The sequence below is a fragment of the Salmo salar genome, chromosome ssa01 (genome assembly GCF_905237065.1).
Source record: "Salmo salar chromosome ssa01, Ssal_v3.1, whole genome shotgun sequence".
NCBI lineage: Eukaryota > Metazoa > Chordata > Actinopteri > Salmoniformes > Salmonidae > Salmo > Salmo salar.
This window is the reverse complement of record NC_059442.1, coordinates 76286406-76402051: the sequence shown is the minus strand read 5'-3', so window position 1 is coordinate 76402051 and position 115646 is coordinate 76286406. Positions and strand designations below refer to the sequence as shown.

General features: G+C 42.9%; 2 protein-coding genes and 1 long non-coding RNA gene across 5 annotated transcripts; 1 reads left to right on the top strand and 2 right to left on the bottom strand.

Moving 5' to 3' along the window:
- Window positions 1–20568: 20568 nt before the first annotated feature.
- Window positions 20569–83137, top strand: LOC106613040 (semaphorin-4G). Of its 2 annotated transcripts, none has more exons than XM_014214923.2 (16): window positions 20569–20697; window positions 35972–36472; window positions 64058–64206; window positions 64864–64926; window positions 65219–65317; window positions 65656–65749; window positions 66026–66139; window positions 66477–66631; window positions 67552–67727; window positions 68814–68958; window positions 70211–70433; window positions 70643–70758; window positions 70955–71109; window positions 71392–71453; window positions 73743–76822; window positions 81772–83137. In XM_014214923.2, exons 2-15 carry the CDS (start codon window positions 36337–36339, stop codon window positions 74849–74851), a joined length of 2796 nt encoding a protein of 931 aa, XP_014070398.1. In that variant the 5' UTR covers window positions 20569–20697; window positions 35972–36336; the 3' UTR covers window positions 74852–76822; window positions 81772–83137. The 2 variants fall into 2 exon arrangements, with proteins under 2 accessions (XP_014070398.1, XP_014070401.1); XM_014214926.2 differs by lacking the exon at window positions 20569–20697 and adding an exon at window positions 34035–34055.
- On the bottom strand, window positions 59144–61021 carry LOC106613051 (tubulin beta chain-like). Of its 2 annotated transcripts, none has more exons than XM_045722591.1 (3): window positions 60965–61021; window positions 60707–60815; window positions 59144–60224 (listed from the first exon to the last, which is right to left on the bottom strand). In XM_045722591.1, the coding sequence occupies exons 1-3, from the start codon at window positions 61019–61021 to the stop codon at window positions 59164–59166; spliced, it is 1227 nt and encodes a 408-aa protein (XP_045578547.1). In that variant the 3' UTR covers window positions 59144–59163. The 2 variants fall into 2 exon arrangements, with proteins under 2 accessions (XP_045578547.1, XP_045578548.1); XM_045722592.1 differs by lacking the exon at window positions 60707–60815 and adding an exon at window positions 60365–60467.
- A 20467-nt stretch (window positions 83138–103604) lies between the features above and the next one.
- On the bottom strand, window positions 103605–106725 carry LOC123726769 (uncharacterized). The gene is made up of 3 exons (XR_006758910.1): window positions 106290–106725; window positions 105204–105740; window positions 103605–104968 (listed from the first exon to the last, which is right to left on the bottom strand). It is a non-coding gene; the product is annotated as an uncharacterized lncRNA (long non-coding RNA).
- Window positions 106726–115646: the final 8921 nt, after the last annotated feature.

Sequence of the window (115646 nt, the reverse complement as noted above, 5' to 3'; positions counted from 1 at the left end):
TTGACATTAACCAGGTTTCCATCCAACCTTTTTGTGTGAGTGAAGGACATGTTGGATAAAAAATGTAATGACATCATGGAAAGCATGCCGTTTATTACATATTAAATAAGTTATGGTTAACTTCACAGGATGGTGACAGTACACGTTGATGAGATTGATGCTCCTTTCAATAAATATTGAGAGTCTTATGTTGGTGACATGATGATCGATGCTTGGTTGCCGTTTGACAAATAAAATAATGTCACACTGTTGTACATAATAATCTCATCATCTCGGCTATACTCAAGGGCGTAACTTTGTCATATTGGGTGGGTTGGGGTCAATGGGTTTCAGGGTCAGTACCTGTCTAGGGGGGTCCAGGGGCATAATTTTTTTTTAAAGAAATAACTGTGAAATAGTTGTTTCTGGTAAATTTTTAAGGGAAAATACATCCCAAACTTTCCTGATAATTGGTCAGTATATCCCAACCGCAAATGAAATACCAATAATTTCTGTATTACTGTAAAGTGTTGGTCTAACTCTATCAGTTCAGAAAGTAGCCACGCTTGGTAATTTTTTTGTAGATCAACTATGAGAAAGTCAGTTCTGGGGTTTGTTCAGTTCGATTGAACATTTGCTATGTTGCATAACGGGTTGTACTGAATGACAAGTTTCCCAAAAGCATCATTCAGCATTCTTAAACAAACTTTGAGGTAGTCTATGTTTCCTCTGTTTGATGGGTGTGGCGGGTTGTAGCTTGAAGCAATAAGTGGTGTATTTTCAAGAGCAGTGGTGCATTTTGAACCCACAACCCAACCCCTCCCCATTTTTCAACTGGTCGTTCAGAGCAGCTGTAAAAAAGGCAGACCCTCTGAACCTGACTGGCCTTCAGATCTGTCACCTATCTCATTTCCAACCAATCAGGCATTTGGACGTACTCCACGGCTCCACCCTGCGCACCTCAAGTCAGAGACACCTCAAGGAGAGGTAAAGGTATTTCTGTTTTTATTTTTAATAAATGTCCAACATTATTGGGTATTGTGTGTAGATTAATTAGTATTTTTTATATATTTTAAAATAATATTTAAGGCTGTAACGTAACAAAACGTGGAAAACGTCAAGGGGTCTGAATACTTTCCAAATGCACTGTACAAGGAGTACCAGTTCTGAGTCAATGTGCAGGGGTACAAGGTAGTTGAGGTAATTGAGGTAATACAGTATGTACATGTGGGTAAAAGTGACTTGTCAATCAGGATAGATAATAAAAATAGTAACATCAGCATATGTAAAGTTGGTCTATGTGTGTGTGTGTGGGTGTCAGTTTTGTATGTGTGAGTGTGTGGGTAGAGTCTAGTGAGTGTGCATAGAGCCAGTGCAAAACAATTAATATAAATAAATAAATAATAAAGAGGTTTAATGTAAATTGTCCGGGTAGCCATTTGACTAACTGTTCAGCAGTCTTATGGCTTGGGGTTATAAGCTGTTCAGATGCCTTTTAGTTACAGACTTGGTGCTCCGGCACCACTTGCTGTGCGGTAGCAGAGAGAACAGTCTATGACTTGGGTGGCTGGAGTCTTTTTTTTTAGGTCCTTCCTCTTACACCACCTGGTATAGAGGTCCTGGATGGCAGGGAGTTCGGCCCCAGTGCGCCTTGTGGTCGGATGCCAAGCAGTTGTCGTACCATGCAGTCAGTCAAGATGCTCTCAATGGTGCAGCTGTAGAACACATAGTTGTGTTCTGTGGGTGCCACTGTGTAGCCTGATACCCAATTTCATGGGTGCACAATCCATAGGTAAGGCTGTAGAGTTCAATATGAATGTTCAATAACCACAATAGACTGACTAGAAAAGTGATTTTCCACAGTCGAAGTCCTACAATAAGAGCTAAGACATTAATATTTGTGTGAACTCTACATAGTTATGTTCTGTGGGTGTCACTGAGTAGGCTGATACCCCCATTTTCATTGGTGCACAATACATAGCTTAGGCTGTACAGTGCAATATGAATATTTAATACGCACAAAATACTGACAGTACTGCAATAAGAGCCGTTTTTTCGGTTTATTTTCAAACTAATTCATTATTTTATTTCATGTAAAATTAGGTAACAACATCCCAACCTTGTTTAGCATTATCTAGTCCAAATATGGCATGATTCCACTTATTTGTATCCGTTTACATCACAATCAATGAGGGACTTTTATTTTGAAGGTGAACCGCAAATTCCTGGAAAGCCCCGTGATTGAAAACGTTTTCCGGCAGTGCCGTTTCTCCAGACAATTATGCTCTTCGGTTCTATTTTAAATTTGTTGCACTCACTGTGTGATTCGTGGGTTACCTCATGTTGATAATTCACTCATCTTTAAATAATGTGCATGTTTTGGTAGGCAGAGACGGTATAGAAAGTATTGAATTCCTTTAAAATCTCTGTTACAAGGTAGCCTAGCATAGCCTAGTAGCCTAAATACAGTACCAGTCAAAAGTTTGGACACACCTACTCATTCCTGGGTTTTTCTTTATTTTTACTATTTTCTACATTGTAGAATAATAGTGAAGACATCAAAACTATGAAATAACACATATGGAATCATGTAATAACCAAAAAAGTGTTAAACAAATCAAAATATGTTTTAGATTATAGATTTTAGAGGCTTTATTACTGCTGCTTTTAGTGAGTTTGGTACACATCCGGTGGATAGAGAGCCATTTATTATGTTCAACATAGGAGGGCCAAGCACAGGAAGCAGCTCTTTCAGTAGTTTAGTTGGAATAGGGTCCAATATTCAGCTTGAAGGTTTAGAGGCCGTGATTATTTTCATCATTGTGTCAAGAGATATTGTACTAAAACACTTGAGTGTCTCCCTTGATCCTAGGTCCTGGAAGAGTTGTGCAGACTCAGGACAGCTGAGCTTTGGAGGAAAACGCAGATTTAAAGAGGAGTCCGTAATTTGCTTTCTAATGATCATGATCTTTTCCTCAAAGAAGATCATGAATTTATCACTGCTGATTTGAAAGCCATCCTCTCTTGGGGAATGCTGCTTTTTAGTTAGCTTTGCGACAGTATCAAAAATACATTTCGGATTGTTCTTATTTTCCTAAATTAAGTTGGAAAAATAGGATGATCGAGCAGCAGTGACGGCTCTTCGATACCGTCTTTCCAAGCTAGTTGGAAGACTTCCTGTTAGGTATGTGTAACTGGCTGTAAGGGAGTCAGGCGCAGGAGAGCAGAATTTGGGTAGCAAACGGAGCCTTTTATTTCGCGAACAAAACACACGGCACTAAGAACACTAAACACAATACGGGTTGACTTAACCCAGCGCAAACCAGTCTAACGTGCACATACACGAAACAACGAACAATTCCACACACAGACATGGAGGGAACAGAGGGTTAAATACACGTCAAATAATGAGGGGATGTAAACCAAGTGTGTGGGAAAACAAATGGAAAAATGAAAGGTGGATCGGTGATGGCTAGAAGACCGGTGACGTCGACCGCCGAACGAACAAGGAGAGGAACTGACTTCGGTGGAAGTCGTGACACTTCCAGTTTGGTGTGGCGCCATTTCCGTTCCAATTTTCTGGAAGCTTGCTTCAGAGCTCAAGTATTTTCTGTATACCAGGGAGCTAGTTTCTTATGACAAATGTTTTTTTGTTTTTAGGGGTGTGACTGCAGAGTATTGTGTAAGGTTAAATTGAGTTCCTCAGTTAGGTGGTTAACTGATTTTTGTACTCTGACGTCCTTGGGTAGGCGGAGGGAGTCTGGAAGGGCATCTAGGAATCTTTGGGTTGTCTGAGAATTTATAGCACAACTTTTGATGATCCTTGGTTGGGGTCTGAGCAGATTATTTGTTGCGATTGTAAACGTAATGAAATGGTGGTCCGATAGTCCAGTATTATAAGGAAAAACATTAAGATCCACAACATTTATTCCACGGGACAAAACTAGGTCCAGAGTATGACTGTGGTAGTGAGTTGGTCCGGAGACATGTTGGACAAAACCCACTGAGTCGATGATGGCTCCGAAAGCCTTTTGGAGTGGGTCTGTGGACTTTTCCAAGTGAATATTAATGTCACCAAAAATGTGAATATTATCTGCCATGACTGCAAGGTCCAATAGGAATTCAGGAAACTCAGTGAGGAACGCTGTATATGCCCCAGGAGGCCTGTTAACAGTAGCTATAAAAAGTGATTGAGTAGGCTGCATAGATTTCATGACTAGAAGCTCAAAAGACAAAAACATCGTTTTTTGTTGGTAAATTGAAATTTGCTATCATAAATGTTAGCAACACCTCCGCTTTGCGGGATGCGTGCGGGATATGGTCACTAGTGTAACCAGAAGGTGAGGCCTCATTTAACACAGTAAATTCATCAGGCTTAAGGCATGTTTCGGTCAGGCCAATCACATCAAGATTATGATAAGTGATTAGTTCATTGACTATAACTGCCTTCGAAGTGAGGGATTTAACATTAAGTAGCCCTATTTTGAGATGTGAGGTATCACAATCTCTTTCAATAATGGCAGGAATGGAGGAGGTCTTTATTCCAGTGAGATTGCTAAGGCGAACACTGCCATGTTTAGTTTTGCCCAACCTAGGTCGAGGCACAGACATGGTCTCAATGGAGATAGCTGAGCTGACTACACTGACTGTGCTAGTGGCAGACTCCAGTAAGCTGGCAGGCTGGCTAACAGCCTGCTGCCTGGCCTGCACCCTATCTCATTTTGGAGCTAGGGGAGTTAGAGCCCTGTCTATGTTCGTGGATAAGATGAGAGCACCCCTCCAGCTAGGATGGAGTCCATCACTCCTCAACAGGCCAGGCTTGGTCCTGTTTGTGGGTGAGTCCCAGAAAGAGGGCCAATTATCTACAAATTCTATCTTTTGGGAGGGGCAAAAAACAGTTTTCAACCAGCGATTGAGTTGTGAGACTCTGCTGTAGAGCTCATCAATCCCCCTTACTGGGAGGGGGCCAGAGACAATTACTCGATGCCGACACATCTTTCTATCTGATTTACACGCTGAAGCTATGTTGCGCTTGGTGACCTCTGACTGTTTCATCCTAACATCGTTGGTGCCGACTTGGATAACAATAAACCTATACACTACACTCGCCAGTTTTAGCTTTAGCCAGCACCATCTTCAGATTAGCCTTAACGTCGTTAGCCCTGCCCCCTGGTAAACAGTGTATGATCGCTGGATGATTCGTTTTAAGTCTGGTACTGCGGGTAATGGAGTCGCCAATGACTAGGGTTTTCAATTTGTCAGAGCTAATGGTGGGAGGCTTCGGCGTCTCAGACCCAGTAACGGGAGGAGTAGAGGCCAGAGAAGGCTCGGCCTCTGATTCTGACTCGCTGCTTAATGGGGAGAACCGGTTGAAAGTTTCTGTCGGCTGAATGAGCGACACCGGTTGAGCATTCCTACAGCATTTCCCTCCAGAAGCCATGAGAAAGTTGTTTGGCTGCGGGGACCGTGTGTGGGGATTTATACTACCATCTGTACTTACTGGTGGCACAGACACTGTTTCATCCTTTCCTACACTGCAGCTTGCAGCACAGCTATCCTCCCCGCAAGGCGATCGTTCTCCTGTATACTATGAGTACTGCGACTGCAATTAGAAGGAATCATGTTAATGTTACTACTTAGCTTCGGCTGGTGGAGGTCCTGACGAACCACGTCCAGATAAAGTGTCCGGAGTGAAAAGGTTGAATGAAAAAAAGTAGAGCGAGGGAAAAACGAAAAATATAAACGGTAATTAAAAAGTAAAAAACGTAAAGTTATCAGGTAGCAAAGTAAGATTAGCAACAAAACACACAGCAGCAGGTAAACAAGTCTGTAAGTTGTGACCGGAAATTACATGAATTAATAAATATACTGCTCAAAAAAATAAAGGGAACACTTAAACAACACATCCTAGATCTGAATGAAAGAAATAATCTTATTAAATACTTTCTTCTTTACATAGTTGAATGTGCTGACAACAAAATCACACAAAAATAATCAATGGAAATCCAACTTATCAACCCATGGAGGTCTGGATTTGGAGTCACACTCAAAATGAAAGTGGAAAACCACACTACAGGCTGATCCAACTTTGATGTAATGTCCTTAAAACAAGTTAAAATGAGGCTCAGTAGTGTGTGTGGCCTCCACGTGCCTGTATGACCTCCCTACAACGCCTGGGCATGCTCCTGATGAGGTGGCGGATGGTCTCCTGAGGGATCTCCTCCCAGACCTGGACTAAAGCATCCGCCAACTCCTGAACAGTCTGTGGTGCAACGTGGCGTTGGTGGATGGAGCAAGACATGATGTCCCAGATGTGCTCAATTGGATTCAGGTCTGGGGAACGGGCGGGCCAGTCCATAGCATCAATGCCTTCCTCTTGCAGGAACTGCTGACATACTCCAGCCACATGAGGTCTAGCATTGTCTTGCATTAGGAGGAACACAGGGCCAACCGCACCAGCATATGGTCTCACAAGGGGTCTGAGGATCTCATCTCGGTACCTAATGGCAGTCAGGCTACCTCTGGCGAGCACATGGAGGGCTGTGCAGCCCCCCAAAGAAATGCCACCCCATACCATGACTGACCCACTGCCAAACCGGTCATGCTGGAGGATGTTGCAGGCAGCAGAACATTCTCCACGGCGTCTCCAGACTCTGTCACGTCTGTCACGTGCTCAGTGTGAACCTGCTTTCATCTGTGAAGAGCACAGGGCGCCAGTGGAGAATTTGCCAATCTTGGTGTTCTCTGGCAAATGCGAAACGTCCTGCACGGTGTTGGGCTGTAAGCACAACCCCCACCTGTGGACGTCGGGCCCTCATACCACCCTTATGGAGTCTGTTTCTGACCGTTTGAGCAGACACATGCACATTTGTGGCCTGCTGGAGGTCATTTTGCAGGGCTCTGGCAGTGCTTCTCCTGCTCCTCCTTGCACAAAGGCGGAGGTAGCGGTCCTGCTGCTGGGTTGTTGCCCTCCTACGGCCTCCTCCACGTCTCCTGATGTACTGGCCTGTCTCCTGGTAGCGCCTCCATGCTCTGGACACTACGCTGACAGACACAGCAAACCTTCTTGCCACAGCTCGCATTGATGTGCCATCCTGGATGAACTGCACTACCTGAGACACTTGTGTGGGTTGCAGACTCCGTCTCATGCTACCACTAGCGTGAAAGCACCGCCAGCATTCAAAAGTGACCAAAACATCAGCCAGGAAGCATAGGAACTGAGAAGTGGTCTGTGGTCCCCACCTGCAGAACCACTCCTTTATTGGGGGTGTCTTGCTAATTGCCTATAATTTCCACCTGTTGTCTATTCCATTTGCACAACAGCATGTGAAATGTATTGTCAATCAGTGTTGCTTCCTAAGTGGACAGTTTGATTTCACAGAAGTGTGATTGACTTGGAGTTACATTGTGTTGTTTAAGTGTTCCCTTTATTTTTTTGAGCAGTGTATATTTTTGGGGAAAGCTGAGCGGTCATCCCCCTCTTCAAAGGGGGTGACACTCTAGACCCAAACTGTTACAGACCTATATCCATCCTGCCCTGCCTTTCTAAAGTCTTCGAAAGCCAAGTTAACAAACAGATCACTGACAATTTCGAATCGCACCGTACCTTCTCCGCTGTGAAATCCAGTTTCCGAGCTGGTCATGGGTGCACCTCAGCCACGCTCAAGGTACTAAACGATATCATAACCACCATCGATAAAAGACAGTACTGTGCAGCCGTCTTTATCAACCTGGCCAAGGCTTTCGACTCTATCAATTACCGTATTCTTATCGGCAGACTCAACAGCCTTGGTTTCTCAAATGACTCTCTCGCCTGGTTCACCAACTACTTCTCAGATAGAGTTCAGTGTGTCAAATCGGAGGGCCTGTTGTCCGAACCTCTGGCAGTCTTTATGGGGGTACCACAGGGTTCAATTCTGGGGCCGACTCTTTTCTCTGTATATATCAATGATGTCGCTCTTGCTGCTGGTGATTCGTTGATTCACCTCTACGCAGACGACACCATTCTGTGTACATCTGGCCCTTCTTTAGACACTGTGTTAACAAACCTCCAAACGAGCTTCAATGCCAAACAACACTTCTTCTGTGGCCTCCAACTGCTCTTAAACGCTAGTAAAATTAAATGCATGCTCTCCAACCGATCGCTGCCCGCACCCACCCACCCGACTAGCATCACTACTCTGGACGGTTCTGACTTAGAGTATGTGGACAACCACAAATAGCTAGGTGTCTGGCTAGACTGTAAACTCTCCTTCCAGTCTCATATTAAGCATCTCCAATCCAAAATTAAATCAAGAATCAGCTTCCTATTTCGCAACAAAGCCTCCTTCAGTCACGCTGCCAAACATACCCTTGTAAAACTGACCATCCTACCGATCCTCGACGATGTCATTTACAAAATAGCCTCCAACACTCTACTCAGCAAACTGGATGCAGTCTATCACAGTGCCATCCGTTTAGTCACCAAAGCCCCATATACCACCCACCACTGCGACCTGTATGCTCTCATCGGCTGGCCCTTGCTACATATTCGTCGCCAGACCCACTGGCTCCAGGTCATCTATAAGTCTTTGCTATGTAAAGCTCCACCTTATCTCAGCTCACTGGTCACCATAACAACACCCACCCGTAGCACGCGCTCCAGAAGGTATCTCACTGGTCATCCCCAAAGCCAACACCTCGTTTGGCCGCCTTTCCTTACAGTTCTCTGCTGCCAGTGACTGGAACGAATTGCAAAAATTGTTGAAGTTGGAGACTTATATCTCCCTCACTAACTTTAAGCATCAGCTATCTGAGCAGCTTACACAGCCCATCTGTAAATAGCCCATCCAACTACCTACCTCATCCCCATATTGTTTTTATTTACTTTTTTGCTCTTTTGCACAGCAGTATATTGTAACGGCCGTCGTCAGAAAGAGACCAAGGTGCAGCGGAGGATGTGTTCATCATAAAGGATTTAATGAATCGCATGAACACTATAAAATAAACAAAACGACCAGCAACAGTTCTGTCCGGTTACACACTAAACAGAAAACAATCACCCACAAAAACCCAAAGGAAAACTAGGCTACTTATGTGTGACTCCCAATCAGCAACAACGAACTACAGCTGTGCCTGATTGGGAGCCACACACGGCCCAAAACAAAGAAATACAAAAACATAGAAAAATGAACATAGAACACCCACCCAATGTAACACCCTGGCCTAACCAAAATAAAGAACAAAAACCCCTCTCTATGGCCAGGGCGTTACATATATTTACATGCACAACATCATCTGCACATCTATCACTCCAGTGTTCATTTGCTAAATTGTAATTACTTCGCCACCATGGCCTATTTATTGCCTTAACTTACCTCATTTGCGCTCACTGTATATAGACTTTTTGTTTTCTTTTGATCTACTGTATTATTGACTATGTTTTGTTTATTCCATGTGTAACTCTGTGTTGTTGTATGTGTCGAATTGCTATGCTTTATCTTGGCCAGGTCGCAGTTGCAAATGAGAACTTGTTCTCAACTAGCCTACCTGGTTAAATAAAGGTGAAATAAACAAATAAAAATAAAAAAACAATACATCACGCAAAGTAACCACAACTGTTAGTAAGAGTGTCCATGATTGAGTCTTTGAATGAAGAGATTGAAATTAAACCGTCCAGTTTGAGTGTTTGTTGCAGCTCGTTCCAGTCACTAGCTGCAGCGAACTGAAAAGACGAGCAACCCAGGGATGTGTGTGCTTTGGGGACCTTTAAAAGAATGTGACTGGCTGAACGGGTGTTGTATGTGGAGGATGAGGGCCAGTAGATATCTAAGATGGGGGGAAAGTCAAGGTGAAGCATGGTCAAAACCATTCATCTTGAGGAAATGGGGGAGTGGGGTTCCAAAATGCAATAATATGGCACGCAATTTGACCATTTATAAAATGGTAATATCTTTTTTTTCATACAGACTAGCTCAAAAAGAAGTTTAACTTGCTGTAAAAAAAAAGTGAAGGTGCAAAAACCCAAGTTTGCAACGCATATTTTAGGTCACAACTCTTGAAGAGGAAGACATTTGCAGGTGTGTCTGATTAATAAACAATGCAATACTGGTGGGTGGTAACATTTAAATAAAACCTAGCCCTGAAAGAAATGTAGACTAAAAAGTATTTACACTTCATCTTGTAGTTGGGTAATATTTGATATACACTTAGTGTACAAAACTTTAGGAACACCCCCCTAATATTGAGTTGCACCCCCTTTTGCTGTCAGAACAGCCTCAATTCGTCAGGGCATGGACTACAGGGTGTCGAAAGCGTACCACAGGGATGCTGACTGATGTTTACTCCAATGATTCCCACAGTTGTGTCAAGTTGGCTGGATGTGTTTTGGGTGGTGGACCATTCTTGATACACACGGGAAACTATTGAGCATGAAAATCCCAGCAGTCTTGCACTTCTTACTACCATACCCTGTTCAAAGGCACTTAAATATTTTGTCTTCCCGTTCACTCTCTGAATAGCACACATACACAATCCATGTCTCAATCGTCTTAAGGCTTAATAATCTTTCTTTAACCTGTCTCTCCTCCCCTTCATCTACACACAGATTGAAGTGGATGTAACAGGTGACATCAATATGGGATCATAGCGTTCACCTGGTCAGTCTAAATGAAAATTAATGGTCTTCTGTATAAAGCTTTAGTGAAGATAGGCCTAATCAGAATAAGATGGCAGTCAGAACATATGAATGCATTTGCTGCAGGGCCGAACTACCGCATTTGGGGACCCGGGGCACCGACCTCCAGGGGGCTCCCCCCTCCAAGATAACAGATTGGGTGAGAGAGAATGAGACAGAGAGAATTTAGCTGTTTTTAAGCAAATTTCCTGCAATTCTACACATTTGAAGTTAGCCAAGGGCATCCATTGAACTCCTCTACACACCCCTTTCAGCTCTGACCCTCTGTTTCTGTAATGATCTGTACCAATAGGCTTTGTTTGACCGACTGAATGCCAATAATGTCTGTCTTCACCCAGCAGGTGTCAGTAAAGTTCCAGTTGTGTTTTGAATTGATGCACAAACAGTGCCTTCAGAAAGTATTCACACCCCTTGACTTTTTCCACATTTTGTTGTCTTACAGCCTGAATTTAGCATGTATTAAATAACAATTTTGTGTCACTGGTCTACACACAATACACCATAATGTCAAAGTAGAACTATGTTTTTTGAATTTTTTTACTAATTAATTAAAAATGAAAAGCTGAAATGTCTTGCGTCATTAAGTATTCAACCCCTTTGTTATTGCAAGCCTAATAAGTTCAGGAGTCAAAATTTGTTAAACAGGTTATATAAGTTGCATGGACTCTGTTATATAAGTTGCATGGACTCACTCTGTGTGGAATAATAGTGTTTAACATGATTTTTGAATGACTACCTCATCTCTGTACACCAAACATACAACTATCTTTAAGGTCCCTCATTCGGGCAGTGAATTTCAAACACAGATTGAACCACAAAGACTAATGAGGTTTTCAAATGCCTCACAAAGAATGGCACCTATTGACAGAGGGATAAAAAAGCAGACATTAGATATCCCTTTGAGCTTACTAAAGTTATTAATTACACTTTGGATGGTGTATCAATACACCCAGTCACTACAAAGATACAGGCGTCCTTCCTAACTCAGTTGCAGGTGAGGAAGGAAACTGCTCAGGTGTTTCACCATGAGGCCAATGGTGACTTTAAAACACCTAAAACAGAGTTTAATGGCTGTGATAGGAGAAAACTGAGGATGGATCAAGAACATTGTAGTTACTCCACAATACTAACCTAAATGACAGAGTGAAAAGAAGGAAGCCTGTACAGAATACAAATATTAAAAAACATGCAATAAGTTAAAACAGCAGAAAATGTGGCAAAGAAATGAACTTCATGTCCTGAATACAAAATGTTATGTTTGGAGCAAATCCAACACAATACATCACTGAGTACCACTCTTCATATTTTCAAGCATAGTGGTGGCTGCATCATGTTATGGGTATACTTGTCATCTGCAAGGACTAGGATGTTTTTCAGTATAAAAATAAACAGAATAGAGCTAAGCACAGGCAAGATGCTAGAGGAAAACCTGGTTCAGTCTGCTTTACAACAGACACTGGGATACAAATGTACCTTTCAGCATGACAATAACCTGAAACACATGGCCAGATATACACTGGAGTTGATGACAGGTACATTGAATGTTCCTGAGTGGTGTAGTTACAGTTTTGATTTGAATCGGCTTGAAAATCTATGTCAAGACTTGAAACGGGCTGTCTAGCAATGATCAACAAGCAACCTGACATAGCTTGAAGAATTAAAAAATAAATTATGTGCAAATATTGTACAATCCAGGTGTGCAAAGCTCTTAGAGACTTACCTGTCACACCCTGATCTGTTTCACCTGTCTTGTGCTTGTCTCCACCCCCCAGCAGGCGTCTCCCATTTTCCCACATTATCCCCTATGTACTTATACCTGCGTTTTCTGTTGGTCTGTTGCCAGTTCATCTTGTCTTGCAGTTTTCCAGTTTCTCTAGTTTCTGTTCTCTAGTCCTCCCGTTTCTGACCATTCTGCCTGCCCTGACCCTGAGCGTGCCTGCTGTTCTGTCTTTGTTTGACGTTGTCGTGGATTACCGACCTCTGCCTGCCCTGGACCTGCTGTTTGCCTGTCCCCTGTTTTGTAATAAACATCTGAGATTTGAACTGTCTGCATCTGGCTCTTATTCTGAGTCGTCTTAGTACGAACTGGGACTGACTGACCCAGCAGACTCAGACCAGTTTCGCAATGCCGTCTCCTCTCAAGGATCCACCATTGGAAGACAGGAGGAGTTACTTAAAAATCTTATGGAAGTTTTCCAGACCTTGGCGGAACTCCATGACCGCACTTTCAATACATTGCTGGAGCAATTCTGCGGATTGTCTATTAGGCAGCCAGCCACCACAGTAACCTCCCACCCTCTCAGTAACCCCGGTGTCAGCAGCGCGTCTCCTCAGCTCATCCCGGCTTCCCGAGAACCCTGCCTACCTCCTCCGGAGTGCTACGCCGGAGATTCAGGAACCTGTCGGCCATTTCTTTTCCAGTGCTCCCTCATCTTCGAGTTGCAGCCCTCTTCTTTTCCCTAGGACCGCTCGAAGATAGCTGATGGCCGGGAGGGCTCTCACCTGGGCTACGATGGTGTGGGAGCAACAATCCACCATGTGCTTCAGTCTGGAGGAGTTCATGGCGGAAGTAAAAAAAAGGTGTTAGATTCTCTATTGTCCGGTAGAGAGGCTGCTCGGAAGCTACTCTTACTACATCAAGTCTCCCGTAGTGTGGCACACCATGCGGTCGATTTCCGCACGTTGGCTGCCGAGAGTGCCTGGAACTCGGAATCCCTGTTCAAGACGTTCCTTCATGGATTATTGGAGGAGGTTAAAGACGAGCTCACAGCCTGGGCGCTGCCAATTGATCTCGACTCTCTCATCGCCTTGACCATACAGATCGATGGGCATCTACGAGAATGTAGGAGGGAGAGGAGGTCTGTTTCCAGTCACACTTGCTTGTCCAAGGATCCCAGCTTGCCTCCGAGGAATCCCGGAAGAACCCTAGCGTCTCCATTACCAAGAGAATCCGAGGTTACCCGAGTTCCCTCGGGAATCACCGAGGTCTGCTGACTCACCTCCTCCGGAGCCTATGCAACTTGGCAGAGCTAGATTGTCTCCTGCTGAACATTTACGCAGACTGAACGCCAAGAGCTGTCTGTATTATGATTCTACCGGTCATTTCATTTCTACCTGTCAATTAAAAGACCAGGCTCATCAGTAGTACGCTGGTGGGCCATACAGAGAATTTCTAATCTCCCAGTACTCGTACCCCTCTCCATGCCATCCTGCTGTGGGGTGACCGGTCAAAATCTCTCCGGGTACTCATTGACTCTGGGGCTGACGAGAGTTTTATGGACACTACCCTGGTGTCAGAGCTGGGAATCCCCACTCAACTCCTCTCCATTCCCTTGGAGGTCAGAGCACTGGATGGGAGCTCTATTGGGAGAGTCACTGACAATACGGTTCCTATCGCCCTGCGAGTGTCAGGTAACCACAGTGAGTCCATGCAAATTCTCCTCATCGAATCTCCTCAGGTATCTCCAATGATTTCAAGTCTATGTATAAAGGCAGCAGCCTCTAATGTGCTAGTGATGGCTATTTAAAAGTCTGATGGCTTGAGATAGAAGCTATTTCTCAGTCTCAGTCCCAGCTTTGATGCACCTATACTGACCTCACCTTCTGGATGATAGCAGGGTGAACAGGCAGTGGCTCGGGTGGTTGTTGTCCTTGATGATCTTTTTAGCCTTCCTGTGACATTGGGTGCTGTAGGTGTCCTGGAGGGCAGGTAGTTTGCCCCCAGTGATGCGTTGCGCAGACCGCACCACCCTCTGGAGAGCCCTGTGGTTGCGGGCGGTGCAGTTGCCATACCAGGTGGTGATACAGCCCGACAGGATGCTCTCAATTGTGCATCTGTAAACGTTTTTGAGGGTTTTAGGTGCCAAGCCATATTTCTTCAGCTTCCTTAGGATAAAGAGGCGCTGTTGTGCCTTCTTCACCACACTGTCTGTGTGGGTGGACCATTTCAGTTTGTCAGTGATGTGTACGCAGAGGAACTTTAAGCTTTCCACCTTCTCCACTGCAGTCCCGTTGCTGTGGATAGGGGGTTGCTCCCTCTACTGTTTCCTGAAGTCCACGATCATCTCTTTTGTTTTGTTGATGTTGAGTGAGAGGTTGTTTTCCTGGCACAACACTCCCAGAGCCCTCACCTCCTCCCTGTAAGCAATATCGTTATTGTTAGTAATAAATCCTATAGTGTCGTCTGCAAACTTGATGATTGAGTTGGAGGCGTGCGTGGCCATGCAGTCATGGGTGAACAGGGAATACAGCAGGGGGCTGAACCTTGTGGGGCCCCAGTGTTGAGGATCAGTGAAATGGAGGTGTTGTTTCCTACCTTCACCACCTGGGGGCGGTCCGTCAGGAAGTCCAGGACCCAATTGCACAGGGCGGGGTTCAGACCCAGGGTGTCAAGCTTAATGATGAGCTTGGAGGGTACTATGGTGTTGAATGCTGAGCTATAGTCAGTGAACAGCATTCTTACATAGGTATTGCTCTTGTCCAGATTGGATAGGGCAGTGTGCAGTGCAATGGCGACTGCATCGTCTGTGGATCTATTGGGGCAGTAAGCAAATTTAAGTGGGTCTAGGGTGTCAGGTAAGGCAGAGGTGATATGATCCTTAACTAGCCTCACAAAGCACTTCATGATGACAGAAGTGAATGCTACGGGGCGATAGTTATTTAGCTCAGTTACTTTTGCTTTCTTGGGTACAGGAACCATAGTGGCTATCTTGAAGCATGTGGGGACAGCAGACTGGGATAGGGAGAGATTGAATATGTCCGTAAACACTCCAGCCAGCTGGTCTGCACATGCTCTGAGGACACGGCTAGGGATGCAGTCTCGGCCGGCAGCCATGCGAGGGTTAACACGCTTAAATGTCTTACTCATGTCGGCTACGGAGAAGGAGAGCCCACAGTCCTTGGGAGCGGGCCGCGTTGGTGGCGCTGTGTTATCCTCAAAGCGGGCAAAGAAGGTGTTTAGCTTGTCCAGAAGCAAGACGTCGGTGTCTGCGTCAGACCCTGCCACATACGACTTGTGTCAGAGCCGTTGAATTGCAACTCCACTTTGTCTCTATACTGATGTTTTGCCTGATGTTTTGCCTTACGGAGGGAATAACTACACTGTTTGTATTCTGCTAAATTCCCAGTCACCTTGCCATGATTAAATGCGGTGGTTTGCGCTTTCAATTTTGCCAGAATGCTGTCATCTATCCACAGTTTCTGGTTAGGGTAGGTTTTAATAGTCACAGTGGGTACAACATCTCCTATACACTTCCTGATAAACTTAGTCACCGTATCAGTATACTTGTGAATGTTATTCTCGGATACAACCTGGAACATATCCCAGCCCGCGTGATCAAAACAATCTTGAAGCATGGATTTCGATTCGTCAGACCAGCGTAGAATAGTCCTTAGCACGGGTACTTCCTGTTTGAGTTTCTGCCTATAGGAAGGGAGGAGCAAAATGGAGTCGTGATCAGATTTGCCTGAAGGGAGGGCGGGGGAGGGGCTTGTAGGCATCCAGGAAGTTGGAGTAGCAGTGGTCGAGTGTTTTAGCAGCGGGAGTACTGCAGTCAATATGTTGATAGAACTTCAGTTGCGTTTTCCTCAAATTTGTTTTGTTAAAATCCCCAGCTACAATAAATGCAGCCTCGGGATATGTGGTTTCCAGTTTGCATAAAGTCCAGTGAAGTACTTTGAGGGCCGTTGTAGTAATATACACGGCTGTGACTATAACCAAAGAGAATTCTCTTGGGAGGTAATATGGTCACCATTTGATTGTGAGGTATTCTAGGCCAGGTGAACACAAGGACCTGAGTTCCCGTATGTTATCACAATCACACCATGAGTACTGTGATTGCTAGCACTGACTGAAATATGTTCCGTGATTCCTCCAATTGCATTGAGGAGTACACATCAGTCATTGGCTTCATCAAAAAGTGCATCGACGAAGTCATCCCCACAGTGACCGTACGTTCATACCCCAACCAGAAGCCATGGATTACAGGCAACATCCGCACTGAGCTAAAGGCTAGAGCTGCCGCTTTCAAGAAGAGGGACTCTGTCCCAGAAGCTTATGCCCTCCAACAAATCATCAAACAGGCAAAGCATCAATACAGGACTATGACTGAATCGTACTACACCGACTCTGACGCTCGTCGGATGTGGCAGGGCTTGCAAACCATTACAGACTACAAAGGGAAGCACAGCTGAGAGCTGCCCAGTGACACGAGACGACCAGACGAGCTAAACTATTTCTCATGCTTGCTTCTAGGCAAATAACACTGAAACATGCATGAGAGCACCAGCTGTTCCCGAAGACTATGTGATCACTCACTGCAGCCAATGTGAGCAAGACCTTTAAACAGGTCAACATTCACAAGGCCGCAGGGCCAGACGGATTACCAGGACGTGTACTGCGAACATGTGCTGACCAACTGGCAAGTGTCTTCACTGACATTTTCAACCGCTCCCTGTCTGAGTCTGTAATACCAACATATTTCAGACCACCATAGTGCCTGTGCCTAAGAACTCTAAGGTAACCTGCCTAAATGACTACAGACCAGTAGCACTAACATCTGTAGCCATGAAGTGCTTTCAAAGGCTGGTCATGGCTCACATCAACACCGTTATGCCAGAAACCAAAGACCCACTCCAATTTGCATACCACCCCAACAGATCAACAAATTATGCAATCTCTGTTGCACTCCACACTGCCCTTTCCCACCTGGTAAAAAAACCCCACCTATGTTCGAATGCTATTCATTGACTACAGCTCTGCGTTCCACACCATAGTGCCCTCAAAGCTCATCAATAAGCTAAGGACCCTGGGACTAAACACCTCCCTCTGCAACGGGATCCTGGACTTCCTGATGGGCCGCCCCCAGGTGGTAAGGGTAGGTAACAACACATCCACCACGCTGATCCTTAACACAGGGGCCCCTCAGGGGTGCGTGCTCAGTCCGCACCTGTATTCCCTGTTCACCCATGACTGCACGGCCAGGCACGACTCCAACACCATCATTAAGTTTGCTGATGACAGAACAGCGGTAGGCCTGATCACTGACAACGACGAGACAGCCTATAGGGAGAATGTCAGGGACGTGGTAGTGTGGTGCCAAGACAACAACCTCTCCCTCAATGTTACCAAGACAAAGGGATGATTGTGGACTGCAGGAAAAAGAGGACCGAGCACGCCCCCATTTTCAGCGACAGGGTTGCGGTAGAGCAGGTTGAGAGCTTCAAGTTCCTTGGTGTCCACTTCCCCAACAAACTAACATGGGGCAAGCACACCAAGACAGTCGTGAAGAGGGCACGACAAAACCTATTCCCCCTCAGGAGACTGAAAAGATTTGGCATGGGCCCTCAGACCCTCAAAAGATTCTACAGCAGCACTATCGAGAGCATTCTGACTGTTTGCATCACTGCCTGGTATGGCAACTGCTCGGCCTCCATCCGCAAGGCACTACAGAGGGTAGTGCGAACCGCCCAGTACATCACTTGGGCCAAGCTTCTTACCATCCAGGACCTCTATACCAGGCAGTGTCAGATGAAGGCCCTAAAAATTGTCAAAGACACCAGCCACCCTAGTCATAGACTGTTCTCTCTGCTACCACACGGTAAGCGGTACCGGAGCGCCAAGTCTAGGTCCAAGATGCTTCTAAACAGCTTCTACCCCCAAGCCATAAGACTCCTGAACACCCAATCAAATGGCTACCCAGACTATTTACATTGCCCCCCCCCCCTCTTTTACACCGCTGCTACTCTTTGTTATTATTGTCCATGCATAGTCATTTTAATAACTCTACCTACATGTACATATTACCTCAACTAACCGATGCCCCTGCACATTGACTCTGTACTGGTATTCCCCTTTATATAGTCTCGCTGTTGTTATTTTACTGCTGCTCTTTAATTACTTGTAACATTTATTTATTGTTCTTATTTGTATTTTTTTAAACTGCATTGTTGGTTAGGGGCTCATAAGTAAGCATTCCACTGCAAGGTCTAAAATTTGATTTCAGTAGTTAATCATGAAACATACACCCCCACCCTTCTTCTTCCCGGATTGATATTTATTCCTGTCTGCGCGATGAACTGAGAAGCACAGGCGCAGGAGGGCCGCCGGCTAACCAGATGTTTGTCCCAGACTGGGCTCATTCCTCCAGACTTGCCTGCCATCCTGGCTCCCGTCGGACCCTGGCCTTTGTACTACAACGTTTTTGGTGGCCCACCATGGTTCCTGACATCTCCGCGTATGTTGCCGCCTGCGCTGCGGCAAGCTCCGGCTGGCCTCCTTTAACCACTCCCTGTTCCTCACCACCCTTGGTCCCATATATCCCTGGACTTCGTCACTGGTCTCCATCCATCAGATGGCAACACCACTATCCTTTACGGTGGTGGATAGGTTTTCCAAAGCCTCCCATTTTATTCCCCTTCCAAAGTTACCCTCCGCCAAGGAGATGGCACAGCTCATGGTGCAGCATGTTTTCCGGATCCATGGAATGCCGGTGGACATGGTCTCCGATCGCGGTCCTCAGTTCTCGTCCCGGTTCTGGTGGCGTTCTGCACCCTCATTGAGTCGTCGGCCAGCCTGTCCTCCAATTTTCACCCCTAGTCCAATGGCCAGTCGGAGCGAGCCAATCAGGACCTGGAGACAGCTCTTCCTTGCCTTGTCTCCGCCAACCCCACCACCTGGAGCCAGCAACTCGTGTGGGTGGAATATGCCCGCAACACCCTTCCCTGCTTGGCAACTGGTCTCTCGCCTTTTGAGTGTTCCATGGGATATCAGCCCCTGCTCTTCCCTGAGGCAGAGGTCAGCATACCCTGGGCCCAGATGTTCATCCGATCACTTTCGCCATACCTAGAAGTGAGCCCAGTACGCTCTTCTCAAGACCACTTCCAGGTATCGGCGACAGACAGACTGCCACCAGACCCCTGCTCCCCGCTATCATCTCGGGTCGGAGTCCCGTACACTTTCCCCTCATTTATCGGCCCTTTCCCCATCTCTAAGATTCTTAGCCCCTCTGCTGTTCGTCTTCTGGTGCCCTGCACCCTCCATATACATCTCACTTTTCATGTGTCTAGGATCAAACCTCTGTCTCACAGACCTCTGTCCCTGTTTGACGCTGTCTTGGATTACTGACCTCTGCCTGCCCTGATCCTGAGTGTGCCTGCCGTTCTGTCCCTTATTGAAGCTGTCTTGTATTACCGACCTCTGCCAGCCCTGGACCTGCCGTTTGCCTGCCCCTTCTTTTGTAATAAACATCTGAGATTCTAACTGTTTGCCTCCTGTGTCTGCATCTGGGTCTTATCCTGAGTCGTGTTATTACCCAGAAAAACTCACAGCTGTAATCGCTGCCAAAGGTTATTCTAACATGTATTGACTCAGGGTGTGAATACCTATGTAAATGAGATATTTACATTTATTTCATTTCAGTAAATGTGCCAAAATTTATAAAAACATGTTTTCACTTTCTCATTATGGGGTATTGTGTGTAGATGGACGAGAAAAATGTTTTTTAATCAATTTTGATTTCAGGCTGTAACACAACAAAATGTGGAATAAATCAAAGGGTATGAATACTTTCTGAAGGCACTGTAAGTGCATAGTAGGCGTACAGCTAAGCTAAGGAAGGACACACTGCTGTTTTTTGTATTTCATTTACACAGACACCTTTCTGAATGATTATTGATCAAATTTACCCATTGATATCTTCATATTGTAGTTGTCAACTTGTAAATGTAATAGAAGAATGGAAAAAGCCAGAAAAAAATCAAGAACTACATGCTAACATTTACGGAACCTTATTGAATTAATTTGCTGATATTTTATAGCATCTGTCAAACTTAAGTTTTGTCATACTGACAGTTTTAGTTTATTCCTGAACATTCACGAAGAGGCGTGGTCACCTGTGACGAAGGTTCTACACCTCTTGTTTGTCAGGCTGCCACAGTTTGCTGTGGGTGAAAGTCCACTGTAGATTACAAACACACCGCATTGGGATTTTTTTTACACCGAACACCATATCCCGTCTCTTCAAGGAATCCCCCCATTATTTCAGGTAAAACAGAATGACTTTATCTCCATGTATTGCAGCTCTTTGTGACTGTAACAGTAATTTAGCTGCGTTTTGGATAGGTTACCTGGCGCGTTACAGTAGCCTACAGCATGACTTTACGGCAGATGCGGAAAAAGATCGAGACAATGGACAAATGACGATACTGGTGTTCAATAAAAAGTAGTAGGCTATACCTAACTGCATAGACGCTGACAGGAAATCAGTTGTTTTTCATTGATAGTCTATGCCTATGTAGAAATATTGGCTACTTGCAGCAAACGAACTCAAATCGATTACATGCTAGTTGATTTAGTATAGGCTAATCGCTTTTTATAGGAGCTCTGTTAGATTAATTTCCTGCCCTGTTGTCACAGAAAAGCGCGTTTGGGACTTCTGTCTAAATAACTGGTGAAAGGCTATCCACTCAAGACAGTTGATCATAATCAATTTAGTGTCTACCTGTTATTCTATTACCAAGACATGTATAGTGGAGTTTAAATGCCCATTCTGAGAGGCAAATAGACTAGCCGCCTATGTCAACCTGGTCTCAGAGCATTTCGTATTATTCTGTACCTAAATCCGAGATACTCCATTTAGTATATGTTACGTTTCATATGATATGTATTAATTTGTGGATATCCATCAACCATTTTGTAAGATATGTTACGAATTACAATTCATGTTATATGTTATAAATTTTCAAAATCACAATATGTTACGAATTTGAAAAACGTATGATATGTTACGAATTCTAGCTAGGTTGCTAACGTGATCTAGCTGGTTAACGTTAGCTAGGCTAGGAGTTAGGGTTATATTTAGGAGTTAGGTTAGGGGAAGGGTTAGCTAAATAGTTGCAAAGTAGCTAAAAGTAGTAAGTAGTTGAAAAGTTGCTAAAATGCTGAAGTTGGCCGTGATGAGATTCGAACTCGCAACCTTTGGGTTGCTAGATGTTTGAGTTCTACCTAAAAGGGTTAAGGTTTGGGGAAGAGTTAGCTAACATGCTACATAGTTGCAAAGTAGCTAAAAGCTATTAAGTAGTTGAAAAGTTGCTAAAATGCTAAAGTTGACCGTGATGAGATTCAAACTTGCAAATGTTGGGTTGCTAGACGTTTGCTTCATATGCCCACCCACGAGGCCAGATAACAGATTAGTGTTTCGTTCATTGGTGTTTATGGATTACAATGATTTGTGAGTCATAATCAGACAGCATTGTTAGCATGGGATACCAGGTAACCTAGCATGACAATCACATCAGAGCACCAGGGACCACAGGTAGATCACATTGATTCAGATTAAATGGACAGGGAGGACCTGATCCCAGCTCAGGACTCCTATTCTGAGACACTTGATACATAGGCCCCAGATCTAACATTACTGGATAGGTGACAGCAAGGTACCACTTCAAATGCATTCCCACCATTACAGTCATAGAAGATCAAGGATTAGGCCTACCTCAAGGAAGGGAGGAGGAGATTGTACATTTTGGAACAAGGTCCACTGTATCATCTAAAAACGCAGTGATGAGATTGGTAATGATCAGATCATTACTACACTCTTCCATACTGAAGGTATCAATGACATCAAGTGCAATCAATGCTACAATTTCCAATTTGATTGGAGAATGTGAAGTTAATAATGTTGGGTAATGACTCCATAAGTGTTTAACAAATCATTTATTCATTATAAGCAGTGCGTAAGTGGTCTTAAAGTTATTCTTTATTCTAGAGGAGGAATAAATCAAATCTAATGCATCTAATACTACGAATACCAGAGGTGTAGACTTTACAGTGAAATGCTTACTTACACGAGCCCGTTCCAAACAATGCAGAGTTAAAAAGTAAGACAAATATTTTCTAAATAAAAAGGAGATATTAACACAACAAAAACAAGGCCATATAATACAAGGAGTACCAGTACCGAGTCAGTATCTTGTCTTTTTTCTGTCTCTTCTGTTAGCTGCATTTCAATAACTTTAATTGATAATTCATACATCCTCTTTTGTGTTATCCTCTTTATGTTATACTGTAGAGACCATCAGTGTCATACACAGATTTGATCCTACTCTTTATTCCATTGAATAAAGGGAAACTATTATTAGTCAATGGTGTTATAGATTTGCATGTTCCAGCTGGGGGAGTGTATTGTGTGAGAGAAAAACAGTTCACATTCATTAAATTGTTCCCATATATTTTTCTTTTTCCAAAAACACTGTCTCTCTGGCTCTATGTAAATTCAATGGCATCGACTGTCATCTTTTTTTGTCTGTCTCTACACGTGTACACGAGCGCAGACGCAAGGATTTTATTTTAACTTTCAGAGAAGGAAGGATCATAAATGAAAAAGGATTATAGATAAGAGATGTAGAACTAATCAGGAAGGCTGGCACACACACACACACACACACACACACACACACACACACACACACAAAGACTGTCTGTATAATATGGCTTTATACCAAGATGTGAAAGGGGGCTGGATATATTTGTCATTATAAGTTATCTATCCATCGTTGGTCCTTCATAAAGAGTTCATACATTCATGATAAAAGGCTTTATATTGAGATGTGAGCGAGGGCATCTTGGATGGAGCTGCCTTAGTTATCCAATCCGCTATATCCTCATTAGACAGAGCTCATTGACACACAGTAATTGCCTAATACTCTAAACTCGGTTTAGTGGATGAGTTCTAAGGAATCTCACAGTGGGTCATAGTCGGAACCTACTGTAAATGATGAGTCCCGTAAGCTAATCGCTAATACCCCATGGATAATGACTGTTGACCCACTCTGACAACCACTGGATTAGCGCGAGGGTAAGAGCCAGCATGGGGTATGTTTTGGGCTGGCAGACTGGCAAACAGGGCAAAGGGTGGATGGGATTATCTTCTGTAGAGAAGTGTAGATTTCTCACCCCTCCCTGATTTTTGCCTGTGGTTACATCATTGAGATTTATCAATGTATATATTTTTCTCATGAAGCAGTTTACAGGTCAGTAGCTCAGCATTATCCACACATCCTGCTGTGTGTGCAGCGTGCAAGTTTGTGTCTGCGCACACGTGTGCACTCAATAAATCTTTTTCATACACTTGACTGTCAGTAAACCTATAGTCCATGAGGAGTCAGAACTAAGACATTGTGTGCTTTATGGAGACTTCTTTACACTACCCTGTCTGTCCGTCCGTCTGATGATCCTGGCTCCCTCCAGACAGTGAGGAACTGATAAAGACGTTTTCTCCTCCTCTGTCACATCTTTAAGAGTTTTTTTGTTTGTTGACAGGCCATCTGAATGCAGGATGGCATTTCCATGTAAAAAGCCCCATGAGCACTAACATGTGAAGTTCATAGGAGCACATCAAATTTGGTGTTAAATGAAAGCTGAGTCTATGTTTTAGAGAAATTAAGATGTATACATTTTTAACAAATTTCCATCCTAAAAATTAGGAATAAGTAAAGGCTTTGATTTATGGTCAAACAGATGGAGAAGGGGTCTTAGAAGTTTGGACAATACAAATCTAATTTTATTGGTCACATATACATATTTAGCAGATGTTATTGCTGGTGTTGCGAAATGCTTGTGTTCCTAGCTCCAACAGTGCAGTAGTATCTAACAATACACACATCTAAATTGAAAATAATGGAATTAAGACATATTTTAATATTAGGTTGGGCAATGTCGGAGTGGTATTGACTAGAATACAGTATAATACAAATTAAATGAGTAAACATTATTAAAGTGACCATTGATTCCATGTCTATGTACAAAGGGCAGCAGCCTCTAAGGTGCACTTTTGAGTAACCGGGTGGTAGCCGGCTAGTGATGGCTATTTAACAGTCTGATGTCCTTGAGATGGAAGCTGTTTCTCAGTCTGTCGGTCCCAGCTTTGATGCACCTGTACTGACCTCGCCTTCTGGATGACAGCGGGGTGAACAGGCCGTGGCTCGGGTGGTTGATGATATTTTTGGCCTCCCTGTGACATCGGGTGCTGTAGGTGTCCTGGAGGGCAGGCAGTGTGCCCCCGGTGATGCGTTGGGCAGACTGCACAACACTCTGGAGAGCCATGCAGTTGTGGGCGGTGCAGTTGCCCTACTAGGTGGTGATACAGCCCGACAGGATGCTCTCAATTGTGCATCTGTAAAAGTTTGTGAGGGTCTAAGGGGCCAATACAAATTTCTTCAGCCTCCTTAGGTTGAACAGGCACTGTTGGTCCTTCTTCACCTCCACTGTCTGTGTGGGTGGACCATTTCAGATTGTCAATGATGTGTACGCCGAGGAACTTGAAGCTTTCACCTTCTCTACTGCGGCCCCATCGATGTGGATGGGGGCGTGCTCCCTCTGCTGTATCCGGAAGTCCACGATCAGCTCCTTCAATTTGTTGACGTTGAGGGAGAGATTATTAACCTGACACCACCCTGCCCAGTCCCTCACCTCCTCATTGTAGGCTGTCTCGTCATTGTTGGTAATCAGGCCTACTACTGTTGTCGTTTGCAAACTTGATGATTGTGTTGGAGGCGTGCGTGGCCACACAGTCATGGGTCAACATGGAGTACAGAAGGGGGCTGAGCACAAACCATTGTGGGGACCCTGTGTTGAGGATCAGTATAGTGGAGGTGTTTTTTCCTACCTTCACCACCTGGGGGTGGCCCGTCAGGAAGTCCAGGACCCAGTTGCACAGGGCGGGGTTCATACCCAGGGCCCCAAGCTTAATTATGAACTTGGAGGGTACTATGGTGTTGAAGGCATAGCTATAGTTAATGAACATCATTCTTCCGTCTGGGCCGGCAGCCTTGCGAGGGTTAACACATTTTAAATGTCTTACTCAAATCTGCCACGGAGAACGAGAGCCCACAGTCCTTGGGAGCAGGCCGCGTCAGTGGCACTGTGTTATCCTCAAAGTGTGTAAAGAAGGTGTTTAGCTTGTCCAGGAGTAAGATGTTGGTGTCCGCGATGTGGCTGGTTTTCCCTTTGTAACACGTGATTGTCTGTAGACCCTGCCACAAACATCTTGTGTCAGAGACGTTGAATTGCGACTCCACTTTGTCTCTGTACTGACGTTTTGCCTGTTTGATTTCCTTATGGAGGGAATAACTACACAGTTGGTATTAGACCATATTCTCAGTCACCTTGCCATGGTTAAATGCCGGGATTTGCGCTTTGAGTTCTGCACGAATGCTTCCATCTATCCACGGTTTTTGATTTGGGTAGGTTTTAATAGTCACAGTGGGAACAGCATCCCCTATACGCTTCCTGATGAATTCAGTCACAGTGTCTGTGTATACGTCAATGTTATTCTCAGAGGCAACCTGGAACCACAGTACAGTAAAAAGGTAGAGTAGAGTATAGGTCAGTACAATACAGTACTTTAGAGTTTAGTACTTTACTGAACTGTACTGCACTATACTGTACTGAACTACACTGTACTGAACTGTGCTCTACTGTGATGTCCAACCTTGTGAAACATAGACCTCATTAATAAAACCGGAGCTCATTAGAATAATAGCCACTGTGTAGAATAATACCCAAACATGCTATGGAGGATATTACATTTTTCTACCTTTGTGTACCTATTCAGGATACATCACCATGAAGAGAATGACGTTCATAATTATGCATTTCTGTATAGTACAGATCAGGGACCCATGATGTCATTCTGTTACCATAATTCTGTTACAGGGTGTTAATCCACCTTACTTACTGTAGTTCAATAACCAAAATAGATTTTTTCAAACTTAAGGTGTCATGTCATAGTTGACACCCCGTTCTTTCTGCAGATATCTTTGAATCTTAGTTCGGATTAGATAAAAGTCCAATACAGCCGTTTTTGTTTAAATATCAAATTATTTCTGGGTAACAATCACCTTACTGTGATTTGTTTTTAATTAAAATGGTCAAAAATAAACAAATGGCTTCTTAGCAAAGAGCAATTTCTCAAGCAAGGACTGTCTGAGTGGGGAGGGAGTCTATTAACTAATTTACAGCCTGGTAATGTCACTAGACAGGCCAAAACTCCATCCCACCAAATTTCAGGCCGTCTTTTCAAACAGCTCTTACACCGTTTTTGAATTAAAATCACTTCCTGACTTGAGCGCCTTCAATTCGAATTGACCCCATCACTGGTTTGTTTAACTTTGCAATCAATGGTTTTTGTTTGGCTTTCATTTGAAGTGAAAAATCGGAGTCTCAGCGTCATTCTGTTAACGTGGAATTGCCCAGCAGCACTTTGTGATTGACTCAGCCTTCCCTCTGTTAAGATAAGAGCTCCTCATCTCTGACAAGCTGACTGATTGGAAACTTTAGGGAAATGATAACAATCAGACTCTCCCTGTGGCATTTTATGCACATTTCTTTGCACTATTTGAGAACTATAGCATAATATTATAGCCTTCTATCAGTGGAACTATGTATCTCTTCTAGTATGTTCTATTTCTATTCTGTGTGCCCCTGATCTACAGGTATGTTGCTCTATTTCTATGTTCTACACCTGCGGTCTACTGCTTACCTGATCCAGACGTAGAGAGGTAGCTAGCTACAGCAACGCAATCTGTTGTCATGACAGCATTGTGGAGTGTTGTGATGTTTTCAGATACAGTACAGATGTCTAGAGTGAGATTCTGCAGGCTACTCTTGGACGTGTGAGTGAGAGAGAGTAAATGGGGGTAAGAGCGAGAGTTCCGGTGAGTTTGTTTAATGGAATGAGAGAGTGTGAATGTTTACACCAAAGAGAGACAACATTAGGAAGGCAAGGACTGAGGGTGTTTATAGCACTGTGTTTGCGTGTGCATTCATGCACCTGTTTGTGAAAAGTCTGCGACCTTGAGCAAAGCACTTAATCTTAATTGCTCCAGGGTTGCCGTTAATAATGGCAGACCCTGGCCATGACCGCACTCTCCGAGGGTGTCTCAGGGAGAGTTGGGATAGGACAAAAACATATTTCATATACACACGTGAATTAATACTAGTGGTCGACCGATTATGATTTTTCAACACCGATACCGATTAATCAGCCGCTTTTTTTATTTATTTGTAATAATGACAATTATAACAATACTGAATGAACACTTATTTTAACTTAATATAATACATCAATAAAATCAATTAAGCCTCAAATAAATAATGAAACATGTTCAATTTGGTTTAAATAATGCAAAAACAAAGTGTTGGCACATATTGCACTTTTATTTTCTTCTCCGTGTAAGAAAGCTAACGTTTAAGTTCCTTGCTCAGAACATGAGAACATATGAAAGCTGGTGGTTCCTTTTAACATGAGTCTTCAATATTCCCAGTTAAGAAGTTTTAGGTTGTAGTTAATATAGGAATTATAGGACTATTTCTCTATACGATTTGTATTTCATATACCTTTTGACTATTGGATGTTCTTATAGGCACTTTAGTATTGCCAGTGTAACAGTATAGCTTCCGTCCCTCTCCTCGCTCCTACCTGGGCTCGAACCAGGAACACATCGACAACAGCCACCCTCGAAGCAGCGTTACCCATGCAGAGCAAGTGAAACAACTACCCCAAGTCTCAGGGCAAGTGACGTTTGAAACGCTATTAGAGCGCACCCCGCTAACTAGCTAGCCATTTCACATCGGTTACACAAGCCTAGGCTTGAAGTCATAAACAGCGCAATGCTTGAAGCACAGCGAAGAGTCGCTGGCAAAACGCACTAAAGTTCTGTTTGAATGAATGCTTACGAGCCTGCTGCTGCCTACCACCGCTCAGTCAGACTGCTCTATTAAATCATAGACTTAATTACAATATAATAACACACAGAAATACGAGCCTTAGGTCATTAATATGGTCGAATCCGGAAACTATCATCTCGAAAACAAAACATTTTTCCTTTCAGTGAAATATGGAACCGTTCCGTATTTTATCTAACGGGTGGCATCCCTAAGTCTAAATATTCCTGTTACATTACACAACCTTCAATGTTATGTAATAATTATGTAAAGTTCTGGCAAATTATTTCGCAACGAGCCAGGCGGCCCAAACTGATGCAAATACCCTGACTCTGCGTGCAATGAACGCAAGAGAAGTGACACAATTTCACCTGGTTAATATTGCTTGCTAACCTGGATTTCTTTTAGCTAAATATGCAGATTTAAAAATATATACTTCTGTGTATTGATTTTAAGAAAGGCATTGATGTTTATGGTTAGGTACAGTCGTGCAATGATTGTGCTTTTTTCGCAAATGCGCTTTTGTTAAATCATCCCCCGTTTGGCGAAGTCGGCTGTCTTTGTTAGGAAGAAATAGTCTTCACAGTTCGCAACGAGCCAGGCGGCCCAAACTGCCGCATATACCCTGACTCTGCTGCAAGAGAAGTGACACATTTTCCCTAGTTAAAAGAAATTCATGTTAGCAGGCAATATTAACTAAATATGCAGGTTTAAAAATATGTACTTGTGTATTGATTTTAAGAAAGACATTGATGTTAATGGTTAGGTACACGTTGGAGCAACGTGTACCTAAGCGATTATATGCAACGCAGGACAGACTAGATAAACTAGTAATGTCATCAACCATGTGTAGTTAGCTAGTGATTATGATTGATTGATTTGTTTTTTATAAGATAAGTTTAATGCTAGCTAGCAACTTACCATGGCTTCTTACTGCATTCGCGTAACAGGCAGGCTCCTCGTGGAGTGCAATGTAAAGCAGGTGGTTAGAGCGTTGGACTAGTTAACCGTAAGGTTGCAACATTGAATCTCCGAGCTGACAAGGTAAAAATCTGTCGTTCTGCCCCTGAACAAGGCAGTTAACCCACCGTTCCTAGGCCGTCATTGAAAATAAGAAAATCGGCGTCCAAAAATAACGATTTGCGATTGTTATGAAAACTTGAAATCGGCCCTAATTAATCGGCCATTCCGATTAACCGGTCGACCTCTAATTAATACACACTTGTATGTGTGAAATGGGACAAATATAAGCACCCACCAAATTATGCTTATTATTATTATTATTGTGAGAGAGTATATAGTAGTGTGTGTGTGTGTGATGGAGAAGGGCGGTTCCACTCCAGTGTATAAATAGTTTTGGTATATCAGATTGTTCTGGCAAATCTCACATTGAAACTTCATTGGAAGGAAGGATGTTATGACATGCTTTTTACATTTGTATTACAAACCATTTTTGGGGTAAATAATGATGAAAGTGGACATTTTAGGCCATTTTTAGACCTATACCTGAGACAGACATCTTAATTTTTTTTAACCTTTATTTAAACAGGGAGTCACATTTACAATAAAAACAGAATAATAAAACATACACGTGTATAAAACAATATAATCAATAACGTAAACTTCCTGCATGGCACCAGCACATGTAACTGCAGTGAACTCTGCAGATTGTTCCACAAATTAGGGGCAAAAAACAAACTGCAGATTTTCCCACATATGTAGAGACAGACGGGATCTCTAGTGTTATCCATTCCTGAGAACGGGTCTGGGAACTTAATTAATGAAGTTACATACGGAGGCAGTTTCTGTAAGATTGCTTTGTAATTAAATAAAAGAGAGAATGCAGCTCTCTTACAGACAGAGAGCTCCATCCCACATTTTTATACAGACTACAATGATGAGTCCTAAAATTGTCCCCTGTGATAAAACATATTGCGGAATGATAGACTGCGTCCAAGGGTTTCAAAACAGAGGTTGCCGAATGCATGTAAACAATATCACCAAAATCCAACACAGGGAGAAGCGTTGTTTGAACAATCTTTCTCCTATTTTCAATACTGGGGCATGATTTATTTCGATATAAAAAAACAATCTTAGCTTCTTAGTCAGATTTTATATATGCGTTATTAAGGACAACTTGTCATCAATCTTTCAAATCACATTTTATTGGTTACATACACATGGCCAGTGATATGAGTCTCTATGTACGCAACAGCCTCTCTGAGTTAGTGATTGCTGTTTTTCAGTCTCTCTGTCCCAGATTTGATGCACCTGTACTGACCTTGCCTTCTGGATGGTAGTGGGGTGAACAGGCAGTGGTTTGGGTGGTTGTTGTCCTTGATGATCTTTTTGGCCTTCCTGTGACATTGGGTGCTGTAGGTGTCTGGGAGGGCAGGTAATTTGCCCCCGGTGATGCGTTGTGCAGACCGCACCACCCTCCTGGAGAGCCTTGCGGTTGAGGGTGGTGCAGTTGCCGTACCAGGCGGTGATACAGCCTGACAGGATGTTCTCGATTGTGCATCTGTAAAAGTTTGTCAGGGTTTTAGGTGACAAGCCATATTTCTTCAGCCTCCTGAGGTTGAAGAGGCGCTGTTGCGCCTTCTTCACCACACTGTCTGTGTGAGTGGACCATTTCAGTTTGTCTGTGATGTGTATGCCGAGGAACTTAACTTTCCACCTTCTCCACTACTGTTCTTTCGATGTGGATAGGGCGGTGCTCCCTCTGCTGTTTCCTGAAGTCCACGATCATCTCGTTTGTTTTGTTGACACCCAGGTACTTATATTGAGAAACTAGCTCAATTTGGGCTCCATTTGTATCGCAAATATGCAGGTCCTCAGGGTCAACATTTTGTGACCTAGAGAACAGCATGAGCTTGGTTTTACTTGTATTTAACACAGATTTAAGAACTGTAAGTGATTTCTGAATTGAATCAAAGTCATGCTGAAGTTCACAAATGGCCTGCTGCACCGAGGTTGCACAAGAATACAAAACTGTGTCATCTGCATAGAGATGAATGTTACAAGTATTAACAGTGTTTCCTATATCATTAATATACAAGGTGAACAATAATGGACCCAAAATCAAACCCTGAGGAGCACCTTTTGTCAAGATGGCCTGACTTCTGTCGCTAAGATAATTCTGAAACCATAAAAAGACTGTATATCCCAGGCCTATTTTTGATAACATCTTCAGCAAAACAGAATGATCAACAGTGTCGAACGCCTTTGACAGGTTAATAAACAAGGCAACACAGCTCTTTTAGCATCCAAGGCATTGTCAAGATCATTAACAACTTGCGTGGTTGCTGTGGTACTACTATACCCAGGCCTAAACCCTGAATGGTTTATTTTAAAAATACAATATTCAGATAAAAAGGAACAAAGTTGTACATTAACCAAGGATTCAAGAATCTTAGCTAAAGAAGGTAGTCTTAAAATGGTGTCATTACACTCCTTACATTGTGCTCTAACATAAGGAGTATGTCTAGATTCTGAAATATACATTTACACAAATATATTCAACTTTTAACATTTATTAATATCTCGATAGTACTCTTTTAAATGTTTTTCATTTTAGGACATATCGCTTGCAACAATATAGAACTACATCACATTCCCAGTGAGCTCTCTGCTAATTCGGAAGGTATCATACATTTTATGAGCACCACCAACACAGTGAATGAGAAAATGGATTCAAAGGGAACTCCCTCTGCTGGTGATTTACTGAATGTGCAATCCTAAAGGAGGACTGGGATTGGCTAATGACCTATAATGTCAATTGCTATGTATAAAATGGCTCATATCATTAAAAGTACCAGAGAGCCCACTCTGGAAATTGTACGTGTTTGAAGAGTATATTGTTCCAAACAATATATCTAAAAACATGCTAAATCAAAAGGCTACTTTTGAGATCTTTTTTTCTTTTTATGTACAGCACACTATATGGAGTATAATGACTCCAAGATATTGTCTGTATCAGGGCTATAAATAAAAGATTGGTAGCACTGGTGCTCACAACTTTAAAAAGTTAGGAACACCACATGAAATGTAGGTTCACTCGCCTATATTGGTCCTACATGAATTCAAGCTACTTTTGAAGCACATGTTGTACCCTAGAATATAACATGTAAAACTGTAAATACGTTAGTTTATTATAAAAGTTCAAATGTTGCTACAAATACCTGCCATTGAAATTAAAGTCCTTTGTGGAGTATTAGGTTTCTACATTGTGTAAAATAACTATTTTTCCTATTGAAATGCATTACATAAAATATTCTACACTGTTTCTTTAAAAAAGTCAAGTTTGTGATGACAACATGCAAGAGACCTGTCATTCATTCATTGCTATGACCATTGATCTCCTGAAGAAGCTATCCCTTTTCCTTTCTTTCTCTCCCCCCCAAATACACTGGTGAAGTTACCAGGTTGTTAGCTATCCAATGAGGTAACATGACTAAACAAAGAATAAACAAATGGTTAACAATGTCGACACGTAAGTAGTTTTAGAAGGCCCACAACATGGTTTATGAGTGTAAAATGCCATCCCGGCAATCCGTTATAGGAAGAAAAATAATAGTGCCGTAATATGTGTCAGATCATTTGATCTGGTTGGTCTGGAAGCAGGCCGTTATTGCTGTAGTAATGGTGCAACCGTGACACTAACCAGTCTTCACTAGCTTGTTTCTCTAGGGAACTTGGAAACAACAGTACAGTGAAACCTTATCATTAGAACAATTATTATCTGGGAGGTTCTTTTCATAGGTCGCACAGTGCTCCCAAAATAAAATTTGCACAACAAAATGTTTTGTCGCACTTTAGAGCCCTGGGCCCAGTTTCACAAAAGTGTCTTAAGGCTAAATTCATCATTTAGCTCAATGGTTATCACGATTAACTTAGCCTTAAGATGCATTTGGGAAGCTGGGCCCTGGTCTGTATAATGTACGGTTCTTGGCTCATAGGCTCTTACAGGAGGCATGTATAGGTCTAAAAAGGGCCACTTTCATTATGATTATTTTCTGATTAAAAAAAAACTGTAAATAGCATGTCAAAAATCCTTCCTCCCAATGACGTTTCTTTGAGAATTGCCAGAACGATCTGAGATACCAAAACTATTTTCAGCCTACACTGGCATGGAATCGCCCAGAGACAGCAAGAGAGACAGAAATAGGGAAAGATAAGCACCCTGCTAAATCAGATGAAACCGGGTGAGCCTTGCTCCACAGGAGGTCTACAAGTGTTTTTACAGCATGTAATTCCTTATGACCTAAAGCCATAGAACTGAAGAGAGCTAAAGGGGAAGCTAGAGACTTGCTCTATGTTATGCTGCACCCATCAAACTACTTTTCCATCTGTCCTCTCTTAGCTTACAGACTGATAGAATAAGAGATCTCCCCTTCTACTATAGTGGGCAGCAGGATCATTCTATTACTCTCTTTCTGTCCTCTCTCTCTCTCTCTCTGACTCTACGTTCTTTCTCTCCACACAACAGAAACGTTTCTCCCTCTGTCCCTCTCTCATTCCTCTGCAGCCTGTAGAAGCACGTGTAGATAGCTGTCATTCCTCCGTCTCATCAACCAATGTGAATGTTATCTCTCCTTTTCTCTGTGGATTTTAGTGCTTTAACGCTCACACTAATTTCATGCTTCTGGATTTCGATTGCTTTCCATCGCTATCTTATCTGTAAGTGTTTACTTGGTTTATTATACATATTACACAGTGATGGGTTGACGAATACACATGCAATTGATACAGTTATAATGTAATAGTAATGATTGCTGTGGTTATGATAATGATTGTTGAATATTTCAATGTGTGTTACTGATATTCTGTCTGTTGGAGTTATAAAATATATCTAACATAGATCAGACTTACAGTACCAGTCAAAAGCTTGGACACACCTACTCATGCAAGGGTTTTTCTTTATTTGTACTATTTTCTACATTGTAGAATAATAGTGAAGATATCAATACTATTAAATAACACATATGGAATCATGTAGTAACCAAAAAAGTGTTAAACAAATGAAACTATATTTTATATTTAAGATTCTTCAAAGTAGCCACCCTTTGCCTTGATGACAGCTTTGCACACTTGCCATTTTCTCAACCAACCTCATTTCATTTTACATTTCATTTACATTTCAGTCATTTAGCTGACGCTCTTATCCAGAGCGACTTACAGTAGTGAATGCATACATTTCATACAATTTTTTTATTTAGTCACCTGGAATGAATTTCAATTAACAGGTGTGCCTTATTTAATGTTAGTTTATGGAATTGGTTTCCTTCTTAATGCGTTTGAGCCTATCAGTTGTGTTGTGACAAGGTAGGGGTGGTATACAGAAGATAGCCTTATTTGGTAAAAAACCAAGTCCATATTATGGCAAGAACGGCTCAAATAAGTAGAGAGAAACGACAGCCTATTATTACTTTACGATATGAAGGTCAGTCAATCAGGAACATTTCAAGAACTTTGAAAACTTCAAGTGCAGTCGCAAAAACCATCAAGCTCTATGATGAAACTGGCTCTCATGAGGACCGCCACAGGAAAGGATAGCCCAGAGTTGACTCTGCTGCAGAGGATAAGTGATTAGAGTTAGCTGCACCTCAGTTTGCAGCCCAAGTAAGTGCTTCATAGAGTTCAAGTACCAGACACATCTCAACATCAACCTTTCAGAGGATACTGCGTGAATCAGGCCTTTGTGGTGGAATTGCTGCAAAGAAACCACTACTAAAAGACACCAATAGAAGAAGAGACTTGCTTTGGCCAAGATACATGAGCAGTGGACATTAGACCGGTGGAAATCTGTCCTTTGGTCTGAAGAGCTTTTTGGTTCCAACTGCCGTGTCTTTGTGAGACGCAGAGTAGGTGAACGGATGATCTCCGCATGTGTGGTTCCCACGGTGAAGCATGGAGGAGGAGGTGTGATGGTGTGGGGCTGCTTTGTTGGTGACACTGTCTGTGATTTATTTCGAATTCAAGGTACAATTAACCAGCATGGCTACAACAGCATTCTGCAGCGATACGCCATCCTGTCTTGTTTGCGCTTATTGGGACTATTATTTGGTTTGCAACAGGACAATGACCCAACACACCTCCAGGTTGTTTAAGGGCTATTTGACCAAGAAGGAGAGTGATGGATTACTGCATCAGATGACCTGGCCTCCACATTCTCCCGACCTCAACCCAATTGAGATGGTTTTGGATGAGTTGGACCGCAGAGTGAAGGAAAAGCAGCCAACAAGTGCTCAGCATATGTGGGAACTCCGTCAAGACTGTTGGAAAAGCATTCCAGTTGAAGCTGGTTGAGAGAATGCCAAGAGTGTGCAAAACTGTCAACATGGCAAAGGGTGGCTACTTTGAAGAATCTCAAATTATAAAATATGTTTTGATTTATTTAACACTTTTTTTGTTACATGATTCCATGTGTTATTTCATAGTTGTGGTGTCTTCAATATTATTCAACAATGTAGAAAATAGTACAAATAAAGAAACTCTCGAATGAGTAGGTGTGTCCAAACATTTGACTGGTACTGTATGTGTATATGATATTGGATAAGTCTAACAGTTATCTTGTTGTTGTGTTTTCTCTATAGATGGAACCTGCAGCAAGGAGATGACCCAGCTGGTTCAGGCTTCAGCACAGAGCGAGAGAGACTTCCAGTGTCTGTTGGCGTGTGTGGGCTAGAGAGTATATATGTGTGTGTGTGTGTCTGCCGAGAAGAGAGTAGACTGCCTTCCAGCGGTGTGTGTGGGAGCGATCGTGTTTCTTTGCTTGAGTTGGTGTGAGTGTGTGAGTTCTTTACTCTAAATAGTAGGAGAATGGCAGCTCGCTAGTGTGTGTTTATGTGAATGCATGTGCATGAGTGTGTGTTTTCCCGAGTGAGTGTGTTGTGTTTCCTCCTCTCTGAGGAGTAGTAGGAGGGCAGCTCTCTCCCTCTGGCTGGGTGTGTGTGTGGAGATGGCAGTGTGTGTGTGTGCTACCCTGCCCGCACTGCTCCTCCTCCTGAGCTACGGTGTGTGTGTGACGGTGGGATACCCATTCAGACCCCCCATAGACCTGGATGTCACCCCCAGAATCACCATAACTACCAGCGGTAAGCACACACACCCACCTCAGACGCATAGAAGGAAACAATATTGTTTTGGAACCCCCCACATCCCTTCTCTTTCTCTCTCTCTCTCTCTCTCTCTCACCCTCTCTCTCATTAATCTGGGGAGGGAGAGAGCTACAGCATCACTCATCTGACCAAACTGGGAGAGGTGTACTCTATCAAACCTTTGTGGGTTTATAAGAGAACAACTGTGACTATAACTTAGACTTATCTCGTCTCCTCCTCTCAGTCTCAGGATGTTTTCGATTTTTCAGCCTAATGTACTCTGGGATAATGACGATGGATTTGATCTTTCTGTATTAGAAAGAGGCCGTTTTTATGGGCTCATGAACAATTGTGCTATTTTGTGTATTTGTTTTTAGCTGATCTTAACTTTTTTTGCACATAATGTTTCTGCCATCCTATGACCGAAAAGAGCTTCTGGACATGAGAACAGATATCACTAACCTTGATTTGGACAGGGACACTTCTACTTCAATGAGTAGGAGGCAAAATACATATAGATTTTTCCGGGCAAGGCCCAAATCCCGACACTCGAAGAAGGAGATGGCGCTATAGAGGCCGGCGCGCGGACACCCTGATGAGATATGGTGGCGAGTGAATAAATCGCCTCTATTCCCTGTTATATTGGCGAATGTGCAATCACTTGAGAATAAACTAGACAAATTCCGTTCAAGACTATCCTATCAATGGGACATTAAGAACTGTAATATACTATGCTTCTCAGAGTCATGGCTGAACAAGGACATGCATAATATACATGTTGGCAGGACAGAATGAGAGTGGTAAGGTTGGGGGGGGTGTCTCTTTGTTAACAACAATTGGTGAGCAATCTTTAATATTAAGGAAGTCTCAAGGTTCTGCTCGCCTGAGTTAGAGTACATGGGATTCACAACCAACCGACGTGCTGGCTGGTCAACATGAAAATACTTTGTCTTTATTTTGTGTGTAACCCAAGTTTTAGCAAGAGATTCCAGCATCTAAATGTGACATCTAGTTTATTATTCATGAGTTGACCAAAAACACTAACCAGAGCGGAGAAAAACAGACAACTTTTAGGGTCGCGGACAAAGCCACCGCAAACAGTATAGCAGAGCTGACTGACACGTTCTGTGTTTGGTGAAGTTACAAAGTGATGACAGAAAAGTTGATCAATATAATTGACGAGAAATTAAATATATTTTCCACCACCCTTGTTACAATTGAAACTAAGTTGGATGTTAATGTGAAGAGAATCGAGGAAGCAGAGAAGCGCATTTCCACCGGTGAGGACTCCGCCACCTTGCTAACTGTATGCGTTACAACACTGGCGAAAACGGTGGAAAAACGGACTGAAACGTTGTCTACTTTTAAGAACAGAAGTCGCAGAGGCAATATTAACATTTCAAATCTGAGAGAAGGAACCAAAGGGGTCAGTCCGATCCAATTATTTTGTACATGGCTACCAACTCTGCTTGGCTTGGAGACGAAAAAGGGCATCATGAAAGTTGACTGAGGGCACCATGGTCCCGGGCAGGTGAGAGGAGACCAACCGAGGTCTGTCTACATTAAACTTCACAACTACACCGATAAAGAGACAATCCTGTCAGTGGCAAAAACAAAATCCACTCTAATACGAGGGCGTTGGGATTTCTTTCCAACAAGACCTCTCTGCCAGTGTACGGGCAAAACGCCGGGGCTTCAACGGAATCTGTGAGGAGCTGATAAGCAAGAGGATTCGGGTCTCCATGATATTCCCGGCAACCTTAAGCCTGATACAAAAGTGGCAGCTTATGACATTTGAATCACCAGAAGATGTACTCTGGCATAATATGTGAGTAGCCTACCACCTCCTATTGACTCAAATTAAATTTGGTCGATGAACCATCACCAGGTAGTCTAATTGACAATGCTATAGAATATTTACTATTCTCATTTGGTTTAAATCAACCTGCCTCTAAAGTAGGCCTACATGCCGGGGGATGCTTGGGAACATATAGCCCACACCTTTTTATTTCTGAATCGGTCAGTGACGCAGGGGCAGGCATGCATGTTAGGGAGCGGACACACTACAGTCAAATGGATATAAAGCACTCACTAAAAACTGAAGGAAATGACAGTCATGACTCATGATGTAATGTCGTGAAGTATACTGTACGACTACGCACTTCAACTGGATATGATTTGTTGGCGAAATAGCCTAACGGTGACTATTGCATTCTGGTCACATGCTTCATGTCATTCAAACGGGACGATATAGGCTAACTGCATATACAGTACCAGTCAAAAGTTTGGACACCTACTCATTCAAGGGTGTTTCTTTATTTTTACTCTTTTCTACATTGTAGAATAATAGTAGACTTCAACTATGAAGTAACACATGGAATCATGTAGTAAACAAAAAAGTGTGCAACAAATCAAAATATATTTTATATTTGAGATTCTTTAAAGTAGGACTGGGAAGTATGAGATTCAGAAAGGCTGTTTAAAACACCCAACCACCTCTTTTAATCAAATCCAACTTTATTTGTCACATGCGCCGAATACAACAAGTGTAGACCTTACAGTGAAATGCTTACTTACAAGCCCTTAACCAACAGTGCAGTTCAAGAAGAGTTTAGAAAATATTTACCAAATTAACTAAAGTAAAAAATGAAAAGTAACACAATAAAATAACAACGAGGCTATATACAGGGGGTACGGGTACAGGGTCAGTTTGCGGGGCTACAGGTTAGTCGAGGTAATTTGTACATGTAGGTAGGGGTGAAGTGACTATGCATAGATAATAAACAGTTAGTAGCAGCAATGTACAAAACAAATGGGGGGTCAATGTAAATAGTCCGGTGGCCATTTTATTAATTGTTCAGCAGTTTTATGGCTTGGGGGTAGAAGCTGTTAAGGAGCCTTTTGGTCCGCTTGTTTTGCGGTAGCAGAGAAAACAGGCTATGACTTGGCTGACTGGAGTCTCTCACAATTTTATGGGCTTTTCTCTGACACCGCTTATTATATAGGTTCTGGATGGCCCCAGTGATGTACTGGGCCGTATGCATTACCCTCTGTAGCGCCTTACGGTCAGATGCTGAGCAGTTGTCATACCAGGCGGTAATGCAACCGGTCAGGATGCTTTCAATTGTGCAGCTGTAGAACTTTTTGAAGATCTGCCAAATCTTTTCAGTCTCCTGAGTGGGAAAAGGTTTTGTCGTGCCCTCTTCACGACTGTCTTGGTGTGTTTGGACCATGATAGTTCGTCGGTGATATGGACACCAAGGAACTTGAAACTCTCGACCCGCTCCACTACAGCCCCGTCGATGTCAATGGGGGCCTGTTCGGCCCGCTTTTTCCTGTAGTCCACGATCAGCTCCTTTGTCTTGCTCACATTGAGGGAGAGGTTGTTGTCCTGGCACCACACTGCCAGTTCTCTGACCTCCTTCCTATAGGCTGTCTCATCGTTGTTGGTGATCAGGCCTACCACTGTTGTGTCGTCAGTAAACTTAATGATGGTGTTGGAGTCATGTTAGGCCACGCAGTCGTGGGTGAACAGGGAGTACACAAGGGGACTAAGTACACACCCCTGAGGGGCCCCAGTGTTGAGGATCAGTGGGGCAGATGGGTTGTTGCCTACCCTTACCACCTGGGGGTGGCCCGTCAGGAAGTCCAGGATCCAGTTGCAGAGGGAGGTGTTTAGTCCCAGGGTCCTTAGCTTAGTGGTGAGCTTCGTGGGCACTATGGTGTTGAACGCTGAGCTGTAGTCAATGAATAGCATTCTTACATAGGTGTTCCTTTTGTCCAGGTGGGAAAGGGCAGTGTGTAGTGTGATCGAGATTGTGTCATCTGTGGATCTGTTGGGGCGGTATGCGAATTGGAGTTGGTCTAGGGTATCCGGGAGGATGCTGTTGATGTGAGCCATGACCAGCCTTTCAAAGCACTTCATGGCTACCGACATGAGTGCTACGGGGCGGTAATCATTTAGGTAGGTTACCTTCGCTTCCTTGGACACACGGACTATGGTGGTCTGCTTGCACCCCACTCCTCCGCTCTCTCCACTGGCTTCCAGTTGAAGCTCGCATCCGCTACAAGACCATGGTGCTTGCCTACGGAGCTGTGAGGGGAACGGCACCTCCGTACCTTCAGGCTCTGATCAGGCCCTACACCCAAACAAGGGCACTGCGTTCATCCACCTCTGGCCTGCTCGCCTCCCTACCTCTGAGGAAGCACAGTTCCCGCTCAGCCCAGTCAAAACTGTTCGCTGCTCTGGCACCCCAATGGTGGAACAAGCTCCCTCACGACGCCAGGACAGCGGAGTCAATCACCACCTTCCGGAGACACCTGAAACCCCACCTCTTTAAGGAATACCTAGGATAGGATAAAGTAATCCTTCTAACCCCCCCCCTTAAAAGATTTAGATGCACTATTGCAAAGTGGTTGTTCCACTGGATATCATAAGGTGAATGCACCAATTTGTAAGTCGCTCTGGATAAGAGCGTCTGCTAAATGACTTAAATGTAAATGCTTGAAACATGTAGGTATTACAGACTCGGTCAGGGACAGGTTGAAAATGTCAGTGAAGACACTTGCCAGTTGGTCCGCACATGCTTTGAGTACACATCCTGGTAATCCGTCTGGCCCTGCGGATTTGTGAATGTTGACCTGTTTAAAGGTCTTGCTCACATCAGCTACCGAGAGCGTCATCACCCAATCATCCAGAACAGCTAGTGCCCTCGTGCATGCTTCAGTGTTGCTTGCCTCGAAGCGAGCGTAAAAGGCAATTAGCTCGTCTGGTAGCTCGCTTCACAGGACAGCTCGCGTCTGGGTTTCCCTTTTTCGTCTGTAATAGATTTCAAGCCCTGACACATCTGAGGAGTGTCAGAGCTGGTGTAGTAGGATTCAATCTTAATCCTGTATTGACTCTTTGCTTGTTTGATGGTTCGTCTGAGGGTGTAGCGGGATTTCTTATAAGAGTCCGGATTAGTGTCCCGCTCCTTGAAAGCGGCAGCTCTAGCTTTTAGCTCGATGCGGATGTTGCCTGTAATACATGGCTTCTGGGTGGGATATGTACATACGGTCACTGTGGGGACAACATCATCGATGCACTTATTGATGAAGCCGATGACCGGTGGTATACTCCTCAATGCCATTGGATGAATCCCAGATCATATTTCAGTCTGTGCTAGCTTTGCACACTCTTGGCATTCTCTCAACCAGCTTCATGACGTAGTCACTTGGAATGCATTTCAATTAACAGGTGTGCCTTGTTAATGAGTTGGACCGCAGAGTGAAAGAAAAGCAGCCAACAAGTGCTCAGCATATGTGGGAACTTCAAGACTGTTGGAAAAGCATTCCAGGTGAAGCTGGTTCAGAGAATGCCAAGAGTGTGCAAAGTTGTCATTAAGGCAAATGGTGGCTACTTTGAAGAATCTAAAATATTAAATATATTTTTATTTGTTTAACATTCTTTTGGTTACTACATGATTCCATATGTGTTATTTCATAGTTTTGATGTCTTCATTATTATTCTATATTGTAGAACATTTTTAATATAAAGAAAATGAGTGAATGAGTAGGTGTGTCCAAACCTTTGACTGGTACTGTTAATGTTTTGTTTGGATGAAAAATATATTTAACTATTCATAGATCCGATTTATTTTGGTTCAACGTATGATGCTACTTTTATGTTGAAGTGGGGTTTGTGGGTGCGCTCGTCTCTATGCCCGTCGGGGCGGCCGGCCGGGCGCCGTCTTTCTCATCCCTGGAGAATCCCTTTGGACCCAGGGGGCAGGGGCCTCAGCCGACCAACGGCTCGAGGCGGGTGGGGTCGAGCGCACCCATGGTCAACAGTAGCCGATTGTACGGGTCGATTTTGTTTGGATTTTTATATTGATTGGGTGTCTGTCCGCTCTCAGGATAAAGGTTCCAAAGACCCCGCTCTTTTTTTTTTTTTTTTTTTTTACTCCCCATGAATGGTTCAATTTATTAGGACTATGTTTTTTATGTTGGAGCTGAGAGCTCAGAGGGATAAAATTACTTGAGTGGTCGGACGACAATCATAATATGGGCCGAATAATTAAGGTTGATAGATTAATGAGCCACTATAGACTCGCCCTGGCTCTGACTGGGATTCAAATATTGAGAGGTTGTTCTGTTTGACTTTGCTGTCTATAATAGGAAGCAGAATGGGATTTGTTCTGACATTCGATTAAGAAGCCCTCTTCTTTCTTAAGTCTATTGTGTTCTTATTAAACTAGGAGCTTGTTTAATTAAGGGAAGTTTGTAATCATTAATTTTCATTTCTCCTTCCCAGCACTCTTATTATTATGACTTTATCATTAGTATTATTAGGTTATAATAATAATTAATTCAATATTAATTATCTTTCAGCTAATGGCTTTGCTGACTGAATGCACAATTGAATGCAGTTTTAATTGCATTGATATCTACTTCCATTTGGGTAAAGGCCTCTTGGAAGGTAGACGGTACCAGGGTAGCTAATGGTAAAATCTTAATATTTATTTGGTCCAATGATGAAGATGCTCATAGGAGACGATGACCTAGACCACGTTATATTTATTTTCAGAAGCGGTCAAGACTCCACCTCCCCCGCAGCTTACCCTCCTTCACTATCACATACTGATTATAATTTAGTCAGGTTTTTATATTTTGTTATGTAATTTTGGATGTTTAAGGTTTGTTTTTCTTTATCTTAATGTTGGCCAAATATGTTCAATATTGTCAGATGGGTTTTATTGCTCTTCCATTGCTTGTTGTGGATTCTGTAACAGCAGCAAACCCCCATGATTTTAAAGATAACTACTATTCTTTTGAAAGGAATTCATTCGCCTAAACAAAAGTATTTACTCAGCTTAAAAGAGAAAAGGTACAGATTGTTCTCCTACAGGACAGACATCTGACTGACTTGGAACATTAGAAATTAAAACGAGACTGTATAGGCAAAGTGTTGTACTCATCCTATAATTCTAAAAGCAGAGGGGCTGTCATTCTTATTCACAAAAATCTCCCTTTTACACTGGAATGCGAGCATAATCAACTGGGATCAATTCATGCACCTCATTTTTACCTAAATACCTTTATTGCAAAACTTGTAAATGATGCGGCCTCACTGGCGATACCATTTTGTAATTTAGGAGATTATAATTGTCCATTGAACCCACTGGTCAATCAAAAATCATTTCTGTCTGCATGATGCCTGGAGGATTATGCATCCAAATGAGAATAACTTTTCTTTTTATTCTGCCAGACATAAATCTTTTTCTAGAATTGACTACTTTCTAACTTCACAACTGGTTTTAGACTGAACACAGTCTTGTGATATCAAAATCATGTGTTTGTTGGACCATTCCCAGGTCAGCATGGTAATTTTCCCACCTGACAGGGAGCAATCTAAAAGAAGGTAGCATTTAAACCCTATGCTATTTAACACACCTGAATTCACTGTCTTTTTAAAGAAACAATGGAATCTCTATATGGAGAATAATGACACCCCTAACCTATCTCCTTCAATAATTTGGGAAGCAGGCAAGGCACTGAAAGAAAACATTTTAACTACATTTGGACTTACTTTTAAGTAAGGCAACTTGAAGATTAATTTAAAAGGACTTCTTCCAAACAGCTGTTCAAAGAATTACAAGCTGCAAGATCAGCGTTAGACCAACTGTTTACAGACAAAGCAGAAGCATATATTTTCCAGGCTAGACACAGATTATATGAACATGGAAATAAACCAAGTTGACTCCTCTTAAGACTGCTAAAGAACAGAGGCTGTACCCTCATTAAAGGATCAATCGGCGGTGGAACGATTCACCACTAGGGAAATAAATACCATTATGAGGGACTACAACCTGTAACTCTACAGCTCCGACTCCAGGAATAATCTGGCTGACATGCAATCCTATCTGGACAAACTATCTCTCCCAACATAACATGTGGGAAACAGAGAATTATTATGCAAGGAGATGTCCAAAGAAGAAATAGGCGATTAGAACCCTTACAAATGGGAAATCGCCAGAACCTGATGGGTTTGGACCAGAGTTTTATAAGAATTGTCAATATTTCATAACGGAACCCCTTTTCAAAATGTATACAGACTCCTTTGCCAGGGGCATGCTCCCTCCCACTTTAAACCATGCTAAAATTGTTCTCATTTTTAAGAAAAATAAACCAGCCAAAGATTGCTCTAGCTATAGGCCTGTGTCGCTTATTAATGTGGACGGTAAGCTCTTATCTAAGATCCTAGCTAGGAGACTAGAAATATTTCTACCAACTTTAATAAAGCTGGACCCAACTGTTTTTATAATGCAAATGCATTCATTCACAAATGTCAGACATCACCTCAGCATAATACAACCCTTTGAGCAATCACAACATCGAGACACTGCTCTCTCATTGGATGCCAAGAAGGCATTTGACCGAGTAGAATGGCCATACCTATTTAAAGTACTTTGAAGTGGGAGAGAATTTCGTTAACTGGATAAAGCTGATATACCATGCCCCCCAGGCCACTGTGATAACAAACGGAAAGCAGTCACCCACTTTTTCATTCTGGGTAGAGGGACGCGCCATGGTTGCCAACTGTCACCTCTGTTATTTGCCTTGGTATTAGAGCCCCTGTCAGAGGCTCTACGTACCCAGGAAGGTCTTAACAGGTGTCAAGATTGAAAAAACAACATTATATCCAGGCAGTATCACAACCGGACGTGATTGGGAGTCCCATAGGGCGGCGCAAAATTGGCCCAGTGTCGTCCGGGTTTGGCTGGGGTAGGCCGTCATTGTAAATAAGAATTTGTTCTTAACTGACTTGCCTAGTTTAAATTTAAAAAAGATAGCAAAATATCATTGCATATAGAGATTTTTTATTAATTTCTAACCCAGAAACCTTTATTCGCATTCTTATTTACTTAATTAAGAGGTTTAGCTCCTTTTTCTGGCTACAAAATGTATTTTAATAAATCAGAAGCTATGCCCCTAGGGAGCTTGAGTGACAACAACACTTTGAATGAGTTTCCGTTCAAATGGACAATTTTTTTTTTTTATCTAGGTATAAAAATGTTGAATAAACGTCACAACCTGTCTAATAGCAGCTAACCTGTCTAACAGCAGCTTTGCACCTGTACTTAGGGCAGTTAATGAAGACCTAGATAGGTGGATAGACCTGCCATCATAATGGATGGGTAGAATTAATATGATTTAAAATGAAGGTTTTCACCAGACTTTTGTTTCTCCAGATGATGCCATTATATATAACAAAAAAATAATTGTAATGAACTCAATAAATACCTCTCAGACTTTATATGGCACAGCACAGAAAAATACCACCAATTAGTAGTGCAGCTGCCGTATAATTTAGGAGGCCTGGCACTACCTAATTTGCTATTTTATAACTGGGCATGTCATGCTCACATAACATGGCTCAGGATGAACATTGCTCTAATTGGGTCAGTAATGACTCCTGTTTCACATCTCCATACTCATTAATCAGTGTTATGACTGGTGATAGAAACTCAGTCAGCACAGAAGTGAAACATAACCCGATTCTTAACAGCATCTTTAAGATCTGGAGAGAGATTTGCAAACACCTTGGGAGAAAGGATTACTTTACTGCACTGACTCCCCTTATAAATAACAAGGTCTTTCCTCGTGGTATCTCTGATTAGCATTTTCCACCTCTGGTACCAGAAAGGTAGAGATGCAATGTAAGATTATGCAAAGGGTTCATAGGACTCCAATTATATGTAATAAAATGAAAGCAGAATTCTCTGATACCAGTTGTAAGTGTAAGAAGGAAAAATGCACTCATAGCCATGTGTTTTGGATTTTCCCATTAATTAAAATGTTCTGAGAAAATGTCAAAACAAAGCTGGAGGGCATGTTCATATAAGAATGGACCAATGGCTATTTGTACTACAGCAACACATTTTGTGACAGTCAAATTATTAATTGTATGTAACGAAAATGTTAATGATATGAATGAGAAAAAAAAAGATTAAAGCAATGAAAAATTAAGAGCAGAGAACTGAAAGGGAATGTGTAATTCTTATTGTTTTTGTATGTTTTTTTATTTGTTTTGGTGTTTGTTGGTTATGATTTGTTTCATTTTGTCATTTAAATATATCTACATATGTAAAATTTGTTTGACGTTGACCTGAAACAAGTAACATTAAATAATAATATAATAATAATTACGACAACAACAAAAAATATCTATACAGTTGAAGTCGGAAGTTTACATACACCTTAGCCAAATACATTTAAACTCAGTTTTTCACAATTTCTGACATTTAATCCTAGTAAAAATTCCCTGTCTTAGGTCAGTTAGGATCACCACTTTATTTTAAGAATGTGAAATGTCAGAATAATAGTAGAGAGAATGATTTATTTCAGCTTTTATTTCTTTCATCACATTCCCAATGGGTCAGAAGTTTACATACTGTACACTCAATTAGTATTTGGTAGCATTGCCTTTAAATTGTTTAACTTGGGTCAAATGTTTCGGGTAGCCTTCCACAAGCTTCCCACAATAAGTTGGGTGAATTTTGGCCCATTCCTCCTGACAGAGCTGGTGTAACTGAGTCAGGTTTGTAGGCCTCCTTGCTCGCACATGCTTTTTCAATTCTGCCCACACATTTTCTATGGGATTGAGGTCAGGGCTTTGTGATGGCCACTCCAATACCTTGACTTTGTTGTCCTTAAGCCATTTTGCCACAACTTTGGAAGTATGCTTGGGGTCGTTGTCCATTTGGAAGACCAATTTGCGACCAAGCTTTAACTTCCTGACTGATGTCTTGAGATGTTGCTTCAATATATACACATAATTTTCCATCCTCATGATGCCATCTATTTTGTGAAGTGCACCAGTCCCTCTTGCAGCAAAGCACCCCCACAACATGATGCTGCCACCCCCGTGCTTCACGGTTGGGATGTTGTTCTATGGCTTGCAAGCCTCCCCCTTTTTCCTCGAAACATGATGATGGTCATTATAGCCAAACAGTATTAATTTTGTTTCATCAGACCAGAGGACATTTCTCCAAAAAGTGTGATCTTTGTCCCCATGTGCAGTTGCAAACCGTGGTCTGGCTTTTTTACGGAGGTTTTGGAGCAGTGGCTTCTTCCTTGCTGAGTGGCCTTTCAGGTTATGTCAATATAGGACTTGTTTTACTGTACCTGTTTCCTCCAGCATCTTCACAAGGTCCTTTGCTGTTGTTCTGGGATTGATTTGCACTTTTCACACCAAAGTACGTTCATCTGTAGGAGACAGAACGTGTCTCCTTCCTGAGCGGTATGACGGCTGCATGGTCCCATGTTGTTTATACTTGCATACTATTGTTTGTGCAGATGAACGTGGTACCTTCAGGCATTTGGAAATTGCTCCCAAGGATGAACCAGACTTGTGGAGGTCTACCATTTTTTTTCTGAGGCCTTGGTTGATTTCTTTTGATTTTCCCATGATGTCAAGCAAAGAGGCACTGAGTTTGAAGGTAGGCCTTGAAATACATCCACAGGTACACCTCCAATTGACTCAAATGATGTCAATTAGCGTAACAGAAGCTTCTAAAGCCATGACATAATTTTCTGAAATTTTCCAAGATGTTTTAAGGAACAGTCAACTTAGTGTATGTAATCTTCTGACCCACTGGAATTGTGATACAGTGAATTATAAGTGAAATAATCTGTCTGTAAACAATTGTTGGAAAACTTTCTTGTGTCATGCACAAAGTAGACCAACTTGCCAAAACTATAGTTTGTTAACAAGAAATTTGTGGAGTGGTTGAAAAACAAGTTTTAATGACTCCAACCTAAGTGAATGTAAACTTTCGACTTCATCTGTATATATTTATAAAAGAATACCTCATGATATGCTATAGACCATACTATTTACGAAGAGTTTATCTGTATATTTTTTTCCTTCATACTCTCTTCTGCCTTAGTGAAGCAAAATGCTAGGATTACCCTGACTGGTCTCTGCCTGGGGTCTCCAAATCACTAAGTCCGCCCCTAAACTCAGGCATTGTCTCTGCAACAGACATTGTCCCGCTGTGTGTGTGTGTGTGTGTGTGTGTGTGTGTGTGTGTGTGTGGCATTGTCTTTCACAATTCTGCTTACAGAAGATCTCACACGATTCCGGGAGAGAATACAATAGGCTCGTAATACTGTCATACAGAAGTAATGTAATATGGAACCTGTCCTTTGTGTCTGATTAATCTCAATGCTAGTCACTGGGAAGTAAAAAAACCTGAAGAAAGATAGGATTTCAATCCTAGTATAAGAAAAAGAAAGTAAATTCACATTGTCATCACAAGACTTAACTTTGCCCATGCTCTACCAAGGTTTTCCAGCAACGTAGTGTAATACATATAAAACGTATAAGCAGAGGAGGTTGGTGGCACCTTAATTGGGGAGCAAAGGCTCGTGATAATGGCTGGAGTGGAGTAAATGTAACTTCCATGTGTTTGATGCCATTCCATCCGCTCCGTTCCAACCATTAGTATGAGCCGTCCTCCCCTCAGCAGCCTCCACTGCATATAAGGGTGGTTTTCCGTACTAAACTAACAAACAGTAGAGATTTTACCTTGGAAGTGCTTCTTAGTCCAGGGAAATCGGCCCATAGAGAGGCACTTGTTATTGATAAGTCGCTAGATAACCTGTTAGGGCTAGGGGGCAGTATTGACACGGCTGGATAAAAAACGTACCCGATTTAATCTGGTTACTACTCCTGCCCAGTAACTAGAATATGCATATAATTATTGGCTTTGGATAGAAAACACTCCAAAGTTTCTAAAACTGTTTGAATGGTGTCTGTGAGTATAACAGAACTCAAATGGCAGGTCAAAACCTGAGAGATTCCTTTACAGGAAGTGGCCTGTCTGACCATTTATTGTCTTTCTTTGACATCTCATTCAATTACAAAGGATCTCTGCGGTAACGTGACACTTCCCACGGCTCCAATAGGCTCTCAGAGCCCGGGAAAAACCTGAATGTCGTCATTCTAGCCCCAGGCTGAAACACATTATCGCCTTTCTCAAGTGGCCGATCAAGGGACTGTGGGCTTAGGCGCATGCACTGGCCACCCCCGTCTTTGTGTTTTTTCCTCTGTTTGCCGAAAAGGAGATTCCCGGTCGGAATATTATCGCTTTTTTATGAGATAAATTGCATAAAAATTGATTTTAAACAGCGGTTGACATGCTTCGAGGTACGGTATTGGAATATTTAGAAATGTTTTGTCACGAATTGCGACATGCGCGACCCTGATTTACCATTTCGGATAGTGTCTGGGACGCACGAACAAAACATCGCTATTCGGATATAACGATGGATTATTTTGGACCAAACCAACATTTGTTATTGAAGTAGCAGTCCTGGGAGTGCATTCTGACGAAGACAACAAAAGGTAATCAAACTTTTATAATAGTAAATCTGATTTTGGTGAAGGCTAAACTTGCCGGGTGTCTAAATAGCTAGCCCTGTGATGGCTGGGCTATGTACTTAGAATATTGCAAAATGTGCTTTCACCAAAAAGCAATTTTAAAATCGGACATATCGAGTGCATAGAGGAGTTCTGTATCTATAATTCTTAAAATAATTGTTATGCTTTTTGTGAACGTTTATCGTGAGTAATTTAGTAAATTGTTAGTAAATTCCCCGGAAGTTTGCGGGGGGTATGCTAGTTCTGAACGTCACATGCTAATGTAAAAAGCTGTTTTTTGATATAAATATGAACTGGATTGAACAAAACATGCATGTATTGTATAACATAATGTCCTAGGGTTGTCATCTGATGAAGATCATCAAAGGTTAGTGCTGCATTTAGCTGTCTTCTGGGTTTTTGTGACATTATATGCTAGCTTGAAAAATGGGTGTCTGATTATTTCTGGCTGGGTACTCTGCTGACATAATCTAATGTTTTGCTTTCGTTGTAAAGCCTTTTTGAAATCGGACAGTGTGGTTAGATTAACGAGAGTCTTGTCTTTAAATAGCTGTAAAATAGTCATATGTTTGAGAAATTGAAGTAATAGGATTTGTAAGGTATTTGAAAATCGCGCCACTGGATTACACTGGCTGTTACGTAGGTGGGACGATTACGTCCCGCCTAGCCCATAGAGGATAAGGAGCTACACAGTACACTCTGTTAATAAAAAGTGATTATTAAGAACCTAAAAGGAGAATCCTTTTTGGTTCCCTTTCCACATATGGTTCTACAGTGCCTTGCAAAAGTATTCACCCCCTTGGCATTTTTACTATTTTGTTGCATTACAACATGCAATTTAAATAGATTTTTATTTGTATTTATGTAATGAACATACACAAAATAGTGCAAAATGGTGAAGTGAAATGAAAAAAATTGTTTCCAAAAATTCGAAACAATTAAATACGCAAAAGTGGTGTGTGCATATGTATTTTCAGAAGTCACATAATTAGTTAGATTGCACACAGGTGGACTTTACTTAAGTGTCACATGATCTGTCACATGACCTCAGTGTGTGTGTTGTGTGTGTGTGTGTGTGTGTGTGTGTGTGTGTGTGTGTGTATATATATATATATACACACACACACACACACACACACACACACACTGAGGTCATATATATATATACTGCTCAAAAAAATAAAGGGAACACTAAAATAACACATCCTAGATCTGAATGAATGAAATAATCTTATTAAATACTTTTTTCTTTACATAGTTGAATGTGCTGACAACAAAATCACACAAAATAATCAATGGAAATCCAATTTATCAACCCATGGAGGTCTGGATTTGGAGTCACACTCAAAATTAAAGTGGAAAACCACACTACAGGCTGATCCAACTTTGATGTAATGTCCTTCAAACAAGTCAAAATGAGGCTCAGTAGTGTGTGTGGCCTCCACGTGCCTGTATCACCTCCCTACAACGCCTGGGCATGCTCCTGATGAGGTGGCAGATGGTTCCTGAGGGATCTCCTCCCAGACCTGGACTAAAGCATTCGCCAACTCCTGGACAGTCTGTGGTGCAATGTGGCGTTGGTGGATGGAGCGAGACATGATGTCCCAGATGTGCTCAATTGGATTCAGGTCTGGGGAACGGGCGGGCCAGTCCATAGCATCAATGCCTTCCTCTTGCAGGAACTGCTGACACACTCCAGCCACATGAGGTCTAGCATTGTCTTGCATTAGGAGGAACCCAGGGCCAACCGCACCAGCATATGGTCTCACAAGGGGTCTGAGGATCTCATCTCGGTACCTAATGGCAGTCAGGCTACCTCTGGCGAGCACATGGAGGGCTGTGCGGCCCCCCCAAAGAAATGCCACCCCACACCATGACTGACCCACCGCCAAACCGGTCATGCTGGAGGATGATGCAGGCAGCAGAACGTTCTCCACGGCGTCTCCAGACTGTCACGTCTGTCACATGTGCTCAGTGTGAACCTGCTTTCATCTGTGAAGAGCACAGGGCGCCAGTGGCGAATTTGCCAATCTTGGTATTCTCTGGCAAATGCCGTCCTGCACGGTGTTGGGCTGTAAGCACTACCCCCACCTGTGGACGTCGGGCCCTCATGGAGTCTGTTTCTGACCGTTTGAGCAGACACATGCACATTTGTGGCCTGCTGGAGGTCATTTTGCAGGGCTCTGGCAGTGCTTCTCCTGCTCCCCCTTGCACAAAGACGGAGGTAGCGGTCCTGCTGCTGGGTTGTTGCCCTCCTATGGCCTCCTCCACGTCTCCTGATGTACTGGCCTGTCTCCTGGTAGCACCTCCATGCTCTGGACACTACGCTGACAGACACAGCAAACCTTCTTGCCACAGCTCACATTGATGTGCCATCCTGGATGAGCTGCACTACCTGAGCCACTTGTGTGGGTTGCAGACTCCGTCTCATGCTACCACTAGAGTTAAAGCACCGCCAGCATTCAAAAGTGACCAAAACATCAGCCAGGAAGCATAGGAACTGAGAAGTGGTCTGTGGTTACCACCTGCAGAACCACTCCTTTATTGGGGGTGTCTTGCTAATTGCCTATAATTTCCACCTGTTGTCTATTCCATTTGCACAACAGCATGTGACATTTATTGTCAATCAGTGTTGCTTCCTAAGTGGACAGTTTGATTTCACAGAAGTGTGATTGACTTGGAGTTACATTGTGTTGTTTAAGTGTTCCCTTTATTTTTTTGAGCAGTATGTATGTATGTATGTATGTATGTATGTATGTATGTATGTATGTATGTATGTATGTATGTATGTATGTATGTATGTATGTATGTATGTATGTATGTATGTATGTATGTATATATATATATATACCTGTTCTGAAAGGCACCAGTCTCCAACACCACTAAGCAAGGGGCACCACCAAGCAAGCGGCATCATGAAGACCAAGGAGCTCTCCAAACAGGCCAGGGACAAAGTTGTGGAGAAGTACAGATCAGGGTTGGGTTATAAAAAAATATCAGAAACTTTGAACATCCCACGGAGCACCATTAAATCCATTATTAAGAAATGGAAAGAATGTGGCACCACAACAAACCTGCCAAGAGAGGGCTGCCTACCAAAACTCACAGACCAGGCAAGGAGGGCATTAATCAGAGGCAACAAAGAGACCAAAGATAACCCAGAAGGAGCTGCAAAGCTCCACAGCGGAGATTGAATTATTTGTCCGTAGGACCGCATTAAGTCATACACTCCACAGAGCTGGGCTTTATGGAAGAGAGGCCAGAAAGAAATAAGCAAACAAGTTTGGTGTTTACCAAAAGGCATGTGGGAGACTCCCCAAACATATGGAAGAAGGTAATCTGGTCAGATGAGACTAAAATTGAGCTTGTCTGGCACAAACCCAACACCTCTCATCCCCCGAGAACACCATCCCTACAGTGAAGCATGGTGATAGCAGCATCATGCTGTGGGGGATGTATTTCATCGCAGGGACGGTGAAACTGGTCAGAATTGAAGGAATGATGGATGGTGCTAAATACGGGGAAATTCTTGAGGGAAACCTGTTTCAGTCTTCCAGAGATTTGAGACTGGGACGGAGGGTTAGTAGTTATACACGCTCAAGTTTTCATATTTTTGGTCTTATTTCTTGTTTGTTTCACAATAAAACGTATTTTGCATCTTCAAAGTTGTAGGCATGTTGTGTAAATCAAATGATACAAACCCTACAAAAATCCATTTTAATTCCAGGTTGTAAGGCAACAAAATATGAAAAATGCAAAGGGTGGTGAATACTTTTGCAATCAATCCACTGTACATGAAAACCAAAATGATTATACCAGGTACAAATAAGGGTTATTTTATGGGACAGCCAACCTTTTTCTAAGAGTGTACATTTATTGTTGATGACTAAGTGTGTGAGTGCTCAGCCACAGTTGCAGATAAGAATCTTCTTAATACAAATGAAACAAAATATACCAGCTGCTAGTACCTTCACGAGGTGAAGAAATCAGACATTTCTTGTCCACAAGTCTTCTCTTTCCAGGAATCAGGATAGAAAATGTTGATCTAGCATCAGATTCCCCCTGTCCATGTGATGTTATTTGTTGTGAACAAAAGGCTAAACTGATCCTGAAAGAATTGCCACACTGGGGGAACCTTTCCAGTTCAAAAAGGTTCCTTGAGGAACCCCTCTGAAAAGGGTATTTGACGAATCCCTCTTGTAAAGGTATTATTTTTACATTTTTAATAATATATTGTAGAGGTGGCAGCCTATCAGAAGATTGGAGGTGTGGCTTATTGGAGGTGTGACTTTCATATATGTATTTTTGGCCACCCGTTAGAGTAAATGTAATTTCTGTTCATCATGTTTAAGCTTGTACACTGCAAATTAAAATCTTCCTTAAATATGTATGCATATTACATATTCTAATATAATATTAATAATACTAACATTGCTGATTACTTAAAGTAATAAAGTGGTAACTATTCCAACTTATTTTTTTTTTTGGCACAGGCTTTTGAGGAACTCAGTGTTCAACCTTAACATGTGATGACAATACAACAGAACAGATGAACCGGAATGACATTTACTCCACGGGTGGCCTAAAAATATACATCTGAAAGCCACTTTCATTTTGAATTTCAATGTTCTAGCATGTCTACCTACATGCCATTTGTTGGGAGAGTTGTCTGTCTGAAAAGGACCCTCCCCGGGAACATTTTGTTTTTCCCTTTTAGAATTTAACAAGACAGTCTGTGTGGGAATCATGACCTTAGGCACTGCGGTTACCTGTTGGTCGGGTTTCTGAGACTAAGCCCAGCCTTCAGTCTTTATCATTGAGTCTGTGCCTCAGGAATTTTTTATTTATTTTTGAAATATTGTTTTAGGACTATCATTTCCTCCACCAGGCTAGATGGATGTCATATGGTACAATCTGTTTGTCTCCCCTCTTTCCGTAGGCGTAGGCTATTGGTTACACTCAAGACAAGGTTGTTTTTAGTTATCTAAGTTTGTCAGTGTCATTTCGTAAATTTTTGTGGTATTAAAAAATATTACAAATGTCTCCATGTAATGTGTTTAGAAAAGGCAAACATTTTCCTGGACCTCCTAAAATTGACCCCTGGGGCTGAGCCTCGAATGTGCCTCTATTCAGAATGGTCTTTTTAAATTTGTGAGTTCAATTAACTTTTAAGTTGTAAGTTAAATTAACATATTAGGCTGCAGTGACTAGGACTACTGTTACCGAATGTAGGCTAGAGAGCCTGCAGGTCCCGACAGAGATCATTGCGGCGGTCAGACAACTTTTTTTTGTCCAGCTGATTATTTGGAAATTGTCTTTCTACTTTGTATGCTGTAGCCTAGGCCAACCAATTGTATTAAATGCACATCTGTCGCGTTATTCGCCCTCATCATTGGCTTCATGTTCTGTAGTCTACCTCTCCTTGCCTAGTTGGGCATGCAAGATCAAGTGCACCTATGTGTGTGGTCTCAATACAATAGAGTAGGCTGCCTATGCATGGGCGGAGAATCACGTGGCAGTTATCTTTCCAAGGAAATTGACTTAAATATAATTTGTAGTGATGAGTCGTTCGCGAACGAGTCGGGCTCTTGTAGGTGAACGTTAGCAGCCGACTCCCATATCAGAAGAGCCGAATCTATTTATAAAAAAATAAAGATATGAATAATCAAAAGATTTTCATGAATAGAATTAACTAATTCAAAGAACGAAAAAATAAGTAAAATAATATAGGCTTAAATGCTCAAGCGCACACATTCGTTCTGACTGTCTGCTCAGACTAACAGCCTCACCTGTTGTTCCTGTCAATCAGACACGCAGTGTCAACCAATGAACCAAAGATGCATGAGGGAGGGCCGAGCCAACTCACTCACAGTCACACACTTAGCAGCCGAGGAGAGAGAGGAAGGACAGCTGTGAAAACAACCGCTGGAAAATGATTCGGAAGCACAGTAGCATTTGGATGCATTTTAATAATGTAGACAATGTTAGAGCACAGTGTAGAATTTGCCAAAACTAAATCTCATATAAAGCCGGTTCTACGCACAACCTACAGCGGCATATGCGAACTGTGCACCCAATTATGAAGCTAGCTGTAGTGGAGCTTCGAGAAACTAGCAGGCCTGCTAGTGATAGTGGTGGAGCCAGCACCTCCACATGTGGAGATGTATCCACTCAGTCAAGTAGGCCTACTCCGCTACCCACAGCAACAGTCTTCTATGGACCAGTTTATGCCAAAGTCTGTGTCTGTAGCAGAACAAGGCCAAATTGATATTGCATTGGCTAAAATGATTGCCACCGATTTCTAGCCAATTATAGCAATAGTCTAAATCCAATGTACACAATTTCAAGCAGGAAAACCCTTTCAAAATCACTTATTCCACAACTGTACGAGAGCACACAGGCTTCAGTGTGGGAAAGAGTCCAAAAAGCTACTTCAGTTTGTCTTACCACTGACTGCTGGACATCAAGGGTAACCACTTCTTACGTGTCGGTTACATGTCACTTCATTGAAGATTTTTCGATGTCTAGCTGTCTTCTGGACTGCTTTGAGTTCAGCTACAGATACACCTCAGAGAACTTGGCAGAGGAACTGTTGAGAGTGGCCAGAGAATGGAAAGTAGATGGAAAAGTGGTCTGTTGTGTTAGCGACAATGCAGCTAACATAACCAAAGCCATTAAAATGTTAAAATGGACCCATCATCCATGTCTTGCCCACACAATCAACCTGATTGTAAGAGATGCTCTGAAGGTGATGAAGCCCACTGTGGACAAAGTGAAAGCAGCTGTGGAATACTTCCAGATGGGGATGCCTAAGGGATGCCTAAGCTGAGGCCTAAACAAGACTGCACTACAAGGTGGAATTCAACATTTTATATGTTGAAGCGGTTTCTTGAGTCAACGGATGCCATCATCTCTACCCTGGCCATTGTCAATGCACCTGTTGATGCTCTGACCCAAGAGGAATGGGAGGTGGTGGTGGAGGTGTGCAGAGTCCTGGAACCCTTTGAGCAGGTCACTGTGGAGATCAGTGGAGAGAGGTACAGTAAGCAGTTATAACTACATCATTATTTAATCCAGTATTATATATGTATATGAGCAGTAGATGAGAATATAGTATCAGGAGACAAAACATGAACCTGAACTAATAAGTTACTCTCTTTTCAGCTATGTGACAGTCTCAAAAAGGATACTCCTGTGTAAGGGTCTGCGACGAATCACAGCCAGCCGCCAGAGACAAGCAAATGTATCCACATGACGTGACAGAGTTGATGGACACCCTATGTTCATCATTGGACAGAAAGTTCCACAGAATGGAGTATAATCACGTGCTATCAGAAACCGCTGCAATTGACCTCAGGTTTAAGAAGTTAGCCTTCAGTGATGCCAGAGCGATTGATGAGGCTCTTCAAAGAACAACCTCAGCCGCAGGGAGGGACAGCCCCAACAGTCAGCTGGCTCAGGCACCAGGGCAACAGGAAGAAGAGGGATCAGATGGAGCAGAAGCACCAGCGGTAGTGCCACAAACGTCTGCTGTTTGGATGCTGTTTGACGAGAGAGCAACTGGGGATGCAGCACGAAGGAATCCCTCAACAGAAGCCATAATGGAGGTCCGGTCCTTTTTGGAGGAGCCCCTCCAAAGAAGAACAAGGCCTCTGTCTACCCACAGCTTACTAAAGTCATGACAGGGAGACTCTGCATAGTGGCCACATCCGTTCCCTCTGAGAGGGTCTTCTTGAAAACGGGACAAATAATTACTGACAGAAGAAACCGCATCAGCCCCTCAAGTGAGGCAGCTTGCATTTCTGAATGCAAATCTCTCATAAAAGAAAAATATGGTCAGCATTGCTGTGTGCTGCTGGTTATAACATGGCAATAAAGAAGAGAGAGAAAAGAGGGACCAGTTTAATGTTTTAAGTGGGATGCTGCAGTTTTGCACATTGTTATTTATTTTTCTTTGATAAGGTGCAATATTCTATTATTGTTCAGATTGTATTCGTTTTGAATTGTTACATTTATATGAACTTTGTTTATATACATTAAAAAAGTTATACTTTAAATGCAAATGTTTAATAGCATTCTTTTTCATAACAAACCAATGCATATTTAAATACATTGTGTTTAAGGTAGAGTATGATTTAATTAGAATTGTTTTAACACCATCATAGTCAAACTATCAAACTGTTTGACTTGAAAAAATACAAAACTTTTTTTTTAAGCAGCCAAAAGAGCCTGCTCTTTTTGGTGAGCTGAGCCGAACGAGCCGGCTCACTGAAAAGAGCCGGAATGTCCATCACTAATAATTTGGCTATAGTTTACTACAATGTCTTGTTAATGGAAAGAATTGGAGGGCGCTCAACTAACTTAAGGCCATGTGCAATAAAAACATATCATCATTGAAAAGGAAAAGGCGCAACGTGCGCATACCATTGTTCAGCGAGCGTTGCGCTTTTTCAATAAATATTGATTACCCATTTATTTGTCTCTGCCTGCAAATCGTTCCGCTCCTAAAATGTAGGCTATATGCTAAATGTAGCTCAAGAAACTGCAAGTGTCTGCTCTCTCTCCAACTCTGCTTTCTTTATGCTACATCTATCCTATTGGCTGATAGGCCTATAGCCATGTACCGATTGCCTAATATAATGGACCACGTGGGAATCTGGTCATTTAACCTTTTTTTCTTTTTCTTTAGGTTATTTTTGCACATCTTGATATTGCCTATAGGGCGTCAAATTGCTGGGACCATGGCTGGCAAGCGAACTGCTTCACATATGCCTAAAATAACATAGTGCATACCTGTAGCCTAGACCTCCTTATCACATTAGGAATGATATTTTATTGTTCCTCTGCAAATGCGACGATAAATGCATGCAATGGTTTATTATAAAGGTGAACTTTGACTCCCACCAACCATAACCATAGAAATAGAATTCCAAACATTGTGCAGTACGGCAAAACAAAATCTTAACTTTAATAATATAAATATTGCCTAACACATAATGCATTCAGGAGAAGAAGTTAATTACAAAGTGGCTTCAATATGGGTTATATACATAATAAGTGCTACTTGAAGTCACTATCAATTTCTTAGATGGCAAGGCATTTTAGGACACTGCTTGGGCTAACTGCTATAGACACTCAGACAAAGCAACAAAAAAATCGTGAAAATGTCATTGGATGCATTTGCACCATCATTACGATTTTGTTGGTGTTGGTACGGCCCATTATTTGATGGTTTAAGAAAGTTACATTTTGGTTCTGGATCTCAGACTATTCCTTTTTCTTCCTCTTCATCCTCAAACACCACCTCCTCAGCGGTGGCATCCTGGTACTGCTGGTACTCAGACACCAGGTCATTCATGTTGCTCTCGGCCTCGGTGAACTCCATCTCGTCCATTCCCTCTCCGGTGTACCAGTGCAGGAAAGCCTTGCGACGGAACATGGCGGTGAACTGCTCAGAGAGACGCTTGAACAGCTCCTGGATGGCTGTGCTGTTGCCTATGAAGGTGGCGGACATCTTGAGTCCAGGGGGTGGGATATTATACACCGCTGTCTTAATGTTGTTGGGGATCCAGTCCACAAAGTAGCTGCTGTTCTTGTTCTGAATAGCCAGCATCTGCTCGTCCACCTCCCTCATAGACATGTGACCCCGGAACACCATCGCTGCTGTGAGGTAGCGCCCGTTACGCGGGTCACAGGCTGCCATCATGTTCTTGGCGTCGAACGCCTGCTGGGTGAGTTCAGGCACGGTGAGGGCACAGTACTGCAGGCCCCCCCTGTTAGTGAGCGGGGCGAAGCCCGGTATGAAGAAGTGCAGGCGGGGGAAGGGTACCATGTTGACGGCCAGCTTGCGGAGGTCGGCGTTGAGCTGGCCTGGGAAACGAAGGCATGTGGTCACCCCGCTCATGGTGGCCGACACCAGGTGGTTGAGGTCTCCGTAGGTGGGTGTGGGGAGCTTGAGCTTGCGGAAGCAGATGTCGTAGATCGCCTCATTGTCGATGCAGAAAGTTTCGTCTGTATTATCTAGAAGCTGGTGAACAGAGAGGGTGGCATTGTAGGGCTCCACCACCGTTTCCGACACCTTAGGGGAGGGGACCACGCTGAAGGTGGCCATCATACGGTCGGGGTACTCCTCCTGGATCTTGTTGATGAGTAGGGTCCCCATGCCAGAGCCTGTGCCCCCGCCCAGGGAGTGGGTAAGCTGGAAGCCCTGGAGACAGTCACAGTTATCTGCCTCCTTCCTCACCACATCCATCACTGCTTCCACTAGCTCAGCTCCCTCCGTGTAGTGGCCCTTAGCCCAGTTGTTACCAGCTCCACTCTGACCTAGAGCATGGGGGGGAGATAAGGTAGTTTGTTATAAGGATAACTTAAGCTGGTTTATGGATGATTTAGGCAGCTATTAATGTACACAGTGAGCAAAATTGGTTTGGTGACATCATGACAAAGCAGAGACCCCCGCTGACCGAAGATGAAATTGTCCGGTTTAAAGAGCTGTCCTATGTGTCCACAGCGCACACTGTCCATGGTTCCTGGCTCCAGGTCCACTAGGATGGATCTGGGGACATACTTGGAGACTGGGGCGAGACAATCACACAGAGACAAGTGATTAGGGGAATGGACTGGATAAATGTGTACATTTCTGCATGAAATTCCCTAATACATTTTAGAACGCAATGAGAATTACTTTGATCACTGTTACTACACTAAACATTTGATTAATACACTAATGTAAATATGCAAGGGATGTTTACAGAGATTGACATAGAATGTTGACTCCTGTATTAAAGACACAGAGAGAGACTCACACGGGGATTCGTTGAAGTAGACACTGATCTTGTCCAGCTGAAGTTTTGAGTCGCCCACATAGTCCCCAGTGCAGTTGATTCCATGCTCCTCACTAATCACCTCCCAGAACTGGACAGAGAGCACACAGTCAAATCTAACCAAACATCACTGAAAAAGAATGATATTGATGATAGAAAGAGGGAGAACATGACAGTGATAGAGAGAGGGGGGGACTGAGTACTGAGGTTGAATTTGTATCTCTTTATATTATACATCACCTTTGCGCCGATCTGGTTGCCACACTGGCCAGCTTGAATGTAAACGATTTCTCGCATCCTTTCCTTTGTGCAATGTGTATTTATCCGCTTGCGGATGTCAGAGAGCCCTGATCCCAGTCTCACACCAAGGTAAAGTGTTTGGGATGTGTTGAATGGACTGTTGACCGGACAATTTATCTTCCACTTCTATTGGACGCCTGTGGGTTTGGCGTGTAGGACTGAGTGGGGTTGCATCCTGGAGCACGGCACTGACTTTAAAATCTATTGGTCTGCATTGTACTCACACAGAGCCTAGTGAGGGATTAGTAGTTAGCACCTGCAGAAGTATCGGACCAGAACCACCACTAGCTACCCCTCAACTGAACATTGTATACATAGTTCTCGTAGTCCTCTGTGACCCCTCGCAGTGTTAGCGACAGCTGCTAAATTCTGTGTTTGATTGTCAGTGTGAGTAAGCCTCCAACGCTAATTAGCCACGCAGTATGGGCTAGCCCGCTAACTTCCTGTCCTGCGAGCAATACAGCTGGATAAATTGGTGCTTTAGCAGAGGCCACCCTTTTCCCTATTTAGTGATCTACATGGGCCCTGGTCAAAAGTAGAGCACTATAAAGGGAATAGGGTTGCCATTTGGTATGCAGATGCTGTATGAAGCAGGCCCTAGGTACATAGGCTACTGCTGAAGCACTTTCAATAAATGATAGGGAAAATGTAATATTTTGTAATGTTCTTCACTTTAGGTCATAATGTGGATCTGACAGGAATCCCTCATAGTCAGATTTATGCAGGTACCAAGGAGGAAGGGGTAACAATGACAAATCCCAAATGGATCCCTCATCAAATCACATTTTATTTGTCACATGCGCCAAATTAACAGGTGTAGACCTTATCGTGAAATGCTTACTTACGAGCCATTCCCAACTAAAATTAAAATATAAAAAATAACACGAGGAATAAAATACACAAGAATTAAGCAATTTACAGGGAGTACCAGTACCATATCAATGTGCAGGGGTACAAGGTGTTTGATGTACATACTTTTTTACAGTACCAGTCAAAAGTTTGGACACACTCATTCCAGGTTTTTTTATTTTATTTTAACTTTTTTCTACGTTGTAGAATAATAGTGAAGACATCAAACCTATGAATTAACACATATGGAATCATGTAGTAACCAAAAAAGTGTTAAAACAAATCAAAATATATTTTGGATTCTAGATTCTTCAAAGTAGCCACCCTTTGCCTTGATGACAGCTTTGCACACTCTTGGCATTCTCTCAACCAGCTTCACCTGGAATGCTTTTCCAACTGTCTCGAAGGAGTGGAAAAGTGTACTTACTGTGAATCTTAAGATGAATGCACAAACTGTAAGTCTCTCTGGATAAGAGCGTCTGCTAAATGACTAAAATGTCAAATGTAATGACTAAAGTGACTGAAATGTAAAAGTGTAAAATAGTCCTGCTGTGTTAACACAACCTAACACATATCTTTATGAGATCCATCCCTGTGTGTTTGATCTTCTTCCTTTCCTACCACATCTGATCAATGGAGAGTTCTAAAAGATCCTGTTCTGTCGCTGTTACTTCACTCATTTGAAAACGGTACCCTTGGATCCTCTATTCTGTGCACATTTGTTATTATCAATGTTGTTTTCCCCTCAACTGCCAGTCATCCCAATTTTCTGAGAATGTGTTATCACACAGCTAATCTTGGGTTCACTAGGGGATTGCAGTGGTATGATTCCAACATATTTTGTTTTAGGAAAAAAACATATATATATTCTCCAGCAAAGTCATTTAAAATCATACCCAAACCATGTGCAGGCGAGCCACCACGCCCTGAACCCTGAACTCAAACAAAACAAGCATTTTAAATGTTCTTGTTTTGCTCTGCTAATATGGAGTTAAAACCTGTGCACAAAACCTGCCTTGAGGACCATTTTTAATTTACAGAACGGGGTAGGCCTACATGGAGGAATTTTGGGGAGGGACATGGTTTAAACATTTCAGTCTAGGGGAGGGTTTAGTGTTTTTATTTCAGTCTAGGGGAGTGTTTAGTGTTTTCATTTCAGCCTACGGGAGGTTTTAGTGTTTTTTTTATTTCAGCCTAGGGGAGGTTTTAGTGCGGATTTTTTCAGCCTAGGGGAGAATTTAGTGTTTTTATTTCAGTCTAGGGGTGGGTTTAGTGTTTTTATTTCAGTCTAGGGGAGGGTTTAGTGTTTTTATTTCAGCCTAGGGGAGGGTTTAGTGTTTTTATTTCAGCCTAGGGGAGGGTTTAGTGTTTTTATTTTAGTCTAGGGGAGGGTTTAGTGTTTTTATTTCAGTCCAGGGGAGGGTTTAGTGTTTTTATTTCAGTCTAGGGGAGGGTTTAGTGTTTTTATTTCAGTCTAGGGGAGGGTTTAGTGTTTTTATTTCAGTCTAGGGGAGGGTTTAATGTTTTTATTTGTCTAGGGGAGGGTTTAGTGTTTTTATTTTAGTCTAGGGGAGGGTTTAGTGTTTCTATTTCAGTCCAGGGGAGGGTTTAGTGTTTTTATTTCAGTCTAGGGGAGGGTTTAGTGTTTTTATTTCAGTCTAGGGGAGGGTTTAGTGTTTTTATTTCATTCCAGGGGAGGGTTTAGTGTTTTTATTTCAGTCTAGGGGAGGGTTTAGTGTTTTTATTTCAGTCCAGGGGAGGGTTTAGTGTTTTTATTTCAGTCTAGGGGAGGGTCTTGTAATTTGTAATTGATAAAAGTTAAATATTTCCAAATGTTTTAGAATGATTTGCTAATTATTGTATCTCTGTGTTCCTGATGCCGACCCTAATCACTCTGTCTGGTCATTAGTATATCATAGCCTCTCAACTGGAGAACTAATTAGAGCAGATGCTATACTGCTGAGTCAGGTTCACACACACCCACAGGCAGGCGCACCCACAGGCACCCACAGGCACACGCACCCACAGGCACACACACACCCACAGGCACATGCACACACAGTGAGCGGCAGAGCAAAAGCTGTGTCACTGGGTGGACATGTAAGAGGGCACTTTCATAAATTATTATTCATTCTTTATCTCTCATCCCTCCTCTCATCCCTCCCGTCCTCTATCTCCCCCCAGGTCTGTTGGGCTGCAGGCGTTTCCAGTCCTCAGTAGTGAACTACAGTACTCTGCTACTAGAGGAGGACAGGGGTCTTCTCTATGTGGGGGCCCGGGGGGCCGCGTTCTCTCTCAACGCCACAGACATCTCAGACAGCACAGCTCGCACTGTAAGAGAGCGAGAGAGCAAGAGAGAGAGAGCGAGATTGTGCATGCGTGTGATTTCAGGGAACTTACAGTAGAGGATTTAGGATCCTACCACTCCCACTATTTTATACTAAACATCTTTATTGCAAGGTAAACAACCCCACCTTGAGTCATTGGCTAGGTCCTAATTATCACTCCTTCCTCCCAAAGTGTGCACTTGTTCACTTTCCTCCAATGATTTGAAAGACATGACTGATATAAAAAATGTGGGTCATGCCTACACCAATCCAATGCTTTTCAGATTTGTGGGAACTGGGAAGTAGTGAACGAGTGTACACTTCAGGAAAAGGGAGATATTATTAGGACGCAGTGACTGTCTCTCCAAGAACATTAGCCCACTGTCTAGTTATCCTTAAAGGCACAACATGATGATCTTCTGTCACTTAATCTAGCCACACTAGGACAGAAACTCAACGCCCTGTTTTACCTGACACCCTGCCATAAAACCGTTGTAAACTTAGTTAGCCAAGAACCCTTGTTAACGTTCCACTAACATAGTATAGATGCTTCCCAAAGATCCAGTAGTAGACTGTGTGATAGATTAAACAGATCAAACTGTCATGAACAACACTCTCTCCCTTTTTCCCTTTTGCTCGCTCTCTCTCTCTTTCTCCTATCAGATTGAATGGGAAGCCTCGGCGGAGCAAAAACAGCAGTGTTTGAGCAAAGGGAAAGACAATAAGGTAGCTATCTTTATTTCTTCATATCCCAGCTAGTGTGCATCTTCTCCTTAGAGCACAACCTAGCCCTCTCTCTCTTTCTTATTCTCTGTGATAGGTTTATTATTTTGCAGAGTGCCTTCATCACAACCTCTCTCTCCAGCTCTCTTCCTCACCCTCTCTTTATCTCCCTCTCTCTTCTAAGGAGGTTTAAATCTACTCATCTCAACATTTCTTTCTCTCCCTCTCTCGCCATCTCTCATGTCTCATACAGTCTCTCTTTCTCTCTCTTTTAATGTATTCTCTCTCTCAACAGACAGAGTGTTATAACCACATCAGGTTTCTCCAGAGATTTAACTCAACTCATCTCTACATGTGTGGGACTTACGCCTTCAGACCTCTCTGTGCATACATAGTAAGGAATCTAAACATACTAAGTCACAGAATGAACATGCATAAAAACATGTAATAATAATTTCTCAATGGGTTATTTGGTATTCTAGCTAAGTAGAAAAACTCCTTCAAGGTATTGTGTCGGTCGATTCTCTCCCCCTTCCACAGTAATTGACACAATATGAAACATATTATGCTATACGTGGATGTCGATTAAGGAATCTCTGATTCAGAGGGGTTGGGTTAAATGCGGAAGACATTTCAGTGGAAGGCATTCAGTTGTACAACTGACTAGGTATCCTACTTTTCCCTTATAGCACTGTGTCACTAGCCGCCCTAACCTCCTGTTCTCATGTGTAGGATGAGGGGAGGTTTAAAGTGTCATCTGAGTTTGAGGAGGGCCGAGAGAAGTGTCCATATGGACCTGCTACAGGCTACACTGGCCTCATCGTAGGTAAGACAACCATTCTTAGACCCTGTATACATGACTTCCTTTATTGAGATGTGTTCTGTCACCAAACATGAGATCCAATGTTTTGGCCAGGTGTAGATGTAAAAAAAAATATATATACATTTTTAATTTGAACACAAATTTTAAAACAATTATTATTATTTTTTATTTTTTGGGGTGGTATTTTTCACTATTTTTTATTTATGCTCAATGCTGATGTCATACTTGTTCTGAAATGTAAACCTACCAATAACCATTGATGTTCCTGTATTGGTCCAGACCAGCAGATGTACACAGCGTCTCAGTATGAGTTCCGGGGCTCTCCGGACGTCCGACGTAACTTCCCCTCCCCCACAGTGAGGACAGAGGAGGCACCCACACGCTGGTTAGATGGTGAGTACCCTGGGGCTAGAAGAGATCCTTACAAAGAACACACGCTGGTTAGATGGTGAGTACCCTGGGGTTGGATCAAATCCTCTCAAAGGACCTATACCTATGAGCCCTCCCTCCCTCCCTCCTGGTTCTTTGGCCTTTATGGTCCTTTTCAAAGATCTATTCAAATGCTTATTTTGATGCTCAAGTCACCAGGTCTTCAAAGAAGACTGAAGCAGCACCTTCTGTTCTGCCTGTTATTTAAAAGGATAGGTTTTATTTGCATGAACAGTTTTAATTAATTTCTAAGTGAAGGGTTGGCATGTTTCATTACTCTGTGTGTTTCTTTGTTCCCCAGAGGCTGACTTTGTGGGCAGTGCCCTGGTGAGGGAGAGTGAGGGCAGTACCACCGGAGATGACGATAAAATCTACTACTTCTTTACCGAGAAGAGCCAGGAGCAGACACCATACTACAGCCACATTAGAGTGGCACGGGTTGGACGAGTCTGTAAGGTGAGGAGAGGTGTGAGGAGGGTGTGGGTTGGGAGGGAGGGAGGGTGAGAAGAGCCAGGAGTAGACACCATATGAAGCCAGGAGAGAGTGGTGAGGAGGGAGAAAGAGATGAAGGAAGAGCGGGGTAGGGTGGTGCTGTGGGCATTAGGCACTGACTTACTGTACCAGGGCAAGGACTTTTAGACACTGAAGAAAATGTCAAAGTGAAATATTTGTTGAGGACAGGTGTCAAAGGATCTGATTTGATCGGCTTAGATACCACCATGTCAACACATCTGAGCATTGTGCTCCTGAAAAACCACTTGCCCTCGACTTTAGTAGAAAGAGAGAGTGTGTTTTGATGTCTACGTTGCCTCTGGCTTGCCCTCTGAGCACTGTGTGTGTGTGTGTGTGTGTGTGTGTGTGTGTGTGTGTGTGTGTGTGTGTGTGTGTGTGTGTGTGTGTGTGTGTGTGTGTGTGTGTGTGTGTGCTTCTCAGCAGCAGATACCACTCTTGACTGCAGAGTGCACTTGATGTCTAGTGTGTATCACCCCTCTCAACAGGGTTGCTAATGGGCTTTCACAGGGCAGTGCTGTTGCTAAGCAGACACAGATGCAAACACACACACACTCCCATGGCTATGCTCTCTGTCTCGTGTCTTAGCTCCGGAGAAGCTGTAGATTGAAAAAGTAAACAACATTGCAGATATGATAACCTCCCTTGACCCTCCTTTGTGCCCAAGAAAGGTATGTTCTCTGGACTTAGTTTAAGTTGTCCATATGTTGAGTGCTAACCTTATTTCTCCTCCTGCTCCCTCTTTTTCTCTTTCATCCTCCTCTTCTCCCGTCCTCTTCTCGCTCCCCCTCATCTTCTCCTCTCCCTTCCCCCCTCTCCCTCCATCCTCCTCTCCCCCCCTCCCCCTCCTCCTCCCTCTCTCGTAGGGAGACCGTGGAGGTCTTCTGACCCTCCAGAAGAGGTGGACATCGTTCCTGAAGGCCAGACTGGTGTGTTCCCTGCCGGAATATGACTTCCACTTCAACGTGTTGAGGAGTGTGTACACGCTGTCGGGGGCCACACCTCACGACACGCTGTTCTACGGCATCTTTGGACTCGAGTGGTGAGTAGTAGTAGAACTATATATATATATATGATATATATGATATATATATATATCAACGATGGGTTGGCTGTGTGTATGAGAGACCGCAATGTCTTCTGACTGTCTGAGTATCAGGTGATATAGTAGCTCAGCTCTGGTCACCAACGCTCTCTCCCAGTCTTTTTTTCCCATTCCCTTAAAGGGCCCCATTCCTTCTTTTGTTTACCTCTCCTTCTCTTCTCTCCCACTCATACCTTCTCTTATCCTTCACGCCTACACTCTTCTCGTTCTCCCTCTCTCTGTTCACCTCACTCCCTTTTTTACTTGTCAAAGGAGACGGAGCTTCTCTTGATTAGCTTTGAACATTTCTCTTTGTCACCATGCCCCCTGCTCTCTCTCTCTCTCTCTCTCTCTCTCTCTCTCTCTCTCTCTTTTCATCTTCTCTACATCAATCTCTGATCTATTTTAGCTGTCGCTGTAGTAACACCTAAGGTTTACTGCTGGCGGGCGTGTGTGGGTGCGTGGGTGGGTGCGTGCGTGGGTGGGTTCGTGCATGCGTGTGTGACCCAGGTCAATGAACATATCCATTGGGAGAGAGAGATGTTTATACTGTATCAGTTTGTGACGTGTCCTCTCTGAGTGCTGTAGTGTTTACAGACCATGTCCCTGGAGACAGCACTGTTTGTATTAGGAACCTAGCTTTGAGCTCTCCTGGATTGGAACAGTCACTTGTACCTCTTCACCAGACCTGGTCCAAATAGTATTAGTTTTCTCTCCAATATTTTAGGAATTCTTAATTTAGTGACTTAATTTATCTTATCCAGCCTAATGAAACCAGTGGAATAGATAGAATAGTCCCAAACCCCATTTCTTTATGTGGGATATCACAAACTGTTTAGGGCAGTGTAACTGTTGATCATATCAACTCAATGTCTTCGTATGTTACGGCAACCTTAAAACTGTTTGTGTGTCTGTATGTCTGTCTCTGTGTGTGTGTGTGTGTGTGTGTGTGTGTGTGTGTGTGTGTGTGTGTGTGTGTGTGTGTGTGTGTGTGTGTGTGTGTGTGTGTGTGTGTGTGTGTGTGTGTGTGTGTGTGTACTATAGGAAGAACGTGAAGGCGTCGGCAGTGTGCCAGTTTTCTCTGTCTGAGCTCCAGCGGGCCTTTGATGGGCCCTACATAGAGAACCAGGACTCTGGAGCAAAATGGAGCGAGTTCACTGGCAAGGTCCCTGACCCACGACCTGGATCAGTGAGTGTCACACACGCACACGCCTCGTCTTTTGCTCTCCAAGCAGACTTCTATATAACAGGCCCAGTCAGGTCTTCTGAGTTGCTGATCTAAAGTTTCCCCCAATCTATCTCCTCTTCCCTCAGCATCCCAACATCCAATATACTGAGTCTAAATACTCACATGAAGAACTGGGCAGAGGGAGGGATTGAGACAGTAAAGGGTTGGGAGGGAGAAAGACTGAGGAGTGAGGGGGAGAGTGGGGTTTATAAAAACAGAGTGATAAACAGACTAAGAGGAGGAGGGACTGGGAAGGAGAGAGAGGAAAGATGGAAAAAGTGATCATAGAGCTGAGTGGCAGCATCTTGGATGAGGATCAAATGGAAGGAGCTTATGTCGTTGAAAGCCATTTTCTATGGTGATTATTGCTGGGCCGAGACTCGGCGACAGTTATGATGATGACTTATTATGGGTTCCAAAGGCATGACATCATTAATGAGACGGGTCGTGATCTACAGTAGTGTCGTTTCAATGCTGAAAAGCTTAATTTCCGCTCTCCGGGTCTAGCTGTGAAATTGGTTAGAGGAAGTAACGGTTCTGGGTCTTAACTGTAGTGGCAGTGTCAAAGCCTCTTAGCAGAGTTGGCAATGACATCTTACAGAGGACAAAGTCAGAGAAGTTGTTCCCTTAGTCAGGTGGAGAGAGATAAGCAGCTTACACAGATGCACACACTGACAGATACACACACAGGCTGCTGAGCAGAGGACGGCTCATTATAATGGCTGGAATGGAGTAAATGGAATGGTATCTAACACGTGTTTGATGAGTTCGATTACCATTCCATTCATTCCATTACAGTCATTACTATGAGCCCGTCCTCCCCAATTAAGGTGCCACCAACCGCCTGTGCTATTGGCCTACTATGGACTGTAGACTCAGAGGTCTTGCCTTGTATACTATAAACTCACAAGGCTATACTGTAAGGGACGGCTATATCTTCCACTCATCTCTCTCTATCCATGTACAGTATCTATCCCCCATTCATTTATTCATCCATCCATCCATTTCTTTTCCTGTGTATAACAGGCAATTTGAGAGCCAGAGGCATCAACTCTACCTCTTTCTCTCCTCTATCCCTCTCTCTTCTGAATTTATTTTTTCTTAATCCCTCGCTCCAGTGTATAACCGACCAGTTGAGATCTAGAAGTGTCAACTCCTTCCTCTCATCCTCCTCTCTCTCCATCCTTCTCATCCCCTCTTCCCTCGTCTACAGTGTATAACAGACCAGTTGAGATCCAGAGGTATCAACTCCTCCACCTCCCTGCCAGACGACGTGTTGAACTTTGTGAGGAGACACCCTCTGATGTCCCAGCAAGTCATGTCTACAGAGCAGCGCCCCCTGTTGTTCAGGAGGACCACCGACTACACCCAGCTGGCGGCTCACAGGGTGGAGGGGCTGGACGGGCAGAACTACCATGTTCTGTTCATGGGCACAGGTTGGTGGGGGTGTAGGGAGGGGGAGGGTTATGGGGGTAAGGGGTGTGCTTGTGTTATGCTGTGTGTTTGCGTACATGTGATTCGTTTGTGTGTCACTAGGCAGTCAATCATCCCAGTAAAGGAATGGAACAGACTTCAAACCAAATGTGCAGTACATCCCATTGTATGTGTGTGTGTGTTGTGACCCTGTCTCTGTCTCCTGTTTCAGACGATGGCTGGCTGCACAGAGCTGTGGAGGTCAAGGGTCATCTACACATCATAGAGGAGCTTCAGCTGTTTGATCAACCACAGCCTGTGGATAGCCTGGTCATCTCACACACACAGGTACACACTCACAAACGGACGTGCAGACACGTGTAAACACACACACAGTTGCACATTTTCCTTCACACGGCTAGTATTATGTTTTGTTTATTGTTATTCTAAGTGAAGAACCGCTAACCCAGATCCACTGCTGTCGGCTTTTGCTCTAGCCCATTTCCAATAACACAGAGACGCTCCCTCTCTCTCTCCCCTCTAGATGAGTGTGTATGTAGGTTCTCCCTCTGGTGTGGTCCAGCTACCTCTCTCCACCTGTAGCAGGTACACCTCCTGTTACGACTGTGTCTTCTCCCGGGACCCTTACTGTGGCTGGGATGGACAGGACTGTGTGGACATCACAGCACAGACTGACAGGTGTGTGTGTGTCATCACGTCACTGTCAGGTGATGGGGTTGAGTAATATCATTCTAGCTGGTGCCCTTGTGTCTGTCTGTGTGTTTGATTTGACTTATCTTATCTTCTGTCTGTGTTGCAATCTCTGCAATGCATTCACAACTGTTGCGTAATGCTGAACTGGGCGTAATGTTTGTTGTTGACTGTGCTGGTGAACTTGACATAAATAGTTGTGTGTGGGCACTTGATGACAGGCTAACAGTCTCTCCTCCTCTCCTCTCTCCTCCTCTCCTCTCTTGTCAGGTCTAACCTGAGTCAGGACGTCCTGTATGGAAACAGAGGATGTGACAGCGACACAGCAGACGGTATGCAGACACACACAGACAGGCCTTATCTGACCATACTTAGTTGTATTGTCATGCAGATGTATTTTATCTGGAAAGTTGAGGAATTTACAGAAATGATAAGAGTTACTGTCTCTGCAGTAACTCTTACTGTCTCTGCAGCACCCTCATTTCCATAGCATCTCTAATCATATTTCTGATAGGTCTGGAGAGAACTTTCAGAAGAGAATCTGACTTATACATTGATGTACTTTACATACTAAGTTAGAAAATACTATGCAATTCAGGATTTGAGATGCTCAAGCTTTTCTGATTACGATGCAATTATTTTAAATGGGAGAAAGTAACATTTTGAATTCTTTATGCACCAGTGATTTTAGAGTCATACAGTGAGGGGAAAAAAGTATTTGATCCCCTGCTGATTTTGTATGTTTGCCCACTGCTCAATACAGGCCCATTAGTGACTGTGTGTGTGTGTGTGTGTGTGTGTGTGTGTGTGTGTGTGTGTGTGTGTGTGTGTGTGTGTGTGTGTGTGTGTGTGTGTGTGTGCGTACGTACGTACAGTGAGGGAAAAAAGTATTTTATCCCCTGCTGATTTTGTACGTTTGCCCACTGACAAAGAAATGATCAGTCTATAATTTTAATGGTAGGTTTATTTGAACAGTGAGAGACAGAATATTAAAAAATAAAAATAATAAAAACGCATGTCAGAAATGTTATAAATGATTTGCATTTTAATGAGGGAAATAAGTATTTGACCCCCTCTCAATCAGAAAAATGTCTGGCTCCCAGGTGTCTTTTATACAGATAACGAGCTGAGATTAGGAGCACACTCTTAAAGGGAGTGCTCCTAATCTCAGTTTATTACCTGTATAAAAGACACCTGTCCACAGAAGCAATCAATCAATCCGATTCCAAACTCTCCACCATGGCCAAGACCAAAGAGCTCTCCAAGGATGTCAGGGACAAGATTGTAGACCTACACAAGGCTGGAATGGGCTACAAGACCATCGCCAAGCAGCTTGGCGAGAAGGTGACAACAGTTGGTGCGATAATTCGCAAATGGAAGAAACACAAAAGAACTGTCAATCTCCCTCGGCCTGGGGCTCCATGCAAGATCTCACATCGTGGAGTTGCAATGATCATGAGAATGGTGAGGAATCAGCCCAGAACTACACGGGAGGATCTTGTCAATGATCTCAAGGCAGCTGGGACCATAGTCACCAAGAAAACAATTGGTAGCACACTACGCCATGAAGGACTGAAATCCTGCAGCGCCCGCAAGGTCCCCCTGCTCAAGAAAGCATATATACATGCCCGTCTGAAGTTTGCCAATGAGCATCTGAATGATTCAGAGGACAACTGTGTGAAAGTGTTGTGGTCAGATGAGACCAAAATGGAGCTCTTTTGCATCAATTCAACTCGCCGTGTTTGGAGGAGGAGGAATGCTGCCTATGACCCCAAGAACACCATCCCCACCGTCAAACATGGAGTTGGAAACATTATGCTAAGGGGGTGTTTTTCTGCTAAGGGGACAGGACAACTTCACTGCATCAAAGGGACAATGGACGGGGCCATGTACCGTCAAATCTTGGGTGAGAACCTCCTTCCCTCAGCCAGGGCATTGAAAATTGGTCGTGGATGGGTATTCCAGCATGACAATGACCCAAAACACACGGCCAAGGCAACAAAGGAGTGGCTCAAGAAGAAGCACATTAAGGTCCTAGAGTGGCCTAGCCAGTCTCCAGACCTTAATCCCATAGAAAATCTGTGGAGGGAGCTGAAGCTTCGAGTTGCCAAACGTCAGCCTCGAAACCTTAATGACTTGGAGAAGATCTGCAAAGAGGAGTGGGACAAAATCCCTCCTAAGATGTGTGCAAACCTGGTGGCCAACTACAAGAAATGGCTGACCTCTGTGATTGCCACCAAGTACTAAGTTATGTTTTGCAGAGGGGTCAAATACTTATTTCCCTCATTAAAATGCTAATCATTTTATTACATTTTTGACATGCGTTTTTCTGGATTTTTTTGTTGTTATTCTGTCCCTCACTGTCCAAATAAACCTACCATTAAAATTATAGACTGATCATTTCTTTGTCAGTGGGCAAACGTACAAAATCAGCAGGGGATAAAATACTTTTTTCCCTCACTGTATATGCAGTCTGATAAGTTGTATAGAAGTTGCATATAACTCCCAAACACATAGTACAATGTCTTGGGCCTTTTAGTGTCTATTCTGAAATCCATAACAGTATATCAGTCTTATTGTGAGAGGATACTCATGTTGTATGTGTGTTGCCATTCATTCAGAGCTGGTCCAGCACCGGAGCCGGTCTGTGATGGTGGGAGATGACGTGCTGCTCCAGTGTGAACTCGGCTCCAACCTGGCAACCCCAGTGTGGACTCTGAGCGGGTCAGAGCTGCAGGGCTACGGCCTGGACTCCGGCTTCAGAGTGGGAAACGATGGCCTCCTGGTCATTGAGTCCCGACCTGAGCAGAGCGGCGAGTACACCTGCCACGCCCTCGAGAACGGCATCCGGATCGCCGTGGTTACGTACTCTGTGACAGTTCGTTTAGACATGCCCCAACCCCAACCCCCTCCCCCGCCCATGGACCCCACCAAGGAAGACTACTCCTACTACACCCCCTGGGACTCTGACTCATCCACCCTTGACCCCCCTCCACCCAGCACACCCCCCTCCTCAGAGAGGCCCCTGCTACCCCCTCCCCCGGCCCATCTCCCCCCCACCTCGGAGCTGCTCTCCCCCAGGAGCATGGAGGCTATGTACCTGTCCATGATCACCATCCTGGGGGGTCTGTGTCTGGTTCTCACCGTGGTTCTCCTCTACGTGGGCTTCTGTCTTCGGGGCGGCCACAGGGGGAAGTACTCTCTCCGCGCTGCCGCCGCCGCCTCTGCCAATCACGCGGACAGGAAGAAAAAACACAGGAAGCAGCATCAGAAACGGCACAGTAGCTCCGCCCACCTAGAGCTCAAGACCATCTCCAGCCACTGTAATGGGAATGGGATCTGTAAAAGTAACGGTGTCTCCAAACAACCGGGGGATGGTGACACGCATGAAGGGGGCTTCCTCCAGATCGTCCCTGGGGAGGGCCAGTCGTCCCCCAACAAGGACCCCCCACCCCCTGCCCCTCCTCTCCCCCCGCCTCCTCAGACCCCCCACACCGCCCTCAACCAATCAGAGTGTGACTTGCAAGACTTCCCCAGCCACAACGGCCTATCGGCGACGTTACCCAGTGTCTTGCGGAGGATGCACGGTAACAGCTACGTGTTGTTAAGACAGAGTGAAGCAGACAGCAGCTCTCCTCTCTGCTACTCCTTCACTGAGGAACTCAACAGGATCCTAGAGAAGAGGAAGCACACACAGCTGCTGCCCAAACCGGACGAGAGCTCTGTGTAGTAGAGGGAATCTGTGTATGGGAGGTAGCTCCCCCTGAGGTGGGAGGACTGAACTGGGACATTAATATAGGCCATTTAGCAGATCCAAAGCGACTTACATCAGTGAGTACATACATTTTGTATTGGTGGCCCCAGCGACAATTGAACCTATGACTCGGTCATTACATGCTGAAGGGCCTGTTGTAAGGCTCTGACTTTATCTCTTTCTCCACGTCAAGAACAGTAATACTCATCGGGAGGAACTTGAGAAACTGGCCCCAAACCGAGGTGTGTAGAGATCATTTGTGGATGACCCATGCTGCTCACAGAGTAAATGGGCTCTAGGCAAGTCTATATAACAGCAGCTAGCCTGAACTGAATTATGAGAGAGGGAGATAGCCTGCCATTTGTCCTACTTAAAGGCCCAGTGCAGTCAAAATGCTTTTTACCTGTGTTTTGTATAATATTGTACAACAGTTGATGAAACTAACACTGTAAAAGTGTGACATTTTTTAATCAGTGTTATTTCCTGATATTTGCTAGTTGGAAATACAGTCGTCTAATCAACCTGTTTGCATTGGCGGGAGTTTCGGCCTGCCTGGTGACATCACCAGGCGGTAAATTAGTTAATAGACCAATAACAAAGAGAGTTTCTAACCTCTCTGCCAATAACAGCTAGTTTTAAGTTTTCCCCTCCCCACACAGACCACTCCCAGACAGTCCTAACAAAAGTCTTGCTTGAAAAATGGTTATTTGCTAAAAAAGCAGTTTTTGTCCATTTTAAGGTAAGGTACTTAATTGTTACCTAGAAATGATTGGATATTGATATAAAAACGGCTGCAATGGGCCTTTTTTAAAGTTTTTGCACCACTGAAAATGGGCACACATCTAATGAGTCGCTTGCATGTGTGTTGGAATAACAACTATGTTTCAAAAGAGGAGATTTCTGCACAATATTCAACCTTCCTAGGAGCTATTCTTGTATCGCTTTCTCCTGTTTGACACCCAAAGCCATGGGTTACAGTGAGGACTCACATAAGATAAGCCTGCCTAGAAGAGACAGAGAGAACCTACCTCAACTCTGCAAAACTTAGCAGGCTAGAGCTAACCCAGATCAAGTCAATACGGCTCAGTCTGGATCAATAAAAGACTAGCCCTGGAGGGGGTGATTCAGGGAGCAGGCCTCAGATCTCAGCCCCAGAATAAGGTTCCTCGCTGGGCAGGACACAAGTGGCAGGGACACTGTGAAGTCTCAACACAGACCATGGTAACAAGGAGGAAAAGGAGGAAGAAGAAGAGGCTCATGGGATTATGAAGTTGTTGTGAATTGTGACAATGGCCTTGAATTGACTTGTGTTTTAAAATGGAGGCAGATGTGGGGACAAGATGGAGGGACAAGATGTGTTTTAAGATGGTGTGCTCTACACCTTTTTAGCAGGTTTCATATTAGAACATTGAGGGGAAAAGTGTATTTGTTTTTATTCTTAGAAGTTCTCATTGTAAATTATCTTTATTGATTACAATGGTAACACAAAATGTAATAACCACATTCAAGTATTATTATTAACATATAGCAACGTTTAACCCAAGACAGAGTATCCAATGAAAATACCCTTTGAACATTATATTTGTGATAGGAAATATGACAGTATTAACAGTTTTTATGCAATTTCAATGCCATTTGCTTCAGACATTCATTGGTTATTATGTACTCAAATCAATGGACACTACAAGCACATCAGGACTATGGGAGATTCAACATCATCACACCCTGTCAAGAGACCACACCATCAACTGAGTTGGAGCTAATGGAGTAGCAGCACCCCTACACTACTGACTCTCTTTCTCCTAACCAACTCCAACTAATGTGTCTGAACTGGGGTTGGCAAAATTCCCAGTTCTGAACTCTACCATGACATCACAGCTCAGCCACAGAGGATCAGACATCACTTCCGGTTCATGGCCATAACAACTTATAGGCTACACACCTGAGGTAAGCAGACTGAGTTTTGCTTTCTGGTATTTTGTTGGTTGTACAGACAGACAGACACACAGACACACAGACACACAGACACACAGACACACAGACAGACAGACAGACAGACAGACAGACAGACAGACAGACATACATACATACATACATACATACATACATACAGACATACATACATACATACATACATACATACATACATACATACATACATACATACATACATAGACAGCCAGGCACAGCCAGCCAGACATAGATAGATATACATAGATAGACAGACATAGATAGAGAAAGACAGAGACAGACAGATAGAGACAGATAGAGCAAGACAGGCACTCTGCCAGCTAGCTGCTTAAACCAGTGTTTTCCAACCCTGGTCCTCGAGAACCCCCAACAGTAATCATTTTTATTGTAACCCTGGACAAGCACACCTGATTCAACTTGTCAACTAATCATCAAGCCCTCAATGAGCTGAACGAGGTGTCTTTGTCCAGGGCTACAACAACAATGTGTACTGTTGGGGGTACACAAGGACCAGGGTTGGGCAACACTGGCATTTAAACAATTATATACAGTCACTCAGACAAATTGCAATCTCCCATAAAAGCACTGATGTTAAATGGAAGGGCAGTATAGGCCTACTAAAAGAGAGGGAACTAAGGTAAGAACAAACTAGGATTAGTTATATTTGCAGCCTGTGTTACAGCAAAACTGATATGGTGGCCAGATAGTGACATCCAGGGGAGCTCTGCTCTAGTCAGTTCTCCTCTTTTCTTTTAGTGTTGGTTGTTAGGAATACAGAGGGTAGAGTAGAGGGGGTCGATTTTAGTGAAGCAGAGTAAAGAAATCTAGCGGCTCCAGGTGAAGGATGCGAAGAGGACATGAGATGAAACTGTTCACCATTCTCTGAATCGGATGCTCTCCATTTCTCGCTCTCTCTTTCTCCACTTGCCGTCTTTTCCCTTTTTCACCATCTCCTTTCTCACTTTCTCTCACACATTTTTCTTTATCTTTTTTCCCTCCTCCCTCATCTTGTCCTTTCTCCTTTGCTTTCTCTTCTTCTCATCTATTTTCTCCATGTCACCACTGATCTCTAGAGTTCTGTCTCTCCTCTGTGAGACGCACTAGTTAATTGGAGCAGGTGAACCTGGCAAGAGCACCTGACCTCTCTGTAGAGAGATTGAAGAGAGAAAGAGGGGAGAGAGAGTTCCACCAGAGATTTCCTGAATAGATTTATTTCAGATGCACACTCTCAGTTCTCAATTATCTTCTTATACCTCTAGACCCTGAAAACGGAAAGTAGCACACACATGCAGACACGCACTCTCTCGCTCTCACTCACTCACTCACTCACTCACTCACACACTCACACACACACACACACACACACACACACACACACACACCACGTATGATTGAATCTAACAAGCCAGGACAGGTCTCTAATGTGAGTCAGTGATGTGGGCTGAAGAAGCAGTGAATTGAATGCTGCAGTAAATTCTAAAAGGCTATAGCTGGTTGGAGACCAAACGTCACATGACTGTGGCATTGATGGAGGAGATGAGAGGAAAGAAAGAAAAAGCAACACAAGCCATTAGAGAAGCCTCCATTAGAGAAGCCTCCATTAGAGAAGCCTCCATTAGAGAAGCCTTCATTAAGCCTTATTCAGCTAGTCTCTAAATATACCCAGGAGTGATGAGACAAGGTGACAGTTATTTAGTTAGGTAGGTAAACTATACTCCCAAAGGGGTTATTTTAAATCAAGATTTGGGATCTACAAATGACGTGAGGATACGTTTGAAGAGTTACAGCCCGCTTCATACACACAGGGACAGCTGTGATGCTATCTATAGCGCTGTGCTAGCTTTCATCTTTTTTATTTTTTTTAACCTTTTTCATCCTTTTTTTATGCAAGTTATTTTTGTTTCCCGTGGCTACTGCCCACTGGGGACACCACGTCATTTCAACGTGGATAATTGGGTAATATTTGGTTTACGTTGATCAATGAGATTACAACCTATTGTATATTCACCCATTCAATAAGACAGCCAAAAGTTAGTTGAATTTCCAATGTATTATCACTATGCTTTCAACCATCTAAAAGCACAACCAAATTCCAATGGAAAAACAATTCGATTTTTGGTTTAGTTGTCATCCAAATGTCTATCACTGCGCATTCAACCGTTTAAGAGCACAGCAAAGTTCAAATGGGAATAACAATGTCAGATCTTTTGTTTATTTATACAAAAGATTAATGTGTTATCACTGTGCTTCATTTTGTAGCAGAACCAAATGACCTGCATTGCAGTTGAGATTACATTAAAAGTACATAGTGCAAGTGATCAATGCTGTTAGAGATTCTGCACAGATTATTATAGCAATTGTGAAGATCTCCACAGACTTGTGATGACCTATGCATGCTGTTTTGAACATGCACGCTTTATAGAATTACATAGGAAGAGATGTTTAGTTACGGTAACCTCAAAATGTGGCCATGGATGTGTTAGGGCAATTCCATGGTAACGGAATTACACTGAGATGCAGATTTTTCACTTTACAAAAAACAAAAATCTAAATTGAAGGAATCAAATTAAACTTAAAAAATGGTTTGATTTTGTCCTATTCTTTAACATAGATTTTTGGTTGAGATGGAGACGTGAATCCAAGATATCAATGAATCATTTGTAGACAAACTGCAAGTAAAACCAGACTAAGTCAGTGGCACAGATGGAACTATCCAAGCAGAAGATAGATCTCCTGTTGATATTTTGTTGCGTTGACAACCAAACACAATTCACTATCACTTTTGAAATACAATAAATAGCCTGTTAACTTGTTGACAAGTAAACAAATACTATGTTGGATTCACATCTCCAACTCAACCAAAAAGAATAGTTAAAGAATGGGATCAAACCAGTGGCTTAGATGGAACTATCCAAGCAGTAGATACATCTCATTTCATTAAATGGTGATATTTTGTTGTCAACCAAACATAATTCAATATTACTTTTGTTATTTGACGTTATTACCTTTGGAAATGGATACCTCAGTAAGTAATATAGGTCAATGTCATTACAACTACTCTCTGTAACCGGTATGTCCCTGTGCTGTTCACCACAAGATATAGGAGCAAACTGGGGAAAGTGGCAACAGTCAATCCATTTTTTTTTTTAGGTGGCGATCTCTCAACAATCATTCTCACAATAGCACATTGGAAATAGTAGGTGAAATAAATATCATAGCTAATCAGGGCTTAGCTCCAAGATTTTTTATTTTTTTTAAATAATAATATATAATAATATATATATATATCCTAACGTTCAAAAGTTTGGGGTCACTTAGAAATGTCCTTGTTTTGAAAGAGAAGCACATTTTTTGTCCATTAATATAACATCAAATTGATCAGAAATACAATGTAGACATTGTTAATGTTGTAAATGACTATTGTAGTTGGAAACGACAGTTTTTTAATGGAATATCTACATAGGCGTATCTGGAGCATCAGCATTGGTGGGTTCGAATACAGGCTCAAAATAGCCAGAAACAAATAACTTTATTTTGAAACTCGTCAGTCTACCCGCAGTCTCAACATCAGCAGTGAAGAGGAGACCCCGGGATGCTGGCCTTCTAGGCAGAGTTCCTCTGTCCAATGTCTGTGTTCTTTTGCCCATCTTAATCTTTTCTTTTTATTGGCCAGTCTGAGATATGGCTTTTTCTTTGCAACTCTGCCTAGAAGGCCAGCGTCCCGGAGTCGCCTCTTCACTGTTGACGTTGAGACTGCGGGTAGACTGACGAGTACTATTTAATGAAGCTGCCAGTTGAGGACTTGTGAGGCATCTGTTTCTCAAACTAGACACTCTAATGTACTTGTCCTCTTGCTCAGTTGTGCACCGGGGCCTCCCACTCTTTCTGTTCTGGTTAGAGTTGTGCGAGATCTTCAGTTTCTTGGCAATTTCTCGTATGGAAGAGCCTTCATTTCTCTGAACAAGAATAGACTGACGCGTTTCAGAAGAAAGTTCTTTGTTTCTGACCATTTTGAGCCTGTAATCAAACCCACAAATGCTGATGCTCCAGATACTCAACTAGTCTAAAGAAGGCCAGTTTTATTGCTTCTTTAATCAGGACAACAGTTTTCCGCTGTGCTAACATAATTGCAAAAGGGTTTTCTAATGATCAATTAGCCTTTTAAAATGATAAACTTGGATTGGCTAACACAACGTACCATTGAACACAGGAGTGATGGTTGCTGATAATGGGCCTCTGTACGCCTATGTAGATATTCCATAAAATATCAGCCGTTTCCAGCAACAATAGTCATTTACAACATTAACAATGTCTCCACTGTATTTCTGATCAATTTGCTGTTATTTTAATGGACAAAAAAATGAGCTTTTCTTTCAAAAACAAGGACATTTCTAAGTGACCCCAAACTTTTGAACAGTAATATATTATTTTTTACCTTTATTTAACTAGGCAAGTCAGTTAAGAACAAATTCTTCTTTACAATGACGGCCTAGCCTGAACGACGCTGGGCCAATTGTGCACCGCTCTTGATGGGAGACCCAAGGGTAGCTGTAGATAGACCCATTCTCCAGTTGGATGTGCTGCCCAGCCTGTAGTTTTAATGTTGGTTTGAAGGTACAATGTTGGTTTGAAGGTACAAATTCAACATATTTTATACAAGGTTTGCCTATGTTGAAATTTTGTTACTATTATTATATATTCCTGTGGTTGAAATTTCACCCTCAAAACAAGTTAAATACTTTTATCAAATCCAGTGTATTTTCCACGTAGATTTCACATAACAATATGTTGACAAATTACGTTGAAACAACGTTGATTCAACCAGTTTGTGCCCTGTTGGGTGGTGACGCAAAACAACACCAGTAAATGAACCCAGAATGTAGATCTCTGTTTCTGACTCACAGACGTGTCTCTTTCTTCCACAGACCTGAGAGATGCCATCTAGTTTGGGGCCTGTCTGTTTCAAATAGATCTTGCTCCAGCCATTCTCAAATATGGTGTGATGTCTCCATGACATGAAGATCTTGCCAACTGGGAATAGTGTAGCTTCAAAATGTCACTATAACGTCACCGTTTGGAATCAAACACAGCTCTAGTGCAATTGGAAGACAGAGTGAGTGAGGAAAAAGTCAAATCCTCCCTTCTACAACCACTTCACTGCTCTATCCCATCTTAACCTGAGAACTGGAGTTGACATGGATACCTCAGTAAGTAATATAGGTCATGGTACAGTACAACTACTCTCTGCAACCTGACCTGTGCTGTTCACCACAAGATACAGGAGCAAACTGGGGAAAGTGGCATTTAATGGTCCTGGTCTTCACCTCAAACTACTCTGCCCTCTCTATAGCCCTCTCTGTAAAGATGACAAACTATCATAACATGGATGCTTACTAATAGGATGGGGGACCATCATAAACTGTTGTCAGGTTCTAAAAGGACTGCACTATTAGTGCCACTATGTTCTTTGAAGAAAAACATTTATATTGTGATTTTGTACCAAGTTGCTCTTCTATTGCCGTTGTTGTTTTAAAGCCATTTGTAAGAGGCTCTGATGTGGGTCTCAGTCCATTAGTGTTGCACAAGTAGTCTAATAACACTGTTGAACAGGGGTCTCCAACTCTGGTCCTGGAGATTTATGAGTAGTGTAGGCTTTCGTTCCAGCCCAGCGCCAACACAGCTGATGCAACTTATTATGGTCCAGAGTCAGACTGAAGACCATGATGAATTGATTTTGTTTAGTAGGTATGTTAGTGATGGATTGAAGAAAAACCCTGCACATCCAGATGCTCTCCATGGCCAGGGTTTGGGGAAACCTGTTGTAGAAGCATGGTAGGTTAGCCAACAGCATGATGAACAGAATATACCACCGTAGCTATAAGGCTTAAATTCCTAAATAATAAAATGTGACAGATGATTCATGTGGGTTTGTTTAGATAGTTTCTCACGGGTTGTTAAGCAACATCCACAGCATTCTGTATTTCTCTCTCTCTCGCTCCATATACTGTATCTACCAATGGTTTCTGTCTGTCTTTCTATCTCTCTCGCTTTGTCTCACACACTCTCTTGCTTTATACAGTATCTCTACCCCTTTCTCTGTCTGCCTGTCTCTCTCTCCTTATTTTTCTCCCTCCTACATATTTATGTCACATTGAGTAATATGTCCAGTGCAGACACAACAAGATGTCCTCCTGCTTCACTAACACATTGAGTAGCAGCTCACTGACTTCTGGTTCGTTTACATTTCATTTTGATGAGCTGAAATTCTAATAAACAATATGTTTCAACCTCTTCTGTTGTTTATCATTGCTTGTGTGTATATAACTGACACAGTGCTCTGGTCAGCCCATATTCATCTCTCTTTAGACCTGTATTGCAGTTCAGAGTGAATCAGTGACCTTCGAGGTAGTGAAGGAAGGAAGGAAGGAAGGAAGGAAGGAAGGAAGGAAGGAAGGAAGGAAGGAAGGAAGGAAGGAAGGAAGGAAGGAAGGAAGGAAGGAAGGAAGGAAGGAAGGAAGGAAGGAAGGAAGGAAGGAAGGAAGGAAGGAAGGAAGATAGGAAGGGAGGTATTGAAACATGGCCTGAGGATTTACATCAGCTAGGCTCAACAAGCCAGCCAGTTAACATTGCCAAACACTCAGTGTGAGGGAGGGGTACATCATGAGTAAAGTATTAGAGTGATGCACAGGTCTCTGGAGTGTTGTCTGCCTGGGGTGGACCAACACTGACAGATGTTTACAGAGTGGTAATGAAGAGGCAGTCATCTAGGCCCGTTTCCTATTAAATGACTTGGTTTGCATCCAGCCTCGTCTCCCACAAATCTCTGGCTACATTGTGTTATACATACACATACTCAGCTAGCAGGGCTGCTGTCTCAAGGTGGTTCTGTTTGTGTTCTGGGAAGCATAAACATCACGGTTGAAAACATAACCGTGTGTCTCATTAGTCTTGTTTAGAGGACATTTGGGGACTCAGTGAAGAGTGTGTTTCTGTCGATCTATTCAGTGTTCTAGAGACATTGCCAAAGGCAGCGGCTAAGAGAAAGCACAGCGATTGAAACGGACTACATTTGTACATCTAGAAAAGATTCCCCAGGTCAGTGGGGTTCTAAAGTACTGTACCAATGTTCCACCCTGGTGGAGTTTAAAGGGGATAGTTAATTTGAAGTCAGCTGTACAGCACCTGTAAGACAATAACTCAGTTGTGGAAATAGGTCATAGAATGTACTGTACATGTGTCAAAACTACAGGACAGATAAGTCGGTCACCCATAGACGTGCAACCATGTGTGCCTGTCACCCAGAGACCGATATGTCTCCTAAGAAGACTTACGTTATGATACTGTCAGGTAGTCTACTGGTTAATTATAGTACCACAAGCAGCAACAGAACCACACCAATTCTGATGTAATAATGAACGTTTTGTTTATCTAAGACCAACAGGATCGGCTTGTTCTGCTTGTTGCGGGATCACACTGGTAGAGGGAGTCACTGAAAGGTATGGAGAAGACCTGGATCGAACAAGGGCAGTATGACCGTATGAATTCTTGTTGAGATAATGCACACACACACACATACATGCACGTACAGATGCAGGCATGCACGCACAGTCACACATAATCATTACGTTCAATGCCTTGGACCTTGAACCCATCTTGAAAACCTCAATGTTCCACTGTTTCGTAGTAAAGCACACCCTATCCGGTGGCTCACCATACAGTGAGCCAGCAGTCCTCCTTGGTCAGAGAGAAGCTGTACCGACACTCGGCTCACCCTGATGTTGCCCAAAACTCTGACACATGAGGGTCGTGTTCATTAGGGCACACTGTAGAAAAATATTTTGCAACATCAGGGTGAGCACAAACAAGTTCAGATAGTACCATTTTGGACTGTTTTCTTATGTTTTGTGCCTACTGATCAAGATCCAATACCAGTCTTTAATTTGTCATGGAGTTCTCACAGGACTGTCAGAGAGAGATTGTGAGGGAGAGATTCTTAGTTACCTTCTAAACAGGGTTTCTTCACCTCCAGGTTTCAAGGATAACATTCTACCTGCACGTTTGATAAGATTCTTACCAGAAGCACAATCCATGTTTCAGAGAAGTGGGGAAATATCACTCTTACTTCTTGTGAACTTGGCTAAGACTGAACTCACTAAGACTGATAACAGAAAGTAGTTCAGAGTGATTAGGACTAGGACTGATTAGACATCAGTTATACTGAGTCCTAGTCTGAACTATTTGAAAGGTTTGATCCGACCCACCACAACTGATTCAGCAAATTAAATTCTTGGTCATATTTTTTTTTAGTTGAACCAGGTGTGTAAGTGCTAGTCTATAACAAAAATATTCACCACCTAGGGATCCCTAAGGAATGGATGGAGAGACTATTTTAGGACCCTTTCCTAGAGTCAGAGGAGATGAGAGAGAGAGGGGTTGAACAGGTGAAAAGTCCTAAAAGTGATTCAGAATAATTAGTAGAATATTCCATCTCTTTTATCCTTCACATCTCTAATTTTTCCCTGTTCTCTATGCTTTTCCTAAGGCTAGGGCCTTGGGCGGTTGCATAGCCGTCTCTTGAGAGAGCTGGTTAAACAATACACACACACGCACACACATGCTTCACCTGTCACACACAGACAAACATACAAAGAGATGCACACACACAGGGTTGGGGAGTAACAGATTACATCTAAAATATTGTAATCAGATTACAGATACTTTTGGAAAATTAGATTACTTCCTGGATTGCTTTTAAATCCAGAAATTATTTTTGTGAAAAAATACAGACACCTTTCTGTTCTCAATGACATTCAATTTGGCTTTGAAAAAAGGCGGAAGTTTAAAGGTGCACTTTGCAGAAATCGCTCTGCCATTTCCTGGTTGCTAAAATTCTAATAGTTCACCTAATTTCTGTTTTTATATGACAAAATAAGCAAGTATATTGTAGTGAATCAGTGTACCATCTAAACCGCTGTGAAATATATTTTCCATAGGCAAAAATATAATATTTTCAACTGTTGGAAGCTGGTGTACAAAACCGAAAGTAAAAGACGCAAAAACTAAACTTTAGACTGGGAAGCATAGTAATAGTGCACCGAACAGATCTACCACTTCTTAAACTTGCTTTCACAAAAAAAAAGACAGGTCTATAACTCACTTTTCTATGTGAATTTGGTCAGGTCGCCCCAAAAAGTTGCATAGTGCAGTTTTAAATTTGTTCCTCCTGGGCAAGTCTGGCCACAAGTCAAAGACCCCTATGATGACACACCAAATGCTTTTGATTGGTCATTTTTGTCTTCTTCTAATGCCTCTTTAAGGGAAAATGATCCAAAAGTAATGGAAAGTAATCAGATTACATTACTGAGTTTGGGCAATCCAAAGTTATGTTACTGATACAAATGCTGTACAGGTAAGTAGTAACTATAATGGATTACATTTAGAAAGTAGCCTACCCTACACATGCACACAAATGAATAAATAATTTATGCACAGACGTTCCGGCATCTTCAGGTAGTTTAGCCTGATGGCTCTGCCACAAAGACAGTGTCAAAAAACAAAGCCAGGATGACATTGTGACTCATCTCAACCTAGGCGAGGACACACCCTCAGGTTTCATAATCATAATACATACTCATTATTCTGACACTTACATACACTGGATATATCATTGTCTTCCAGTACTGCCACATCATTCCATTGAAAACCCAAACACTGCTTGTTAATCAGGTTCTAAGGCTGTGTGAGTCATATTGTTGTAAGCAAGCACAGCACAGACGTTTGTTATTTCCAATCTGCAAAGAGTTACCATTAGAGATGGACAGGTAACTGCCAAAATAAAGGAAACACTTGAGTAAATGAGGAATACAAAGTATATTGAAAGCAGGTGCTTCCACACTGGTGTGGTTCCTGAGTTAATTAAACAATTAACATCCTTTCATGCTTAGGGTCATGTATAAAAATGCCCAGTTGCCCCTTATTTTGGCTACCATGGCTAGTGACTTTGAAAGAGGGGTCTCAAAGGTTTAAAGTGTGTGTGTGTGTGTGTGTGTGTGTGTGTGTGTGTGTGTGTGTGTGTGTGTGTGTGTGTGTGTGTGTGTGTGTGTGTGTGTGTGTGTGTGTGTGTGTGTCAGTCACCAGATCTCAACCCAATTGAACACTTATGGGAAATTCTGGAGCGGGGCCTGAGACAGTGTTTTCCACCACCATCAACAAAACACCAAATAATGGGATAATGATTTCGCATCCCTCCAATAGAGTTCCAGACACATTTAGAATCTATGCCAAAGCACATTGAAGCTGTTCTCGTGGGTTGTGGTTGCCCAACGCCCTATTAAGACACTTTATGTTGGACCCTATTGCCTCTATAAAATCAGAAATTGATAGTTTGTTACAACATGCATTTGACCAAAACTGGATCACCAAGCGTGAGCACAAATCCCTAAAAGTCACCTATCCAGTCACCCCAGTCCTTTATGCCCTTCTGAAAGTGCATAAGAACCCTGCTCACCCTCCACCCAGGCGTATTATCAACGGCATTGAATCAGTTACAGACCCCCTTTCGAAATTCATAGATTCTTTTCAGAAAAATATGTTTTTTAAGTTGCCATCCTTTTTAAGACACAATATCTACTCAACTGCTTAAATGACTGTCAATTGATTCAGATGTACTCGTGTTCCCAATGAAGACAATAACCCTTTTACCCATATTACGTTTTGGAAGCGCTAAATTGACAACATAATTTTATTTTGGTGTTTATCTAAAGAGAATCTTGATTACTTTGTTATCTGAACAACACAAGGACTTTCCTCCAATTCTCTATTGAAAGTGACCACAACAGCATCAACTTCCTAGATCTGAAAATATTCAAGGATGATCAAAATCCACACTACCATCTATCAGAAACCAAGAGAGAAATATTGTCCTCCACTTCAATAGTAATCATCCGTGACATCTCAAAACAGATATCCCGACTGGCCAGTTTCTACGCATGAGTCGCAACTGCTCTACACTCAAAGAGCTGACACACAGGTTCCAGAGGATATTCTAGACCAATCCTCAAGCGTGCCCACCTCCAGGTTCAGGACATGCCCAGACCGTCACTTCTAGCTCAGAAGTCCCAAAAGAACAGCATGGCACGGCTGTGCATTGTAACATGAATTCAGTCATTGTTCAAACAAAATCAAAAATCCCAAAACAATAGTCTATTCTACAAACTGACTGGGCAAATACTGGTTCAATCAACATTGTTTCCACATATTTCAACCCCAAAAATAAATGTGTTGACATTGAATCAACTTGTAAAACTGATTGGATTAGAACATGAGGGCATTTTGTAATTTTTTAACCCAACTTTTAACCTAAATCCAATTACATAGTAATTTTTTGTTGTTGATTTTACAATGATTTCACGTTAGTTGACAACTCATACAAAAGTAAATAAAAAATGTGCCCAGTGAGGATGCTCCAGCCTCTGGCGGAAAATCCCCCTCTGTTCTCATATAGAGGAGCACGCTCAATCAGGGACACGCTCGTCCATTCTTTCCAAAAGCCTGACCATTCAAACTGGTTACCTCTACAAGGAACTATAAGTGTGGAAGATGTGCTCAATGTAACAACACAGCAAACTGTAAATACTTCACACCCTTTTCCTGGCCGAAAGTTCTACCAGAGACAGTTCATCACTTGTAACTCCACCAACATTATGTATATTCTTACGTGCCCATGTGGTAAATCCTACAGTATGTGGGCCAAACAAAAAAATCTTTAAAAATAAGAATATCTGAACATAAAACAGCTATCTGCACTGGCAATATTAAATATGCTATGGCAAAACACTACTTAGAGCCATATGTGTATATGTATTTGTATATACTGTATAATGTCACTGTTTGTTGACTAATGTTTTGAATACCACTATGCACCACCCTCACACAGGTCTGGGCAATTGTAATTATCACCTTTGCAATTGCATAAAAAAACTGTAGCTTTGGCACATCCCAATGATCCGATGAAGGCATAACTGCCTAAACATGTTAGCATGCCCAGCCTAAAATAGAAAGGTGAAATGAGGTGAAGTCTATTTGTCTTAGAAAATAAATAAATTGAGTGAAGCCTTTCCCAATGTCCTTGGGATTTCATTTGAAGTCATTGTCATGTACAGTGCCTTCAGAAAGTATTCATACCCAATGACTTTTTCCACATTTTGTTGTGTTACACCCTGAATTTAAAATTGATTATATTGAGATTTTGTGTTTTCAAATGAATAAAAAATGTAAAGCTGAATTGTCTTGAGCCAATAAGTAGTCAACCCTTTTGTTATGGCAAGCCTAAATAAGTTCAGGAGTAAAATTATCACATTATAAGTCGCATGGACTCACTATGTGTGCAATAATAGTGTTTAACATTATTTTTAAATGACTACCCCATCTCTGTACCCCACACATACAATTATGTGTAAGGTCCCTAAGTCGAGCAGTGAATTTCGAACACAGATTCAACCACAAAGACCAGGGAGGTTTTCCCTTTGTTCGCAAAGAAGGGCACCTATTGGTATATGGGTAAAAAAACTAAACAGACATTGAATATCCCTTTGAGCATGTTGCAGTTATTAATGTTACACTTTGTATGGTGTATCAATATACCCAGTCACTACAAAGATACAGGCATCCTTCCTAAATCAGTTGCCAGAGAGGAAGGAAACAGCTCAGGGATTTATTTGTTTAACCTTTATTTAACTAGGCAAGTCAGTTAAGAACAAATTCTTCTTTACAATGACAGCCTACCCTGGCCAAACCCTAACCTGGACAATGCTGGGCCAATTGTGCACTGCCCTATGGGACTCCCAATCACGGCCAGTTACTGGGAAACAGATTCACCTTTCAGCAGGACAATAACCTGAAACACAAGGTGAAATGTACACTGGAGCTGCTCACCAAGATTACATTGAATGTTCCTGAGTGACCTAGTTATAACTAAAATTGGCTTGACAATCTATGACAAGACTTGAAAATGGCTGTCTAGCAATGATCAACAACCAACTTGACACAGCTTGACACATTTTTTAAGACTAATGGGCAAATATTGTACAATCCAGGTGTGCAAAGCTCTTATAGACTTACCCAGAAAGACTCACAGCTGTAAGCACAGCCAAAGGGGATTCTAACATGTATTGACTCAGGGTGTTGAATACTTATCTAATCAAGATATATTAGTGTTTTATTTTCCTTTTTTTTATTAAAGATAATTCTTCCTCCACTTTGACATTACCAAGTATTTTGTGTAGATCATTGACAAAAACTACATTTAAATCCATTTTAATCCCACTTTGTAACACAACAAAATGTGGAAAAATTCAAGGGGTGTGAATACTTTCTGAAGGCACTGTATGGCAGCACAGCCAGCTAATAAAGTGAGGTTGGGCACCTGTTACACACTCCACTTTCTGTTGGTGTTTCCTTTGTAACAACTGTTTGTTGACTAATGTTTTGAATACCACTATGCGTTTCTTTGTATCTTTTTGAAAAGATTTTGGAGTGCTGCCATTTCCCAGTGTTCTTGGGATTTCGTTTGAAGTCATTGTCATATATGGCAGAGCAGTCAGCTAATAAAGCAAGATAGCGCACCTGTTACCCACTCCACTTTATGTTGGTGTTTCCTTTATATGGGAAGTTACCTGTATATGATGGGTCAGTGTCAATAATACAATTTACTAGCTGGGTCTGTGTGAATGAACCATCTACTATTGAGGTTTAACCTGACTACAATACCAAGCATTCACCATCTCTCTCTCGCTCTCTCTCATACACACACACACACACACACACACACACACTGACACTCATGCAGTGCACCTCAGGTATCTGTGACTAATTTGACATTAACGTGACGTTAATTCCAACAGCAGGGGACAAACTTAACAGATTCTGCTCTACTAAAGCACAATACTGCTGAAACAAGCAGAACATTTCATCTGCAAGTAGCATACAGAGCTATCACAGAAATATATGTGTGCACAAAGGGAAGCCTTCACCGGGTGCCTGCCATCTCTATCTAGAAAGGCGGGCTGAGTATGAGAAAGTGTATATATGTATGAATGTTCATGTTTATCCTTTATTCTACTGATCAATATTATAATCCATATTTCAAGAATTTTGAATAATATTCCTACTTTCATAATTTCACCCTCTAGTGTTATAATTTGTTCTCTCTTTGATCCCTCTCTCTCCTCCCTCTATTCCTGACCACAGGTGACGAGCTGCACCTGTGACCAGTGGGGATCCTATACTGAACAAAATATAAATGTAAAGTGAAGGTCCCATGTTTCATGAGCTGAAATAAGAAATCCCAGAAATGTTCCATATGCACAAAAAGCTTATTTCTCTCAAATTTTATGCACAAATTTGTTCACATCCCTATTGGTGAGCATTTCTCCTTTGCCAAGATAATTCATCTACCTGGAGTATTTCTGTCTGTAATAGAGCCCTTTTGTGGGGAAAAACTCATTCTGATTTGCTGGGCCTGGCTCCCCGGGGGGTGTGCCTGGCTTCCAAGTTGGTGGGGCTATGCCCTCCCAGGCCCACCCATGGCTGTACCGCTGTCCAGTCATGTGAAATCCATAGATTACGACCTAATACATTTATTTCAATTGACTGATTTCCTTATTTGAAATGTAACTCAGTAAAATCTTTGAAATTGTTGCATGTTGCTTTTATATTTTTGCTCAGTATAAACTGTATAGTGGGGTGCTATGGGGTGGGGTGTCTTCTCGAGAAGGCCTGCTTAATCTCACCTGTACCATGTGTTTGTTATTTTCCGCCTGAGGGCAATGTATTTTGCACCAGAAAACATGGTCCTGGGATTCTCTTTATAGATATAGCCCAGGCAACAACCTGTCTGTGACACACAAGTCAATGACAAACAAGACATTCTGTATCTACATTTTGTATCTAATGTTTTCTGTGTGTGTGTCACGCCCTGATCTGTTTCACCTGTCTTTGTGATTGTCTACACCCACCTCCAGGTGTCACCTGTTTTTCTCATTAGTCCCTGGGTACTTATTCCTGTGTTCCCTGCTTGTCTTTTGTCAGTTTGTCTTGTTTGTCAAGTCAATCAGTGTGTTTTTTCCCGGTTTCCCTGCTTTTTCCCCTTCTCTCTGTTTTGCTAGTCCTCCCAGTTGTGACCCTTGCATGTCTGGACTCTGAACCCACCTGCCTGACCATTCTTCCTGCCCTGACCTCGAGCCTGCCTGTCACTCTGTACCTCCTGGACTCTGACCTGGTTTTGATCTTTTGCCTGTCCACGACCGTTGTCTTGCCTACCCCTTGAATTATAACAAATATCAGAGACTCAAACCATCTGCCTCCCGTGTCGGCATCTGGGTCTCGCCTTGTGCCCTTATAGTGTGAAGGGAATCATAGGGGGTCTGTGTAGCTAAAGGGCATGTCATTGTATTATTGATTATAGTTCCTTTATAAAAAGTGACATTTGTTATAATGTTGTTACTTGTTTAGAAGTGGCTTGGAAATTATGTGACTGTTCTTGTGTGGGTTGGACAAAGACTAGTGTGTAACGATGGACAAAACAAACAGTCACTGTGGCTGTAGCACGCCATGCCAAGAGACGCCTCCCTGTTCCCTCCATGACCGGTTTAACTCCTAGACAGCCACGCGCTTCTGTTGTTAGATCAGCTGTCACCCACACACACACGCAGGCATGTATGCACGCATACACACACATACGCACGTATGCACACACGCTTTTGCAGGCACGCACTCATGCACGCACCGTCGCGCACACACACACACGCTTCAGTTGTCACACACACGTACACACATTCCTGTCAATCAAGCCTTTATCTTAATTTTGGGGAAAATTAGACCATTCCGGAACTTTTCCAGATTTTCTTTTAAAGAACAAAAAAAAACGGATTAGAACACTGATGGTGATGTCCTAAAAACTGAAAATGTTACAACACGTATCTGTCTGTCAAATTATACAGTTGGAGGCTTACCACCAGTCTGAGTGACACAAATTCTCTAGACAAACAGGTCACAGTCTCGCAGTCAGACAACTAATCACTCTTGAATCTAGACAAACTGGAAATACTGGGCTGCATCTCAAGTCTAAAGTGGCTTGCTCTCCTCGTCTCTCCTCTCCTTGTTTACTCTTATTTTTTTACTGCTCTGAAAACACAGGCTAGGTGAATGCACAGACTAGATTGGAGCGTGAGGGAGTCCAATCCGGCCCGCGGGTGGTTTGAGTAAAAAATAAAGGGGAACTCGGAACTGTGTAGAAGTGATAATGGACTGTCAGACAGCATAAAAAATTCCCAAAACGATAGAGGACTACTTTTTGTCAATTTTGACTGCGAGGAAATATAACCAATTTTCAGTGCTATCTTCCAGACCTCGTTGAAGACTGAAATCTGCCCCAGGGCAAAAATAGTTGACACCCCTGATTTAGACTATTAGGTCACACCCCTGGCTAGGTCTCTTAGCGACACGTCACTGTACACATCCACACCTGTCATGACATCACACCCGCTCACACTTTTTACTGCCATCTTCTTTTGAGATAACAACACATCAATCTAGATGGGCATTTGATTGTAGTCTAGTCCTACCACATAGTTTCAACTGAGATTTGGCTAGAGGCAACACTGTGTCAAGAGAATGGTGTTTGTTATGCTGATCAGTTGCACTGAGACATGGCTGTGTAGTGTGTAGACTTCTATGTCATACAGCCAGGTCACCCGTGATACAAGCCAGTATTCAACGTCCATCTATGTCTGAGGACGACGGGAGATGACATAGAAACCGGTCACTAGGGGCAACCAGGAACACTCTTAATTTCAAATATGTTTCATTTTTGCTAGGGCGTTGTAGACGGCGATGGTGGATGGCATCTGCCTGTGGTGCCAAAGGTTGCCTGTTTGAATCCAGTGATATAATACTTTTTTTAGATTTTTGTTTTAAGCCTATCCCAAACCTTAAACCTTAACCATTCGGAGTTAATACCTAACCTTAGGATTTCTGAGTTAATGGCTAAACGTAACCTTAAACACCTCGAAATGTGATGTTTGGAACAACTTTGAAATTTGACATTTGAGAAATATGGATGAACATCTAATTCTGACGTGAGACTGTGAGAGCTAGCTGGATCATAAATAGTAATAATATGGAGGTTTTCTCCCCACAATGGTCTTTCATTGAATATGAAGAAATGTATCTCAAGTTCTCTAAAATGTTACGTGTTTTAATATGGGGACATAGTGGTCTATATTGAGATATTGATGATTGGTTTCAGATATTACAGTTGAGATCTTCCCAGAATTCCCTATCTCATTTTCCCTGTACTATTTCCTATACAGTATAGTGCACTACTTTTGACCATAGCCCTATGGGCCTTGGTCAAAAGTAGTGCACTGAATACGGTGCCATTTTGGATGCAGACAGGGTGTTAGAGACAGATAGAGGGGTGAATCAGAGACCTTTGCACTTCAAATATTGACTGTGAGTCAATAACCCGGCCTCCAGTCCACCTACTGAGTCTATCTTTGATGCCTGCCACCTCTGACCCTACAGCCTGTTACACTGGCTGTGTGTGTAGCTGGGTGCAGTCACAGTCCAGCCCCATAAACTTTGTCTCCTCAATATATTTGTTTGATAATTCCGCCATCTATTGATTTTCCATTAGAATCACACTTGGCTGCAGTTCTACAATTTCTCCACTAGAGTTCATATGTGGCTTGGCTATTCTAGAGAGTAGTCAAAAACAAGATGGGGGAGAAAAATGGAGAGAAGCCACTTCAGAATACTATTGAGACAACAGGTCAACAATCTTGCTGTGGTTTATTAGATGAGTCCCCAGCACAACGTGCACCTGAGTAAAGATCATGCTGTTTAATCAGCTTCTTGATATGCCACACCTGTCAGGTGGATGGATTATCTTGGCAAAGAAGAAATGCTCAGGGATGTAAACAAATCTGTGTACAAAATTTGAGAGAAATAAGCTTTTTGTGCGTATGAAAAATGTATGGGATCTTCAATTTCAGCTCCTGAAACCTGGGACCAACACTTTACATGTTGTGTTTATATTTTTGTTCAGTATATGTTTCAAATCACTTGTCCATAGTCTGCCTATAGTTATAGTACCATATCCACCCTACTCCCAAATCCCAATGACGGGATGCTTTCTCTGTTGTCAGTCCCTAGAACATAGTATGTATATTTTTTTGTATTCAGTATGGTATGATGACCTCACTGCCTGTAGAAGAGTCGCTTATATAGTTTCTCTTCTTTCAGTATTGTATTCACCCGGTGTCAGGAAGGCCAAGAAGATCATCAATGACCTCAGCCACCCGAGCCACGGCCTGTTCACCTTGCTACCATCTAGAAGGTGGAGACAGTATACTGTAGGTGCATCAAAGCTGGGACCGAGAGCCTGAAAAACAGCTTGTATCTCCAGACCAACAGACTGTTAAATAGTCACCACTAGCCGGCCTCCTCCCAGTACCCTGCCCTGAACTAGCCGGCTACCACCTGGTACTCTACCCTGTACCTTAGAGACTGCTGCCCTATGTACAGCACATTTGTAAAGTATTCAGACTCCTTGACTTATTCCACATTTTGTTATGTTACAGCCTTAGTCCAAAATGGATGGAGAGAAAAAATTCCTCATCAATCTACACACACTATCCCATAATGACAAAGTGAAACAAGTTTTTAGGAATGTTCATAAATGTATTTCAAAAATAAATAAAACAAACACCTTATTTACATAATTATTCAGACCCTTTGCTATGAGACTCGAAATTGAGCTCAGGTGCATCCTGTTTCCATTGGTCATCATTGAGATGTTTTTACAACTTGATTGGAGTCCACCTGTGGTAAATTCAATTGATTGGACACGATTTGGAAGGGCACACACCCGTCCCACAGTTCACAGTGCATGTTAGAGCAAAAACTAAGCTATGAGGTCCAAGGAATTGTCGGTAGAGCTCCGAGACAGGATTGTGTCGAGACACAGATCTGGGGAAGGGTACCAAAAAATGTCTGCAGCATTGAAGTTCTCCAAGAATACAGTGGCCTCTGTCATTCTTAAATGGAAGATGTTTGGAACCACCAAGACTCTTCGTAGAGCTAGCCGCCCAGCCAAACTGAGCAATCAGGGGAGAAGGGCCTTGGTCAGGGAGGTGACCAAGTACCCGATGGTAACTCTGACGAAGCGTACCTCTGTGGAGATGGGAGAACCTTCTAGAAGGACAACCATCTCTGCAACACTCCATCAATCAGGCCTTTATGGTCGAGTTACCAGACAAAAGCCACTCCTCAATAAAAGGCACATGACAGCCCGCTTGGAGTTTGCCAAAAGGCACCTAAAGGACTCTCAGACCATGAAAAACAAGATTAACTGGTCTGATGAAACAAAGATTGAACTCTTTGGCCTGAATGCCACACGTCAAGTCTGGAGAAAACCTGGGGGTGACGCAGGGTGATGGCAGCGTCTTGCGGGGATGTTTTTTAGCGACAGGGATTGATAGACTAGTCAGGATTGAGGGAAAGATGAACGGAGCACAGTACAGAGAGGTCCTTGATAAAAACCTGCTCCAGAGCGCTCAGGACCTCAGACTGGGGAGAAGGTTAACCTTCCAACAGTACAACAACCCTAAGCACACAGCCAAGACAATGCAGGAGTGGCTTCGGGACAAGTCTTTTAATGTCCTTGAGTGGCCCAGCCAGAGCTAGAAGGTGGAGACAGTGGAGAGACCTGAAAATAGCTGTGCAGCGACGCTCCCCATCAAACCTGACAGAGCTTGAGAGGATCTGCAGAGAAGAATGTGAGAAACTCCCCAAATAAAATAAAATATTTTTTTATTGGTCACATACACATGGTTAGCAGATGTTAATGTGAGTGTAGTGAAATGCTTGTGCTTCTAGTTCCGACAGTGCAGTAATATCTAACAAGTAATCTAACAATTTCACAACAACTACCTTATACACACAAGTGTAAAGGGATGAATAAGAGTATGGACATATATGGATGAGCAATGGCCGTGCAGCATAGGCAAGATGCAGTAGGTGGTATAGAGTACAGTATATACATATGAGATGAGTAATGTAGGGTATGTAAACATTATATCAAGTGGCATTGTTTAAAGTGACTAGTGATACATTTATTACATCCAGGTGTGTCACATTTACATTTATTACATACAGGTGTGCCAAGCTTGTAGCTTCATACATAAGAAGACTCTAAGCTGTAATCGCTGCCAAAGGCGCTTCAACAAAGTACTGAGTAATGGGGCTGAATACTTATGTAAATGTGATATTTCCTTTTTTTAAATGTTTTAAATAAAAACCTGTTTTTGCTTTGTCATTATGGGGCTATTGTGTGTAGATTGATAACGGAAATAAACTATTTAATCAATTTTAGAATAAGGTTGTAACAAAGCAAAATGTGGAAAAAGTCAAGGGGCCTGACTACTTTCCGAGTGAATTGCATGCAAGAACACTGGTCACTTTAATAATGTTTACATACTGTTTTACCCACTTCATATGTGTATACTGTATTCTAGTCAAGGCTCATCCTATATAACTACTGCTGTACACCTTTTCTATTCATATACTGTCCATAATGTCTATACACACCATCATATACATATAGATTTATATTCCAGTGCTGATATTTCTTGATGTCTTTCTTTAAATTTTTAGGGATTTGTGTGCATTGTTTTGTTGGAGCTGGAAACATAAGCATTTTGTTGTACCTGCGATAACATCTGCAAAATATGTGTACGTGACCAACAAAATTTGATATGCTTTGATTTGACCCTAGTAAAGTTTAGTAAAGCTCTCTTAGCCTGGCTGGCTGGCTGGATGACATCTGTGTGGGCGAGCTGCTTGAGGATTACATTTCTATCATTTTGATGGGAGGGATTTCACATACAGCCAGCCAGGACAAATGGACCAGCCTTACTACTCACGGTGGTTAATTTAGTAATGAGAAATGGGAGGGAGGGAGGGAGGGAGGGAGGGAGGGAGGGAGGGAGGGAGGGAGGGAGGGAGGGAGAAAATGAGGAAGTTTACACAAATATGCATTTTTCAGGCCTGATTTGCTAGTTTTTCTTTAGTTTAAGTTTGATACAAATATTTGTATATATGATTTAACTATTACCATATGTAACACTTTTTTTTCTGTGTTCAGGATAGAAAGCATGTGTGGGAGGCTAAGAGCCACTTGGGTTTATAGTTTGTGTTTGTTTTTTGGGATGTCACTTCCTGCACATGGAGGATAGTAATACATAAAGTGATGGTTAGATTGTTTAAATTATGAAGTCAATCTGCATGTGACCTGGATTTAAAAGGAATATCGCAGAGACTGGTGTGAAAATATGGTGAAACGAAACTCTCTGTCGCTCATGTTTACACCAATCTAATGCTTTTTAACTTTAGTAATACATCAAGTTAGAATCAAGTTAGCTACCTAGCTTCTTTCCCTGTTAGCTAGTGATATCTAGTGATAGTGACACACAAAGCTAGGCCTGTTTGAAACATCGCTTGGCCGCATTTACCTGCCAGGATCCTATGGTTCTGACGTTGAATTTAGCCTTAAAATGCTTTTGGGAAACCGGGGCCAGATTAAGTAGCTTGTAAACCCCCCAAAGTCTTGAAAACCCAATGGAAAACCCCAATAGATTTTTGTCCAAAGTGTAGATATTTCATGATGGTTTTTATTTTATTTTAATTTGTTTTGGAGTGAAAGATAATAGTTTCAGTATAGTTTTAGTTTTTCAAACAGGTTTGTTCATTATTTCATATCAGTTTACTAAACATTTATTTTCATGATTAGTTTTCATTTTAGTTTCAGTTTACTATAATAATCTTGGGATGCACACACACACACACGCACACACATAAGGACCACAGATTAAATGTGGCTCATTGTTTCTCTGGGTGTGCAGCAGGAAGGAAAGTACATTTCAGGCCCCAGTGGAGACAACACTTTTAACTGTTGCTCTTAGTTAAACACACGGTGTGTGTGTGTGTGTGCGTGCGTGCGTGCGTGTGTGCGCGTGTTTGTGTATTTGTGTTGTGTTGACATTTTGAGTGTGTAACTTGCTGTCATTGTTCCTGAGTGGAAAACAGTTGTTTGTCCATCCAGCAGAGTGTTTACAGTGGAATGAAATAATATTAAGAATAAAACACAGACTGGAAACAGACTTAACATTGTGTAACATCACATGAAATAAAACACAGAAACAAATATATAGATCAGAGGGACAGATGACAAAGATATTTTAGTAAGTTTGTCTATGTGATGTATGTGAATGTGAGGATCCTGCATATCTGTCTGTCTGTGTGTGTGTGTGTGTGTGTGTGTGTGTGTGTGTGTGTGTGTGTGTGTGTGTGTGTGTGTGTGTGTGTGTGTGTGTGTGTGTGTGTGTGTGTGTGTGTGTGTGTGTGTGTGTGTGTGTGTGTGTGTGTGTGTAGAGAAGTTTAATTGAGCTAAAGGATCCTGCTTCAATCCAGGATTAGAGATGATCTCTCTCTGTGTGTTTATCTTCCACTGGACTCTCCACAGAGGTTTAACTCAGTTACACACACACACACACACACACACACACACACACACACACACACACACACACACACACACAGAAAGACACACACACCACACAAGTAGGGCTGTGCCGACCTGACCATACTCATATTCGTAATCGTATCCGCAATTGACAGTTCATAGTTGGATCGGATCATACTCATAATCGGGAAAAGACGGAAGTGTTTTAATATGCCTAAATAGATGTTGGCAAAATACCAATCTCTTACATAAATGATGTAATATGCCAGGGAGATATGCATACTGTAGCTAAGAAAGTAATACTAAGTGTATGTTGTGTACGATGTTAGCAGCCCATGTGCCTCACCCTAATACTTTGGTCTATTTTCACCTCTTAATTTAGCCTACTGTTCTGACTTGGTGGTGCACATGTAGCCTATAGCCTGTTTTAGAAAAATGTCATCATCAAATATTGTAAGAGTTTTCATTGTCTGCTTATATGCCCCCTGTATTTATCCTACGGTTCTGACTTGGTGTTCTGAATTTTGTCGCTGTACAGCCCAGAAGTGCTGTAAAAATTGTTATCCTGTTATGGCTAGGGGGCAGTATTTTCACGGCTGGATAAAAAAACGTACCCGATTTAATCTGATTATTAGTCCTGCCCAGAAACTAGAATATGCATATAATTATTAGCTTTGGATAGAAAACACTCCAACGTTTCTAAAACTGTTTGAATGGTGTCTGTGAGTATAACAGAACTCATTTGGCAGGCCAAAACGTGAGAAGATTCTGTACAGGAAGTACCCTGTCTGACCATTTCTTGAACTTCTTTGCCATCTCTATCCATTACAAAGGATCTCTGCTCTAACGTGACTCTTCCCACGGCTCACATGGTCTCTCAGAAGGCGGCAAAAAGCTGAATGACGTAATTCAAAGCCCTGGCTGAAACACACGAGCGCTTTTGCTAAGTGGTCTATCAGAGGACAAAGGGCTTAGGCTCGTGCACTGGCCGCCCCCGTCTTTCTGTTTTTCCCTTTATTTGCCGAAACACAGATTCCCGGTCGGAATATTATCGCTTTTTTACGAGAAAAATGGCATAAAAATTGATTTTAAACAGCGGTTGACATGCTTCGAAGTACGGTAATGAAATATTTAGAAATCTTTTGTCACGAAATGTGCCATGCGCACGACCCTTATTTACCATTCGGATAGTGTCTAGAACGCACGAACAAAACGCCGCTATTTGGATATAACGATGGATTATTTTGGACCAAACCAACATTTGTTATTGAAGTAGAAGTCCTGGGAGTGCATTCTGACGAAGAACAGGAAAGGTAATCAAACTTTTCTAATAGTAAATCTGATATTGGTGAGTGCTAAACTTGGTGGGTGTCTAAATAGCTAGCCCTGTGATGCCGGGCTATCTACTGAGAATATTGTAAAATGTGCTTTCACCGAAAAGCTATTTTAAAATCGGACATATCGATTGCATAGAGGAGTTCTGTATCTATAATTCTTAAAATAATTGTTATGTTTTTTGTGAACGTTTATCGTGAGTAATTTAGTAAATTCACCGGAGGTTTGCGGGGGGTATGCTAGTTCTGAACGTCACATGCTAATGTAAAAAACCTGGTTTTTGATATAAATATGAACTTGATTGAACAAAACATGCATGCATTGTATAACATAATGTCCTAGGGTTGTCATCTGATGAAGATCATCAAAGGTTACTGCTGCATTTAGCTGTGGTTTTGTTTTTTGTGACATTATATGCTAGCTTGAAAAATGGGTAGTCTGATTATTTCTGGCTGGGTACTCTGCTGACATAATCTAATGTTTTGCTTTCGCTGTAAAGCCTTTTTGAAATCGGACAGTGTGGTTAGATTAACGAGAGTCTTGTCTTTAAAATGCTGTAAAATAGTCATATGTTTGAAAAATGGAAGTTTTTGGATTTTAGAGGAATTTGTATTTCGCGCCACGCCCATCATTGGATATTGGAGCAGGTGTTCCGCTAGCGGAACATCTAGATGTAAGAGGTTAAAGGGAGTGCTCCTAATCTCAGTTTGTTAACTGTATAAAAGACACCTGTCCACAGGAGCAATCAATCAATCAGATTCCAAACTCTCCACCATGGCCAAGACCAAAGAGCTCTCCAAGGATGTCAGGGTCAAGATTGTAGACCTACACAAGGCTGGAATGGGCTACAAGACCATCGCCAAGCAGCTTGGTGAGAAGGTGACAACAGTTGGTGCGATTATTCACAAATGGAAAAAACACAAAAGAACTGTCAATCTCCCTCGGCCTGGGACTCCATGCAAGATCTCACCTTGTGGAGTTGCAATGATCATGAGAATGGTGAGGAATCAGCCCAGAACTACATGGGAGGATCTTGTCAATAATCTCAAGGCAGCTGGGACCATAGTCACCAAGAAAACAATTGGTAACACACTACGCCGTGAAGGACTGAAATCCTGCAGTGCCCGCAAGGTCCCCCTGCTCAAGAAAGCACATATAAATGCTCATCTGAAGTTTGCCAATGATCATCTGAATGATTCAGAGGACAACTGGGTGAAAGTGTTGTGGTCAGATGAGACCAAAATGGAGCTCTTTGGCATCAACTCAACTCACCGTGTTTGGAGGAGGAGGAATGCTGCCTATGACCCCAAAAACACCATCCCCACCGTCAAACATGGAGGTGGAAACATTATGCTTTCGGGGTGTTTTTCTGCTAAGGGGACAGGACAACTTCACCACATCAAAGGGACGATGGAGGGGCCTCCTTCCCTCAGCCAGGGCATTGAAAATGGGTCGTGGATGGGTATTCCAGCACGACAATGACCCAAAACACACGGCCAAGGCAACAAAGGAGTGGCTCAAGAAGAAGCACATTAAGGTCCTGGAGTGGCCTAGCCAGTCTCCAGACCTTAATCCCATAGAAGATCTGTGGAGGGAGCTGAAGGTTCGAGTTGTCAAACATCAGCCTCGAAACCTTAATGACTTGGAGAAGATCTGCAAAGAGGAGTGGGACAAAATCCCTCCTGAGATGTGTGCAAACCTGGTGGCCAACTACAAGAAACGTCTGACCTCTGTGATTGCCAACAAGGGTTATGCCACCAAGTACTAAGTCATATTTTGCAGAGGGGTCAAATACTTATTTCCCTCATTAAAATGCAAATCAATTTATAACATTTTTTACATGCGTTTTTCTGGATTGTTTTGTTGTTATTCTGTCTCTCACTGTTAAAATAAACCTACCATTAAAATGATAGACTGATCATTTCTTTGTCAGTGGGCAAACCTTCAAAATCAGCAGGGGATCAAATACTTTTTTCCCCTCACTGTACGTGAGGGACAGAGTGTTTGTGTCCATTTATTATCGTTGCTGTAGACTCAATGATGCGTGGCCCAGTGTGATATAGCTGCATTGCAGCAGGCATCTTCTCAAACATTCTCCTCTTTCACAATCAATACTTGGTCAAATAACTAATGACTCACTTATCATGGCGCAAACCATGGCCCTTTTTAGCTTGGGAACAAGCATCATCCTTTATAAGCTATCTGAAAAGTGTATTTTACAAGGCAGCAAAAATGAGCAAAGTAAAGAAATTGGACTCATCATTTGCACACTGTGATGTGAAGGACAGTAACTCTGTTGGTAGACTTGGTACTAGCACACAGGGTGGTCGTTCTGCTACACAAAGCTACAGAACGCCATATAGTGAAGCATTAAAGCAGTGTGAACCAGTGTGTACAAATACATGACACAACATTTAATATGAAATATTATGAAGTAATATCAGTTTAAAAAAATCTATGCCCATTTCTCACTTCTACCTCCCTCTAATGTTGCTTTGACTAAATATGTCAGGCTACTTTTACAGGAAGAATGTGTCATTTGTCATGAGGCTCTACTGAAGCCTTTGTTATGTAAAGATCAGGCAGTTTTTGGTTGAAATTAGCACAGTGGTGGCCTTTGGAGAATAAAGAAGTCTTTCATTTCTGTATTCATCCACCTTTTTTTATACCCCTCCAGGCAGTGGCGGTTCTAGCTTGTATGGCTCCCTGGATGAACCCCCCCTCCCCTCCCCTCCAAAAAACACCATCTGCACTAACTGTAATTTTTATTCAGACATTTGGAACAACACAAATAAATAATTATAATATTTAAAACGATATAAATATAAAATGATACACAAAAATAACTCATAAATAGAAAAAAAGTAACAAAGACAAATAGAAACAAATTGTAGTATATAAATACAAATGTAAAAGAGAATCAAATTATTACACTATTACCCTATTGCTAATAAAAAACACAAATAAATCTAAATTGTACAAATCTATATTACACAAATAGAATAGCACACTTATAAAGAAGATAACCTGATTATTGTACTATTGCAACTTCAAACAAGAAACACACAAACTAAATTGCACAACTGCCATCTAAACTCTGACCTTTCTTGTCTTCCTTGACGCAAAGTCATCAATTACATCATCATAAGAAATCTGCCCAGCAATTGCATGGTTAATACTGATGACAGCAAGGCCACTAAGGCGTTCCTGTGACATGGTGGACCTCAGGTAGGATTTGATGAGCTTCAGCTTTGAAAAGCTCCTCTCTGCTTCAGCTACGGTCATTGGAAGGGTAAGACACATTCTGAGAGCAGTCAACAAATTTGGATACATTTCTGAGAGCTCCCTTTCGTGTATAAATATCAGCAGCTCAGGCAGGGTCATGGTCTTCGATAGCAAGTCAGGCAACTTCTTCAGTTCCTGTGCAAGCTCTCTGCCATCCAAGTCTGAGTGTTCTTTATACTGCAGTGTCATACTAAGGGCCTCACATTGTTCTGTCAGCTCCTCATTTGAGAGACTTTGGAAGGTTGACAGCACTCCAAACTTCTCTCCCAGGTGCTCTTTCATGACTGGATCAAATTGTAACATCAGTTCAACCTCTGAGGAAATGTCAATTTGATGGAGAGTACTGTGTTTCAGTGTGTCCCCTTAGTGCCAGAGTTCTAATTGTCAGAGACTGCACAATAGCAGTCAGATGTGTCAACACCTCTCTCCATCTTATCCTCTCAGCCTCCATAAATGCCATCTCATGCTTATCAATTGTTTCCCCTTTTTAGATCCTTATTGCAAGTTCTTTCCATGTTTTCATGCAGTTTTGGTGTTCTGGACTGCTGTCATGTGAAGTCAGCAAAGAACTTGCATGTTTCCAATCTGTCAGTCCTGAGTTTTCTAAATTAATTTTCTTCTTAGAAAAGAGTTTGTAGCAGAAGCAGAAGAGGCTGTTGTTTCTTTCAGAATACACCAACCAACCTTTACTGATTTTTTCACCACTCACCAAGGTCTTCCTGAAATACTGGTGGTGGCAACTTCTTCCATCACTCTCCCATTCCTTGGGAAAACAAAGTTAGGTGGTACCTCACTTGGTCCTCTGCAAACTAGTTGTGTCCGAATTCTGTCAGTCAGAACTGACGGCCAGTCAGCAGGGTCTGTAGACAGTGGTTCATCCTCAGCAGCAGGATTTGGTGGGGATGCTGCCACAGGCATTTCTAATGGAGAGCACATGGGCATTAGTTTACACACGTTATTCACAGCATTTATAGGGGTGGAACATCCCACATACATACCCAGTAATAATAAAACCATCATTGTTACTTACAATATGGAAACTTAAAACTTTTCAAAAGGGAAATTATTTATTTTGTTTATGTTATGCAGGGATGCACACATGAAAACATGTGCGTGTACCCACACACACACACACACACACACACACACACACACCTGAAGAATCCTGCTGGAGAGAAGTGGAAGCAAATGGGTCTTCATCCTCATCCTCAGGCTCAGATAACATTTGTGAAGACACCTTTGTGGCTGAGGAGGTGGATGGCTCCTCATCCTGAGGCTCTGAGATCATTTATGAAGAGGCCTGTGTGGTTGAGGAGGTGGATGGCTCCTCATCTTGAGGCTCCAAGATCATTTCTGAAGAGGCCTGTGTGGCTGAGGAGGTAGATGGCTCCTCATCCTGAGGGTCTGAGATCATTTATGAAGAGGCCTGTGTGGCTGAGGAGGTGGATGGCTCCTCATCTTGAGGCTCCAAGATCATTTCTGAAGAGGCCTGTGTGGCTGAGGAGGTAGATGGCTCCTCATCCTGAGGGTCTGAGATCATTTCTGAAGAGGCCTGTGTGGCTGAGGAGGTGGATGGCTCCTCATCCTGAGGCTCTGAGATCATTTCTGAAGAGGCCTGTGTGGCTGAGGAGGTGGATGGCTCCTCATCCTGGCCAGTGCCAGAGGGTGCTCCAAAATATTTCAGAAGTGCCCCTGAATTTGCATTGAAATACAGTATATGAGTCTGACACCCTAAATACATTTGTTGCACAATTAAATATTATGCACAATTTATCAAATTTTCAGAATAGGAACCAGATGAACCATACAACCTCCTTGGCTAATTCTAGGCATAAGACACCCCAAAAGACTCAATATATCACAAAAGGTACAAAATATCTGCATAACATAGACATCTTTTAAGTTAGCCTACAGCATTGGAAATTCCCCTTACTGAGCTCAGGACCTAGTTAATACAATCACAGAAAACCTTTATGATGTCACCTCAATGAAAGTTAACCAAATCAATAATGTGCTAGTTAGGTTGTAATCGTTTTGCTGCAGGCTACACACATTATCATGATGAAACTGTGTGAAATGATATCCAATGTTATGTAAGTTAGTTGGACAGAAAACAGAATATTGTCGCCCTATGTGTAATAGCATAACAAGCAACATAGGCTAACAAACATAAGTGTTATACTAGCCTATTTCATGACATGCATAATATTATACTCATAAAGAGATGACATAGCTGCATACCTTTATCTTTTGCACGTTTCTCCTCTTCTTCTTTCCTCTATTTCCTAAACTGGGCACCTGATGGTTTAGACCTTTTCTTATCCATTTGTGTTGATTTGGCTCTCAAGCATCAATACATTACCCATCCCCCAACACTATCAACCAAGAGTCAAGACTAAACCAATACTGTCACGAATGCTAGGAGTGGTGGTAGGAGTCAGGCGCAGAGAGCAGAGGTAAAGAAAAAATGAGATTTATTTTCTCTGGTACGACACGGTCGACGCCAACACAACAGGCGTGTGAAACAAAATTACCAACCCATACACAACGGCACACAGTCCGGAAAGAAAATAATCCAAGCAGATCGCCAGCACATCAAACAAGCACACTGACGATAAAATAATCCCGCACAAACCTGGGCGGGCTAAACATGCTTAAATAACCACAAATCAACACACACAAATAAGGAACAGGTGCAAACAATAAGACATACCAACAGAAAAGGAAAAAGGGATCAGCGGCGGCTAGTAGCGACGACGACCGCCGAGCGCCGCCCGAGCAGGCAGGGGAGCCACCTTTGGTGGGATTCGTGACAAATACACCTTGGTGAAGACTGGTTTTATATTATTCTTAACGATTTCGCACAAACCATTAAAAAAATTCACCAATATGTCTGTGAAACTATATATTCACAGTATTATGAATGAATTGTGGTTTATTTGGTAGCATTTCGTAGTGTGACTGATTTTACTAATTGCATTAGTACTGTACAAAGTTAGAGGTGCGCTATTTGATAGATTCTCTGCTCCCTCTACCTCGGGCTTCCAGTGGGAAGACCTCAGGTCAACCTACCCCCGCTCCCCTCCTCATCTCGTACTTCTGAGTGGGAGACCTTCCCAGGCAGTAGCCTGCCTAGCTCACAAACTAGAATCAGGGCGCCCACTCCGACAAGGTTAATTGACCCACAGTCCCACACGGTGACGTGATATCATTGACGTGATGTGCAAATGAGCGATAGAAAACCGATCGCGCAAATGTCACCATTCCACAAAAAAAAATTGTGCCGGCACCCCGTGCGCCCACGGCAAGATGCCGCCCTGGGCGGCTGCCCATGTCGCCCATACCTTTACCTGCCGCTGCCTCCAGGTCCTAAAGAGAAAACAGTTGCCAACTTTGTTGTTCTGCCGTCACAATGTGTGTAAGGAACTAAGCTTGGCAGATAGCTTACAACTCCCAATAAAGACCCAGGAGGCAGGAGTACCGTTTTGAATCTTTAGTGAAAGATATTTGTACAACTGTAAAATACAGAAAAGAGAAAATGTATTACAGAATGTTCTGCATCTGCATCCACATCACTAAAACACAAAGCATAAATAATAATAATAAAATAATAAATAAGACATACACCCATCACGAGCTCACCTCAGAAGACAGCTAGCCAAAGCAACATGACTTGCAGAAAATATGGAAAATTACTTAAAGAGCGACCCCCCCTAAAAAGAAACTAATCAATTTGAAAACAGCCTATATGAGTCCTAAACATTTATTCTAGTGTCAAAATGTACTACAAAGTGTAAATAGGATCATTCGAGTTATTAAGTCAGTCTCGTCTAAAACAGAGTTTGGAACCTCAGTACGTCACAACAAGTAAATTAAGGTTGAGATTGGATTACAATCATGTCAACAAATCATGACCCCTTTTGCCAAGCTCCACGTGCAAATTGCCCCTTCATCCGCTTTGCTTCCCTTCATTGAATGGGGTGCCGTTGTTTCATCGCCCCAACGCATTCAAAGGATCATGTCCATTTGAGACTGAAAAGCCCTACACGGATTGACCATGTCTCCACAGCCAGAGTTGTATGGTTTGCATGCACTGACGAAGGACCCTAGCTAGTACGCAGAATAGGTGGTTGGAGTTCGTCGGTCCCCAAGTCTGCACAAGTAACGCTAGCTTGGTGTACAACGGCCGGGGGTGTTGAGTATAACCAGAGATAATGGTTACACATTTTAGATAATGTTAATTGCTAGCTAGCTACCTCATTACAATTTAGTTAGGTCGTAGAACATACACATTTATTGTGTATTGTCTAGATATTGCTAGTTATATAACGTTAACATTTGATAATGCTAGTGAGGCAGGCTAGCTAGCTACAGGCTAGCTAACATTAGCCTACAAATCAGATTTGCAAATTAGCTCATAGCTCATACAAGTGTATTCTGTATTGTCTAGGGGCAAAACTAAATAATGGATGCAACTATGGTGGTAGCGAACTCATGTTTGAGCCTGACTAATACAGTGAGCTAAGAGCAACCAACCGTAACGGCGTCAGCAGCCTGAATCCAATCCAATCTGGAGCTACAGTCGGTCTACATCTGTAAAGCATAAAATACCACAGCCACAAAGTCAAAATTGGCTATGGTTAAGGTTAGGCATAAGGTTAGCAGTGTGGTTAAGGTTAAGGTAAGCGTTGGATTTAAAACCAGGCTTTATGACTTTGTGGTGGTGGTAACTAGTGACGACCTAGAATTAGCTTGAATCAAGTTATTGCCCTGATGACACAGACGGCTTCATAAACAATGATACTGTGTGTTATGTGTTATTCACACCGCGTGGCCGCTGCCACTCTAACCTGGTGGTCCCAGCGCGCACGACCCACGTGGAGTTCCAGGTCTCCGGCAGCCTCTGGAACTGCCGGTCTGCAGCCAACAAGGCTGAGTTCATCTCAGCCTATGCTACCCTCCAGTCCCTAGACTTCTGGCGCTGACGGAAACATGGATTACCACAGATAACACTGCTACTCCTACTGCTCTCTCTTCGTCTGCCCACGTGTTCTCGCATACCCCTAGAGCATCGAGCCAGCGGGGTGGTGGCACTGGAATCCTCATCTCTCCCAAGTGGACATTCTCTCTTTCTCCCCTGACACATCTGTCTATCTCCTCATTTGAATTCCATGCTGTCACAGTTACCAGCCCTTTCAAGCTTAACATCCTTATCATTTATCGCCCTCCAGGTTCCATTGGAGAGTTCATCAATGAGCTTGACGCCTTGATAAGTTCCTTTCCTGAAGATGGCTCACCTCTCACAGTTCTGGGTGACTTTAACCTCCCCACGTCTACCTTTGACTCATTCCTCTCTGCCTCCTTCTTTCCACTCCTCTCCTCTTTTGACCTCACCCTCTCACCTTCCCCCCTACTCACAAGGCAGGCAATACGCTTGACCTCATCTTTACTAGATGCTGTTCTTCCACTAATCTCATTGCAACTCCCCTCCAAATCTCCGACCACTAGCTTGTATCCTTTTCCCTCTTGCTCTCATCCAACACTTCTCACTCTGCCCCTACTCGGATGGTATTGCGCCGTCCCAACCTTCGCTCTCTCTCTCCCGCTACTCTCTCCTCTTCGATCCTATCATCTCTTCCCTCTGCTCAAACCTTCTCCAACCTATCTCCTGATTCTGCCTCCTCAACCCTCCTCTCCTCCCTTTCTGCATCCTTTGATTTTCTCTGTCCCCTATCCTCCAGGCCGGCTCGGTCCTCCCCTCCTGCTCCGTGGCTGACGACTCACTACGAGCTCACAGAACAGGGCTCCGGGCAGCAGAGCGGAAATGGAGGAAAACTCGCCTCCCTGCAGACCTGGCATCCTTTCACTCCCTCCTCTCTACATTCTCCTCTTCTGTCTCTGCTGCTAAAGCCACTTTCTACCACTCTAAATTCCAAGCATCTGCCTCTAACCCTAGGAAGCTCTTTGCTACCTTCTCCTCCCTCCTGAATCCTCCTCCCCCCTCCTCCCTCTCTGCGGATGACTTCGTCAACCATTTTGAAAAGAAGGTTGACGATATCCGATCCTCGTTTGCTAAGTCAAACGACACCGCTGGTCCTGCTCACACTGCCCTACCCTGTGCTTTGACCTCTTTCTCCCCTCTCTCTCCAGATGAAATCTCGCGTCTTGTGACGGCCGGCCGCCCAACAACCTGCCCACTTGACCCTATCCCCTCCTCTCTTCTCCAGACCATTTCCGGAGACCTTCTCCCCTACCTCACCTCGCTCATCAACTCATCCTTGACCGCTGGCTACGTCCCTTCCGTCTTCAAGAGAGCGAGAGTTGCACCCCTTCTGAAAAAAACCTACACTCGATCCCTCCGATGTCAACAACTACAGACCAGTATCCCTTCTTTCTTTTCTCTCCAAAACTCTTGAACGTGCCGTCCTTGGCCAGCTCTCCTGCTATCTCTCTCAGAATGACCTTCTTGATCCTAATCAGTCAGGTTTCAAGACTGGGCATTCAACTGAGACTGCTCTTCTCTGTGTCACGGAAGCTCTCCGCACTGCTAAAGCTAACTCTCTCTCCTCTGCTCTCATCCTTCTAGACCTATCTGCTGCCTTTGATACTGTGAACCATCAGATCCTCCTCTCCACCCTCTCCGAGTTGGGCATCTCCGGCGCGGCCCACGCTTGGATTGCGTCCTACCTGACAGGTCGCTCCTACCAGGTGGCGTGGCGAAAATCTGTCTCCGCACCATGCGCTCTCACCACTGGTGTCCCCCAGGGCTCTGTTCTAGGCCCTCTCCTATTCTCGCTATACACCAAGTCACTTGGCTCTGTCATATCCTCACATGGTCTCTCCTATCATTGCTATGAAGACGACACACAATTAATCTTCTCCTTTCCCCCTTCTGATAACCAGGCGGCGAATCGCATCTCTGCATGTCTGTCAGACATATCAGTGTGGATGACGGATCACCACCTCAAGCTGAACCTCGGCAAGACGGAGCTGCTCTTCCTCCCGGGGAAGGACTGCCCGTTCCATGATCTCGCCATCACGGTTGACAACTCCCTTGTGTCCTCCTCCCAGAGTGCTAAGAACCTTGGCGTGATCCTGGACAACACCCTGTCGTTCTCCACTAACATCAAGGCGGCGACCCGATCCTGTAGGTTCATGCTCTACAACATTCGCAGAGTACGACCCTGCCTCACACAGGAAGCGGCGCAGGTCCTAATCCAGGCACTTGTCATCTTCCGTCTGGATTACTGCAACTCGCTGTTGGCTGGGCTCCCTGCCTGTGCCATTAAACCCCTACAACTCATCCAGAATGCCGCAGCCCGTCTGGTGTTCAACCTTCCCAAGTTCTCTCACGTCACCCCGCTCCTCCGCTCTCTCCACTGGCTTCCAGTTGAAGCTCGCATCCGCTACAAGACCATGGTGATTGCCTACGGAGCTGTGAAGGGAACGGCACCTCCATACCTTCATGCTCTGATCAGGCCCTACACCCAAACAAGGGCACTGCGTTCATCCACCTCTGGCCTGCTGGCCCCCCTTCCTCTGAGGAAGCACAGTTCCCGCTCAGCCCAGTCAAAACTGTTCGCTGCTCTGGCACCCCAATGGTGGAACAAGCTCCCTCACGACGCCAGGACAGCGGAGTCAATCACCACCTTCCGGAGACACCTGAAACCCCACCTCTTTAAGGAATACCTAGGATAGGATAAAGTAATCCTTCTAACCCCCCCCCTTAAAAGATTTAGATGCACTATTGTAAAGTGGTTGTTCCACTGGATATCATAAGGTGAATGCACCAATTTGTAAGTCGCTCTGGATAAGAGCGTCTGCTAAATGACTTAAATGTAAAATGTAAATGTAAATGTGAAACGTTGTAGAAAATAAATACTTGGTCTGATAAACTAGTAGGTTAATTACCCAGCCAAGCAGATACAAGTAGTATAGTCATTTTGGTTGTGAAGTGCGTTATCTAAAAATGTTGTCCTTTCTTTATAACAAAATGCAATTTACCACTTGGCTGTCTATTGCATCAACCTATCACAGGCCCTCCCAGTCAACACCCCCTCATAAAATGTGGAATTACATTTTTAATGAGGATTGCCTGCTGCACTTGCATTTTGGGGGGGTTTGTATCACTTGATTTACACAACATGCCTACCACTTTGAAGATGCAAAATATTTTTTATTGTGAAACAAACAAGAAATAACACAAAAAAACGGAAAACTTGAGCGTGCATAACTATTCACCCCCCCCAAAGTCAATACTTTGTAGAGCCACCTTTTGCAGCAATTACAGCTGGAAGTCTCTTGGGGTATGTCTTTATAAGCTTGGCACATCTAGCCACTGGGATTTTTGTCCATTCTTCAAGGCAAAACTGCTCCATCTCCTTCAAGTTGGATGGGTTCCGCTGGTGTACAGCAATCTTTAAGTCATACCACAGATTCTCAATTGGATTGAGGCCTGGGATTTGACTAGGCCATTCCAAGACATTTAAATGTTTCCCCTTAAACCACTCGAGTGTTGCTTTAGCAGTATGCTTAGGGTCATTGTCCTGCTGGAAGGTGAACCTCCATCCCAGTCTCAAATCTCTGGAAGACTTAAACAGGTTTCCCTCAAGAATTTCCCTGTATTTAGCGCCATCCATCATTCCTTTAATTCTGACCAGTTTCCCAGTCCCTGCCGATGAAAAACATCCCCACAGCATGATGCTGCCAACACCATGCTTCACTGTGGGGATGGTGTTCTCAGGGTGATGAGAGGTGTTGGTTTTGCGCCAGGCATAGCGTTTTCCTTGATGGCCAAAAAGCTCAATTTTAGTCTCATCTGACTAGAGTACCCACATGTGTTTTGGCGAACACCAAACGTGTTTGCTTATTTTTTCTTTAAGCAATGGCTTTTTTTCTGGCCACTCTTCCATAAAGCCCAGCTCTGTGGAGTGTACGGCTTAAAGTGGTCCTATGGACAGATAATCCAATCTCCGCTGTGGAGCTTTGCAGCTCCTTTAGGGTTATCTTTCATCTCTTTGTTGCCTCTGATTAATGCCCTCCTTGCCTGGTCTGTGAGTTTTGGTGGGCGGCCCTCTCTTGGCAGGTTTGTTGTGGTGCCATATTCTTTCCATTTTTTAATAATGGATTTAATGGTGCTCCGTGGGATGTTTAAAGTATGAGATTTTTTTAACCCAACCTTGATCTTTACTTCTCCACAACTTTGTCCCTGACCTGTTTGAAGAGGTCTTTGGTCTTCATGGTGCCGCTTGCTTGGTGGTGCCCCTTGCTTAGTGATGTTGCAGACTCTGGGGCCTTTCAGAACAGGTGTATATTTACACTGATCATGTGACAGATTATGTGACACTTAGATTGCACACAGGTGGACTTTATTTAACTAATTATGTGACTTCTGAAGGTAACTGGTTGCACCAGATCTTATTTAGGGGCTTCATAGCAAATGTGCTGAATACATATGCACGCACAACTTTTAAAATTTTTCTTTCTCAAATTTTTTGAAACAAGTCATTCTTTTCATTTCACTTCACCAATTTGGACCATTTTGTGTATGTCCATTACATGAAATCCAAATAACAATCCATTTAAATTACAGGTTGTAATGCAACAAAATAGGAAAAATGCCAAGGGGTTGAATACTTTCGCAAGCCACTGTAGATGGGCTACACATACTGAGACAGAGGGGCACTGTTTTGTTTGCTCAGATGCTTTCTCCGGTGAGATACATTCAGCCTCTAGCAAATTGAGGTACATTTATGAAACAGCATAAACTAGCTGGGAAGGGCTCATCAGGACAACTGACTGAACCAAATCCATTCGTCTCCACACTTGACTCTCAGCTGCACGACATATGTCCTCAATTTGAGCACCATGCGTGTCCATATAGCCTTTCCCTCTCAAGGCCCTCATTCCCCCTCTCTCTCCTTCCTCCTTCCCTTCACTACCCTTCACTGAGTTTCTTATGGAGCAGGATCTCTGTGTGCCACAGGGAGAACAGGAGATTTGACCTTTCACCTTCTCTCTAGTCCACTGTCTTTACCTCCGTGGAGTTGCCTGGGGCTCTTACGGCCAATAGATGTGTGTTTATGTGGCGCTAGGGGCGGGGAAACTACAGCTATTATGTTGTGAGAGACAAATACTGTGTAGAATATGCTAACTTGAATGTGGTGTGTTTGTGTGAATGAGTGTATGAGCATGGGTGAGTGAGTGCATGTGTGCATATGCATGCATGCTTGTCCGTGCATGACCTCACCCTTGTGTACGTGCGTGTCAGAGAGAGACACAGCTGCCGGTCGAAGGCAGTGAAGCTTGTGTTTACATACATCACCCTCAACCCCTCCCCCCCACTCCTAACCCGAGCCCTAACCCCTTACCCTAACCTGAATTCTAACCCAAACCCTAAACCTAGCCTCTAAACTTAAAATAGCCTTTTTCCTTGTGGGGACGAGGGAGAATTTTCCTTGTTTTACTATCCTTGTGGGGACTTTTGGGGATTTTAGGTACCCATGAGGATAGAAGAACAAGACCACACAAACACACACACACACTCCCTGTTACATCAGCTCCATACTTTCTAATCAAGAAGGCTGATGTTTAATTCATGGCGTATGTGTAAGTTAAGCCACACACACAAATGGCTGACTAGACTTGCCTGTGTCTGTGTATGTGTCATCATCATCATCATCACCACCATCATTATCATCATCATCACCTGTGTAACCGTGGCAACAGGCGTGTTGCGCATCATTGTGGCACAAGTTGTCTGTTTGCCCCTCACTGACCTAAAGCTACCCCCAAGCCTCTTCTAGGAGGAGGAAAGAAGAGGAGGAAAGAGGGAGGAGAAGGTAAGACAGAGGAAAAGTTCTAAAAACAGATGCTCCCCTGACTGGCCCTGTCTCTTCACATTAGTGTAGCACACCCTCTGACTCCTCCTCGCCCCCCTCTCTTCTTATCTTTCTCTCCTCTCCCCCGTCCTCTCAGCTCTGTCCTCTCTCCCCTGACCTCTCCTGCTCCCTCTCTCACTTCACTTATTTTTCTTCACTGCTCTCTTGTCTCTCGCCTCCCAAACTATCTTGTTTGTTAGATACTCGCTTTAGTGGTTCTGTGTACGTAAGCACACGTAGGTAGGCATGCACATGTGTACTTTCACATTATCTTCATCTGTATGTGTATTCACACGTCTGTTCAGTGTCTGGGGAGTTTTTCAGTGGTACCATCGTCTCAGCCAACCATAACATTTCCACAGCTGCTGTTTCAACTCATATCCAAAGATTCAGATTTCCTCACAATGGAAACTGTGTGTGCGCGTTTGTACATAACACGTGTTCAGGCTGCGGTTCAAGCGCAAAGTAGACAGCCCTCAACCCTCAACCCTCAGCCGTTGAATGGCGTTTTACATTGCAAGATGGCGCCGACAGAGAGGGTCACCTCGCTTCTAGTCCTTAGGAAACTTTGCAGGATTTCGTTTTTTTTAGGTATTATTTTTTACATTGTTAGCCCAGAAAATCTTAAGTCTTATTACATACAGCCGGGAAGAACTATTGGATATCAGAGCGATGTCAACTTACCAGCACTATGACCAGGAATACGAATTTCCCGAAG

What these genes read in the sequence shown, in the direction of transcription:
- LOC106613040 (XM_014214923.2), top strand. Translation starts at nt 36,337, where the DNA reads ATGGCAGTGTGTGTGTGTGCTACCCTGCCCGCACTGCTCCTCCTCCTG. An exon ending in AATCACCATAACTACCAGCG is followed by an intron (nt 36,473 to 64,057) that starts GTAAGCACACAC and finishes ATCTCCCCCCAG; the next exon opens with GTCTGTTGGGCTGCAGGCGT. An exon ending in GGGTTGGACGAGTCTGTAAG is followed by an intron (nt 66,632 to 67,551) that starts GTGAGGAGAGGT and finishes CCTCTCTCGTAG; the next exon opens with GGAGACCGTGGAGGTCTTCT.
- LOC106613051 (XM_045722591.1), bottom strand. Translation starts at nt 61,021, where the DNA reads ATGCGAGAAATCGTTTACATTCAAGCTGGCCAGTGTGGCAACCAGATC. An exon ending in GCAACCAGATCGGCGCAAAG is followed by an intron (nt 60,816 to 60,964) that starts GTGATGTATAAT and finishes CTCTCTGTCCAG; the next exon opens with TTCTGGGAGGTGATTAGTGA. An exon ending in CTACTTCAACGAATCCCCGT is followed by an intron (nt 60,225 to 60,706) that starts GTGAGTCTCTCT and finishes CCCATGCTCTAG; the next exon opens with GTCAGAGTGGAGCTGGTAAC.